The sequence below is a fragment of the Calonectris borealis genome, chromosome 2, assembly GCF_964195595.1.
Source record: "Calonectris borealis chromosome 2, bCalBor7.hap1.2, whole genome shotgun sequence".
Classification (NCBI taxonomy): Eukaryota; Metazoa; Chordata; class Aves; order Procellariiformes; family Procellariidae; genus Calonectris; species Calonectris borealis.
This window is the reverse complement of record NC_134313.1, coordinates 125,090,413-125,229,607: the sequence shown is the minus strand read 5'-3', so window position 1 is coordinate 125,229,607 and position 139,195 is coordinate 125,090,413. Positions and strand designations below refer to the sequence as shown.

At 42.0% G+C, this 139,195-nt stretch overlaps 2 protein-coding genes across 6 annotated transcripts; one reads left to right on the top strand and one right to left on the bottom strand.

Annotated features, from left to right (window-relative positions):
* Positions 1-17,978: 17,978 nt before the first annotated feature.
* Positions 17,979-54,604, top strand: CNOT10 (CCR4-NOT transcription complex subunit 10). 5 transcript variants are annotated; one of them, XM_075143355.1, is made up of 19 exons: positions 17,979-18,216; positions 23,589-23,680; positions 26,155-26,316; positions 26,857-27,007; positions 28,018-28,163; positions 29,072-29,158; positions 29,891-29,974; positions 30,960-31,077; positions 32,379-32,528; positions 33,703-33,905; positions 37,767-37,888; positions 38,509-38,685; positions 41,297-41,377; positions 46,405-46,518; positions 48,351-48,481; positions 49,254-49,289; positions 49,391-49,518; positions 52,652-52,727; positions 54,311-54,604. In XM_075143355.1, exons 1-19 carry the CDS (start codon positions 18,195-18,197, stop codon positions 54,463-54,465), a joined length of 2,235 nt encoding a protein of 744 aa, XP_074999456.1. In that variant the 5' UTR covers positions 17,979-18,194; the 3' UTR covers positions 54,466-54,604. The 5 variants fall into 5 exon arrangements, with proteins under 5 accessions (XP_074999456.1, XP_074999461.1, XP_074999459.1 ...); XM_075143360.1 differs by lacking the exon at positions 54,311-54,604 and adding an exon at positions 50,127-50,219; XM_075143358.1 differs by lacking the exon at positions 32,379-32,528.
* Positions 54,605-64,953: 10,349 nt separating this feature from the next.
* Positions 64,954-122,396, bottom strand: TRIM71 (tripartite motif containing 71). Its single transcript, XM_075140748.1, has 4 exons — positions 120,992-122,396; positions 80,155-80,322; positions 69,228-69,362; positions 64,954-66,405 (listed from the first exon to the last, which is right to left on the bottom strand). Exons 1-4 carry the CDS (start codon positions 121,889-121,891, stop codon positions 64,954-64,956), a joined length of 2,655 nt encoding a protein of 884 aa, XP_074996849.1. The 5' UTR covers positions 121,892-122,396.
* Positions 122,397-139,195: the final 16,799 nt, after the last annotated feature.

The following is a 139,195-nucleotide window of genomic DNA, read 5'->3' as shown; positions in this document are numbered from 1 at the left end:
AAGCCAAATCAGTACAGAGTCAGTGAGGAGAAAGAGTATGGTGATCCATGGGATTAGAAGTGTACAGTGCGAGATTAGGAGCATACACTACACCGTGAAGTATGGTATAGGAATAATTGATCTAACCACCACTAAACTATTTCCGGAAGTGAATTAGTACAGCCATATTAGTTTGGCATTGAACACATGTTGAGGAAGACTGGCTGTCTTGGTGACAGGGCACATCAGCTTGAAAGGAATGTGCTAACATATCTATACAGCTCATAGAAGAAGGGGCATGAGGGTATGGAGTGTCCGCAGTGTGCTGCACTGACTGGCATGGTGTCCCAATCAGCTTGAACCTCTTCACATTGCATACCATGTTGTAAGATACATGTGCTGTAAAAAAGCTTGACTTGATTAGCCAGGCAAAATTAGTATTAACAGAAGATATGATTTGTTTCTCTGAATGTACCACCAGAGAGGTAAAGCTCTGTTTAAACAAAGGGACAGTGTTAGTAGAAGAGCATAAGTCATTGACTGACTAGCAATATATTGAGTCTAAAAATCAAAAGAATTTTCTGCCAGCGCAGAGATGCTTTGAGACTGCCATATGATCGAGTAGTTATAAAAGAGGATTTGATCAGTTTCTGAAAGGGATTAAGTGATACGACTGCAAGTGTAAGAGTGGATCATTTGCAGTGATTCAGGAGTTTCCTTCTAGCCCTATGTTCCTATGTCTCACAATTCTGTTCAAGTGGCAGAGTCAACAATAAATTCCACTACTGAATAATCTGGGAAGAGCAGGGTCCTAATTATAACCTTGTGGAGTAATAATCTGCTCTTATCTTTGTACATATATTTCAACTATTGTATATATATATTTCAGTTAACAGAGTTGAGGGGTGAAAGGAGTGGGTTCTCTGGTAGCCAGAGTATATAACCTTCAAAATGTGTAGGGAATTAGGCTTCTTCAGTTCTACAGTGAATGAAACAATTTTGTTTAATCTTGATTCTTTTTAAATAACAGTGATAGAACCAGGGAGGTCCTGGTCAAATTTCTTGTAAAAAATATGCCAAACAATATACATCATTATTTCAGACATTCTAGTCATGAGGGTTTGAGAACTGCTGAATTCAGCCAGATGAAAAGTCCACCTAACCCAGTATCCTGTCTTAGTAAGTAGATACTTATGGAAAAACTGTACGGAGGCAGTCATGCTTACACTGATTTTTCCATCATGCTCTTCTAGCCTTCGGTGGCTAGGAGACTCTTTTGTTTAATAGTTTCTGCTGACCTACCGAATAGAACTGCTGAATTCATGAAGTCATGATTTTTTTGATCCATGTACAGTTAGGGCCTCGCAATATCTAATTAAAATGAGTTTAGTTTATTATTACCAAAAAATATGCATGCCTTCCAATATTTATATTATGAAAACTAGTGAATAACTGTTCCCAGCTCACTTTTTTTATAAAATTCATTACTTAATACATCTCTATCATATCCTTCTTCGGATATTTTTCTAATTCTACCATAACCTTTTTGATAATGGAATGACTAAAACTGCATATAGTATTAATAATGTGTCTGTGGCCTGAATGTATACAGTGGAGACTTTTTGCGTTTGTTCTCTGTTAATTTTTAAATAATTCCTAAGTTTCTGTTTGCTTCTTTAAGCACCAGATGTTTTCAGATTTCTCTCCTGGTGATACTGACTTTTTTTTAACACCCCACGTATATACATATATGTGTATTTTCCCTTCCTCTCTTGATGTGCATTACACTTACTGACACCGAATAGCCTCTGGCATTTTGTCACTCATTCAGTATTGAACCATCTTCTGAGGCTTTTCATAGTCAGCTTTAGGTTTCCTCAGCCTAATAGTTTTGTGTCATCTGATTTTTTTCTTTGTCTTATTATGTGTGTACTTTTCCACATCATTTATGAATATATTGAAGGGCCCAGATCTCTCAGTTGAGCCTATGTCAGTGAATCCTGATACTTACTTAGTGTGACTATTTCTTTATGAAGAAAAGAATACGAGCAATATAAAATCTGACCTATAAAAATCACTCCTTTTTTTTCTTCTTCCTAAAATGAATTTTTACCATTTTAGTTTCATTGTTTATTTATTGCATAAGTAGATGCATTTTTAATTCATTTTCACAATGTAGTTCTGCTTTTCAAAGAATTCGTAGGATAAGGGGAAAACACGACAACAGAAATTCACTGCTATTTGATGATTTAACTATCACACATGTTGAGTTTAATGGCTCTAATTAACATTTTTATTTCATGAGAGTATGGGATTTTGGCACATACCAACAACTGAGAGTGATTGTCAGGAAAAAGTATATAAAAGAAACTGTTCTTTTTATTTTTTGAATGTTAGCATATAAAGGATGTCTGTCTACAATCTTCTATTGGCTTAATCCAGTATGCTTACTTAATAAGCTATGAATACCTGCAAATCCTTTAAAGGATTAACTGTATCTGCCTGTTAAGCTTTCCAAGGCAGTTAAAAATAACTGCAGGCTGATTCTACTGACACACTAAAAATTGGACCTACTCTACATTTTATGTTGTATTTGCTGCTGCTTTGACAGATGTAATACAGTCTGGAGGTACTTAAACCTTCTATGAAGATTCAAGTTGACCAAGTGCTCTCAAAACCCCCGTTAAACTAGCAGCTGTTTTCTCTCACAGCCTATAGAGAATCAGCATTTGCTTTGTCTCATGAAAAATGCCAGTGATCAAAGATATATGAGGTGGGAAAAGAAATTCAGCTTAATACTAATGCATGAAATAAAGGTCTGACCAGTTCCTGCAGTGCAGTCCTTTGTGTGATATGGCTTTTGCTAGCTGCAGTCATTGACTTCAGAAAATGTGGATCTTTTCCACATTTACACAATTATTGTTATATTCTAACACAGTGTGAGCATGTATGCTGGATGCTGCTAGATATTATTAGGAAGGGAGCCAAACAGGTGAGATTCACTATAATGGAACCCTTACAAGGAACGCACAGTTTCTCTTGGTGCACTCCAGAGAGTGCATGAGACAGCAGTACATTAAAATGTGTACTGACTATCTCTATGCTCTATTATTTCTGCTGGCTATCAGGGCAGAAGAGTTGGCCTTCACCTTCTTCCTTGGTCAAAGAAGCTAAATTGTGGAATATATAAAATGGAAACTTTGAGAAAAGACTTTTCACTTTTCATTGTCTTTTGCCAGATATTTTCTCTCTGAAGTCTTGTACTGGTACAACAGAAATTCCAGGTTGAGAAAGGGTATCATGCATGCTGGTATTTTCTTGTTGGCAAAGGACAGAATACCTGATGTGGATACTTCTTTGCTACAGTGATTCCTGCCTTCCTTAACAGATTCTTTAAGTTCCTGCAAAAAAGCAGAAGTTAGAGTGTACACAACAGCTGAAACTGGTTCTAGCAATTTTAAGAGCTGAAGGAACATAACATGGCAAAGAGCTACTTTGCTCCCAAGTGATAGGCCTCAGGCTAAATAATACTTAGGTGGGTGCATGAATACTGCATTTATTCCGAGATGATGAAGGAGGAATATTGAAAACTCAATGCAGTGAGATGTAGGTACTCACAGGGGGCAACTCTGTCAGCATTCCCTATAATGAACTCATGACTGTAAAGCAATCCGTTCTTGGGTCATGGCTTGCCAGCCACCTGGTCAGAATGTAAAGCATTGACACAAATGCAGAAGGAAAATTGGATTCATCAGTGTGGATTCAACCTTCAGTCCCAAAATAAGGGTTTATACAGAAAGGCTGCTAAGCTTTAGAGTTTAGCTACTCCAAGAGCTAAGTAGTTGTTACTTAAGTACTTAATTATTATGCTGTTTGGCAATGGAAGGGCTGTAGATTTTCCTGCTCTTCTAAATATGTAAGCAAACTCTGCACAATCCAAGCTGAAGGTTCTAGCTCGGATACAATAAGCAATGTAACTCCATTAACATTAATATGTGCTACTTTATGTCTAAAATACTTTTGGAGACTGATTAAATTTTGTGCTGACGCAACTTCATACTGAGCTAAGTCAGGAGATCACATTATCCGTTTTACTAGTTGTAGCTAAGGGAAGTCAACAAAAACTTGGGAGAGTGATAACATTTTAAACCATTTTTATAGTCAATGTCTGCCCATGCATGGCCCTAGCCTACCTGAGGAGGTGCCACAGTTAAGCAGATACGTTGCTTGTGATATTTCGGCAAGGTCTCTTAGAGCTAGTTGCAGAATTTCTACATTGCACTGTATTGCACTATGCAGGCAATAGAAAACACGGACTTATCAGGTAGATTATATAGTTCTACGTATTTCAATGCTAATTTTTCTAATTAGGCATATATTGCTTAATATGTGTTTTTTATCTGAACTTCATGAAAAACTGTCAGGTTAAATTTTACTCGACGTGTGTTTTGGAGGGAGAAAATGGACTTTTACAAAATGCACTTCCTAATATAAACTATTTAGTACTTCAGTATGAATAGAAACTAGCATTCTTATGTTTTAAATAAGAAATCTTGTGGAACCCAAGCTTGTCAGATTTTTGCCAGAAACTTGCTGTTTCCCTGCCAGCTCATCTACCCATCCACTTGGCAGGTTGCCCAGCCTTCCAAAAGCTGCACCTGCCTCTGCGTCAAGGATGGCAGCACTTCCAGGGCTGCAGGCTCCAGAGTGGGTGGCCAGATGGACTTCCTCTCAGGTACCACACAAAGGGTCCCCATCGTCATGGGGTGATGTGCTGCACAGACAGCCTCCCAGCAGGGTGGTAGGCTAAGGAACTTTCAGGTCTGGAGATGTCTTATTTTGTGCCAGCTTTTAGTAGTTTTCTAAGAAATTGTTTTATAACAATATGTGGACATCCTATTCCTGTCACTAAGGAAGACCTTGTATCTGAAAAGAGGGATGTAGGCATTTAACAATCACTTTGTAGCAGTCCTGCTTCCAAGGTTCATGTAGAAATAACACAAAATGCAACAGCGTGTCTAGAGGAATGTTGCTTTTTAAGTTAGAATTTGGCTTTTGACAGAGCATTAGGTTTTGTTGGGGTTTTGGGTTTTCTTTTTATCTTAACAGACGTTCTTGTTTCTCCTAAAAATATCTAATCTTATTTTAGATTCAACCAGACCTCAGCAATATCTTGTGGACTAACATGCAATTTTTTAATCAGTTAGATATTCATGGTAATACCTGAATACAGTTAATATACCCTTGGTATTAATAATGTATTGTGGAAGGACTGTAATAATAAATAAAAGCTGATAAGCTTTATGTTGATGTATACATGGTTGTTGACCTTAACAGTTTTTCTCCTATCTTTTTAGTGCTGAGAGCAGTACAACTTAATAGCAGAGAGCAATGCTAGTGAAATTTTGGGGATTGTAACTCTTAATGTTTTTATAAAAGCAAGTGCCTACCATTACTCAAACAGGTTAATAAGTAGTAAAAGCACACAAAGCAGTTTTGCTTTCTTTTTCTGATTATTCTGTAATAGTTCACTGCATTTTAAATAGCTTGTTAGAAAACTTATCTTTACTAACAGAGCTCTACTCCAAAAATAAATCAATTCCATGATAGTAGGCATGGTTGGAGAACAACTACTTTTTCTGCTCCAGCTATTGCTTGTGGATTGCTACTAGATGCCATATAAATAAATAAATCTCCATTTTACTGAAGTTAAATAATGATATTGAAAGAGACATATTAAAGTGATGAAGCAACTGTGATACACCAAATATTTTATAGACTGTTGCTTGGAGATGATGCCCTTAAGGAAATTTAATGAAGAATTTTTAATTAACATAATACCCTAGGGCATAAGATAATTAGTGCTTCTTATCTTTAATTTGTCAAATACAAACAATGATACTATAAAAGATGACATTCTGATAGATTTTCTCCAGCTTAGTAACTTTTTCAGCAGCTTTTCTTAGTAACTTTACTTCATACCTTGCCCCACTAAAGTTAGTAAGTCCATTCCTCAAGTTCCTAGTCGGGTAGAATAGTGATTCCAGAATCTAGGTGGATAATCTTTTTGCTTATACAGTGTTATCTAGCAGTGCAAGAACTGAAGAACAAAATGTTGCCTTCTTTGATTGGACCAATGGCTCATCAAAGTCAGTAGGAAGGATGGAAGCACTATAATTAAAAAAAAAAAAAATTTCTCTGCTGATTCTCAGCTAATAAATGTGTTGGGGTGGAGAAGGTTGTCCTTGTTATGCATTTAGCAGATGCTTACAATGAGCTGTCCAAGATGAAACCAAGCTCAATTGATTTGCTGTGTTACTCCAGCTCCATGTGAATTGAAAGCATTGGAGCTATGCTAATAGTAAAATTAGAATGAAATAGAGATAAATCATACACGCTGTTTCCTACTGAAATGATGACAAGTAGTTTATCTTTGATTTTATTGTTCTTTTGCATGAGTCAATATGACTAACCTGATCTCCTTCTATGACAAGGTGACCCGCTTAGTGGATGGGGGAAAGGCTGTGGATGTTGTCTACCTGGACTATAGTAAAGCCTTTGACACTGTTTCCTGCAGCATTCTCCTGGAGAAACTGGCTGCTCATGGCTTGGACGGGTGTACTCTTCGCTGGGTAAAAAACTGGCTGGATGGTCAGGCCCAAATAGTTGTGGTGAATGGAATTAAATCCAGTTGGCGGCCAGTCACAAGAGGTGTTCCCCAGGGCTCAGTATTTGGGCCAGTTCTGTTCAATATCTTTATCAATGATCTGGATGAGGGGATTGAGTGCACTCTCAGTAAGTTTGCAGATGACACCGAGTTGGGTGGGAGTGTTGATCTGCTCGAGGGTAGGAAGGTTCTGCAGGGGGATCTGGACAGGCTGGATCAATGGACCGAGGCCAACTGTATGAGGTTCAACAAGGCCAAGTGCCGGGTCCTGCACTTCAGTCACAACAACCCCATGCAACGCTACAGGCTTGGGGAAGAGTAGCTGGAAAGCTGCCCAGAGGAAAAGGACCTGGGGGTGCTGGTCACAGCCAGCTGAACATGCGCCAGCAGTGTGCCCAGGTGGCCAAGAAGGCCAGTAGCATCCTGGCTTGTATCAGAAATAGTGTGGCCAGCAGGAGTAGGGAGGTGATCGTGCCCCTGTACTCAGCACTGGTGAGACCACACCTCGAATACTGTGTTCAGTTTTGGGCCCCTCACTACAAGAAGGACATCGAGGTGCTGGAGCGTGTCCAGAGAAGGGCAACGAAGCTGGTGAAGGGTCTAGAGCACAAGTCTTATGAGGAGCGGCTGAGGGAACTGGGGTTGTTTAGCCTGGAGAAAAGGAGGCTCAGGGGAGACTTTATCACACTCCTCAACTACCTGAAAGGGGGTTGTAGTGATGTGGGTGTCAGTCTCTTCTCCCAAGTAACAAGTGATAGGACAAGAGGAAATGGCCTCAAGTTGAGCCAGGGAAGGTTTAGATTGGAGATTAGGAAAAACTTCTTCACTGAAAGGATTATCAGGCATTGGAACAGGCTGCCCAGGTGTCCTGGTTTCAGCTGGGGTGGAGTTGATTTTCTTCCTATTAACTGGTGTAGTGCTGTGTTTTGGATGTAGTATGAGAATAATGTTGATAACACATTGATGTTTTAGTTGTTGCTAAGTAATGTTTGCACTAGTCAAGGACTTTTTATCTTCCCATGCCCTGCCGAGTGCGCGAAGGGCTGGGAGGGAGCATGGCCAGGATGGCTGGCCCAGCTGGCCAATGGGATATTCCATACCATATAACGTCATGCCCAGCATATAAGGCTGGGGAAGAAGAAGGAAGGGGGGGACGTTCGGAGTGATGGCATTTGTCTTCCCAAATAACTGTTACGCGTGATGGAGCCCTGCTTTCCTGGAGGTGGCTGAACACCTGCCTGCCCATGGGAAGTGGTGAATGAATTCCTTGTTTTGCTTTGCTTACACGCGCGGCTTTTGCTTTCCCTATTAAACTGTCTTTATCTCAACCCACGAGTTTTCTCACTTTTACCCTTCCAATTCTCTCCCTGTCCCACTGCGGGGGAGGAGTGAGCGAGCGGCTGCATGGTATTTCACTGCCTGCCAGATTAAACCACGACACCAGGGAAGTGGTTGAGTCACCATCCCTGGAGGTATTCAAAAGATCCGTAGATGTGGTGCTTAGGGACATGGTTTAGTGGTAGACTTGGTAGTGCTAGGTTGATGGTTGGACTCGATGATCTTAAAGGTCTTTTCCAACCTAAACGATTCTATGATTCTATCATATAAAAATTTTGCTAACATGTTTTTCACAACATTTACAGATTAAAAGTAGTTGCCTAACTCCATTTCTGCTTACAAACTTAGTAACAACATGCTTATATAAAATAGACTATGATGGTCATATCTTCAGTTACATACTGGCATAGCTCCAACTGGATAGCTGTTGACTTCATGAGGATTAGATACAAACTTAAAATGCTTAACTTCTTTGTCAATCTGTCTCCCTCTCTCATTGCTCTTAATATCATATAAAATCTATGAAATTTAGCTCATACAAATGAATGTTCAGCTATTTCTGTACGTTCTCTGTACACAAAAATGTGGTTGATTTACTCTTGTTCCAAGCCTGAAGAAAAGACTGTATCCACTGTGGCTTCCATAGTGGCATGCTCTGGGTGTGCGTGTGTGTGTGTATCTATTCTCACAGGTGACGTATGGCCCTCTTGTCTAACCAAAACTTCTGTAATCACATAGACTGCATTTCAGAATAAATCCTTTCTAGTGAATCTGCTCCCAAACTCATGCTTTTTGCAGTAGATATAAATGAAGTCCTCTTCTTTTGTGGCTTTTGATTTAAATCACTTAATGTTTATCACAGTTATTGATACCTATTTTTCACTGTCTTTAAAAATGTTTACAGCAAAATATTACATTAGTAACAGTAGCAAAGATTTAGAAAGTGAATTGCACAAGAGCTATTTTATAGCCTGAGACTGTAATCTCATATACAAAACATAAAAGTTATTACACAAAGGAAAGTATAATAAAATTATGACTGTAGCAGTGGCTTTAATAAACAGTATAGGTTTTTCTAATACTTCATAAACTAAGAGATTTTACCAGAAGTGTAACCTCATATTTATGTGATTTATGTGCATTCTTCTCCAAAATAGCATTCATCCACAATAAGACTTAGTTGGGCATTTATGCCTGACCAAACTAAAGAGTGTGATATTAGACTATCTAGAGAGCCATGGATATATTTAAATAAAAAGATTTCTAAGTGCTCTAATTATCTTGATAAATCAGGAGCTAAGTGACAATATTGACATAGCCTAAAACAAAAAAGTATATTTTAAGCACACATTTCCTTAAATTTTAGTTCCTAAAAATTTTGACAGCATGTCCATGTATCTCTTCATATTTTAATATTTGCTAAATGTACTGTAGTTTCCCCTGGAATACGTGTCCTGTAAGGCAAGGGACAACAGAATCAAGAAATAAACATCTGACCATGTCACAAATCCAATTATCTCTGACAAGGCTAGTAAAGTCAAGTGAATAACAAAGCAATGCTGTCTGGAAGCAGCTTTGTATTTTAGATCATACTGGAGATGGTAGGACACCAGCTGGACAAAGCAAAAATACTCCAGGCAGCTGAATTTTCTGCATCCGCTAAGAGCATCTTATATCCTGACAAGGTCACAGCACTATAGCATTTTCAAGTGTCAGATCTCATCTCTTCACTGTTTCTAAGCGGCAGAGAGGAGGAGGGAAGCATTCCCCTCACAGAATGTAAAATATGTGCTAATGTCATTACAAGGTAATGCATTGAAGCAGAAACCGCAGTGAACATCACAGAGCCTCTCCCCAGCCACCACCACCATGTTTGGTTATGATAATAACCTTCAATACATTTCAGTGCAACAATCCTCGGGCAGAAATTCTGGTGATTGTCTAATCCCAGGACCTATGCATGTTAAAAGTAGCTTTCCTTTTTCTAGCTCCTGACACATGTCATTATCCTGTGTCCCATTTAATGAAACCGAACTGGTCTGCTGCATTCATTCATGCTTGAGACTCAAAAATGTGGGTGAATTTCTCATCTCGAGCATAGCAGTGTCAATCTAGTGATACTCCTTTGGCAAAATTATTCTGGATTTATCTTGAGAGGAGAATCCATTCCCTGGCCTTCTGAGTAGAAATCTAAATTCTTCACTGCATGTTTCTGCATAGAAAGGAAATACATACTCCATTTACTTCATCTATGTAACTCAGACAACACTGTATTACACTTGGAAGTTCTACAGCTTTGTCTCTCTTCTCACTCAAACCTATTTCACAATCATGCAGTACTCTGAAGTAAAATGCACCCTTTCCATTTACACTTGAGTGATGGAAGAAGTTTTAGACTCATCGAGTATTACACAATGTTCACTATTATTACTGTTAATTGTCGATGTTATTTGCAGCTCATAATAACCTACCTTTCTAGTTGCCAGAATAGTCAAACATATAGTTTATCAGCTCTAATATGGGCCCTAAAAGTGGAACAATCAGCTGTCCTCAACTTTGGGGTGGAGGAAGGAATGTTTCTTTGGGAAACAACATGAAAATTGGAGTTAGCTCATATCTTGCAGCTAGTTTGCAGCTGACTAGCATTGGAAATTTCCCAGCACTTTTTAATATTTTTATTTAATTGAAACTAAAATTATACTAACTTCAGCAAAATTTTCCAAAGGGAGGTTTCTCAGGTTTAGAATGGCATTTCTGGTCTAGAAACCAGAAACAAATACACACAATGACTCAGTGGTTAGGTTATTAAATTATTAGATTTGGAGTAGGGAGCTGAAACTGTTTTCCCTCTCCTAATTCCATGTTTGTATGCACTGCATCTTTTGAATCTTTTCCACCTGCAACTTGAAGAGATCAGAGTTTTGTTCTCACATAGAGACCAAAAAAAAGTAAAAACTTCAGAAAGTCTGTACTGCCTGTTTTCTAGTTAATCTTAGTGTTGGTCCCATGTTCCCTGACACTGAGAATTTAACATGGGGTGAGACAGGTAAATTTATTTTAACTGTCAGGATGGTCTCTGAGGTTAGGGAAAGGAGCAAGGGAAGAATAAATAATATGCCAGATGGCTTCTACAGAAAATTAAAAATTAAACATATCATCATGCTTCTACATTTTTCTAACTGCATTGAAACTTGATCTTGCTACAACTTTGTACACAAATAGAATTTAGCAAATGGATATATGCTGTAGATGCAGCACAGGCATATGCTGACATACGATTACCATATGTCCACAGTAGTTTTCTAGTTCCTGAGAGATGTTTTGTTCTTTAAATAGCTTTCCATCTTTTTAACATTTTGGAACATGTGACTATTTTCATTATGCTTTTTTCCTCCTTCCTTTGAAGCCACATGCATTTACAACTGACTTAGATTAGGCAGAAAGGACTGATAGAAAGAAGCTAAAATAGCTTTCAAAGATTACTACTACAGCCACAGCCAAATGTATTTGGACCTTGAACAGCCAACATGAACTACTGAAACAAAATAAAACCTACATTGATCTTTATAAGTAAAGAAAACATATGGACTGGGATTTTTGTCCTGGATCCATCCAGGATCATACACAGTATTTTATTCCTGGTATGTATGTAACACAGCAAGTTAAAATTTAATCAAAAAAAAGAGATTGGTTTTAACCATGTATCATTAAATACTGAGGTTTTGACTTGAACTGGAGACTGCCTGAGTCAGAACCTTACAGTCTCACGCGGAGAACAATGGTAGCTGCCAACAGGGTATTTGCTGTTGGTTTTCACAACAAACAAGCAACAAAATTTGATATCTTCATGTGATCTGCAGATGTGCAGTATGAAAGCATTTAGATGCACATTTTACAGAGGCCTACTATTTTAGGCAAATAGTAGATAAACAAACCTCCCACCTCTTAAAAAACCAACTCCATCAGAATAGTCTTAACATCTTTCAGCAAATTGTGTGACACATAAAATACATTCAGTCTTAAGTTCCTAAAAGTTTTGGAGGAAAAAATACTTTAAATTTACTTAAATACCTGTAAGAACGTTAAAAAAAAGGAAGCATAATGAGAACATACACAAAGATTCTACTGCACTGTGTGAAGGTAGAAAAACCGTACTGAACACATTCTTTGGCTTTTGCAACATCTCATATAGGCTTTATCAGCGAAATACTTCATTTGTATCTTTAGTGAAAAAAGAATTGCTTTATACTTCTCAAGAGAGAAACCATCTCTTTCTGAATGTCTGGAGAAATGCTGAGAATAATAACTACCATAAACAAGTAATTAGTAATAATCTACTTATCTTTTCTTTTACGATTTCTAGATTATTCCTGCCTGGAGACATAACATAATTTCTCAATAAACTCCAGCTTCCTAACTATTACAATACGAAGGACATCAAGCGTTAGACTTCCCTACAAAGTGTATGTACCAGCTTAGGCTGGCACAGGAAGAATTCTTAAGACTGGGCTGAAAGAACCAACGTTTACTCAAAGCCTCTGATTCGACACAGGTATGTTCGCTTTCTATTTCTGCATCTCAGAAAGGGTCAAAGCACTCTGCAGTGTCGAACGGCATAAAGCAGTGCTTGACATGATGGATATAAACACATACGTTATGCAGACATACTATTGTTATGAATAATTCAGTTCCTGCTTGTGCTAAAAGGCACTGATGTAATCACAAAATGTTTGAGAGACCTGATCCTTTTGCTCTTAACTGCAAATTAAAGATTGGGCTTGAGTAGGTTTCTGTTGAAATAAAGGCTTTTCTGTCAATTTGAGTCTTTAAGTGGAAACCAAAGTTCCATAAGCTTTAGGTGAGCCTTCTCTACAGGAAAGTAAACAACCCAAAATGTATGGTGATATGTGTATAGTTTTCCTTCCACAACCACCTTGATTTCCAGAGTAACTGTAATTGGGTGCGCAGATTTCTTCTGGATGACACTGGAAGGGAAAAATGACAAAGATGATGTAAAACCATTTTTTGTTTCTTATCCTAGGAAAGCCTTACATGGCACAATTTGGGTGATCCCTGGACTTCAACCCATTAACAGAAAAAGATAATAGTGCTATTATGAGAGCCAAATGGAGGGAAAATACATAACAATACCATATACAAGCAAAATCAGAGGAGATGTAGAATGAGGGAAGAGGGAGGTACGTGACACCATGAAGGAGTTGTCTATCAGGTACTCTAATGTGAGGAAAAGATGAGCACCTCTTTTCAAAAGGGGAGTCAAATTTATTGAGGATATTGTGGTATCATTCCTCCAAATCCCATATGCTCTATTGTTCTCTGTGTTTCTCAGTGGTACCTCCCTGCACCCAGAAATTTTGCACCCGCTTCTTCTCTTTCCACATCCCAGTGTTGATGAGGTCCTGTCTGTCTAAGCTTGTCTCCCAGGCTCAGCATCTCTATTTGACTGTGAGCAAAGCTGTCACAGTGGTAAGCGCTTCCAGAAGGATATACTGGCTCTTTCTTTTGTCTGTGACAGCAAGGTGCAAGAAGGGCTTACTGAAGGTGTTTTCCTGGCACTGCTACTGTGGCCGCAGGGCTAACATTCCTCCCCTGCACCACCAAGCAATGCATGTTCCAGCATCAGAGTGAAGAGCAGGGTCTGAAACAAGTAAAACAGTGTCACTCAGAAACTGCAGGAGTGAGAAAAATTAGAGGGCTTCCTTCCACCTGTTAAGTTTTTATGTAGACAGTGGAGGCTGGTGTGAAACATATCTGCATGAGGCAGGTGAAAAGGGAACTTGCTGCTTCCTAGAAGTCCCGTGGTTGAGCAAGTAAAGTTTTGTGAGATAGCTTTACTTCAGGGAGTTTCAAAATATGTAATGGAGATATGCAGTACTGGGCCAGTCCCTACCTGATGTAAAGTAGCCTCTGTGTGAAAATATACTGGAGATGTGAGGGACATCAGCACCAGCTGTTTACAGCTGTCAATCTACTGCTGTTCCAAGTGAATTGCTAAAGTAAACACAGCCTATGCTGGTTTATTCACTGCTCACAGACAGAACAAAAACTGTAATAGTTTGCGATGCACCATCATTTTCCAGGAAAGTATATTCCATGGCACTCTGAAAGCAAAAATACTGTATTTAAATGAGATTCACAGCAGTATATTTTATTGACTTTGAGAGACAGTTTCAGAAAAAGAGGATTACCAAGCTGACACTAATAGCTGCATTCAACATACTCAAATTTACACTAGTTTACATTTTAAATAAAAACTCCATCTGTGTGCATGTGTGTGGGGGATAGTACTTAAACATGCCTTACTTTGTTGTATAGTGCCACCTAGGGGTTAAAGCTTTTAAACTTTAGAGTGCCAAAGGATAGGAAGCTCTATCAATAGCAGAGAAAGTATTTCTTACATTAAATCATTTGTATTTTGGAATTTACTAGGCAAACAAAGTGCTGCTAAGATTTCCATACTGTTGTATCTCGCAAAAGAATTGTAACTTTCACAGTTCCCTTTGGAGCTGGCCATACTCTTCTTTCTCGTCCGTGCTCTGGCAGTGATTGGGGATGTCGCAAATCCTGGTTTTTCTCCTCTACTAGCCAGGTCTTGCTCATATGATCAGTGGAGAGGTTATCTACACCTACTGCTGCAAGGCTGGGTAGGAGATTGCTGTCTTGGTGGTTTTGAGTCTGTAACAACTTAAAATAGAGCCTTGAAAAGTTTGCTTTGTGAGGCCAAAATCAGAGAGGAAACCCTGGCCTACTTAATCTAGTCTACTAAAGGAAGGTACTGCACAAGGGAGGAATGAGATGGTGGGACTACTCTGTCCGTGAACAGTTATGCTTTATTCCTCCTGAAACTTCCCCCCTGCCCTCCCCTTGCACGTTACAAATTAGAGTTGGCTCCTTTTGGCTTCTTTTGATTTAACCTAGAAATGGGCAAAGGAAACCTAGACAAATCTGCCCATCTCTGTACCATGTTTGTCTTCTTCCAACTGAGTTTTGGACTAAAAGCCTGAATTGTGGTCATTTCTTTCCTGAAAAACCAAAACTCCAGGAGAGGTAATATTTTAGAAGTGTTTTTTTCACACACTTTTTTAATTCTCTCAAACGGTATTTGATTTTATTCTGTATCTTCCACAGCAGATGGCGAACCTGCCTCACTGAGACCAGAGACTCTCTGTGATCTGCTCACTTGGCAAGATCTACTATACCTCAGGCAGAATGCAAATTATACGTACATGTAGTCAAGGAACTCTCTCCTCTGTCCTTAGAGGAAGGTAGTCATGCTATCAGAATATTTTTGAAGAAAAAATGTCAACATTTTTGATTGCATGACTGTATGCTTGAGCTGTAATAAAAGGCAGGTGTCTCTTCCCTTCCTTCAGTACCCTCCACACACATAAGCAATTAAGATTTGATTATTAATAAGAAGGAGGGGAAAGACCTGATTTTATTTGTGTTAAGTTCCTTTTTAAAGTCATCCATACTGAAAAAATAAAAAAGGCCAGCTGACAAAAATTGCTTTGTCTGTCCCTTAGAACTGGAAAAAAAAATTATTTTGGAACTACAAGCCACAAACATGGCAAAATGATGCTGGAAGATATACCAAAGATTGCCGTAAGTACCCCTCAGGTAAACAAGCCCTGTGGTAAAATCATAGTGTGATGGATAAAGCAAACTCTTATGACTGTCCTTTAGATGTTATGATGTAGAAGAGATGAGAAGCTGGATACCAGGGCTGCCATACTTGAAGCTGAATGAGCTTTGACAAGACTGTTAAAGTAGGGAATAGTAAATTCATTGTGGTGCCCATCTTGATGTGGCATGCTCCGGAACGAGCAGACTACTGCTTAGATACTGGCGATAAACACTGTACCAAGCCTGAGAGAGAGGGAGACGTACGTTCACGTCAAGTCCACATTAGACATTCTTGCTCTGTCACTCAGAGTGGATTTTGGTGACTTTCTTGTTTTGATAAAAGTCAGAGAGAATATGCAGTTACGCTAGTGGTACAGTGCTTTTGCCTTTATAGGTTCTATTGCTTACCAAAACAGCATGGGTTTTACAGATATTTATGTATGTACATATGTGTATATAAATACACATATAAATAAATGAAATAACAGCATAAATAAATAATTACACTAGTAAATATATACACATTAGGAAGACTTGCTATTACAACTTTGTTGGCAGATATGCTCTAATACAGATACGGCCTAATGGTCTGGGCCAGCAGCTATTTCTTACCAAAGAAGATACAACAAATTCAGAGACTTGGAATAAGATACTTATGAATAAGGGTTGCAGGATTCTCTCATATATATATGTGTCTAAAAGAAAGTCTGAAGAGAGTTTAGTGAAGAGGAATTGGAGAAATGGTGATTAATAGAAATCATTAAACATAATTTGGAGCATTCAGAATTTCAATTACAAAATAAAAAGAATCATCCTGCTCTTGAAAGTCCTGAAATAGTGTTTTCGGAATCTTTCATTTTACAGGGCCTGGCTCATTAAAAGCTGTGATGGTTTAAAGGTGTTCAGAGCTGGTGTGTCTAAAAGTGTGTTTCTTTCTTTCCAAGTGTATCCCTCTGTTAAACAAAGTATCACCTTTCCTTGCAAACCTTACCTCTCTGAGGTGCCTGACAGTAGAGTTAGGGAAAACATGCAGTGCTGGACGCCTGCTGCAAGAAGACTAGTGAGAAGAAATCCTGCTTCCACTAAATCACTTTTGCCATCGACTTCCCCAAGGACAAATTTCATCCCCAAGTCTGGTCTTTCCTGACAAATGTTGTCCGCCTGGCAGCAAGGTCAAAATCATGTAATGCAGAATCTGTTAATCAGGATCGGGTGTATCCACAGTTACTGTCATAAGTAGAAAAACAAGTCGATGTTTAACAGGGATAAATGAGGAGGGACGGAAGTCTCGGAGAACCACATCTGGAGAAATAATACAAGGAAGTGTTCCCATATTAACAGATGACAAAATTATGGAAGCAGTGTCTTACAGGAACCCCACTGCGACACAGACGAAGCACACAGCACAATGATGAAAACTCACATTCACAGAATGGCAACTAAGGGTAAGTGTCCCTGCGTCTCAGGAGCTTGACTCCAAGGGACAGAAACACAGGGAGCCTTTTGGTGCCTGAGACAGGACACCCATGGGGCTCTTTCTCCTAACCTCATCCCACCTCATGTAACAACGGGGGTTCAAAAGAGACGGTGGCTCCTCGAGAGTCATCCACAGAGTCCTCACCCAAGAGTCAGAACAATATACGGCTGCTAAGACTACAAAGATATATCTTCGCAAAGGTGAAGACTTAAATACTGTATATAGTATATCCCTGTCATAAACACTTAAGAATCTTTAATATTTATAATGCTGCAAATGTCATTTATCCCGTGTCTGGTACTTTAGTGACAAAGATAATGACAATAACAAATGCTAATTGGAGTCTTCAGTCTGATGAGGGTTACTTTGCCTCCCAGCGCACTGAATTCCAAGGGCACTTCAAACTGGCGGTGGGAAACTGGGCTTCCTCGCGTCCCTTGGGGGATTGAACTGGTGCTCAAACATCCCTTTGGAAAGAATTCAGGTGACACCTGAAGGAAGCCCCCGCGTCACCGCCACTGGCACTGGCTGCTCCGGCGGGGATGCCGGCACGTCTGAACCGGGCAGAAAAGACAAAATACGTTCGAGACAGCGGGCGACACTTGCCAATCCATTCAGTGCCACGGAAGAACCGGAAAGCATCGACACAGAAACGGCCCGCGCCCTTCCCCCAGTCCGCTCCCGCGCACCCAGCTCCCACACGGCCGGCCGACAGCCGGCAACATGGCGCCCCGGCTCCGGCGGCCTCCGGGGCGGGACGCGACGCGCATGCGCGTCGGCATTCTCACCACCAACCCACCCCCCCTCCCCAGGCGGGAAGCGCTGCCGCGTCCTGACGTCAGATGCGCGGTCCCCCGGCAACGGCCGGACGTCGCGAGGCCGCCGGGAACCCGGAAGCGGCGGGCGAATAGGAGCGAGTGGCGCAGTCAGCGGGGCGGGCTCGGCGCGCGGAGGGCGGCGGCGACAAAGTAGTCCCGGGGGGCAGCTGCCAGTTGGCGGTGGTCCGGTCAGCGCTCGGCGCAGCGGGGGGAGCCTCGGCCATATCGGCGCGCTCGGACTGCGCGGCGGCACCGCGCGGCGAGGGAGATGGCGGCGGACAAGGCTGCGGGTGAGTGCGAGGGGAGCCGCCGCGGTCCGCCGTTCCGCCTTGGGCCTGGGCCGCCTGGTGCGGAGGGATACGCTCCCGCGCGGGGGCGGTGAGTGCCGGTACGTCCCGGGCGGAAGAAGAAACGGTAACCTGTTTCCTTCCGCCGAGGAAGTAGTGCCCCCGCAGCGGCAGGACTGCGGGCCGCCGGTGGCCGAGGTGGCCGGTGTGAGGCGCCGGCGAGGCCCGCCGTCTGTGGACCTGTGTCCTGGCGGGTCACCGGCTGGGCCGGGCCGTGTGGGGACGGGGCCCTCTGTGCCCTCGGCGAGGCGGGCTGAGCTGTTGCGCCCTACTGGCCTGGAAGGGCTCGGGGGGCGGGGGGGCGTTATGGACATATTGGCGGGGGTGGGTGTCTCCCAGAGCTTAATAACCGCTGCAGAAGTTGAGCTTCTAGGTTAATTTGTTGAACTGGGGCGTTCGGAAGGTGCTGGGGAGATTTGAACGCTTCGTGTTGCTATGTAATCGCTGGAGATCGCTCCAATTCCCTCTGAGTTGCCGCTTTGGTTTCAGGGGATGAGTGGGTCTTTCCTAAACTCGGGCCTGAAAAGACACTGTAGAGAGAAATCACCAAGATTAAAAAAATAAATCATCTTCTGATAAACACCTGAAATAAACCTCAAGTACAGTTGCTGTGTGTAACTCATTAGCGCTGATAAGCTACTGCTCGTCCATCTCCCATGCAAGAAGTCCTCTTTGCAGGAAAGGTCCTTCCCTCAGATGGCAGCTCAGTGGCGACAGAGAAGAGGGCGATGTGGAGGAAAGCCAAAGGGATCTACTTGTGTTCTTCAGGGTTTTTTCAGTTGGTTTTATGTGGTGGCAGCATTATTTAAAATCGCCTCACATTTTTTCTCTGGATGCTAAATATGAAATTCCTCAGTATCTGAAAATGATTGTGGGAAAAATGAGTGTACTGTACTGAATGATGTGTACCAAACTATCCTGTGTTTATTTATAAGCGCTGTAAGCTTCTCCTAAACTACAAGGAAAAAAATTGGCATTAAGGTATTTTATATTTTGTTGTTGTTGTTCTTGGAAGTGTTGAAGGAACTTTTCAGTTGTACTTGCTTAAAAGAAAAGCATGTGCCCAAATGAATCAAAGACGTGAGCTATGGCAAGATATTCTACATACTGTACTTGCTCATAGCAGTGAGTTACAAATAACTTTCCACTGAAAAGTGTTTGCTTTTTATTGTATAACACTGAAGAAGTCTATTATATTTCTACTAGTAGTGCAGTGCTTCATAGAAAATGTAGTCTTGGTGCCACAAACTGTCATTATCTTATAAAGGCTGAACACTCTGGCTGGTCTTCATACCCTTCAAAATGCTTTTGGAGCAAGAGTCATGTGATAGATTCCTCCCCTTCCAAGGAAGAGATTATCCCCCTGCCTGTAGAGTTTGGAAATAAAAAATAATTCCAGAGATGCTGTGGTATTCAACAGCACAGTTCATGCAAGATGTAAATTACAGGGCCTAGGAACAAGAGAGCAGTCCTTGGAGATATGGAGAACAGGTATGAGAAGGATAATGATTGCAGTCGCTCTCCGGGTGTCTTCGGGTATGGCTATGTGGGAGATGTGGCTTCTTATTGCTTATATGATGTTGTGGTAGCAAGCCTATGAGAAGAGCAATCTCCTTTTTCAGGTAGCAGTCTCATGCTTTCCCTTGTTCTCCTCTCATAGAACCTGTTTTCCCAAAGTTCTGCTGTCCACCATGATGTAACTTCTCCAGTAGGGACAACTGCCTGCTTGCGCAAAGCAAACAAGCCTCCATGACATAGTGTTTCTGCTGCTCAGCCCCAGGATTGCTAACTTGGGAGATAATTTCCTGACTTGCTTCTTTAACTTCAAACTCAGTGCAGCAGCTTCTTCCAGATCAAAATCCGAGCAGTTGATTTTTACGTCGTTTTCCAGGTTGCCCCTTCTGCCCCTCATCACTAGCCTGACAAGTATTAGTTTTAGAGTTGCTCTGTACTTCTGAAAGTTGGACAAAATGAAAAGTTAAACAAACAGGTCCATGTGTAAATACAATTTACAGAGTTAAATTGAGTAATTGAGTCCTGTCATTTGTAAAGCAGAGAATCTGCACTGTTTTAGATATTTCAGCTGATAATTGTAGCTACTGTATGGATAGGAGCATGACTGGCGTGCCCTGTGTTACCTGCACCACCTGCTTCTGCAAGAACGCCGAAGATCACTAGATCTGAGTGAGCCAGTGGCATGCTGTATTTTTTGCCAGGGAACAATGCACCTACCTCAAGAAATATGGAAATAATAGTTTTATTTGCTAGCCCTTGATAGCCTTTTGCAGCCAAGAGAGCAAGAGTACTTTTTTTTCTCCCTCCATTTAAGTGGAATTGGAGTTCTTTTTCCGGTATCTTGGGGCAGCCAGCTTTTAGGTGATTCCTGTCTGTGAGATCTCTTGATAATAAAGATCAAGTGAAGCAGTAGATCCTGGTCTAAACAAGAGTGGCAGGATTACAGTAGATTAGAAGGACCTTTAGCTCTTTAACAAGTTTCAAGTGTGTGTGGACAAAAAGGGTAGAGAGTAGCCAAAGTGGTTTTTTTTTTCAAAGGAAAGAGCTATGCTGTGAACTATGTCAGCTGGACTTTAGTTTTATTCTTTCTTGATAAGCTTCCAGTTCAGGTTTTGCAACCCTGCTTTGTTTACTGAGTCGTAGTAGGTGCAGTTGATCGGAATACAGCCATAAAACTGACTTTATAGAAGAAAAGACAGCTCTGTTTTTGCTTAAAGTAGTCCCCAGTTTCATTTTGGTTTTTTTTTAACATACCAGCAGACTTAGAGACATAGTGAAATCTGTAGACCTGTCCTGATTTTTCTCTAGGAAATATGTCAAACAGCTATATAAGTGGTGCTTTTATTACACAACTTAGACAACAGTCTCTTTGGTTTATCTTTCATTTAACTGAAGACGTTTTACTTCAGGATTCAGACTTCCACCTTCATTTGAGATGCTTGTTTTACGAACTTGCATACAATGGCAGTAATTGATAACGCATTCAGTAGTTGATGGCACTCTGCTAGGTAAACCTGTATGTGAGGAACCTCTTCACCAGACCAAGCGTTATAAACTTTAAAAGTTTTAGAGTCCCAAGTCTCTGCACTATGGTTACTTTTACCAGCATAAGCTGAAAGGCATGCTGAGCAAGTAAAGCGAATAATGTAACTGTTAGCATGAAAGTTTGAGGAAAAATGCATTTGCTTATTTGCTGCTGTTCTAGAGATCCTTGGAGGGTGATAGCTTTCTGTTCAGCTGTACAACCACAAGATCCAGAGCAGGAATCAGATCTATTCTATATTTAGCTTGAAGAAGAGGTGCTTCTTGTTCCTTTCCTCTTTTGCTGCAGAAAACCTTGGCATGTCAAAAATTTGCTGAGCTTTTTTGTGTTTTAATTTTCTCTCCTGTTCCCTTTCAAGGAAAAGGCAGTGCAAGTGGTGTTAATCAATCCCTTATGTACAGTCAGATTTTATAGCAGGTGCATGCGGTTCTGTAGCCCCCTGAAGATCTATCCCTCCAGAGTACTGTAATTGCTGAATCCTGAATTTTGTGTAATCACAGTGGGTTACTTTGTAACTTGCGGGTGTAAGATTGTTGAGATTTTAAAATCTCAGCTTCGTTGGCATCTTGATGCAGGATGAAGGACACAACCAAATATTTATAGTTCTTGCTCAAATGTGTTATTGCATAGGGCAGTAGAAGGGGTCTCGCTACCTTCCCAGCAACAAGCACAAACTATGAATAGATTACGAAGATTGCTTTATTCCTACTGTGGATGTTAATTGATGAATCTTCTGAAGTTTGATTGCCCCTTACTGTTGTTGTCTGTCTTATCATACTTGTAAATTTTCATAGTCAGTCAGTAGCAGATATAATGGAGATGATGAGGAATGGATTTTGCAGGGGAGCTCACAGATAAGTGTTTTCATTTGTTCAAAGTGAAAACAAAGTTAGCAGAGTTTGTATTACATCCTTGAATTCTAGGAAGAGAAAGCAGTGTTGAATTTACGAAGCCTACCTAGCCTATTAAGATAGCAAAATGTAGGTTAGAGCAAAGTTTCCACTGTGAAATTAAGAAATTATCTGCAAAAGTGGAAACCATTGGTGGTTTATAAAGTCTTTATTTCAGAAACATTAAATGATTTTTGCATGTTCTAGCACATGGGTTAATGATTCTAGAAATAAGCTGTCTGGTATGGTGGTTGTATGGTGTTTTGTGTTGGTTTTTTTCTTCCCCTCCAGTAGTTTATGTTCAGCACAGGGAAGGGTTTGGTGGTTTTTTTCAGCTTCTTTGACATGGAATATCTCTACTGTAGTTTTTAATGCAACTTCACTGAATTCTTAATTGCATGATGACAAAAGGGTTCAGTAGACTCCTTTCTGAAAAATATGCTCAACAGTGACTGAAAGGTAAAATGTTAGGAATTCTGTGTAAATGAAATTGAAGACAATTAAAACCTCATTGTATTACTGTATAAATGCTCAAGGGGCCACCGTCATAATTGCTACATGCTGTTCTTGTCTTAATCTGGAAAAGGATATAGTAGAACTGGAGAAGATCCTGGGAAAAAATGTGTTAGGAAGATGCAGAATAAACTGTGCCTGCTCACCTCGGAGGAGAGATGATTCAAAGAAAGATCTGTAAAAGCAGGAGTGAGGCTGAAAAAGTGAATAGGCAGCATTTGCTTCTGTAGCATTTGGTGGAGTATATTGAAGAGTACAAAAGTATAGAGTGTTTAAAAAAAAATTATCAGGTCTGTCAGTTATTATTAACAATGATGGTTCGATTGCAGCCTCTTATTTAGGGAGACTTATTCTTCCAAAGCAGGGAGCTGAGTGGAAATTCCAGTGTTTGCTCTGGTTTTTATGTTGTTCCCTAAAGCATTGCTTGCTTGCTTTGAGGAAGCAGCATACGGATGCATGTTTTTTTCCATCTAACCCAGTGTGGTGCTTATTTTATGATGTGTGACATTCACTGCTAATTTTTGTGCAAATAAAGCCAATTCTAGTGATTGACTGCAGCTTTAAAGAGAAATCTCAAATGTATGCATTGTCGGTTAACTTACAGGACTTCGGTTATTGATTAAGCACAGTAATTTAGCTAGGATTATTACATTTACATTTTATGGAGAGGAATACACTAGAAGTATAGGCTAACTTGAGATATTTTAGTCTAGTAGGGAGACAGTGCTGCAGTTATCTGGAAAGTTACTTGTACTGGCAGGAGGATCTTGAGAACTGGAAGAAACAAAATTTTTAAGCTGAATAGCTGTCATCACATTTGCAAACTTTCTTGTAATCTTCTGCCCACTTTACAGATCAAGGTAATGAGAAACATGAAGGAGCAGGCACTTCTGGGATTACTGATCAGGAAAAGGAATTGTCGAGCAGTGCGTTACAAGCTTTTCTGGTAAGACAAAGGAAACTCTGAGACTTCTAATTTACCACATAACTGCTAAACGGGCTTATATAATTATTCTTCCTGTTTTCATAGCACAGTTGCAAAGGTATTAATGGGATATTATATCAAAAGTAGCACTAGTTTTGTTATAAAGCCAGCAAATGCATTTTCTGTCTGCTGTGATGTGAGAAGACTGAAGGGGATACTTGAATGAAGCGCGCAAGAGCACATTTAATCTTGGTTCTCAAAACTTAGTAGCCTTAAAAGCTGTGTAATGAGTTAATTAGAAGCAGCAGACTGCTATTCTGTATCAGCATTAGAAATGCATGATCTCTCTGAAGAATTAATCGCTTCAAGCTAAAAGTGTTATGTTAAAGGGTTTAAAGGAGTCATGTGCATTAAAAAACAGCAACCAAACAAACCTTTTTCATTTTAGCATCTTGTTATATTCTTTTACAAAAAGCATTGTATACTGTTCTATCACTTTGCATTAAAACACATTCTTCAACACATAATACCTACAGACAGTGCTAGCTACCTATTTTGTGTTTCTTGGAAGATTTTTTGTGTGTGTGTGTGTTAAAATTCAGGTACTGGGTTTTTCAGTTTACTTCTCTCTTTGTATTCTTTCCTAATTTTATTTAGTGTAGGAAATGACAGGAAGTAGAATTGCTTTTCCTTTCGATTTGTGTGTTCCTCTGTGTGTGTTTCACTCATTACATTTATTTTGTTGTGTGCATGAAGTGCGTGTAGTTGGTTCTTAAACTGACTGCAGCTGATGTTGTTCACTAATGTCTTGAGTGCTTTCTAGCTCAGTTGTTCTTTTTCAATAACGTTTTGCTCATTGACATTTGATCCTGACAACTGAAGGCATAGGAAAGGGTTGCCTGTTTTCCATCTTGCCTACAGATCTACATGCCTAAAACACATTCAATCTGTTGACAACTTCATCTTTAGTTTTTATACTGGTCCAGTGTTTCTTGTTTATCTCTTTTTCTTGCTTTAAGAACTCCCTAAGTTTATGATGTTGTGAGGTGGTGACAGATGTCAGCAGAATTAATCTGGTGCCTTGTTTGCCAATTTTGCTTGCTATTGAGTTGCTTTAAATAGCTTTGTGGACTGCCTTGCATGCTGCTTTATCATACTGCACTTCCAATTTCTGTCTTGGTAGAATTACTATAAAGTTGTATATTATATTCTAGTAGTATTCTATTATATTGCCTACATCATCAGCAGGCAATCCATGCTGTTGATACTTAGAGTTGTGGATATACTGTGTGTCTATGTCCTGGTACATCTCTCTGTATATTGTATAACTGTGCTTTTGCATGAGACTGAAGGGACTGGGATGGTTTTGCTGAGAGTAGCCGCAGAATGGCAACTTTCTCAGGAAGAGCAGAAGGACCACAAAGCCTTTCTCTGCTGCAATTCTTCCCTTAATAGAGGAAGTTAGGCAGGAGCCGAGGAAAAGCTCTATGGAACAGCACTGAAAAAAGGAGGAGGAAATGAAGAGTGGTCATGGTACGTAAGAGCATAGCTTTTGGTTGTGAAGCGTTGACAGAGATGGAAACGAATCTGCTTATCTGACTGACCAGCTTGGAAGTAACCCTGACACGGAAGAGGTGAAGGTGGTTATTCCTGTATAGGAATTGAACAGTAGAGAGTGAAGGATCATTTAGGCTTAATGTAGTTGAAAGAGTCTGGAGTTCTCTTTCATTCCTCGATGCCACTAAATTCCTCCTGCACAAACACAGAAAAGACTAAAACTGAAAGCAGAAAGAGGTGAGCCATTCTGAAGTCCTTGCCTATTCTTGAGGTCAAAGAAAGGGATTTCTTGTTTAAATAACACCACAGAGGAGCATCGTGCTTGGATCCTACTTTCTGTTTAGGCATGCCTAGATGACTGAATACTTCATTCAACAACTAAAACTTGTAAAAGTATTATTTAAACCTGTACTGGGGAAGTGACGCCCTCTTTTTCCAACCTGTCTTAAGCTAACTTCCACAGACTAAATTGTAACTCATAGTCTCTCCAGATGAAGTGAAGAATGAACATAAAATGATGGGCTGGGACTTATGTAAGCAATTGCAGCCACTCAATGTACATGTGATGAGGAAAGATTATGAAAACTGAGGAAATAAAGAATCTTGAGACTCAAAATAATACAATGAAGAGAAATCAGAATAACACTTTTCATGGAAACATCTGTTTATAATAATCGACTACTCCATTTGTCCTTCCTCCACAAAATTCTTTTTGAAGTTTGGATGTGACCTCAACTTTTAGACTTCTCGTACTTATTAATCTGCATAAATAATGAAGTATGTGTGTAGACGTTTAGTTTGCTTCACTTGCTGTCGATAAAGGAAACACTACTTTGCTCTCTAAACTTACAGAGGATACTTTCATTAAAACTTCCTACTTTGTTAGTTTAAACTTTGTATCTTCTAATGCATGTTTCTGTTATGTGTGCGATTTCCAGGCTGGAAACTATGATGCTTGTTTACAACACCTAAATACCCTTCAAGACATAAACAAAGATGACTACAAAATAACTTTGAATACGGCTGTTGCGGAGTTCTGTAAAAGTAACCAGACTACGACAGACAATTTGAGACAAACCCTTAACCAGCTGAAGAACCAGGTAATGCAAACATATTGACACGGTACTTGATTTTGGGTACTGTTAATGGTGATGAGATCTTCCAGTGAAATTGGAAGAAAATTTCTGCCCCTTGTCCCTGAGATTTGATAAAGGAATAAGAAAGTATCATTACTTTTAAACCTCTGAGTCTGTTTAATTATTAAGGACACTGCTTTTGTAGTTATGTTTTTAGTTATTATTGAAATTGATCCAAAGGTTAAACATTCTAGAGATTATAACTGTAGAAAGACCTGGTATGTTCTCTCAGTAGAAAGTTCCTTAACCTGAAATAGTTTGAACTAATTTCATATAAAATAAAAAGTGAAAATGTTACTTTACTGCTCAACTGACAGCTTTCTATTTCATTGTAAATTTTTCACTGGCATTATGTTGAACAACAATAAAGTTTATTAGCCTATAACTCTTACTGACCTATCTTTAGGCGGATTAATACCTTCGGATTATTTTTGTAAAATATTTGACACTTTTTAAACTCATAGGTATTGAAAGTTTAATGAAACAAGGTGGTTTTTTTTTCAGGTTCACTCTGCTGTTGAAGAAATGGATGGTTTAGATGATGTTGAAAATAGTATGCTGTACTACAATCAAGCTGTTATTTTGTATCATCTGCGTCAGTATACTGAAGCTATATCAGTTGGGGAGAAGCTGTACCAGTTTATAGAGCCTTTCGGTATGTAGACAGAAAGAAGAGTTTTGGTCATGTAGTAACTACAGAAAGATCATTCAATCTTTCTCACTATCAGACAAGTGATTTGTAAATCTGCCTTAATATGGTTCTAAAAAAGTGGATAGGCTTAGGAATGAAGAATATGTTTTACTTATATCAAAGACAACAATTGGATTTGGGGGGAAAGTACTTCAAAAATTTAGCAGACAAGTATGATGAAACTGAAATGGATTTTTGACAACTTTAAAAGCTATTTATGTAAATAATATGTACGAGCTAATTAAATGATTTAAAATCTAGTATTTTGAGTCACAATACAACTTCAGGGGCGGGTATGTATTTGTCAGGGCACTCACATTTTTAATTACCTGCATTAGGTCATACATAATTGTATGTGCTCATATCTGAGTATAAAGTCTCCAGCTTTTATGAGCTGTGTCACCTTGTGTAGTGGAATTGCCGTACTTGTATGAAATAACTTCATAATCCTCGTTGAATTTTAGAGGTGACAAGGCTGAAGGGTGTATGTGTGTGTGTCTCGATAAATTAAGTAAATGCTACCGTGTTTCTCCTTCAGTTCCTCCCAGTTTTCAGTATGCCTATTTGGGACTTACTCTGTGAAGCCGGCCAAGCAGAAATGTGTATGTACAGAATCCTTTCAAGTTCTATGGGATTCTACGTATGCATACGGCTCCACTTGTCTATTTAGACACTGGATCTTTGGTGCTGATCTGCTTACACCAATTCTCAAAATCTATAAACATGAAATACATGTTAAGCTGTCTTTAGTCTGTTTTTATGCTGATGTCGTTTGAATGAATTACCTTTTTTTTTCAGTATATGTACTTACCTGCATTGCGTAGATGTCTGCATTTTTTATTCTTATGTAATATATTTATTTTTCTCATAATGTTGCATAGATGCACTTTATAGTCAATTTTTTTTCATCAGTCCTGTTTGGAAGGATTGGTATTAGAGCTGTAAAATCACTTTTACTTCTTTGCTTTATACAGAAGAGAAGTTTGCCCAGGCTGTGTGCTTCTTACTTGTAGACTTATACCTGCTAACTTACCAAGCTGAGAAAGCCTTGCATCTGCTTGCTGTTCTGGAAAAAATGATTTCACAGGGCAACAATAACAGCAAGAATGGAAAAAATGAGGTAAGCTTAAAATCATATGAATGCCACTAAGTCTTTACCAGAAGTATGCTTTAACTCAATTCAGAATTACTCTTTTAAAATACTACGGAATTATAAAACTATGTTAAATCACCTGTAACTTCAGACAGCAACTTATACATTTAGTAACTGAGTTAGTTGTATACAGCAGCTGTTTATTCCCTCTCTTCCACCCTTTTCCCTTACTCCCAGGGAGCTAAGAAGTGTTTCTTAAGTCTGAGACTTGCATTGGAAAGACAGTTGCCTTCAAGGTCAAATATACATAGTTTTTCTTGTTTGTCTTGGATTATGACCATATAAGACCCTAGGTTTGAAAGGGAAGTTGGTGTCAGAGAGGAATTGCAATTGCATACCATAGTACGGGAAATCAAGCATCTTTTTTACATGGTATATGAAAGTATGAGGCATACTTTCAAATGAAATCTTTTGTATGTGTCTTTTGGAAAAATCGTTAGAATGAGTAGTGGCTTGGAAGTGAAAAGAGGACACTTCTGTATTTTCCTGTTGATGGAATGTCACACTTAAGAGAAAACATTTTATCTTTAAGTATATAGTAATTCTACAGAAGAAAATATTAAAGAGAGACTCTAGAATGTGCATATCATCCTTCTGGATAAGAGAATTCTTCAAATACCTCAACTGCAGAGCAACATAGTGTAACACTAATGTTAATATGGAATTCTGCTCTTCATAGGCTGGTGTGGTTGTTTGTGGATTTTGATTGTTAAGCTCGAGTTACAGTATTTGGTGGGATGTGTATTTTTTGACTATTAAATACTTAGTTTTCTTCTTCCTGTGAGATTGATAAAAATAGCTTATGAAAGAATCTGTAAACTGGATTTAAAACATGACTATTAGTAACACTTCCTGTGTTTTTGTTTGACGCTCAGTCAGGTAATAATACAAGTAAAGATTCCTCGAATCAAAAAGCTGAAAGTGGAGCTTTAATAGAAGTTGCTAAATCTAAGATACATCAGGTAAGTGTCTGCATATGATTTATACAAAAACATCAGTTCAAGTTTTTCTTAAAACCGAGTGCCATCTGCTTCAAATCCAGTTTAGCATGAATTGTGATACTCTGTCTCTCCTTGAATTTCATGTTGTAAAACAAAAGAATGAATTTATCTAACTCTTTCTTTTTGTAAGATCCATGTACAGGATCCATGTAAGGAAAAACTCACCTAACACAAAAAATCTCCAATTTCAATCCCTGTAGTTTATCATAATTTTTTTTAAACTGCAGTTAGCTGCACTGACTTTATATCAGTTAGACCTCCAACAGTCTAAATCAGCTGAGGTTTTATTTCACTGTACTGTTCTGTGGAAAAATATGTGAAGAAATTAAATGCTTCTCTATCAGCATTCACTTATTGGTGTTTTCAGTTTAATAGGTAAATGCCTGGGATTAAGAGATTAGATTATTTTAATTAGTTTGTCATTTTAAGTTCTAGTATCTCAGTGTTTGAATAAAGAGTAGCCGTTGGCCATTGAACAAAACGTGTGTCTGCATACCGTAAATATGAAGCCTATAAATTTGTTTTTGAAAGTCTGAATAGAATTTCTTTTTTAGGAAGGCTTTTTGAACAGCTTTTTCCTACCTATTTTTAAGATGTATAAAAAATATTCTGTAATAAATCTCTCGGTATGGTTCATCTTGCAAATCTGCACAAGTTATTGTTTTTTATTTAACAAATTTATTTTTTTAACAGTATAAGGTGAGAGCCTATATCCAGATGAAGTCACTAAAAGCATGCAAAAGGGAGATCAAGTCTGTTATGAATACAGCTGGGAATGTAAGTATTCTTAAGGCTATTGTTTTTATAATCTAGATCTGTTCTCTATCTTAAAACTGAATTTGCTAACTTTCTTTACAAAGAAAGGTCTTATTGAGGATGAAGGTCTGAAATAATGCTTTATGTAGTCAGTTGGGTTTGTAATCTCTTTTCTGCAAGTGTAATTAATGTAGAATTTTCTTATTCGCACTGTTTTCAGTTGGTCAGAAAAATGCATTTTGTTAATGATACCAAAAGAGGGTCAGTTTGCTTTATAATTTAAGCAGCGCAAAACAAGTTTTAGTTTACCATAAATGTTATGGGAATGACAAACTTCTGATGTCATTGGTGGTTTAAACCAGTTCATAAAAGATTCATTCTGGGGTACTCAGTTTTTTGGGTTTTTTCTTTTTGTTGGAGTTTTTTGGAGGCTTACCTCTTGCTAGAAAGCAGTTTCTTTTTTTATATAGGAGTTCTCAACTCAGAATTACGTCCACCATCCCAGATAAATTCTACATTAACTGAGGAGCAGGGAATGGGAAGAGAGCAATTCCCTTTTGTTGCCAGTCTCAACAGCTGCTAGTTTGACAGAAATCCTTCTGGATCGTGAGGTCTCTGTTGGCAGACCAGGAAGATCACAGCCCAGGAGGAAGTTGTTGAACTCCGCAGGGAGGGAAGCGTGGGGAGGAGTGTACTAGAAGACAGGTTGGAGAAAGATCCTCTTAAACAAAAAAGAGATCCTCTGCACTTAGCCATTGCCATGACAGAGTTCTCTAGCGTAACGTTGGGTTTTAGAGCAGTAACAAAAAATATGTATGGTTTTGTATTTTGGAGGAGGTGAGTGTTAATCACGTGCTCAAAGAAATGCTACTTCATGAAAGTATTAAGGCCTAAGCCCGTGTATTTTTAAAGTGGCAGCAGGGGCAAGCTGTTTGTGGAGTGATTTAACACTAGCGGTAGAAATCATAAACCAAGAGATAATTAACTATTATTTTCTCCTTCACAGTCAGCTCCTTCTCTCTTTCTTAAAAGTAATTTTGAATATTTGAGGGGCAATTATCGTAAGGCGGTGAAACTTCTAAACAGTGCAAACATTGCTGAACATCCAGGCTTCATGAAAACAGGTAAAATAGAAAACCTTCATCCTGCAAGTACTTAGATGTGTAGTATAATAGGACTACTCATTGATATTAATTTTAAGCATATTAAGAGAGTAGGCCCTGAATGTCATGGCTTTATATGCTGGATATGTTTTCATCTTTGTTATTGTGCTCTTTCACGTAACACTGTTGCGTTTTTCATTGAACGTTCTTCTAGACAATGCAGCAGTTGTCTAAGAAAATGGATTTGTGAAGGCTCGAATACTGTAAATATATACACTGTATATACATACACTCACTGTATACAGTGTTATTTAAATATATTTGAGATTTTAGTTGACCGTTTAAAACATCAATTAAAAAATCCAGGGAGAAAGCTGTATCTTGTGTCAGTAGAGAGTTAGGATTTAAAAAAATATTTGTACTGTAAACCTACTGAATTTCTTTACTACTTTGTTCAATGCTGTTTTTGTGATAGTACTCTTAATTTCTTGTGCTGTAAGATCTATCTAGTAGATATTGCTGCATAGATTGCAATTGAATGATAGAAGTCGCAGAGTTGGCCCTGCAAATGTCACAAGAGTAAATTTTTAAAACTTCTGTATTTACAGATAAGTTTCATAGAAAGCATTCAAAATATCTGCCATAATGCCTGTGCTGGTGTATTTTGACACTTCTTTTAGAATTTACTGTAACTTGTCTTTCTGACAGTTTTTATGCTTAAAGCTTTCTTTATAACTTAAAATTTCCTGGAAAGTTTTATTCTCATACAACTTTCTTGCACTAGCTTTTTTGCACAGTAGAATGTTCACTTAATAGTTTTCCTAGGTTATGATTAAAATAATGTCTGGTTAATTTGATAATGGTCTGTTTCTTGGTTGTTTGGATTTTTAGGGTGGTTTGGGCTTTTTTTTCCCTTTTTTCTTTTTTATCAGTGGTAACCCTGTAAAGCTTCAATTACCAGCAGATAGGTCAAAAGTTTAATTTTCTGCCCTTTATTATTTAGAAGGAACTTCTCTACAGTATTACCTGAACCTCTATTTAGGAAGGAGAGTGCTTTGCCTTCATAAGATCTGGAAATCTGTGGCTGCTTATATATAGGTCATTTCAAGTCAACTGTCCAAGAGAACTAGAATGGTATACAAAATGTAGGTTAATAAAATGCTTGTGAGGCAGGGACGTAACTGCATAATACATGATCATCTTGCTGAAGAACATGTTTAATAAACTACCATAATATGCTGACCCATGAGAGTGGTGGGAGCATTTTATGGGCTCAGTGACATTTTTTAGTTTACGAAAATGGTCTTTTGCTGTTCTCTCAGGTGAATGCTTAAGGTGTATGTTCTGGAATAATCTTGGCTGCATCCACTTTGCAATGGGAAAGCACAATTTAGGAATTTTTTACTTTAAAAAAGCCTTGCAAGAAAACGATAATGCGTGTGCACAGCTAGGAACAGGCAGCTCAGATCCAGGTAAGACACTTAAAAGATGAAAATAGATGGTGGAAGAGGGGGGGTCAAATCAAGAAAATAGAGGATAGAAGCTTTCAGTAATTATCTGCAAGATACCTGTTCCATCTCTTTGCAGAGGGCAGGATAAGGAGGGTGAGAATTTTGATTGCAACTTGATTTCAGAGTATAACTGCTGTTGCCAGAAATAGATGATGATGAAATACGTTCTTTTTTTGCTGTTTTCTTTGATGTGCCATGGGGCTGGGGCAATTACTTCTCTCTCGTTTATAGTCTTTGACCATCAGTCAGGGAGATATGACAAAATAAAGTTTCTGTGATCTATTATGCATCATTAAAGATGTTATTTATAGTCCTGCTGACAGTAGGTGGAATCATCAGGACTTGAAGGATGTGTGGTCTTTTGGTTTTTTGTGTTTGGGGTTGGTTTTTTTTAACTTGGAGGATATAGAAGATGTGGAGTGCAATACTGTTAAATTAACATTTGAAAGATGGTGTATTTCTCAAACTTTCTGACTGGACAATTCCCAGACTTGTTCATCTATTGTTTAGTTTTATGGTTAGTTTTATCCATCTATTTTTGTTTTAAGTATAGAAAAGACAAGAAAATAAAAATTATAACAAGTTTTCTTGCTTTGATTAATAATACTTAAGGTTTTTTCTCTTCCAAGTAAATGATTTCATGATGAAGTGATAATTTTTTCATTTCTTGTTTTCTTTAAAATCTCGTTACTATCACACATTTTACTGTTTTTCCTATTCCTCCCCTGGCCCTGTACCTAAGTGCAGTCTTAGGTACCAGTGTGAAGACAGAAAGTGTTTTACACTTGTTAACAGCAAAGTGGTTTTCTTCTGGAATTTATATGAGTAACAAAGACGTGTATTCTCACAAATCTGGGATTCAATATTATTATATAACATTTAGCTTGAGTGACAAGGAACGTAAATGGTTAGCATTTAATGTACTTCAACCTGTATTAAGAATACAATTAATTTGTCTTTGACATCAGCTTTGATGTGGAAGGAATTTTTACATAGGGAGGCTGGCAAATTTCTGCGATGAAAGGGTTTTTTGGTAGTTTTCGGGTGTTTCCCACAGTTTCCCTCCTCTTCCCAAGAGTTATGTTTTCTGCTCTCCTGAGCTGCAGATCCAATATGATGTAATCCTTTTCTGCAGGTAAAAAATTTTCAGGGAGACCCATGTGTACGCTACTGACTAACAAACGGTATGAGTTGCTGTACAATTGTGGAATTCAGCTCTTGCATATTGGGAGGCCCTTAGCTGCCTTTGAATGCCTGATTGAGGCAGTCCAGGTTTATCACTCAAACCCTCGTCTTTGGCTGAGAATAGCGGAATGCTGCATTGCTGCCAATAAAGGGGTAAGTAGATTTGCCAGTTCCTTACTTTCATTGTAGTTATGAAATACATGTGATCACAGAAAGGAAGAAATAATAACTTGAGTTGAACTATGCATTTTAAAGGCCTAATGTTGCAACACCTCTGTGTAAGTCCAGATTAATTGTTTTTGTGTCTATGTGTGTTTGCGTATTTAATTTGAAGCTGCAACAGGTGGAGGAAAACCACCACAGAAACAGTGTCTTCAGACCCGGTGTTTAATTGACTTTTCTAGGATCAGAAGAATCTGAGTAGGCTATTTGAAAGATTGGCATGAGATGAAACAAAAGCATGTAAGTGGCTGTTTAGAGCTGCACTTCTATAAAGTTACAAGTTTTTTTTCTGGAGAGAGTGGTTAAGCATGGTTTTGTTTTGGCAATTTACCATCACACCCCTTTGGCATTCCAACTCATAATCTGAATGGGTAATCCTGAATTGGTTTGAAGCACATTATAATTCTCCAAGTCGTCTGATGGTTTACCTTACTTTGTCTTGAAATAGTTTTAGAAATAAACACAAAGATATTATTTGGAAAGAAACTTGTATTATTATCTAATGAGGCATCACTTCATAACAGGAAGCAATATGTTCTTTCTGTAGTGAATGCTCTCTACTTAAAATGTAGATACTAATATTAATAGTTTGACTTACTATTTATGGATATTTTATGATGCCTCAGCTTTCCACACTCATTTCATATTGATTGCAAAATCTTGGGGTTTATGTATATTTATATATACATAAAACCCATATGAAATAATATATGGTATACATTGAAAACAAACAACAACAACAAAACAACACCACAAGTAATTCTGTCTTTTTTGTGTGAACGGAAGAATTAAAATTGCTCAAGATCTTTCCTCTGTACTAAGTTCTGTACTTCCAAGGATTTCTGTTCCTGGATAGCAGAAATAACAAGGTGAGATTGGAGTCAGTGACCATTTGTAGTATCTAAGGAAGGAAAGTTTTTGTGACTGCTCTTGGGGGTTTGATATTCACTTTGAGGCTTGATGCACAGAAACAACTTTGATAACTTTTGTTGCTGATACTTTGAGGTGGAAGGGTTGTTTTTCTTCTTTTTTTTTTAAATTTTTGACTGAAACATCTTGGATTTTTATGTTCAGACTCTAGGAATTGCATTACCACTTCTGAAACAATGAGGTTCTATCTTAAATTTTAGCTGGAGTAGTAGGAGAAAACACACATCTATCCAGTAGAGATTCTTTGTCTCTACTTTAAGGCTAGGTACTAGTGTATATAAGGTATGACTGAAAGTATGTTGCTACTTTAGCAGACAGTAAGGTTTGTTTTTTGATGTTTTAATGAATATGGTTATTGGATCAGACTGATGAATAACCTTGTTTAAAAACAAAATACAGCATTATGTCTTAGAACTTTATTGGAAGATGCAAAGACTCTTGTAGAGGACTACTAGAAGTATTTGCTTAAAGAGGCGCTTCCTTCCTGGGATGTTCTTAATTAATGATTTACAGTTTTCTTGATGTACAAGTAATATAAACTCGTTAAACTTCTTTTTTTAATTCTGTCTACTGTAAATCCACTACCCAAATTCAGATGTGGCTTCATTTTATAGGACTAAACTGGATGAAGATAACAAGATGTGCTCTGATTTCCACTGAAATCTTTGCATGTGATCTTCCTTCTCTTCGTGCAGCCAAAACTCATCTAAAGTTTCATTATTTCCTCACTCAATTGCCGCTAGAGGTTGAGAGGGGTGAGACTGTAGTGCGGCTAGCCTAAAAGTGGCACAGGCTGAGGAAGCTGAGATCAGCCTTCTCCATCCTGAAGCTGTCGTGATCACAGCCGCTGGGGAACTGAATCCCTAACTGCTGAGACTTGTCGTTCCTCTGCTGGCAAAGTTTGTGGAAACCTACTGACAGCAGATGTATTGCATGTCCTCTGGGGCTTCTCGGTTTCAACCTGTTGATCCATGTCTGTTTAGGATAAGCCTGTATGTTAAAATTCAGAGGGGTGGGGACAGGATCGTTTGTCCTTAGAACAGAAAACTGCACCAAAACGGTACATCTGTGAAATTAAGAGATACTGTACTTGGTTCCCTGTGAAACTGTAATTCACCCCTCGTGTGTGTGGGCGTGATGATGTAATCTGTAATTGCATGATCCCATGCAGTTATTTCCACAGTATGCCCATTTCATTCAGTGCACGGGATGGGTGGGATTAATTGAACAAATGGCTATATTAACTCTATTTTTTCCCCCCTCTGAATTCTCTCTTTTCCCTCTCTGGGTGGCCTCTGTGCCTTTATTTACTGCACGCTATCCTAATCTTCCAAATACAAAATTTGTAACTTTTCCCTTGGGAATTTCAATGGTGCTCATTATTTTGGTATCTCTATTTCAGAAAATTTAAGAAAGATATTCACAACTTTATAGCTTTATAGGAGAGGTTTGCTTATATCCCCATTTCACAGGCACAGCATTGAAGTTTCAAGAGTGTTGGGTCAAAAATGGACTGACTTTGATTGTGTATGTGCTAGCTGTTGTCAGATAGTTCCGAGTACTTAGTTTTATAAAGCACAGTGAATGCAGGAAGAACAGCTTTCTTTGTACTCATTTTGCAATTTTCTGTGTCTATCCTACTGGTTAAAAGTCACACACAGATAAAGAAGACACAGCTGATCATCTCTAGCGGAAGGCTGGGTATGGGAGATTGGATTAGCATGGGTTTTGTGGCCAAAAACAAAGCTCGGATTCTGTTTACAAGGACAGTGTTATTGTGTTATTGTAAGATAGATTTGCAACATGACTGGTGAGGCCCTAAAATCAATAGTGTGTTTAATTTGACCTTGTAACTCAATTTGCAATAATATTCCTTGATATCTACCTTGGATTCATATTTGTGCACTGAACACCATACAGAAAAGTAATTTCACTGAAGTTAACTTTCACCTGCTTTAGTATAGATGGAAGATGATTCCCTTTCTGCACTTTTTTAAATGCATTTTTCAAAATATATTCTTCGTATCCAAACTAACTATATGTAGGGTTTTTTTTCTTCTATTTGACAGTAAGTGCCATTATAATGTCAATATTCTTCTTCACAATAGATTCCGATAAATTTTCTGAAAAGTTATAGATATTTAAAATACAGATCTAGGATAAATTTTTCCTTACAACTGCAACTCTTCATCAGTAACTTTGCATACCAACAAAGTTGTTAAGATGGCTTATGGTAAAATAAACAAACAAACCCCAGTAAATATGGTGTAGAGATAATTCTTGGGACTGATAATCAGGGTGCTTTAAGTTCATTTGACCCCCAGAATGTCTACATACTCAAAAATCTCTTAAACAAGTTAATTTAATGTAACTTTGCATATATTGGAGTTCAGCTTCATGCTCCCCATGGAATGGTTTGAGAGCAGCTTTTTCAGAGAACGTTTTGAATGTTGTGTAAGCAGGGAGAGAAGATGGCAAGCGTTACAGTGTCAATTCTGAATATTATTTGGCTGATCATATGATTTTTCTTTAGATATCCTAGCAGTTCTTTTAATACTACTTGGTTCATTGTTCTTTTGCTTTCAAAACAGAGGAGAAACTAGGTCAGTAGGCTATCAGACAAGCTGTCAGAACTAATCTGTGGTTACACTCTGTGCAGTAAAATCCCTCTGCAACACAAAGACAATAGAAGGTGTCTGATCCTTCTTGGTACTTAAGATTTAAAACTGTACTCGTATAAACTATTAATTCTTACATTTTAGCAGGGTTCAAAGTCTTCTTCCAGCTTTCATTTATTTTGTCAAGCTCTCATTCAACAGCCTTGATATTGTAATGCTTTTTTTTTTTTTTTTTTCCTTTTAGACATCAGAACAAGAGACTAAAGGTCTTCCCAGCAAAAAGGGAATTGTGCAATCTATAGTAGGTCAAGGCTACCACCGTAAGATAGTCCTAGCATCCCAGTCAATACAGAATGTCGTTTATAAGTAAGTATGTTTTCCATGGGCTCTTTATTTTGTTATCATAGCTTTGTTAAGAATACATATCTGTTTATCAGGAGTTTTTAAAACTGTCATGGAATAACTGTTCATTTTGGAATTATTAATGTAGTGAAGAGAGGTATGCTAAAATGCTTAATGAGTCCTACTTAAACATCACTTGGATGCCTCCTCTATGATGACCAGCAGAGGGCTTACCTGTCTCTTCATTGTAACTAAGAAGGCTATTAAAGCTTAAACTTGATTTATCTGAAATTTATATTTCCAGTTAGCTAAATCCGTCCTCTTTTTCTCACTTAAGGAAGAATGCAGGAAGAATCTAGTTACTCTGTCGTAAAACTTCAGGAAGTGAAGTCAAGAAAAACAAGAGAACTTCTTGTAGTTATGTAGTTGAATCTGCCCACTCTGTTTGGGCATCATGGTGTACTTTCCATATATAAGAATGGCAAGATACATATGTCTTCATAAATTAAATGTGTTATATTAAAACATGATTTAACTTTTTTAGGATAAAGTTTTCTCTGCATTCAGATCTTTCTGGAGCTCTGCTTTTATTTTTTCTTTGAGTAGGATTGCTACTCACTGGCTAACTTCTGTGTCTCTTTAAGTGATGGGCAGTCCTCAGCAATACCTGTAGCCAGTATGGAATTTGCAGCGATTTGTCTAAGAAATGCCTTGCTGCTACTGCCAGAAGATCAGCAGGAGCCAAAGCAGGAAAATGGATCTAAAACTAGTAATCAGCTGGGGGGAAATACAGAAAGCAGTGAAAGTAGTGAAGCATGCAGGTAAACAGAATTGCATATAAACCTTTCTTTTTGTCCAAAGTAACTCTGGGCTGACAGTCTGTGTCTGCTACCTATCCTTTTTGGCCAGCAGAAAAAATAACGTATTTGTAAATTCTCTTAGCAGTGTTGGGATATCCAAGGAAATTGTTTAGCTGCTCGTTGTTTTAATTGCTGGTATGCTAATTTAAGAATAAAATACTGAGTTGATTCCTACCATTCCTAACAACTTCAATAAATTACAGGGTTTTTTTACTGGCCATCTTTTTTTCTGTGCTGCAAATGTTATGTTTTCCCACACCCTCCCGCAGTGCATATTGGTATTTCTCTAATTGTAAGTGAAGTTTCACATGTTACAGTGATTTTGTGTCTGTGCGTGCACGTGCGCCATGTACTTGATTCAATATATGAAGTCTAGCAACTCAGTTGTAAACATTTCCCCATGATCAGGTTTGACATTCATCAACCCTAGTATGCTTTGTTGTGTTAGTTTTAGACTAGACACGGGAAACTAGATTTAGAAGATGGAAAGCAACATGGAGCTATTGCTTAATAAATTGCATTTTACAAAAAAGAGTTTAAGAAAAATCTTTTTCCTTAAAGCTTCAGAAAAAGTAACTTGTAGACAACATATGTTAAATAGCAGGAAGTTGTTAATTTTTTGCGTTGATCCTGATGCATTCCGAACTTCCTTTTGAAGAGTAACTTTGTTGGCCATAGCCTGCACTTTTCGTTAATGACCATTTTGAGAATGGAAGAGTTGCAATAACTAATCTGGAAAAAGTGGCTGTGTTAGAACTTGAACTACTTAGAGAGTAACAAAGAAACACAATGTTTTTGTCAGACCCAAGTGCAGATAAAATTTTAAGAAGATAAAAGACATTTGTCACATGGCAGGATTTACTGCACACATGCTGTGTTCTGTAGGCACAAGGTGCATCTCCCTATGTTCTGAGGTTGCCTGGGGATAGCCTAGGGCTGGGAGTTGGTGGCTACTACTGCTACAACAATATTTGAACGCTGTTCTCTGTAACCCTTTTTTCCTAATAACAATCTTTCCTGTCAAGTGACCAAATGATTTATAAACTTCGGCGGGGAGGGAGGTGTTTCTTTTTTGCTTCCCGAGGCTGGAGGTTGTGAACTAACTTCCCCTGGCAAGCTGTATGCAGCCCATTGAGATGAAGCTCCTCTGGTTTAAATGAGACTTCAATTTTAAACATGGGGCCCACTAAGTGACAGTGATGAAGACAAAATGGTGGCCCTTACTCAGGCGAGACCTCCTTTTTTATTTTGTTTTTGGTAGGGTTTTTTTTTGTTTTGTTTTTGTAGGAGTGAGGAAAAGAAAACATGCCCTGTACATGAAGATCCTTTACTACCTTCTGCTTTCAAAACCAGATGCTTCTTCAGCTTAAAAAAAATTTTAAAAGGACTCCCTCATATCTCCCAGTGGTCATTGCCAATTTCAAAATATACAGCAGCAAAGCAGGCTGTTCTTGAATTCGTGTGTCACATTCTGAAAGGTTCTCCAAGGATTCGTTCCTTCTGACAAGGGACCCTCTGCAAGTGAACAGTAAAAGATACAAGGCATTTGAAGAAAATCACAGTACTTGAACAGGATGGTTTTGAAGCAAATCCCACTAATTGAGCACGCTGACTCTGAGACAGGTTATTCTGTTATTCACAGGAAAACAGTGAATACTTTCAGTGGTTAAGGGTATTTTTTAAATCTAATTTTTGGCAAAGGCATGAGGTATATACACTACAACAGTGTTGAGTACAGGTTTCCTTGGAGTCTGTTGCTGTCTGTTTTGAAGGTCTAAGTGGGAGTTATCTTACCTGTTTGTAATAAACAGATACATCAATGAAAAAGTTTTTGTTAGGTGGACAGACTGTCGGTTTCAATTCCGATTTTTTTGATCTGTTGTTGCTAAAGCTTAGTGTCTCTCTCTGCCAAGGAGCAGCTGTTAACCTTCTCTTCAATTCTCATTCCAGAAGGAGGTTGTCTTTCAGCTTACTGGAGAGCAAAGCTGCATACTTTTTAAATAGAGTGAATACTTGCTCCCCCAAAAAAAGTCAAGTATAACTTTAAGAAAGTGGATTTTTTTTTAAAAAAGACATTTTGAAATAGTAATAAAAATACAGGGCAGCTAGAAGTCTCAAGGAAGCTGTAGCACTTTCTGGATTATCTTTCTAGAATATTTATGTAATTAGTTTTTAAGATGTCTAGGGAGAGAACTAGTTTACTGCTTTTCTTACAGGCTAAAAGAAGAGAGCCTACAAATGCAGCAAGTTCTGCATCTCTCCAGGTTAAAGTTCTTGTCCTACACCAAACTTCAAAAATAGCTTGAGGCTGTGGAGAATGGCGTGGGTTGTTTGGTCTGTCAGTCAAATCCTTCCCAGCAAATGTCCCCCTTCTTCCTTCTCAAATAAGAACGGTTAGGGTAAGAGCATGTGCCTTAATTTCTGCATAGCTTCATTTCCCTGTTTTTTAGGCTATAGAATTTTTGCTGTCCTTTTAAATGGAGTGAATAAACATCAATGCTTATTACACTGAGAATTTTTAATTAATTATTTATAGTCACTCCCTATAATTAATACACTGTTTTTATTCTAGCAATAAAAGTCATGAAGGGGATAAATTCATTGCAGCTCCACCTTCTTCGCCTTTGAAGAAACAGGAATTAGAAAATTTAAGGCAAGTAAATAATATAAAATATTCACCACTAAATGAGCCCCCTCTTAAATTGTGCTGTGATTCTGGAGTCATTACTAGCTTATTTTTTTAGGCACTTGCAACATTAAATTGTAGCTGTTAATCTAAGGATGCCTTTTTTCAAATGCGTGTGCTTCCTTTCTTCTGGGCTTTAAGTCCGAACAAGTAGAAACCATCCAGAATTTCAATTCAGAAGGTAGATCAGTTTGTGCTGGATCCCACTATTATAGGCCTGGCATTATATATTGGGCAAAACTCAAAAAAATTAAAGTCCCATAAACGACAAAGCCAAAAACCTGACAATGGCTATTGTGATTGGTGAAAGGGGTGGAAATTACCTTTTCCCTTTAAGGCCTTGGTAAGGTTAGTTTGGAATTCGGCCCCCACAACATTATATGCTTGTTGGATGGGAAAAAGAAATGGAAGTGGTAAAAGCAGCTATGCTGCTTTCAAATAAGAACAGTGCTCCTTTCAGCAGGAGTAAATCCATAGTTTGCATAAAATAGAAAGAAAAATTGCCTCTTTCTAGGCATTTGACTTCTTCACCATGGAAGAACATAGGTAAAATTTGACTGTAGACTTTTTCATGTTCTCAAAGATCCTTAAACTACTTGTTCAGCAGTCTGAGTGCTCTCCAAACAGAGTAACTTCCGTGTGTCTAAATAAGTATCATGTTATCTGGAACCTCTTTACTTTTCCCCAACAAGATTATCATTTGCTGGCAATGTTAATTATTTCAGGTGGCTACCAGCCTGCTGAAAATCTCGCTCACTACAAAGCTTGCACCTGTTTAGAAAAAAAGAAATCTGTTTTAAGTTTCTATTATGGACAAAGCATACAGTAATTTCCCACTTAAACTCTTGGGTAAACACTCTGTTCCAGCCTAACCCTAGGTAACCTGTGTTTTTATAATGACCAGCTTAACCTTTACTTTGCTCCACTATGTGTAGCAAATCTACTTGTATTCGTTTAAAAGCAATTTAGCAGGAATCTGTGAGGAGACATTACTAAGACCTTGATTATTTATTCTGAAGTGGTGCAAGAGTATGCTACTCACAATAGAAAGCACTGTATTAAAAACAGTGATGTTGGTTGGTTGTGGGTTTTTTTTTCCTCCTGACTGTTGAAAATATGGTTGCCACATGTCAAAATTACATGGTGTCACATTGTGATTTTTTTTTTTTTTTAATACATAGTCTTTTGTTTCACAATCAGCTGTTGTTATCTACTGATGAAACCTGACAACATGTCAGGAAAAACTTATCAGTAAGAATTACACTGCTTCTGTAAAGAACATCATATAAGGAAAGGAAAAGCATTGATTTATTTTTTTGCAATACTTGCTTTGGTGGTTAAATCCAGAGGACTAGACATCCCTAGAGAGTGATTCTGCTAAAACGATTTCTAGGTTTCTGCAGGTAGCTGTGAAAAGCAAAATACATTATACTCAAATGTTAGTATATTTCTGTAGTCTTGCTCACTAAGGAGCTAAGTGAGAAAACTAAAATTCTTGTCTAGTCAGAGAAAACTAAGGAAAAATTCTGAATATTGGCAAGGATTACCCTGAGGAATAGGTCTATTCAATTCAGTTTTTTTCTGTTAAGTCATTGGATTGAAAAACCTCTGTTGCTTCTAGAACTGAAATGGGCAACTTAAATGCTTTTTTTGCATGATTTTGTACAGTTGCACATCCTAATAAAAGTTTAAAATGACTGACTGACTTTGCCACTAAATAGTTCTTAAAAATTAAAAATACCATCTAGAAAAGGCTTATGTGTCACGTGTATTGTTTGGTACTTGTACACAAGTTAGTTGAACAGACTATTCTCATAATAAGCAGTAATTCAATTGCATGGTTTTAAAAGCAACAAGCAGAAGTCTGAGGACACCAAACGTTGCTAAGAATTTATGCATAGAAAGTAGAAACTCCAGATTTTTCTTCTGAGTTTCTTCTAAGCAATTCTGTTCCTTGCTTCTTCTCATCCTCCGAGAAGCCAATTCCCCTGCTCTGCTCTCAGCCTGTGGTATGTTTCACCGCGCCAGAGCAACCCAAGACTGTTAGGATACATAAAGAGTAAAGGAGTTCTGGTAGAACACAGTGCTACATCGGGAAAATTTTTTTGGTTTTATTGTAAAAGTTGAGATGGATAGCACCAGACCTTGTTGTAGCCTTTTTCTCCCTAGATTGAACAACTTTGTGTGAAAATGTTAATTTTCCCCTTCAAAGCAGCTAGAGATAAAGGAATAGTTTGATTAGCCACTTTGTCCTGAATGGATTTGAACTGCAAGCCCTTGCTATAAGGCATGTGATCCAATTTTACCATTTTTTCTTTCTTTTGACTCTTCCATTGGCCCTCTCCAGTCCATCATTATGCTTTATTTATTTTATTTACTTATGTATTTTTGAACTGTGCGTATCCTAGTATCTCCAGGAGCATCACTGACATTGCTAATAATTTCACAGGTAATACTGTAAGGACCACCAATTGCCAACCTTGTCTCTTCTCCAGATCTACCTAGTACTGCCTCGTTTGTCCAGTTAAAGATTGCAGTGGTCTGTTTGGCCCTGTCACGATACTGCAAGCTTACAATGATTATCACCCATAGCTGTTTCACTCTTCTTCCTCACTGTCAGCCACTGCATAGATGTCCCCTATCTCCCCTTCGCTGGTGCTGAATTTCCCCATTGAGTAAGCACCGTCTGCATTCTGTATTTCTTAATATTTTGGATTGTTTTGTCTGCATTGAAACAAAAAGTAGATAGCTTATATGCACTATTGTGCTTAGTTAGTTGTTTTAAATTATTTCAGGTTAGTGATGTTCTCTAAATGGTTTAGAAGTCCCATTTTTGGTGCCTTGATGGTAAGTTTTGAACAACTGGATTTGCTCTGGCTCGCCCTTTGCCTGAGAAACAAGCCAAGTCAGATGTGGAGTTTGGGTTCTGTAAACTTGCGGTCAGTGTGGGCTGACAAATCTTGTTGCCTAGACCTACACAAGAGGCTGTTTGACATAATCTGGCAGTTTAAAAAAACATTTTTCTTTTTCCTAGTGCAAAGGCAGTTTTATTTAGGGCATGCAGAGGCTCAGTGATGCTGGAAGTCTGCCGTGCTCAAAGGCGACCTGTGGAGTTTTGTCAGAATCCTGACCGGGGTGAAAAACTAGTTTGTCTTTTCCCTTGTGGTGCAATTCTTCTGCTCCGGTTAGCTGTCAGCTCTCTTGAATGTTTGGTTTAGCCGGCTCAACAATGGATTCAAGTGCACAAGAACAGTATTGCAAGGAAGAAAACCTGAATATTTTCCTCTTCTTTAGACGGCTGTTGCTGAAGAATCTTGCCAGCTCTTACAGGCTTAAACAGTGATGAGTCCTTAGAGCAGAGGAGGAGGTTTCCGTTTTGCTGAGCTTACCTATTGTGTGATTGGAGTGCGTCTTGTGTTTGAATTTACACTTTTAGAAATAAAAATAGGCTTTAAAAAAGTTGTGAGAAATAGAAGCAGCATATTGACATAAAGGGCAGTAGCAACCAACTCTGCAGACCTTGACTTGTGTCTAAGGGTATTTAGCTGGTGACACTTAGCATCTCTGCTGGTTTAAAAGCTGTGCTTCCTTGAGGCAGGGCCGAAAAGAGGCTAGTTAGAAGCAGGCTGTTATTACAGAGATATTTTTTTTTTCCCCCATTCCCTCCCCCTCCCCAGTCACAACCTTTCAGAAATATTTTAGGTTTGGGACTTGAGCTGGGGAAGCTTTCCTCTCCCTCTCTCAAGCTTTTGTATATGTTCAGATTTGATGTGACATCTGGGCACGATGGAGAGGAAGTTGGGGGTAGGGAAAAACACTGGAGAAGTTTCTTATCCTGCTTGTGCATAATTAAGGAGCATGCCTCCTGGGAAAGGGGAATAAAGGCACCCCAGGTCCTGCCACGAATTACATGACTTACTGCTGGACCAAAAGTGGGCTTGACAGTTGCCAAAAGGTTGGCGCGGTAATAGCCCACCTACCGGCAGGAGAGTCGAAGGCTCTCCTCCCATCGCTCCCAACATGAGACCCCACTAAGAGGATCTGCTCTTCCTCCCTGGAGAAGGAGAGAGTCCGTGCTCACAGCAAGGCGTCGTGGGGAGAGGCTTGTGCCCAGAGGACAAGGCAGCCTGCACTGAATGATGTCTTATGAAGTGGAAAATATCCCCAAGTGCTGTGTTTGGGGTGCGGGGGGGCAGTTATTACAAAGTGTGAAGCTTGGCCTAATGATGGCATCCTGACGTGGGGTTATTGTTTGAAGATGGAAAATGCGAGTAGTTCAGATTTCATTACAGGAACTCTCAGAGATTTTGTGGTTTTGGAAAGATAAGAAAGTCTGTGTCGGCAACAAAATGCCACATATCAATCAGAGTCTTGGCAGCGGATTACAGCTCTCAATTGAACACAAAAGTGGAAATGCCATATTTTTCAGCATTTATTGTCTCCCTGTGTGCAAACATTGTACAGTATAAGAGTGAAATATGCCACAACTTAATTGATTGCTACTATGTGTTTGTAGATTGTATGCTGTAGAAATCTACAAATCTGTTACCCTTTGCTGCAGCAGAAGGGGAGGGCAGGGAAGTACAAATGAGAGTGCAAGGCAAAAAGAATAAAAAGAGGGTGAGAAAGGGAGACTGTCCATGGGGAAAAATGACACGTGGTGAGGTCCATCTTTTTTTAATCTGTTATTTATGATCAAAATTGCAAAATCTTCCTGAGCACACCGTGGTGGTCCTTGGTTTATACTGGTAGAACACAATATATGTATCTCCTAATTCAGAGAATGCAACTGAGGCCATAGATAACGAAACACTAGCTCCTTTACTTCATAGTTTGATGCAAAGACATTATTGAAAGCTTATGATTTATTTCTTCAGCCCTTAACAAGAAAGAAATTTAACAGCTGCATTTGGAATCACAGAATTCTCCATTTAACATATTGGCTTTCCCCCCTTCCCTTTTTTCTTTTTTTTTTTTTTCTTCTTCCCCTCCAGGTGCTCAATACTTGCGTGTAGTGCTTACGTGGCTCTGGCTTTGGGTGATAACCTTATGGCACTGAATCACGCAGATAAACTTCTTCAGCAACCAAAGCTGTCAGGGTCTCTTAAGTAAGTCTGATGTGGTCATTTCTTCTTTCTTAGCTCTGCTTTTTGCTGGAGAGTTCTGAGTTGAAGCTTCCAATGTCTGTAGCTGCTTGCCAATTCTGTATATGATGCAAAGAATTGCTTGGCCCGCTCCTGTTCGTGTTGAAGCCCTGACTAAATGTTCATTGACACACAGGAACGTGAGTCCCCTCATTTGTGTGTGAATTCCATGTAATTCGGAATCTATCGCTGCTTTTGTTGCTATTTGTTAATCTCCAGCTATGGGTCCCCTGCAGTGGCAGGACCGTCAGGTCTCTGTCCTGATTGACTGCAGGGCTGCACATGCTCGTGTTGGCACAGCACAAGGGGCAGGAATGAGCAGCTGGGAGTGGACAACATCAGCCCAAGCCAGCGTGCTGCTGAAAGCTTGCTTATGAAACTACAGCCTCGGAGGGGAAGGTTTGCTCAGTCAGTAGGGTATCAGATCTGTTGCTTATACAGGTTCCATTCTTCAGTTTCTCTTTTTCAGTTCTCATTTGGCACTGTATTTTTTGGAAAGATACTCGAAGTTCATTCTGTTTCTACCCACCAGTTTTCAAACATCTCTGCAAATTCAAAAAAGGCAGCTTTAGCCCCATCCTTCTGACCTTACTTGTGCATTTAATTCTTATGTCATACACAGGATAAAATATAGCAGAGGTTTTTATGGTAGTAATGATATTTTTCAAAACTGGTAATGTACTTGCGGAAAGCAAGCTTAACTTGTGCTTATTTTTATATGCTGGCAGCATACTCTAAAAAGGTCCATGCCAATTAAATTCTTTGGCTCCCATGCTTCAAACTACTGCAGAAGCTCATCTTTTTGCACAGTCATTTTATAAGCAAGATGTTAGAGGAGTTTGTAAGGTAACACGTAATTTTGTGAAGACAGTGTTACCATTATGTAATGCAAGAAACGCTAGATGACAGGTTTTTGCAAAGACAGAGCACCATATATCTTGGTCCCAGGAAACTAGGCTTTTGTGCAGATTGGGAATATTGAACTGTTCCTGTTTTCTTAAATGAAATAAATTTCTTGTAGAAAGTTATGTTTGCTGTATCAGATCTAAGTTGCAGAAGTTATTTTGGGTGAATGACTGATATTTTACCTGATGTTTTGTAATTCATTACAACCAACTATACAGTCAGTTTGAAGTGCACTGTATACAGCTGCATAGAACAAGTGTGAACTTTTTTGGTCAATTTCTGTTTCCGATTAAATATTTGCAAGCTAACTATGCTCTTGATCAACAGGTTTCCTTCTGTTCTAAAGTTGAAAAGGAAAGTTGCCAATTAGCTGAGCTGAGCTACAAGTGTCAAACATCAGACTGGCTTAATTCTTTTGCAAAACCTGCAGTTGGAAAGGTGTTTGTGCCCCATGAACAGGACTGTATAGTTTCTGTCCTTAGAAATGCAGCTGTCTTACAGAATTAGTTTGATTTTTATTGAATGTAAAGTCACTTAACACCTCAAATTATAGATGTATCCATATCCTGGGGTGTTTTTGTAAGGATTCCTTTTTTAATTCCCTGAGATACCAAGGTACCAAGGTCTTTCTGGAACGGCAATTCCTGAGCATGAATGAATTGTCATTACTCAGGTGCAGATTTTTTCACAACAGTAGTGCCTAAAAGCAGTAAATGACAGAACTGGGTATTATGACAATACTTTATAAGCAAGGTAACTTCCATGCAAGCGTTTCAAGTATTAGTTTTCATGTGCTCATGAAAACAATAACAATTCATGTGCTCATGAATACATAACAAATTGTGGGAGTTGTAATACTGATATTTGTACCTAACCTTTTGCTGTTGTAGGTTTCTTGGGCATTTGTATGCAGCAGAAGCTCTCATCTCTCTAGACAGAATATCTGATGCCATCACTCACTTGAACCCTGAGAACGTCACTGATGTTTCTCTCGGGATCTCTTCAAATGAGCAGGATCAAGGTTAATGAATCCACACTTCATTAGAACTGGTTATGCTTTCAGCTGTCTTCCTGCTGTAACTTTCTATATACAAATATAATTATGATTAAGACATCTTGTTTTAAGACCATAGGTTGTTTGGGGGTTTTTTATTTGTGTTTTTGTTGTGTTTTTGTTTTCCTGGCTTTAGTTCCTACTTCGTGTTTGGTTTGTCTTTTGCATGTTTGTCATTCCTTTGAAGTGGCTAATTCTGTAACACAAATAGAACGGTGTATTGTGGCATTCTGGCTTGTTTGAAGGTAACTTTTGAAAGCTGCTTTGTTAAATGTGCGATTATGGTTAAGTTTGGGCTTCATACCTTCTCTTCCAGCCTTTTAGTCTCTAAACCAGGTTTTGGAGTAGTAATGAAGTCTACTTACTGCATGTAGTGAGAGACAGGAGTGGGGAGAACTTAGTTTGCCGTAATCTTCTTGCAGTGCTTCCAGCTGGGAGTGTGTATTCTGTAACAGAAAAATACTTCAGAGCCCATCTGTATAGTTAAGTCTACAGCAGCTCTGATTTCAGTGACATGTCTGCAGTTTAAACTTCACTGTACTCATCTGCAAATCTAAAAGTAAAACATTAAAGATAGGAAGTCTTAAGTGGCGTAAACTCTTGAGCAAACAGATATGTTTTCCCTCTTTAATGTCAGACCATGAAGAAAGAAGCAAATTTGTATCTTTTAAAGCTTATTACAAAATAATACAAAAAGTTCATGGAACATGATGTTTTTTGTGTTTTTTTTTCTTTGTAGGGTCTGACAAAGGAGAGAATGAGGCGATGGAATCTTGTAAGTACCAGCCAGCATATTCAGCAGAGTACAGGAACTTATTCCACTTACTTTGGAATAAAAGTGTAAGAAAAAAAAAATTTTTTTTTTTTTAATTGCAGCTGGGAAGCAGACCCCACAGTGTTATCCTAGTTCGGTCACATCTGCACGAACAATGATGTTGTTTAACCTTGGAAGTGCTTACTGCTTGAGGAGTGAATATGACAAAGCTCGAAAGTGTCTTCATCAGGTATGGAAAAAAATCTCAAGATAGCTTTAGGGACAAATGTACTTCCTTCGAAATGCCATTTAGATCACACAAATCCTGGTGATCTCATAGCCCAGGCTTATTTGCAGACTTTGCTGAGATGGCGGCTCTCTTCTGTCTTTATGAACCAACGTATATTCGTAACACAAAATAAAGGAATTCCAAATTTCTTACTTGTGTAAATAGTTCAGTATCACTATGTGAGGCATTTTTTTTCCCTAGATCATATCAAAACAGTGGAATATGACTAGGAAGCCATTTAACTTTTTCTAAGGTGTTGTGGTTTTGTTTTTTTTTTTTTTTAAAATGGTCCAATAGTAATTGTTATATTTCAGAGGAGAAAGTTCTTGAGGGCCTTGAGTTTACTTCTCTCTAATCAGTTAATAAGTGACCATCTAAGCTATTAACTTCAGGGCTGTGAGAACAAACTACAATTCTGCTGGAGTTATGTTTCTTGCCTGCCTCTTGCCCCAAGAATTCTCAAGTACTGCTTTTGAAACTCTCCATCTTCACTTAGCCTGTGTCTTTCGGTCCTTCTTATGGCTGGGACTGATCTTTTTCAATGATGATATGTTTGTCTCTTTTTGCAGCCATTCCTGTCTGTCAGGAAGACTAATCAAATGCATTGTCGAGCTGCAAACTGAAACAGCGGTCTTCCAAATTACTTCATAGTAGTTGTATAGGTGAGCAGGTTCAACTTCTGGAAGTTCTCAACCGCTTAAGGCAGTTGTCTTGCACTTTTTCCTCCTGTGGCCTCTTAGGATTGGGCAGGTGTCTGTGCTTGGGCTCCGTAGCACATGTCTAAAGCCCAAAGGAGCATAAGGCCATCTGTGGATGTAAAGCATAGTAGGTCTCTGCATCTACAATAAATCCAGTGCTTTTGGGAAGCCTCAGTCCTTTCAGTATGCACACATTAATCGTTCTGTGTGTGCAGTTACATTGTATGAGGGGGAGCAATGGAGAGCACGTATCCTTCCCTGAAACAAGATACATGGCTCCCATGGCTAGTTGGGCCCCACTGAGTGACAGAATAAAGGCCAAAAAAGTATTACAAAGTGTTTAACTTATGAGTGAAATTCTAGGTTTATTTGCTGAAATGCTGAAGCATTTGAGGTAATTGCTGAAAACTGCTTGTTAAGGTAGCTTTAAAATTGGATAATTACCAGTTGTCCGTTCTGAAGAGCACTCGTGAAAGACTTCCTAAAACAACAAAACTTATGTCACGGTTCAGAGTTCCTGAGCCAGAGTGGTTCAGCAGGTCGGGGCCAGGGTGCTTGCAGAGACTGACCTTTGCATGAAGGGAGAAAGCAGGGTTTGATGAAGGGGTATTTCCAGAACTTGGCTGTGGTGGGTTTTTTGGGGTGGGTTTTTTTGGGGTGGGTTTTTGGGTTTGGTTGGGTTTTTTTGTTTTGTTTTGGGGTTTTTTTTGTGGGTTTTTTTTTTAAGGACTATGGGAAGTGACTTGCTTTGTGTTTCAGTCTTCCTAATTCTTATGTTCCCTACTTTGTACCATGCCATAAGGACAGTTCAGATTCTGGATTATGGGCTGCAGATTATAGAGGGATGAGAAGGATCCTCTGTTATTACTGGTCAAACTGTGTCCCTAGTACGAGCTCCTGGTGAGATCAGGTCTGTCAGGAGCTGCTCATTCCCTCTCTGTCAAAAGAATAGACTACTGGGTTTTGAATCTTGACCCGTCAGATGTGAAACATTGTGTAGGACAGTTTCTTTGTGGTTTAGTGGATGGCCAGATCAGCTGATTTTTATTTAGCTTGTTAACTAAGTGGTTTCTTCTGAGGGAGGATCTCAACCATCTGTTTCTTGTAAAAAGATGCAGATAGTAGGTACCACAACCTGGTATCTCTGTAGCAAATCATCTTCTTGCACACGTTTTTGATACAGAATCAGTCCTGTTATCTTGTCGTCATTTGTGCAGATGTGTCCTCTCTTTCTCAGGAAATGGATCAATTTACAATTTAATTGTACAAATTTATAGTGAGAAACATGCATTTTTCCTGACCTCTGGACTGGGCACCTTATAGAAAAGCTGGACTTGCAGGATTCAGTCTTCCTGAGATCATGGGAATCATCCTTGTTCTAGGATTATCAAATGTTCACATCTGAAATGTAGTTGAAAATAGTAAGTTTCAGAGGTTGGGACAGAAATTCTTTCCTACTCGTCATTTTTCTTTCTATTCATGGCTGGGCATTACCGTGCAGAACCACTGGTGTGGTACTTAAATACCAATATGATGATGATATTCAGTGACCTTGGAAGAGGGAAGGCAAAGGATAAGGAGGAGGGAAAGAATATGTTCCTTTCAAAGGCCTGGTAGCCTGCTCTCTCTTTTTTTTTTCTTTTTTTTTTTTTTCTTCCCCTCTTACTTTCTCCACCCCTTTCCTGCTAAGATTTAAAAGTGCAGAAGGCCCTTCTGTTTGAACTGAAGGGAATGAGAAGCAGAGTCTGGTGATACATGGTGTGACTCTAGGTGTAGAAGCTGGTGAGACAGAAAGCAGGGACTTGTCTGAGACATCTGGAGGCAGTTCTGCAGAGCTGTGTTGTTCTGGAGGCTCTCAGCTCAGGACACCTGTCAGGTGGAGCACAGGGACCTTCACGCCAAATTAAATCAATGGCATGTACCCAGTGTGCTGTAGATCAAGAGTAGGGAGTTGGATCCGGAGCTAATGTAGAAGACAGCTTCATTGACTATATAGCTGAAAAATATTTGTATATGGAAAGCTAATGAATGATCCTTGTTAACTTTGTATTCTGAACTTTGGAGCAGTGGAGGTTATCTTCTTCACCAGTCATCTCACCAGGAAAATGCAGTAGATTGGCCCAAGAATTACAGACTCATATTAACATAAGTATACAGCAGATGGTGCTGCTAATTAGTGTGAAACAATCTTGCAAGGCAGATAATCTTTCAGTCTCTCCTTGCATGCATAAACCTAATAGAGTGTCTTAGTTTGAAAAATCTTATCTTAGTTTATGACTTGTTATTTGTTTTTGTTAACTAAGATGATGGTAACAGTCTTGTCAAGAGGCGTTCTTTGAGCTAGATGTTTCTCTTAAGCACTTTCTCTCCCCGCCCCTTTCTTCTTTTTCAATAAGGCTGCTTCACTGATCCACCCCAAAGAGATCCCTCCAGAGGCTATTCTTCTGGCTGTATATCTTGAATTACAGAATGGTAAGGAATTGAGTTTTTTTCCCAACATTAAAATCCCTAATTTAATAGGTAAGATGCAATGTTGAATGTAACTTGGTATTTTTAACATTTTGGATTTTTCCTTGAAGTTTACAGCTAGCCCTCATAGGCAAAATGTTAAAAGAGATTCTTAAGTTTTGAAATGTTCTCTCGACCTAGATTTGGGATACAAGAGGAAGAAGGCGGTAGTCATCATTCCTAGTCTTTATAGAGTTGTGCCAGTATTTTGAATGACACCCTTTAGGCCCTGTCTCCTTTTTACACTGCCATGGATCCATATACCGCACCTTCATTTCCATTGTTTATTGCAGTCCTGTTCTTACACGCTCCAGACTTCCTAAACATTCATCTTCTGAGCTGAAATCTTCTATACTTTGTGCAGAAATCAGCCGTCTTGGATAGGCTCAGTAAAACCCCTGATGAGGTTTATACTATAAAGAGGGCTTGAAAGGCTTTTCATTAAAAGACAACTGCAATCCAAGTTTCCCAAAGAAGCCATGTCAAGGCTATGTAGCAAGTACTGTAACAAAGCTTGTAAGATAGATAACTCCCTTCCAAAATCCTTCCTTTTGAAGGTTCACTGTGTTTACATGGTGAAAAAACTCTACATAATGGGAAACTGGGAAGATTGCACTTGAATTCTGCAGTGTGAGCAGGCTGGTGCAGCTGCACCATTGAAGCTGTCATGGTTGCGGACCTGTGCCCCTTAGGGCCTAATATCCGAGTGTTGTGAAATGTTCAGTGTGCTTGTTCCCCTTCAGTTGTCTTGCATTGCAGACAACTGCAATGTCTTCAGAATTGAGACTTCTACAAAGCTTTTCTTATAGAGATGTTTCTAAGTTGGAATTTTGGAAACCTTTCTTTCTGCAACAAAAAAGTACAAAGCAGAAGAAAGTAGAAAGTGGGATTTACGTCTCGCACCCCCTTCGAAGTATATAACCAAAAGGAGCTAAAAACGTTTTTTGTTCTATAAATGGCAGCAAAACGGTGCATATCTTCTGAAACTAAGACTTTAGTGAAAGAAAAGTATTTGATAAGAGGGAGAAATGGTCTTTTCAGACCTTAGCGGGTTTTCCCCTACAATTTTATAGGTTTAATTTTTAACAAAGAGTAATTTTTCCATTTATATTGATATTTATTTGATGGGCCATGCATACAGTTGAAAACAGATCTCGTTTTAAAAACATGTTTTATATACTGTCTTGACATTTGCATTACTGTCTGTAACGTCCCATTGCAAGGGCATTTTGTGTGAGACCTAGAGTCTCACTATGCGGATGCAAGGGAGAAGAGGTGGTCTTCAGGAATTAGAAGGTGCTCTGGCATCTTCCAGCTCTGAGATAAAAGCTCAATGTCTCCAGCTAAGAATAGGCAGAATCAAGCAATACTATTGTTTCACATTTACTTTTATCTAATACTTTTAACATCCACATCAGCATCTGACTGAAAGGAAGACCGCTAGTGTACGTAGCCTGGGCCCAGGGCTGGCTTGTCAACTCTCAGAACAGTGATTCAGAAGTCATACAGAAGTACTTCTTTCTTTTTAATCGAAACTTGTCTTGTAGGTAACACGCAGCTGGCACTGCAGATCATCAAGAGAAACCAGCTTCTCCCTTCTGTGAAAACACTCTCGGATGTGCGGAAGAAGCCTGTTTTTCAGCCAGTCCACTCAATCCAGCCCATTCAGATGCCAGCTTTCACCACTGTTCAAAGGAAGTGAGGTTGCGCTTCAACCTGCTGCTGCCCTGCCCATGAGGGCTTGGGATTTTGTATATTTTTTTAACCTAGGACACCCGCATACCCCAATTGCTGGAGTGTGTTCATTTATGTAAATTTTTAATAAAACATGTAAACAAAAAGGCATGCTTGGAGGTATTTGTAAAGGTTATTTCATAAAGGAAGAGAGGTTGGTATCTGTTTTGAATGTGGGTGGCAGTTTACTTACCAAAAGAAGTGGTTCTCCAAGTGTGTAATTCAGCTCTTTTTGAAGAGAATATACAGGATGGAAGTGACTGGAAGGAGAATACCATTTACCAGAACTAAAGTCCTGCTGAAATAGCAGTTGAGCTGTTGCGCAGGGTAGTGTTGATGGCTGCTGTGTTTTGACACATACAAGCTATGGTTTTGTATTCCTCAAAGAGGTTTTTGCCCAACTTTGCAATGTTGAGGTAGCCACAGTCCACTACCCTGCACCAGCTGGGAGTTTGGTCCTTGCTATAGGTGAAGCTGTCCCTTCAGGCATAGGGACGGGGTTGGGAGGGATGGGTGTGTGGGGGTGTGTGTGTGGGTGTGTATATGTGCGTCTAGGATGTTCCCTGTGATTACCTTAAGATTATTCTAAGTGCAAACAGCACAGCTCCAGCATTAACAGGGCAAGGCCCCAGGGCCCAGTGTTAGCAGTGTCTTTCAAATAATCTTTCTCTCCTTTTTAAAACTAGCAGCTGTGCCGCTGGCCTGAAAGTGTTAGCAGGTCACAGGACGTAAGAGGTTGTGGTGTAAGGAGACACAAAGCTCTCAACATTGCACTGCAGTACACAGCCAAGCAGTAGTGACTTGTCATTGGTTTGTGCATCATTAGTACAAGCCACCCTTGGGGGGTCTGTGCCCCTTTCGAGTTTGTGTGTCAAGATGATGGCAGAGTCTTAGTGTGAGGGAGAGCGAGCTGGTGCTGAGTCTTGTGACCAGGGTGCACCTCTTGCCTTGTAACATGCTACAGGGTGGTGGGTGTGACTGAGCAGGTTGGGAAGGGGCCCCTTCTGCTGCTTGCAGGCTGCAGTACTTCTCTGCTATTAACTAGAGGGGCTCTGCCTGATTCTCCTGCCTCGTGAGCTCAACAGGTGGCAAGAGCCAAAAGGCAGTTTTCCAAAACAGGAAAGGTGTAAGAGTGGACTGGTCATCAAGGACAAAACCTGGTACGTCTGTCTGCTAAACCTTTGTCAGTGCTGCAAGGCCGGGGAGGCACGCAGGGCAATGGTCGCAGCAGGGAGTGGGTGCTCTGAAGGGACCAGTGCTGGGGAACACTCTTGCTTTAGCTGGATGGAGGTTGGTTGTGTTGGGGGTGGGGGGGTTTCTTTGTTTTTTTCTTCTCCCTGGTTTTCCTTTGTCCTAAAGGAAGGTGTAATGGTGCAGGTACAGTGGAAGCGTGCCTGGCTGTAAGAAAAAGGATTTTTTGGGGGGTTCTGTTTTGTTTGGGGTGTTTTTGTTTTTTTTTTTTTTTGAAACAGTTTCCACTTTAGAGGAATACTGCTTTTTTTCAGAAAAACCTTCACTCAAACCGGGGCTGTAAGATAGCAGCATATGCAAGGACCCTCTGGTTACTTATTGTGAGCATAGGAGAAGAGATGAGCCATCCTGCCTTGGGACTTAAGCCAGGCATAAGATAGTTGGAGCCCAGCATGGACTATATCATCTCTCCTCACTTCCCGTCCCTGGCTGTTTTGTGTCATGTCAGCTATTCTGAGACTTTGCCCAGATAATCTCCAAGGTAGAGCTGGGATAACACCTTATCTCCCCATGCTGCTGGCAGTGTACTTTGCCTCCAGCCACCACCAGGAAGGTCACACTTTCAAGTGGCCACCTGAGAGGCAGGTCCTGCTCTCAGTAACATGAGCATTAGGTAGTGCAGATGTCCTGGGTTTGCCCCCCAAGAGCTCGAACAAACAAGTCACAACTGACAGAAGAAGAAGAGTAAGTTTATTAAACAATGTGCAAGTTGTAGAATGAGTACAAGCGTGTTCCTCTGCAGGAAGCTAGTCACCACCATAAAGCAGTACAGCAGAAAGCTTGAGAACTGCTATTCTCCCTCTTCTGCTAGATAACTGGCTTTGCTACTTTTCAAGGCTTTCAGAGTGATGACCAAGTAGCTGACTCGTTCAATAACTTTTCTAGCACTGTAGGTGGCGGCACCACTCTGTCCTCAGGTAGGGGCAAGCAGTTTAGAAGTATTAGGAATAAAAAAATCAGGAAAAAGTGTGTAGAGATCACCTTTCTGAAAGAAGGGAGAAAGGGAGCTGATACATCCCCTCAAGTCAAAGTAGATTGACTGATTAAATACAAGAAGGTTAAAGATGCTTAAAGATGCTCCCTGTGTGGTCCCGGGCCCTGAATAGAGAAGATTCTTCTCTGCCCTTCCCCGCCCCCCCAGGAATGCGGGGCATTCACATGCAAAAGATGCTAATGCCTTGCTTCAGCAGTGCCCAGCTCCCCTCGAGGCTCGCTGAAGGATGCGGTTGTTGTTCCCCAGCTACCGCACATCTTATCACAGCTGCATTTGCATCTGAGCAGAAGCATTCAGCCCCAGCCCCCCTAACAATGACTGCTCTTCTGCCCCAAGGCGGCTGCACTGACCAGAGCAGCGCTGGGATTGCCCCCCTGCCTGCAGCGCTGCTACTTGAAGAGAGGGGTGAGCGGTGGTGACTTTTGCTGTTGGGTTTCATAGTTTCACCATTAACAAAAGGGAAAAATAAGTATCGAAACACATCTAGGAAGGGAGCAGTCAAAGACCTGTCTCCCTCTCTGGCATTGCCATAGAGTCACAGGCCACTTTTGCCTTTTCTCTCAGTTGCTTTTAGGCTCTGCTAGTAAAGAAGTGAAGGTTAAGTAAAACTGCAAGCTGTCCTGTGGTAAAAGCAGTGGGAGCAGGAGCAGTGCAGGCTGGTTAGTAAAGTCAATAATGCTTACTATTTTGGTTTGTCCCTCTCCTCCTGCCCTCCCCTTGCCTCCAGGATCTCATTCCTGCAGTCAGGTTACACCCCCTTTCCCCCCAAACACCGTAAGTGGAGGTAACCCTGTTGCTATCTCCTTGCCCACATGCTGGCACGGGCTCACACCTAAAGGTTTTGGCAAGAAAGAGGATGACAGTGACCACAGCCATGGTGCAAGAACCATGCAGCAGTGTCCAGAGCCATCTCATGGCGCTCAATGAGCTTCCAGGTTCTGTTCATCTTCAGGGAGAGAGAAACCGAGGGAATACCAAAGAGCTGGCCAAGTTGGTAGTCTCGAAACTCACCTGAGCAGCCTTTTCCCCCTCCTTCACAGGGTCTTCTCCCTCCCTCCTTTTAACTCGAAGTGATCTCTGTACTGCTGACATATTGCCAGCTGCTCCAGCAGGAAGAAAGAGCGATGGTCAAGTATTTTGATGGATAGAGCACAGCCTGGTGCTGAGCACTCCTACAGTGGTACACAGCTGGGGCCAGAAAGCATCTCAGCTTTGAAGAGCTTGTGCAGACAACACTTTCAGAGACTGGAACCCACCTTCACTTCTACCCATGCTGGGAATTCAGTCAGTGGCCATAATTCTCAAACGTTACCTGCTGAAGAGCATCTCCCCCTGCTCACCAGTTCTTTTCAAACCTTTTCCAAAGTAGTAAGGAAAAAGAGCCCCTGTTCTGCTCACCGAACTTATGTTGGCAGTCTGCTCTGCAAGATGCCAGATGCACTATTAAATGATCCTGGTAGCTTCGCTTTACACTACCACTCAGAAAAAGCATTACTTCCACAAGGTGGAAGTAACAAAGGAAGTTGCAAAGATGAAGAAATGAAAGCCTAGAAATGAACCTAACAAGGTTAGGAACCAGGAACTTTCTGGCAAAATACTGGAAAAACTGCACAGAGTACAGGTGGTGAATCCAGTATCAAAGCCATTTCCTCCAGTCATGACAGTGAGGCCATTTTTTTAATAGATCAGACAACTAAGAGTTTGATACTGCGTCAAAACTTTTTTTTTTTTTTTAAAAAAAACCCCACACTTCCCTCCATAGCACCCCAACGTTTCTCCTCTCTCCTTTCAAAGCAGGTGCCTCCAGTTAAAGTTTTCAGTAGTCATCACCCAGAGGCAGCCAGGTTCAAATTCAGGGAAGAGCTCTTCTTTTTTTGCATCCTGACAGAAGACGCAGCTTTGGCTGGGTAATACATAAACACACATACACAGATTTGCCATGGAAAAAACTCCTCACATTTATTTGATTAAACAAAAATAAAATAAACTGCATAGGAACATTTTAAAGTCCAGAGAGACACTGACTTTGTTTTAAGGCTGCCAGTAGCTGATACATCGTCTCCTTGCTACATCCTTCAGCCTTCCCTATGGACCACAAAGATACATTCAGAAGCCTCCATTAACACAAGGGTTCTAACATTTTGCTCACTTATTCTACGTAAAAGTTAGCACATAACCTGTCATGCTTTCTTCTCTGTGGTACTCAACATCTGACATCTAAAAATGTCACTTTTTGTCCAAGTAGAAATGTGATGCCCTTTTTGGAGCGTGGAAGTTCTTGTCACAGCCTGTTTCATTATCAATTACATATAAAAGCTCTGAGCAGCTCATTAAAAGCAGAGCACTGTCTGTCCTGCTGAGACATTTTTATTATTATTAGGAGAGCAGCATGATTAATCACGAAAGCAGAAGAGAAACAACTGCAACAGAAGAGGAAACTACAAAACCGAACGATTCAAGATGCCCAACATCCGAGGACTGACAAAATCATTCTGGATCCCAATGCAAACCTGCACCAAGGCAACGCTACTTATATGCTGGTAATGAAGTTTTATAAGATGGGGCCATACAGCCAATTAAATGAGGGGAGAAAAATGCACATTTGTGACATTGGTTTCATGTGGACGACCTCCATTTTGTTCAAGGCTTCCGATTTCTACTTGACCTAAATTGCAGGCGCGTGTCCAACACCCTCACTACTCCAACGAATTGTGCACGAACCAAGCAGCGCATGACAGGTAATGCACAGTACAAACAAGAGTCACATACAGCAAGAAACCCCCACCGACTCAGGTGACTAAGCACACCTTACAAACTAAGTTAAAAACTTTTTAGTCATTTTAGAAAAAAAACCTAAAAACAAAACCCAGAAACAGACATCTCTCCCTCTGAAGGAAAAACTACTACATTGTCTGAAAAGTACTCTACAAACCTATAAAAGGACTTTTTTTTTTTAAACTAGTCTGGTAGTTCAAAAGGAAGTTACTTAACTACATCACTACACAGACACTTAACATTCAGTCAGTAAGGCTCTACGAAAAGAGCTTAAAAAATTATCTACCTGAGTTTGTAAGTTGATACAATCATTAATAGAAGGTCTAAGACCATGCAGGTACACAAAGCATTTTTAGAACCATTATTGGTTAAACAATGATGGAAAAAGATGCCAGTCTGGCTCGTTAACCCGTAAGATCACTTAGAGACATCAATGTACATTTTCCACCATAACATTTACCAAACCCAACACAGCCTATCGTTATTAGGGGTCTCCTGTACCCACTTCTGTCACCCCCTAATATGAGCAGGGGAGGAAAAGAGATTTCTTCCATAGAGTAATCTGAAAATGTGCTTCTGCAACGTCACTCCACAGGTAAAACAAGGGGCATGTTGCATGTCACTACTAAAGTTGCATAAAACCCCAACATACTGGTTTTAAACTGCCTCTCCTGAGAATGTCTGAACCTAAACTGCCCTCCAGGAATAGGAACTTGGTTGATTTGTCATGGTGGAAAAAATCCCATTGAGTCAAGAAAGCTACTAATACAATCACCAAGTCAAAAAAAATCAGGATCTTATTCCCTTCAAGCATTTGGTATAGCGTTGTGTTTACAGCATATAGTCTTTCCAAACAGGACATATTTGTAGGCATGCATAAAAGTTTTTCTCTTGTAGAGAGAAGACCTAAAGGCCTTACGGACATAAGAACACTGCAAATGAACATGAAGTATGTCATGTCAGCTAGTAGTGTCATAATACTGAAAAACGTTTACATTTCCATACTTCGTAGTGAAAACGGAACAAACTCAAAAGTGTTTCGGGTATCTCAGTCCAGTTTGCCTGAACATTTGGTTTTATTTACAGATTCTCTAGCAAGGGCAGCTTAGTATTTCCATGGGCAGGCAGCAAAACCAAAAGCAAACAAAAGCTAGCAGTCACCACATTGTACACACTTAGTATCTCTGTTTCGGTTAAAATGCTTGTCCAACAGGCAGGATGAATCCTTCCCCCAGGCAGATTCTCAATTATTTCTCAAACCTGTCTGATGCTAAATTGAGGTAGATGATTTACTTCTGCAAAGTGAGGTAGAACTTCAAGAAAAAGATAGTGGCATCTCTAGTTGTGCATTTTGTACCACAGCAAACTGGGTTTCAAACTCCCAAGGACTCAAAGACCAAAGGTACAATATTTGTCTAACGCAAGTACCAGTGTTCGTTTTTTATACAGCTCCAAACTGTTTGTCTAAATATCTCTACTTTTAAATACCCTATTACCTTTTGGCACCATTTGGCTTACACTCCTTTAAAAAAATAAACAAAACACTTTGGCACAATTTTTTTTAAAAACCAGAACTGAACAAAAGAAATCTTATGATCAAAGTTATGGCAAGATAAGCCTATAAGCCTGCTCTCTTCAGAAATTAATTTTGGTTTAACTGTAACATAACAGACTGGGCCCATTTTCCTGCAATTCCAAGGGAATGCCACATCCAAGTGCCTTGTTCTTCTTTCTCCCAACTTGGAAACGTCTGGCCCCAACATGCATTAGTTTTCAGGTGTTGTCATCCTTCCCTTGCTTTCTTTACAAGTTTAAGGTTTATGGGCTTCCTTAAATAAGTTATATTTAAAAGGTACTAAATAAAAAGGAGTGAATTATCTGAAGGACCTGCATTATCAAGTACTGAGTCTGCTTCAGTTTGCTACTGAAGTTCCTGCTTAAATAGTTCTGAGAAAGGACAAGATTGCTTCATAGGCTGAACCCAAAACAGCCACACTGACTGCTGGTCACATTTTGTCAAGCAAAAAAGTCTACCGAAAGCCACTGGTTTAACCTGCCATAGTGAAATTCCTTTGGGAGTTCTAGTAGACAGGTCTGTCACCCACATCCGTTGATCCCCAATGTCAGAGCTAAGAGAAAGAGGCACAAGCTCGCCTCACCCTTCTCCAGGCCACCTCCACTAGTTCAGATTACTCTGAATGCTTGTTCGGTTTGCAATCCAGCTTCAAAGCCTTGCTTTTTCTCTCTGCACCGTGTATATGATGATACCGAGGCATTAACCTGAGAACATGCGTAGCCTGAGAACATGCATGGAAAAACAGAGCAAGGTTTGAATCTCGTTTAAGTATTACTTTTTAAAAGCCCCTATGGGGCATCCGATGTTGGCATTGTGTATCATCGCTACTTATTTTCATTGCATATAAAACACTCCATTTTATAAGCTACACTACCACTTTTCAATGAGACCAAGTGTGCTTAGCACTATTTATGACAACGGTAAGGAATTCTTTTGGGTAGCTAAATAGTAGTGTTTTTAAAACGAAAAAGCTCCCCAACACATGAGGTCAAACACTTGAGGTTTGGTTTGTAAGCAAATCCCACTGAATTAAATAGACAGCAACTTAGAAGGGAGTTAAAGTCATTCCTCTTCCTGACAGAGCTGGACTGGGGGTTTGTGCAATGGCTCCATACGAAACAGCAAAGGGCAACTTCAGTGTCTGTCACCTTCTACGCGGTGCAGGCTGGAGAGGGGCAAAAAGGTTTCTGCAGTTCAACACAATCCTGAATGCACACTTAAGGTTGTTTTTTTTTTAATGCCTGAAAAACAACGCCCTTCTAGTCCCAGAGAAGGGGGGAACCCAACAAGCATTAAAGCATGGAGTATGCATTTCTAGCATACTGCAACACTGTCAGCCACTCTGGTCAAGGTATTAAGAGACCTGGCATTTTTATTAAGACATGATAGGATAAATGCAAGGACACTGCAAACTAAACATTAAAGCTTTTTAAACCAGTTTTCTTTGGTATCTAGATCTTGCAGGCTATTAGTTTTCACAGCCCAAGTTGCAAATCATTGTTGGACTGAATAAAACAAGACAAACATGGACATCTGTCACAACTGTAGGCCACCCCCAAGAAGGGAGGCATGTACACAAGCAGAACTTGAAAAAGTTGAAGGTAAACTAGCTTTCTCTCATACCCATATTTTGAGCGGCCACAGAAATTTAATGACAGACATCTGTATACAAGATTATCCTTTAAAGACTATTTTTAAACCGTGCTATCCTAAGATTAAGCCTAACTGAAACACACTGCTTTGAAGAGTTTGCTTCCTTGAGGCTTTGGCTGAAAGGCAGCACAGTTATTTTATCCTATTTACTTTAGGTGTTTTTCTTCACCCTTCTTTCAAAAGAGGTTTTGCCATCTCACGAAACTGTCTCTTTCCGGTCCTTTAGTTTAAGCCTCCTCTAAAGTGGCAGCTATCTGTCTGCACACATCATCAGGATTTCTACAAAACCCAGAAAGTTAACACTCCTTGGAGGGGAAAAGCAGCAAGAAGGAAAGTGCACCTTGTGATTTCTCACAAACTTGTAAAGAGCCTTTCAATCTCAGGTCACTTTTGTGCATGGTGGCTGGCAGAGAGACGAACCCTTTCCTTGGAGGATGGTTAAGGCTCTTCAGGCTTTTTGATAACTACCATCTTTATGTTTCAGAGATCTTCTCTTGCAAACAGTAAGGTAAATCCCATGGCATTTCCAAGCCTAAGAGTACTGATACATGAATTTTTCCATTGCAGAGAGACAGAGAAGCCCTCTCTTCCCTACTTCAACCATTCTTGTTTACCACCGAAGGCCTTATCCAGAGGGTGAAGCAACAGCTCTGCAGAGACTGTATCTGCATTAACAGCTAAACTGGAATGCAAGAAATCGAAGAATAAAACCAAATACTTCCAGGGACTCAGTCACATTTTGCTAAAGAGATCTCTATTCTCCCAAAAAGCTCCTGCTTCTCAGAAAAGCTGGTTTTATATCCCTGAAAGGGCTAACTTCCCACTGCCTCCAAGCTTTTAAGGATCATATACATTTATTTTATACAGAATTCTTTGGTACTGCCCTAGAAAAAAGCAGCAAAGTTTCTTCTTGATGCAGTTTGCCTTATGCTGGTACTGGTAACTTTTCACTTGGATCTGTAGCGAGAAATACATGGAGCTACAGGCCCACCCCGCCCTAAAAACTCCAGAAGACCTTCCTAAATTTTTCAGTCCAGCTCTTTGGGGAAGCCAGAAGATAAAAAAAAAAGCTATTTTTGTCACCGATAGAGTTATTGCAATCCTCTTTAAACAGAAAGAACTGTTGACTTCTCCAAAACGCACCCTGAATCTCCAAAGCTGTGCTTATTTCTTACTTTTGGAAAAAGGTACCACTTCTGTTCTAACAAATCCATCAGACGTTATTCCCTTAAAGACTCTCTATGGGGAGGGGCAAAAAAAGCTAGTCATTTCACAAGAAAGTAAATCAAAAGGGTTTGATTTTCCCTGTTTCAATGCTCCTTGTAACCTCCTCTGTTACCCAGATTAGGTGCACTGATAAAAGAAACAGTAACTTTTTTAAAACTAATTTAGCTTTCAGGTGAAAAGAGTAAAAAGAAATACTCAATGACAGGATACATGAAAGGAAGCCTTGCTTTTTATCTAAACTTTACAACAACTGCACTAAGCCACTAAAATGAACAATTTGGTTTAAACTTAAAGAATTTTTGTGCATTTTCATCAGCTTCACTTTGTGCTGTTGGATTACTGTGTTTCAGAAAAAAATACACAGAAATGCCAAAAAGATGCAAACTTGCTCTTCCCGGCGAGTGAATCCCACTCACTTTCACAAAACGTTCAAAGCCGTCTGGGAACAAGACGCTGTGCTCACCAGTAAATCAAACACACTGAGGTATAAAAAGGAGAACAGGAAAAAGTTCTCTGCTGCAGCAGCAATTCAAAAAACAAAAGTCCCCCCTCCCATGTCCCCACCCACAGAACTGCAGTATGGTCAAGAACACAAATTCTCTACGAACACCTACTACCATTTTCTCCATTAAAAAAGTTACATAGAGCCTTTTTTGGCTTAGTCTACAGAACTCACCACACAAACCACCTAATGTGCACAGCAACACTTGTTTGTGCATGAAACCCCATCGGGGGGGAGAGGTAAAACGTTCTGAACTGTGAGTGTGTGGGGATGGGGAGGGGGCCAGAAACCAGGGAGGGAAGGGAGGACAATGAGGTAGATAGAATTTAACTTTTACAGGCTCACTCCCTGCAGAAAAGATAAGTACATTCATCTGTAAAAAAATTAAAGATGAGGTAGGTTTGAATTAACGTTGTATTTTTTCATTTTCTCTTAGAAGAATTTCCCTGAGACAGTTTCTTCCTAATTCAAACACAGATTAGAAGACGAGAATTCGATTGTTTCCAAAGTCGACCACAACAATCATGCCATCAGGGGTGACGGCTATACCTGAAGGACGGTCCATCTGACCAAAGCCGCTTCCCTGAGTGCCAAACTTGCATAAAAAGCTACCATTTGACTCGAATATCTGCACCCGGTGGTTCCTGGAATCGGCCACAATGATGCGCCCCTCTTGATCCACCGCCACTCCTTGCGGGCGCAGGAACTGGCCGTTGCCGGTGCCCTCCGAGCCCAGAAAGCGCGCTGACTGGCAATCGGGGTGGATGACCAGAAGGCGATGGTTGTTGAAGTCTGTCACTACCAAGTGGCCCTCGTGATTGAAAGTCACACCTCTGGGGGAATCAAAGTGCTTCCAGAGTGCCCCTTCGAAGCCATACTTGTTAAGAAACACACCGTCGGGCCCAAAGAGCTGAACGCGATGGTTCCTTGTGTCAGAGACCAGGATCTTGCCCTCTGCGTTGACGGCCACATCCCATGGGTAATTGAATTGCCCGTTCTTTGTTCCTTTCTCCCCAAACTTCAGAATGAACTGCCCCTCAAACGTGAAGATCTGGATGCGATGATTGTCCTTGTCAGCCACAACGATCCTACGCGAGATGTCACAGGCCACGCCGGCGGGGCGATCGAACTGGCCCGGCCGGGAGCCCAGTGTGCCAAACTTGTGATGGAAGGTCCCGCATGGTTTGAACACCTGGATGCGGTTATTACTGCGGTCAGCAACAATGATGTAGCCTTCTTTGTCTACGCTAACCCCCCAGGGGCGGCAGAGTTTGCCATCGCTGTCTCCCTCACTGCCAAAGGAGAGCCCCGGCAGCCCAATGCCTATGTAGCTGCGCCCAGATTTCACCACAACTTTGAAGGGGCTGTTCTCAATGTGTTGGTTGCACATCATCACGGATACCAGGTGCTCTCCCTCTAGCTGTGGACGGTAGCTGACCAGGTAGGTCCCGTTCTGCTGATCACTGACGTCTGCCCCAAAAAGGTTTCCATCCGGGCCCATCACCACTGCGGAGATCATGTCACCTCCTGAAAGGCGAGGCTCACCATCGTGGTCATAGCCTATCACTGTGAAAGAGGCCACTTTGCCCTGCAGTGCACGCTTGAGGCCTTCCCCAGTGGCTTTGGTCAGAGGAGCAAAAGCCCCGCTGCTGACAAAGCCCATTGATTTAATGGCCATATACAATGCCTGGTCAGGGGGGGTGAACATGATCCTGTCGTCCTCCTGCGGCTGGAGAAGGCCTCTCACATTCTTCAGCTCCTGCACCTGAGCCAGCATGCGGTCCCGAGCCAGAAGAATATCCATGGTACGGCCCTCCTCCAGGACCTGCTGAACAGCACTAATGGTGTTGTCCAGCTTATTTAGGTTCTGACGTAACTTTTCAACTTGCAAGTAGAGTGACTTAGCCTTGACTTGACGAATCTTTTCCACCTTGGGGGGGCGGGGGACAGGGGGGAGAGAAAAGCACACTTACATCAGGAAAGACAACCCGTAACAGAAACATTTCCTAATGTCACCCTTCTACATAAAAACCAGTTGTGCAGTTGTTGCAGCGTGTTGACACACAACTGCAGAACAAGCCTCTAGAAGCTGTGATGTAGACAAGCAGAAATGAGAAAAAATAATTATTTATCCCAATTCAGGTTTATTATTCTCTCCCACCCTCCAGCCAAAATCATACATTCTTACTCTGCAGATCTGCTGCATCAGAGTGCCATTTGAAAGGAAGAGTCATTTGCTTACTCACAATGATTTGCTTCCTCAAATGCTATTCTGTTTTCTAGTTGCAAGGTACTTGACAGATCATCTGAAGATACATCTTATTTAGACTCCAGGGAGGACAGAGGTTACTGCAGGCTCTCAAGAAAGAGCAGAGGCTGAGGCTCCTCTAACCGGAGTCGAGACCCGTTTCGGCAGGTAGGCTGTCATCACACAAAGCTGAGGCTAGGAGCCAGCATCAGCTAATGCACGTGGGCTCTTGCATTCCCCTGCCTGCCAGAACTGTTTTCATGTGACTGGATAATACCAGACATCTATCTCCCGGGATTTTTAGGGTCCAATTATTTTAATATTTTCTTGCAAATCCTGGCAGTTATGCTGAGCTAGTGCTTTACATCAGGATGCTTTATAATGTCACTTCAAATGACACAGGAAGTTGCTGCCATTCCCTGCTTGGGGGACTGAAGCTCAAGCAGAAATGGTTTGTTTGTAACTATTTTATATAAGCCTGTGTTTATCTTTACTTGTGAAAAACCACTTTAGACCATCTGGCAAAGACACCTGCCTTGTAAAACTAATGAAACATGTAATTGCTTTATTGTTGCAAAAATACATTTCCTTATGTCTGAATACCTGCTTGGCTGCAGAACAATACCAGCAATGTATTTTAATGAGGGACAACTCACTGTCTGAAGACTCCTTGGTTATACACTGACTAGATAACAGATGTAGAAACATGCTATTTCATTTGAAGTTGAGGCATGCAGGTTTTACCAGACTGTTAAAAAAAGTCAGAGATGCTTTCTCCAATAGATTTCCAAAATAGATTACTCATCTTAGGTCTCAGCTTAATCCTTGGCCTCAGATTTGGTACCCGAAATTATTCACTAACACTCTTCACATGAGGGCTTAATATACTCAGCTTTTTTTGCCAGAATGATTTACCACCACCACCAAGTTTCCTTCTTAAAATAATGTTTTATAACCCGAAGAGAACTTGCTTTCAGTGCAGACCTTCCAATAAAGTGCATTTATGCAGCCCCTTGGCATACAAATAGCTCAGGGGCAGCTCTTACTTCTCCTGTACTAGGAATACCTCAAAAGAGAGGGCTGCCAAGCTTCTTGGGGAAGGCTAACAGTGGAAAGTGAACTTATCTCCCTCAATCCAAATACCTCAGAAAAAGCAGCATTAGAAGTACAGTAACTATATAAAGCACATTTTTAATCTTGCCACTGACACTTATAAAAGAACCACAGAAAAACAAACTTCTCTTTTAGGGGATTAGTCTCACTGTAGCTAGAGTAGTTCCATACAATAAACTCCTACCAGAGTGGTCACTTTGCTGGCACCAGCTATTAAACCAGAAAATTACTGTTCCAATCAATGCTGATGGAGAGGAGGCAGGGGAGAAGTACTTCAGCAGGACGGCACTGCTTCTTGGCAGCACGTGCCTCACCAACCACATGTACTTGCCATCCTGCCCGGCTCTGCTAGCACAGGCAGCGGCCACACAGCACCTGGTTTCCTGCCACACTTTATCTGGTGCAACTGCATATCATAGGAGCATTCCCAAGTTACTCCTAAACTTTTCCCATCTTGACCACACATTTTTGCTCCCCTATACCAGTACTAGCAATCGTGTGGTCATAGGACAAATCAGTTTGACTCACTCATCTAAAAGACCTAATCCAACAGCAGAGAGTGGGTTTCTGTTCAATTCTACAAGTGGGACCCAATGGGCCAATCCAAACTAATCTGTGCTAAACAAGCAGAGAAGAGCCATGACCACTAAGTTACCTTTCTGGAATAAGCAACTTTGCTGTTACTTCCTTTCCTCCTCTCAAAATACCACACATGCGTGGTGGCTGAAGTGAGTGCAAGAGTTTGGGATTGTGCAGATACTCTTGCTGAAGAGTATTTTTTATTTCTACTAGCAGTAAAAAAAAAATCAGAGGGACACTATCTTGATTGAGCGTAAAGTAAGTTTTTCAGTGTGGGGACGATGAAAGTTAGTCTTGCAGAATTTCTATTAGTCTTTCTAAAAAAGGACACAGCGTATACAGCTTTCCATAAACAAAGAAAAGGAGCAAAGTGGATCATGTAAGAAAACCCATATGCTACATACCTAATTCTACAGCAACGTATTAAAGAGGTTTTAAAGACATTCTTTAAACAAGGTGTTCAGAGGCGATGTCTTCTCCGGTCAGCACCGAGACGTGAGCCACAGCTGCAGAGCCGGCAGGGGGAGTGCCCACCCCACCTGTGGGGCTGAGCCTGTGCCAAGATACCCCAGTCCCTACAAAAACCCAACCAGTTTCTCAGATTGAGAGATACCTTCAGCACAAAACCAACCAGGGCCAGAATCCAGCATCCTGCTACCTACAGAAAAATGAGTTCGCAGTAAACTGCAGTGCTTCAATTCAGTGTTCCTTGGGAGGATATCAGAATCCGGCCATGTACTAGTTAAAAAAGCACGTTTTCAGCTTGAAAAGGCACTTGTCAGCAGTTCAAACCACAAATATAAGGTGCATACCTTCCAGAGCAGCTCACACTCCCGCTCTTCCAAGGCCTTCTTATGTCTAGTAGTCACTGCTTTGACTTCAGACTGTACCACCTTCGCTTTCATCTCAACCTGCTCTGCCACAGCCTGGGCCTGTTCAATACTCAGCTGGGGAGAAAAAAGACAACACACTTAGGGCTCAACCAAACCAATTAGAAATGCATCAGAGGACTACTGCTTACATTTCACTACACCTTCAGGTGAAGGCATGAAGTGACAACTCTTGGTTTTTTACCAGGCCTTCACCCATTTCATACATCAGAGCCTGAAAACTGACAAATTTTTTTTAATACATCTATTACATGGAGTTTACGCTTTCATTGTACCATGCGCCAACACCACAGGACTAAACTCCCTGTGCAATTCCAGCAAGCAGCTAGTATGAACTCAAACAAGAGACTCACAGAGACACTCATACTCATGTTTTCCTACATACAGAGAACCCAGTTTGTCTTGTGTCTCAAAATGGTTCAGACTGTTGTTGTGCTTCTCGTAAGAATGACACTGTAGGGAACAGACTTTTTTATCTATGCATCTGAGCTGCACAGAAATGCCCCTAACAGAATGTGAAGTTAATCAATTTTAAGAGGAAAAAACAGATTAATGGTTATCAATAAAAAGCATTCATATAGTTATTCACACCTTGGATAGAGACCAAATTCTAATATAACCTTGTAATACTAGTATTTTAAAAATATTCTGTAGTAGTATTCTGCAGAATGCATCTGGAAGGAAAATGTCTCTCTTCTCCCCTCAGAAAAAATTGTTTCCTTGGAAGATACTTCCCAAACTGCTCCCAGTTTCACAAAATATTACAGAAAAGGTCATAAAACCAAACAAAATAAAGAGCAGGCAAATCTGAAGGATCACAGTTCCCAATGGAAAAGGTTCAATAGCATCAGTTAACTGAATCTTTTCAACACGTTTGTCATACAGTGAACCAGCATTAACATGCAGATGAGGTTGTGAACCTCTAAGAGGTTAAAAAGATACTAGTTTATTAGTTACAAAATTCTAGAACAAAATGATGGTATGTGAAGGTATTTAGCCTAGAAAAGAGAAAGCTCAGAGGGGAATCTTACTAATGTATACAAATACCTGAAGGGAGGGTGCAAAGAGCCAGGCTCTTTCCAGTGGTGCCCAGCGACAAGCCCAGAGGCGATGGGCACAAACTGAAACACAGGAGGTTCCCTCTGAACATCAGGGAACGCACTTTTTTCACTGTGAGGTTGACTGAGCACTGGCACAGGTTGCCCAGGGAGATTGTGGAGTCTCCATCTTTGGAGATATTCAAAAGCTGTCTGGGACATGGTTCTGGGCAACTGGCTCTAGGTGGCCCTGCTTGAGCAGGGGGCTTGGACAAGACCTCCAGAGGTCCCTTGCAACCTCAACCATCCTGTGATTCTGTGACTGTAACAAGCATTTACTTTTTTCTCTTTTCATAAACTTGGCACATCACAGCATTTCTAGAATTTTTGTATTAAGCAACATACACAAGACATCCAAACCCCTACCAACACACTACACATGACTGCAGCAGCTTGATAAGCTGTTGACAGCTGAGAACATAACTCAAAAACTCACCTTCGTTTTCCACATTACATACTGAAAGCCATGGAAATAGCCATGGGTATTTGTTTTAAATACAGCATTTTAGATAGACTTTACAACACCTTTCCCTCACTCTGGTCTGAGGAACCAGTCCATTTCAGAACTTGAGCTGTTTCAGACTAGGTAGCCAGGGAATGCTCTGGCAGAAAACATCTTTAATCTTCAGAAATGCAGGCTTGATAAAGTGGGGAAAAATGCAATTTAAAGGCTTTACTGTACATTCAGGGCCTTATGGAAAATATCCTCAGTTTAATTCTGTATATGAGGATGTACCAATCTAAGAACCACCTGACGCAACAATCTGAACTACCCAGCTTTGTCTAGAAAGTCAGACAGGTCTTTTTGTTATCTTTTATGGAATTGGTGGTTAGTATTTTCAAAGGCTGATCTGGCAAGTTCAACAGCATCTAGTTTATGCCAACAATGGGAATGCTAAAACATAAAACAGAAGTGTACTGTTACTTGGACATTTTCATTCCAGGTAGCTATTTTAAGACTACTAGTTTGAATTAGATGTATTCTTCCAAGTCACGTAGGGGTAGAGAACTGAAATGAAAAGGAAGACTAACTTGGTCAGGTGATTAGCCTCTGGAGACAAGACGAAGACAACCCTGAGAAAATAAGACAAGGCAATGTTTCTGATCTTTAATCCAAAGAAATCTCTTGCAAACTGGCAGAGGAAAATAGGAGTGCTACCTGACAGCCCCCCCGCAGCACAGGGCTCAGTAAGAGGAGCATGCCTTTCAGCTGTTCCTCCTTCATGCCACTCCCAGGTCAGAGTCACCTTCCCTACATTTTTAATAGGGAATGTCTTCAAACTCATGGACATTCTAAATATCCCAGTCCCACTGGAGGCAGACCTGACCTGCCTTCACACAAAGCTTCTGGCAGACAAATTTGACTCAACACTTCAAGTTGACAGAAAGTGAAAATCTCATTACAACAATTAGCAAAGCAGATGTGAAGTCACAACTGGCCACAGATTAAGGCTTCGTAAGAGCCAGTAAGTTTCACTCCTAGCTGGAAGAGTCCACATGTAAGAATACTGTGCCTCTATCATCTTTACTTTGCCATTCAAATACAGAACCAGCTTCCCATACCAGGGAAAAGGTATGTATTTCTTCCAAAACAGACCTGGATTCTTCTCAAGTACAGCAAAACACCCTCCTTCTCTTGCAAAGAGAAACAGGTATCTCTTTGAGAAGTGTTAGGGAAACTACGCTATCCATTCATATTCCAATTCTAGCAAGCATGTCTGTGAAAGCAGAAAAGTCTTGGTTTACTTGTTTGAGCTTTTTGTACAGTAGTACCCATTAAGACAGTGATCTGCGTGCGTGCTTTCCTCATGCCTTATAGCTAAAAGCAATCTCAACTTCCCTCATAATTCTTCACCAAAACCAGAGTCCACCTTTCAAGAACTCCATCATAGCAAGAGAGGTATTAATTCCCTGTGGATGCTGCGATCTTTCATCTGTAGGGATCAGTTATGGTAGAGCAAGTAATGTTACTCAATAGCACAAGGTTGTCTACCAACAACTCATGTCATCATCTGGATTTACTTTTACTTGCCTGAGCCTGAACAGCTCAGATCAGTGAAGGATGCCCAAAACACTAAGGCTCTAATATTGTCCAGAACATTGGCAAAGTTTTGGTCAAATTCACACGATCCTGCACTCTGCCAAAACAGGCTAGAGCAGCCTAGGAAGGCTGACCAGCATGAAACACACAGCAGCAGGCAGTGGCATGGTGGGGAGGGAACAGCAATAGGCAAGTATCTATCTGAAGCAAAAGCCAAGAGCTTTCAGTACAACTTTCGGGAGCCTTCTTTACATGGAAATCCCTTGTTCTCTTTGATTATTGTAAGATATCACAGCTCTGCCACGATAACTCTCTCCTGCTGTTCTGCAGGCATTTCCTGTGCAGAACTTGTCTTCAGAGAGGTCAACTTTTTAGGAAACGTGTTAAGCAGTAGCATTTCTTGTTCTGGTCAGGCACCACACAATCTTTTTAACAACAAATCCTTTTAAAGAAAAGCAGCTTTTATGATGCACTCTCCTCACAGTACGTCATAATTATTTCAGTGCTAGTGAATGAGATGGTCAGCTAATTCACATGCTTAAGAAACAGAAGAAAAGACCTGTGTTTAGCAGAGAATCTCGTTGGGTTACTGAATTTGAGATGGATAACAACTCTTTTGTTTCCTGCTGTTGGTTGATATAGTAAATTACCTATTTGCAGCAGTACCTATTCACTCGTGACTTCCCAGGTGCCCAAAGATGGCCAGTACACTCCTCATTCTATTAGAGATGTCACCAGTGCCTTGTGTTAAAAAAATAAAGGACATTGCAATGTATCTTGTAAACTATAGGGTTGAAACTGGTACTTCCAATTCCTCAGAGTAAAATTTAAGTAATGACAGTGTTTGTGCAGGCAATACGTTCCAGAGGGTCACAACAAAAGGAAACCTTGCAAACAGAGCTTCCAATGGGGCAGACAAGCATGTTTTCATGAAGGAAAGCAATGCAGACATCCATCGCTAGCTATTGCTGCCAGCGCATTTCAGAATTCCTTAACTCTTCTCAATAAACCTACCCAAATAGCAACAAACAACATTCAAAACACACAATACTGCATGCCATTGTTGTCTTCTGTTACTTTAAGATTTCAAAGCATTTAATGAGGATTATTAAATGTGCAGGTCTCAAAGTTTTTATTCTCTGGACATTTTGTACAAACTAAAAAGACTACTTTGTTAACACCTCAAGGTAACTATTCCTATAATTCATACAGCATTTTACATCTTATTAGACCTAGCTCTGCATAAACACAACCCTATGTAAACTGTCACTGGCACTCAGGGTGCCAGTGCCTACATACACATGCTAAACCAAACCCTCCTTTCCAGGACAAGACAGCAGACCCAGGCATGCCTGGCCAGTTCCTACACGCTTCAGCCAGTTTTGAGTAAAAGGTGAAAAGCAAAAGGGGGTGTGTCCTTTGGGAGCCCCCTTTAGGTGGGCACCTCTGTGAGTTCCCCTTTAGCTACATATAACCACCTGGGGAAAAAAATAGTAATGAGCTTGCTACAGTGGCTCTAACACGGCAGCTGATGCTACAACAAAGCTATGAAGAAACTGACTGCAAGAGCCAGAAGGAGGAAAGTAGTATCATAGAACTTGGCTGCACTTCTGGATATCTGGGCTGACTACAGAGTGGCCCAAATCAGGATTTGCCATTTTGTAGACTGGCAGTTTTCAGCCATTTTTCACATTTCCTGTCTTCTACTGGACATTAGGAACCGGAGCCTCAAGTTAACAAAAAGCTTTCTACAATTTAATCTTTACTTTACTTAAATATTCCTATGGAATATTTAAATGTAACGTTCTAGAAATATCACTAATCTAAGTTTTCACTAGTGCTGCTTTTTTAAATGAAAAATTATGATCACAAGCATACAACACTCCAGGTGAAAGAAAAACCATTACAAAAGCATGTGCACTGACGGGATACAAACAAGAAATGCAGAGCTACTGTAAAGGTGCTGATGCCCTCACTGCATGGCTTCCGCAGTCCCATACCCAAATTAAAATCAGGATGTCCACAGTTATGTCCACACAGCACGCAGTTATGTAAAGAGGCTAACTTACATCTTAAACAGCAGAGCCTGTTAAGCCAGATGCTGAGCCATGATGTTAGCTTATATCAATTCGGTTCATTTGAACAAACTGCGGCACAACACACCACTGTGGCAACACCATGAGATGTATGAAGGCTGCTTATGGCAACTGTATTGCAACCCATCAATGCTAGCTTGCATGAGCATTTTTGAAAAGGTGCTTAGGATTTTTAATTCCATCCATCCAAAGATGGGAGGGAGGTATAATTTTTCAGGCATTAATTCCAATATTGAAGTCTGCTAGTCTAAGTTTTCCAATAAAGGTGCAGACCTCTGGAGAGGAAATTCAAGCTTGAAAGCAAACTTTGTTTTCTTCAGAGGAATCCTTCAGTATTTCAGGGGTGAATGGACCACAGGTAATGGCTAAAGAACCTTAAATACACACTTCCCTACCTCAATATGGAGGATTTAACACTTTAAACACTAAGGAATTTAAGAGGAAGTTAATCCTACTTAGAGGGGGAAAAAAAGCTTTGAGATGCATATTCTCTGGCAAACCTTCTCTAGCTTTTAAAAGCACATTAAATACAAAAAACTTAACGAAATCTTTCTATCTCAAGTTAGCCCTCTTCCACCAAACGCTGAAGGTGTTCCATTGATAAATAGTTTGTTTTCATTCCTTATGGTAATAAAAGATACAGAGGGCTTGTTTCAAAGAACTTTTCCAATAACTTATTGCTGTTTCAGAGCAGGATAAAACAACCAGCACGTAACAGCCAGCTTTCTTCAGCATCAAGAACTGGATATAAACTTCCTAATGTTCTTATAGTAAAAAAACTAAATTGGAAGATCCTATACAAAGTATAGTTGCAGTAAAGATACTAGGATTAATAGGCTTAGCAGTGGCTTTGCAGTAATATTGCTGCAGCTATAGCACAAATCGCAGTAGTTGGACCAATTTAAAGGTTTCAGCCTAAAAAGTGTAACAAGAAAAATTCTCACAAAAAGAGAATTTTTAAAGAAGCTTTGATGGAGGGAGGGCTAGAGGCCAGGTTAAGTCATGTCAGAAACCAACGAACAATCACTTTGATTTGTACTGCAAGAACAGACTTTTTGCCTGAAGTTTTAGGCAGAACAGTATTTTGGACAGTGACACATGTCAGATCCACCTTTCCTGATAACCATCTGCTCATATGCTACACTAAGGAACTCACTAAAACACAACACAAAACAATAACTAAAAGTACAAAGAAATTCAGCCTCTGTCGATATAAATCCTAGATTTAGAAAAGCACGATTGACTCCATTTTGTTTACAAAGCTTCGTTTCAGTTTCTCAAAGCTGCAAGGCTGACTTCAAAGCCACGCACAAGGGTGCCTGAGCTAACTTGATGTGACAACCCCAGAACGATCCCTTGCAGCACAGCGGTGCCATCCTTCTCAGGTATCGACCTCCCGGCTGCACAGATCCATATGGCAACCCCCAGGGAAGCTTCCACTGAAGGGCAGAGGCTCAAGGCAACAGATCAGCTTCCTCCTCTGGCTGGCCAAGTTTCTTACAGTACCTCCCTTCCCCCTTCCCTAGAATAAAAGTGTTAATCTACTTCATACCATCTCCTCCACAATTTGGGAGAGAAGAGGCATTGCCTTAATGGCTGATCCGCCTTACCACCAACTCCTAAGCCTTTCATGCTGGTGGTAAGAGGGTGGCTTCCTCCATGTTCTGCGCGTGACCAGTCTCGCTGCATTAGTCTCCACGTGGAAGCCCGCACTGCCAAACATCCCAGCAAACACAGCTATAGGCTCAGCCAGGAAAGAATTTGTTTGTTTTCCAATAAAACCACTTTTAAGACAACTGACATGAACAGATCAAACTGTATTTTAACATGTTCACCTGGAAATTGACCCTAAATGGGAATAAGCAGTCAAGCCTATACTGTTACACAAGTGCATTAGATTACACACACACATACATATATACAATTACACATGTATAGATGTATTTTAAGAACATGACATTAAGAACAAGCCATCTATCTTTCATCGTAACAGATTTACGTTCAGTTTGTGGCCCAGTCCTTGGAAAAAATTCTGAAAGACGACAGCTAAGTGTGCACTTTCACGAGGTAAAACAAGGCAGCAGGGCAAGCTCCCCCATACAGAAACGCAGCAGTCCTGCTTCCCCCCACCCTATTAATCCAATGTCATTGGCTTTCGTATCACCCTGTGAATCAATTCAAGTCTCCGAAAAGGCTAGAAAAGCATCCTAGCAAGGAGCATAGCTTTCCACTGAGACGAGAAAGGGGTCCTACAAGCCACAGACTTGGGTGTCTCTGCTCCATTCCCTGGCAACATCGACAGTCCTTGTAGCACTGCAGTGAACCAGCCAGGGGCTGACCCAGCCGAAAAGTAACCCTACAGAAAGGCTACCCCTTCAGCTGGATCAGCTCACCACTCAGGCACACGAGCACAAGTTCTTGTGTTAGGGATAGGCTTAGAAACACATGATCCAGGCCAGGACCAGTGCAGCACAGGGAAGCAGGGGAAGCTTTCCATTGCTGCAGAACCTCACTGAGGAAAAAAGCAAGCCTCTTCCTGCCAGGATTACTATTTCTTACAGAGGACTTCAACTCCTTTCAAAAGTGAGGTTTGGACTTTTCAGGAGTGACACACTAGATCAGGCTTCAGTGGATCAAGAGGCTGAAATGTATCCCAACTCACAGCATATTTTTTTTTTAAAGTCTGAAAAACAATCTTTCCTCCAAAGCTGCAGGAAGAGTTTAAATAAACATTTCTTCCTAAAAGCCTTCAACTTTGGTTAACCAGATACTCTCCAGCCAGTTGACTCATGGCTCGATTTCCTCCCTCCTGCAACGCCCTTCAAATTCCACCTTTTCCCCTTTACTCTCAACTCCCCCTCCTCATTCATCCTCAACATCTCATGTCAGAGAGCTATCACTTTCAGAGCCTATTAAGAAAGAGTTACTAGCACAGCAGCATGAATCAGTCCCGCTAAGAAGCGTTACTACACCATATTACTTTTCAAGGCTCATAGAGCTCCAACCTATGTTCCTCATATTGCAGCTTGTACTGGTATTTAATTCCCTGTTGACTGTTGTCAAACTTTAACAAAAGCATTCAAGCCAATTTCTTTTAATTTAGAGACTAGTTACTTTAGAGTTTGTTTTAAATTCATGCTGACATGCTGTCTCCTCCCTAGAATAAATATATAACTTCACAGCCCCATCATCCCAGGAACAAGGAAAGCTCTGCTCCATGAAAACTTGCTTATGCAGCAGGCTCACTGCATCAACCTTTCAGTCAGGCACCTCTGCTTTCAACTGCATCACATGCTCTCCTAGTTGTTGCTGATGTTGCTTAGGTAGCAGCTGTCTTGAGTTGTACGGTCTTCCCATTCCTGCATATGCACACGCAGATTACCACCACCTCAACTTTATCACTGATCTGCTTGCCCACTACACCCTTTTTCTGTACAGCAGTCAAGATTAAAAAGCCCACTAAACTAAGACAACTCAGTTCTTGAAAAGCATATTTCATTTTACAGAATCTTTATACAAGCTGCCCAGTTAACACTTCCAAAATAGCCTCTTAACCTGGATGGGCTGTAGCTAGATCAGGGCAAAACTGCACAAACCAAGTTCAGTTGAGCTGCTTGTTCGAGTTATATGAGCATAGCCAGTACCACCCACCCTTTACCTGTACCATCATAAAGTAGTTAGCTCACCACAATGCCAGGAGCCTCCAATATAAAAGCCAGAAGAAAATGGGGGAGGAATAAGCAAAGTAAACCTGGTAGGAAGCAGGCAGGCAGAAAAGCATTCATGCAATAGTAGTAGAGTGGTACTCAATGATATTCTGCTAGTTTCTACTCTACAAGTCAGTCCCTTCTTAGATAATTTATCTGCTCCAGTTAGATGATTAAGAGTCCTGGAGGTCAAATGCAGTAATTTAATTACTAACAGACAAGCCCTTGTCTAGGGCAGCCTGGAGAAATTCAGAACACTGCACCAGTGAGGTTCTTTAAACGAGTATAATCCCTTTCTTCTTGCTCATTTTGGAGACATGTTAAATGTTTCAGTATGGATACTGCTGAAGAGCCTTATGATCCAATTTAAAACAAATCTTGGAAGAAGCTAAGGTTTGCAGGATTCTGTCAAAAAAGATGGAGTTTTAAATTAGCCACCCACCTCCAAAAACTTGGTGTTTGCTGTTCTGTTGTAACAAGTTAACATCACAAGCTAAAGGGAGACATCAACAAGTTTAATACCTATACCATCAGAATACTTATTATTTCATTCCACAGGTGCAAAGACTTAAGAAGAGAAAACTTAGCTGCTCCTGTCCCACTGAAGCAGCTTACTTAAGAGTTATAGCTATCTGACAGGCAGAAAAATTGTCACATCACAGAAAGGGATCCAACTTCAAAACAGCCAGTCCCCAAGACACACAGGTCCCACATTTAGTAACCTGCTCAGAGTACACAGGAATTCCGTAGTGCTGCAGGAAAGCGAGCTAGGAGAGACTGAAGGAGTGGTCACTGCCAACAACAATGGAAGAAGAGATTTAACAGATTTTATATAGTAAGAAAATTTAAGAGATCCACTCAAATCTTCATCTACTAGAAACAAGCAACTATGGGTGGACAATGGGTTTGTTTGAGTTTTTTAATTATTATTGTTTGTATCATGCATGTGCCAGGAAAGCACACCCAATTCAGAAAGTAAGTTTACTTCCTATACAGGGCATACTACCAATGTTTACTCAAAAAATTCTTCTTAGTAGTTTAATCACATGTAAGTGTTGAGTTTCAGAATATCCAGCTCAAATCTAGGGCGTTTCAGGCTAACAAAACAAGAAGATAGTAGTGTGGAGTGTAGCTTCCCACGATGCTTTCCCCACCCAAAGTCTCCTTATACATGCAGAACTACTACTAATATCATGTAACAGTTACTACTAGATATTATTCAGCAAAAGTAACTATCCACCTATCCCTGCAGGTTACTTCCCTAGGTAAATTTCTTCTGTAGTTTGAAGCACTGTATTACCTTCCTTCCAGTCCTTGCCAGGTATTTATATTTGCATGATAAAACATAGCTGAGGTAGAATGCAGTAATAGGCAGTTATAGTATGCATCTGCGTGTGCAGAGTAATCCTTGTTATGGAGATAGCTCCAGATCCTTTGCACAGGCAGGTTAGAAGTTTCACACTAATCCAACAGCTGATGAGTATTTTATATGTGGTGACCACACCGAAGACATAACCAGAGTCATAGGTAATTACAGTGCTAGATGCTGTACAGGCATGAAAGACAGCTGAAAATAAGTCTCAGTTGTAAAAACAAAACCAGGCTTGGCACTGCTATACAAGATCAGAACTTTCTTCAAAATGCTTCACGCTCAAGTGCATTTGTACAGAGTTTCATATATATTGTGATTTACATGACAGGATTATGCTGCAAGAATGCAAAATTCATATAACGCACTTTGTTTTCAGCTCCACAGCCACTTCTGTCAAAGATTGAGAGAACAGAAGGGGTGAGAAGACTGACAGCAGAAGCAGAGAGCTTTTTGCCTTGACACCGTGCCCCGTAACAGACAAGCTGTGGGGGAAAGAAGTGGGGGGAAATAAAGTACTCAAGTTGCAAGTCTCTTACTTGAATAGCCTGTCGTCCTTGCTGAGCATCTGCCAGGAGCTGAATGGTGAGAGTCCTGGAATCCTGGAGGGCATCTTGGAGGTAGATAAAGCTGTGACCCACATGTCGTCCCATGGTACATTCCCGACATATGGGGACAGAACAGGTATCACAGTAGAAATGCAGTACCTAGAAGAAAAAAAAAAAAATCTGTATCACTATCTAATGAAGAATTAAAGAGAAAATAGTGCCAGGATGAAAAAATCCAACAGCTCAACTGTAAAGCAGATAGTTAGAGGCAATAGCAATAGGCAAAGACTTCACAATAGTTTCTGCATAGAGGAAGAGCTATCCCTCCCAGTATGCTCCAAATCATACTCTAACAGTTAGATGGAAGTGTCATTGTTTTCTTTGCAATACAATACTAGGAAGAGTGTCCACATCAGCTCCTCTTAAGAGCGGAAGCCATCTGCCAACACTTGCAGATTGGAGATGTCATCTACGGCAAGTTTCAGGTGAAGACTTTTCTTGCATACACAAACACCACATTCTCCTAAGTGGGTCATTTAACAATCACTGCACTGAAGAACTGCAGCACCAGCACACCCACCTCCCAGAAGGGGTAAACAAAGTATGCATGCCTGAGAACCATCCTCTTTTTTTTTTCTTTTTTTTTTTTCCAAAATAAGCAAAGCTCTTGTGTTCAGGGTAGTGATAATATTAGGCAAGACTTCCTTCTGCCACTCCCAACAGCAAAGCAAAAAAACCTTTGCTATGACATAGTGTTTCGATGCTAGGGATAGTTGGAGATGCTCAGTTGGAGGAGAACAAGACTGGAATGTTAGCATGCCCATCAGAGCATTTGAATGCTACAGTGAACTGTGGGTAACCACTAAAACCCCATTCTAGTCACAAAGCACTTAAAAACCCTACATTCAAATAACAATGAAAGTCTTACACAAGATGTTAGCCTAGGAAGTTGGATCCATTCATCAGCCATAACTGTTCCCATTCCACCCAGTAGAGGGAAGCAGCACACAGAAATAGCATCTTCCATGGAAGTGTGTTTTCTTAGAGGCAAGCAGAAATCAGCTGTTTTGTTTTCAAAGATACAAGTGAAGGAGCACAACATTTCAACACAAGGAAGTTCTGCATTCAAAGTCTTGCTCTTAGCTACATACACTATTTTTGTAGAGTGTAATGTTAGGAAATCTAGATTACCATGGAGGAGTTAAAAATCCACTGTACAATGGCAAACAAGGTTTCACAGTACAAACAATTTTTCTATGACCAGCTATTCGAAATCTACCTCAGAAAGGAGCAAGAGCAGAACAAAGATTGTACAAGTGTTTGATATGCCCGTCTTCTCACAGCTGTCATCCACCCACTCCTGACTCCAGCTAACAGTTTGTGGTATGGTGCATAACATCCCCCTTTCCCTTCTTTCTCAAAAGGAAGGGGGAGAACAGGACAGGTGATTCCCTCAGATTGCCTGTGCTGCATAAAGTGACATTTTAAGCTCCTATAAGCACAACAGCTGAAGTGGTATATGGATTAATTTCTCAAAGGGGTATGTGTGTGTTTGTGCACACATGTCAGATTTAAGTTAAGTTTTGTTGTCAGGAAACTGGAACAGAGTGTTATGTTTTGCTTCTGTTCAAATACTAAACCCTCAAGGAGTGTCTCAGATCCTTGTCTTTTGTAAGTAAAAAGCTGCCTTGGCTCTGAAATGCGTCATTGAAATGCATCATCTTCCTCAACTAAAGGGTTCCTTGTCTTTACGCTGTGGTTGTCTAAATCTGTACACAATGTTCACTTGCTCATGCAGTTCTGTAATTTTGCTGTTGAAATTACAGGGAATGTTTATTACATGTTGCTGAACGACTCTGCTTAAACAACTGAGAAGTTGAGAGAGAATGAAAACCAAGACAGGGTATCAGGTTAAGTCATATGAATCCGATATACTTTAAAAACATACAGCAGGGATTTGGGGCCTCAATCAAGCAGAGCAGCTGAAAGGAAAATGGTGACCATATGAACAGAAGTCCAGAAGCAAGTTAAATCTGTTATTAGTCCTCCAGAATAGCCAACATCAGAAGCAAAAGCTTGGTAAAACACCACAGATCAGTCCTGTCACCCAAGCACTCCTGCTGCAAGGTAACAGCATCCAGTGGTAAAGAGTCATCCAGCCGTTCAAACCAAAAAGAAACTAACTTGCTGCTTGCTACCCACCAAAATGTGGTGGAAAACATCACTCCAGAATTCAAAATGAAGAGAGACAAGAGTTATAATCTCATTTCAGAAATATGCAGATTACGCAGGACATGGCAGGGGAAAAGTCTTTTGGGTAAACACTACAAAGCCATTGATAAAACCTCGTATTTGTTTCTTAGTAAAGAAAATGGTGAAAACAACCTAGATTTAAAGTCTGAGAGAAAAAGAGTTAACAGGCTTGGGTGAAGAGAAGGGGAGGAAGTAGACAGTGATGGACTGATCTCCATCATTACACTGTTATTTAAAACAGTTACCTTAAATACACACATGAGAAAGCACAAATCCATAATCCTTACTGCTCTCAGTGTGGAAGGGAGCTAGTCATCAGAAGTGACCTGGAAGAGTCAGCCAGCTTCAAGACGAACTAGGAACGCCCCAAAAACTCCCTTCTGGACACAAAGACTACAACAGAAGCCCCAACTTGGCAGAGGTACAAGAAGGGCAATTCTCCTCCTGTGGTCAATCTCACATACTTACTGTCAGGAACACCCGACAGGCTGTACATCAGCTCCACCAAGCACTAGGACTACACTCCCAGAGAATTAAACTGGAAAGCACCCAGCTGTGCAGGGTGCAACAGCGAGGGGGATTTGTGCCAGTCGGGCTAACGGAGCTTGGAGCACAGCATCCAGCTTGCCTGCGCTTGCCATCACCACCAGGCATTTACTGTTAAGCTCAAGCCTCCTCGCATCCCAGGCCCTAGGTCATGGCCGTAAAGGTCACGTGTTGCTAGATGAAGTTTCTATGCCTTTTCTAAATAGAAGGGGGGAGAAAATAAGCCAAAAAACTCCAACAAAACAAGCAATCCCCTGCAAAAAACACCTCATACCAACAATATACTGTCCTATTGAAGTAGGACAATACAAGTGTTCTCAATTCAGATTTGACGCACTTGTAGTGTACCCAGAAGGTTAGCAGAGCCTCCCCTTCTTCTAATCTCAGCAATGGGAAAAGGCCACCCCAAATTTCAGTTGCACTGTTAATATAGCAACATACTGCTGCTTCTGTGTTCATTACATGACAAACAACAAGACTGGGTCTTGAAATGTGGATGGGCAGGGGTAGTGGGAAGGAAGGGAAGAGTAATACTAAGTCTTCCATAAGAGATCAGCTTATCATACTCAGCTTAAAAAAAAAAAAACACACAAAAAAACCCCAAAACACAGTACTTAAAGGAAAGTCTTAAACTTCCCCCCCTTCACCTTATCTGAAGAAGCAGAGATGATACAGCCAAAGATCTATCAAGCTGTAAATTAACTATTGTCCTGTTAATTTCACTATTTTCCCAAATGTATGAAAAACTGGTTTATAAGCAAAAACCTTCAAACATGCTGGTTTTTCCAAACCACGCAAACATTCTGATAGGCAGCAAGGAAAAAAAGGAATGAGAAGAAAGCAGAGACAGATTTCTCCTTTCAAAGAAATTCAGGATTGTGTAAATTGCATTTAATTAATTGTTTGTTTCTGTAGTAATTATTAAGTAATTAAGCAAAAATACAATTGTTTTAAGATAAAAGCCTTTCCAACACCCATTTTGGTAACTGTCTAGCAAGGGAAGAGAGATTCAGAAGCAAATTTAGCAGGTTGGGGTTTTTTTGTTGGTTTGTGTTTTTCTTTTTCTTTTTTTTTTTTTTTTTTTAAGAACTGCTTCACTACATTAATTAGTATTTTAGAATTTCCACCAAAATTAAATGAAGAGAGAAGTCAGCAGCAAGAGGGGAATAGTTTTAGAGATAGTTAAAAGTGATTTATTTTAAAATAAATCAGCTATGGGTTGATTATTTCCCAAACAGGAAATATTTCCTGAATTGGTGGCATACAATTTTAGACACAAAACAATAAAGAGAGCCTACTTCAATTTAAACAGAATCAGTGAACCATATTACAGGGCTATTCATCTTTTACAGCCACAGCAGCCCAAGAAATACAACAGCAAGGCCATAAATGTGATTGCTTCAGGAAAGGCTGTACAGTGCACCGTAAAAACATTTTACAACAGCAGGAATTCCTGGGTGTCGCTCTCCCCATTTTTTGGTCCATCTGCTTTCAAAGGGGGCAGGGGGATGGGCGGAGATGTTGTTAAACGTCCCCTGGGACTGCACAGCAATCAATCATCATCTGATGAATGGCCACTAAAGTTAAACCCTGACCCCACTCCACAATTCCCACACCAGCACTCCTCTCCTTACTGCTGACCAGCTTCCAGCGTGCCCCCCCACCTTCCAGCCCTCACCAAAATTTCCCAAATACCAAGCCCAGACAAAAGCAATGGAATGTAGTAGGCACCATGACAGAGGAAAATTCAGCAGCAACAGCAGTTGAGGCGGCTTATCCTTAACCTGTGTTTAAATAAGTGTCCCTTCAGCAACACTCACAGTGCCCTTCTGCCAGCTTGCAAGCACTCGGTTTCTCTCATTTCAGAGCACATTTAAGAGCATACACGCACGCAGTTGTCAATAAAGCATGTGGAATCTAACCACGTTTAAGCATTTGTTTTCTGTCATGACATTTCAGTGTCTTGCAATGATTTTATTTAAGCCTACAGTGTTAAGAATTTGTACAAGGCAGCAACACATGAGGTCACATTATTTTAAAATGCAAGTCTGATGTTCTAAAAGCTACCCTGTAATCTTAACCAACAATAAAAAAAAATCTACAGACAAAACAGTAGTCTCTTGGTTTCTGCTTCTGGAAAAGTTTCAGTATGGCATTTGTAAGTTAACTTAGTTTATGACCAAAAAATCATGCTTACCATAGTCAGTCTAAAGTTTTCCATTACTAAAGGTGTTTTATTATCTAGTTCCCTTGACAATAACTCAAACACCAGTGGCTTTGTTAGGTAGCGTGTAAAGCTTAGATGACTATGAATTTAGTATAAACTAATTTTCCAACTAATTTTGGTCCTCCTCCCTCAGCACTGTGTTTTGCTTGTTTTGGTTCTCTCCCCCCCCCACCCCCTGAACTGGAAAAAAAGCCGCTTCCCTGCATCACGCATGCAGCTTTTTTTTTTTTTTAAAAAAAAAACAGCATATAAATACACCACCCAGGATGACTGGTTCAGAGTTTGGTGCAGATAATTCTTGCAAGTTTAAGTGGAAAGAGGCAATATTTTTACTCTGTAGGAAGTTGGTCCTTAGTTTCTATTCTAATAGCAATTTGTGACAACTAACTGGCTTCACATCATGATCAGTTTTAAGAACCTTAACTTCTGCACTGATATAACTCTTGAAATTTAAATACAAAATCTAAAGACTGAAGATACGAGCAAGCCATGTGATACACATCAGAAGTACAGCCTATCTCCCAGTATACCTGAAACATTTCACTTTCAGAGGTACTTAAAAACCTCATGTTTCTGTGTACCAAATAATGATCAAATTACTCTTAGAATCTGTATTTTGACTTAATGCTCTGGTATAGAAGAGACTGGCTTAACACCAGTTTTCCTCGCTGCATCTAGTGGTAATGGGAAATGGTACACCAATTTCAGAAGGTCTCCACAGCAGACAAGAGTAAATTCTCAAATTCAGGTTAATATTCTAATAATAAAATTTCTGCAAGAATATGGGCACCTTGAAGCATTACAGCCTATACTACATAGGGCATGCAGTATGCACAGAAAGTTGTACCAAGTAGGATTAGTGAAACCAGTTTGCTATTTATTACCTTCCTTTGCCACTTGGATGAACAGAGATGGGTTTTGGTCCATTCATCAAGTGCAAGAGGATCGTTCAGCCCTTCTGTTAAATTCAGCTTGATTTCCTTACCCCATACGGAATAATAAAAGCCCAGCTAACAGATGACTTTAAGACTCATGGCAAGTCTATTTGTAGGAAATAAAGCTGTAATTCTACATGCATTTTTTCCAGCACTAGTGTTAATACTTTTCTTCCCCAGATGCTCCAGTGGGTTCTGTTCCTTGCTCGAGTTTCTCAGCCACACAGGTATCTCTTGGCCCAGCACATGAGGGGGAAGGAAGCTCACTTTTAAAACCCCCAATCTACCAGCACTGCTCCCAACGTGAACCACACGCAGCACAAGGCTGTCATTTCACTCCACAATTAAACTGACAGCCACTCTAAGAGGAAGTCCTATACCTCCTATACTGCCTTCCTCCTTTCCTCCCCGCTTCACTGCTCCTCCAGTCTCAGTGAAGAGATTCAGGCATCTTTACAAATAGTAGAAAATTAATTTCAGAAAATGCTTTATTCAATCAGCTGACCCTGGGATCAGAATAGCAGTAGGGCCAGCACAAGGGAGGAAGAAGAACCCACAACTAAGGACATGGAGACATCTGATGACAACTATCTATTAAATATCAGATGAGCTACAGTGCCAAACCACATGGTTCAGTTCTGGTACTTCGCCAACCTCACAGCTGGAAATCAGTGTAAATCTTCTCATTGATAGCATTCATCTCAAGTTCTAACTGGAAGAATAGTATCTAACTGGAGACTGGAGTTGAGTCTGATAAGCTTGTTAAACCAAACAGATTACCATGCTCTTAAAATTCTTGATGATTACATTCTTCAATCCTGCTGTGATGTCACGAAGCCAGTAAAAACAGCTGCATATTTTAGAGAGTGGTGACGTGACAACGTTGGGTCAGTCAAATCACCTCGGTTAAAAGCAAAGGTTTTTTTTGAAAACACATAGTTCCATTAATCAAGTTTAGAAAACCCACTGAGTATTAACAGTCAGCTGGGAGTGGAGCAGAGACCATTTAAGTTATCTTTGCCAATGCAAACAGCATTTGCAAATTCAAAAGGACTCGGTTAGAAGTGACAATCAAGATCCACTTCACTCGGAAGGCCATGTCATCACTGTAATGGTGGGACAACAGGCTGCAAATCGGGGCTAGGAGACAGGAAGTCTCACCTTGGACAAAGCTGGTTTAAGGATCTGCCGGCTCCAGCACACTATAAAATGGCATCCTCTGTGTTTTGAGTTAAAATCTTATCAATAAAACTTCATGTGATGACAGTAGCTCCTGGTTATAGCCACCCACCTGAAGCCCTGGAACTCCAGCATCCCAAGCACTTCTCGCAGCAGCGCTTCTGCCAGCTGCAGTAACCCCCTCTTCATCCACTCTAAATATGGAGGAGCACTACACCAACTCACCTGGTATGTGCCCAGCATTTTGAAGATGAACATCTCATCAGCTAGCTTTCTAAAAGCTCTTGGGTGTAAGGTAACTTGGCCAGCTGATGTAATGCACTACCTCAGAGATTCCCATTATTGATGTACTGGAAAGAACATATCACATCCACCTTAACGCATCACCTCAATTCTTACTAAATAGGGATAAGCAAGGCTTAATATTCTTCTAATGTTAATAGTGAAATGGCACAAGTATAATTATCCCACAGTGGGCTATCATTTAATTACTGCGTAACGGTAAGCCTATATTCTGCAATTTTCTTTTAAAGAAATTTTTTGGGGTAAGAAAATCTGCATTTCTTTTGTTTTAGAAGTCATAGCATCTGCTTCAGCACTAAAGCAGGTAAGGTAGCCAGTCTATGGAAAGATGCAATAGTATCAGTAGCTAATAGATTACTTAGCCAGTGATAAGTCAGCTCTTCTACAGATTTCAATAGGGGAGACCAGCCTGTGCTTCAACATGCAACTCATTAGCTGTTTAAATGCAGCTTCTGTGCCAAATCTACATGACACGAGTAGCAGCAGGGTGGTCTTGGCACAGGGGACAGTGGGTGGATCTAAATATTCAACAGCTCAAGCAAGCAAGCTAATAGCCTGCTGTGGAAGGAGACATTAGAGTGGGTCAGGACCCAGTTCCACTTTCAAGCCCATCTGTCCAAGTCACAGCTGTAAGTCCCTGCAAATCCTTCACTAAGCCTCCCTAACTCTCCAGCTCTCTGAAAAGCTAGAGTGTCTTATAGTTCTCAGCCAAAGCTTGGCCATGATTTCAGTGATGCTCTAAATCGTAACGGGTTGACGATTGCTTTGCTATTGCACGTGGCGTTTTGCTTCTCAGAGACAACGAACAAACTTCAACATCTCTACAAACTCGTCACATAACACATTTTCCCTTTTCCTGCACAGCTCAGCATTAGAGCTTTTGAAATTTTTCCTTCTATGCACATTAAGGGTTAGGATAGGAGTCAGGGTACACTCGAGGCTCCTGCGTCCTGCTCTGTGACTAACAGCAGTATAGGCTTCACCTCTCAAAAATCTATATTCCTCAACTCTGTGCTGTTCCTATACCACTGCAGAGAACACTACCTCCATTCAGGTCCTTGGCAGCTGTTGACCTTCACATGGAAAGCTGACGGCAAGGATGCTATTATATACCTTGCAAACAAATAGCTAGAAAACATTTTTATCTCTTCATATACTGGAAACAAACCTTATTGCTTTTGATTTCAGGGGGGAAGGGAGTGGGAAGAGAAACAAACCTTAAAGTTCCCAGATTCCACTCAAGGGCCAGGTAGTCCTCACGCCGAAGACAAGCCAATTGTGAAACAACATCTTAAGCTGATGGGCTGCGTGCAGTTTGCCAAGGCAGTTTCCTGATCCCAACACAAACAGGTCTTTTGTAGGATTAATTTTCTTATAGAGCTAGTCTGTAGTCAAACTACCACTACCTAAAAAAATTTATTTTGGTGCAACAGATTCCCGTTAATATTTTTAGAGGGCTTCTCTGGGGAGTCAGAAAACCTATCAGGCTAGACATCTTAAATTCATAATGCTCAATTGTTAGGGAAAAAATAAGTACGAGGAGAAAGAACACATTTATCCAGAGAAACTGTGTCTTTACCTATTTTAACTCTGTGGTAGGTTCTACCTCAGTTTTTTGTTTTGTGTTGGGGTTTTGGGTCAGTGTTTTTTTGTGTTGGTTTTTTCTTCTTCTTTTGTTTTAAGCTGTACTAGAAATCTTGGTTCAGAAAAATATTTTTTAGAACATGAGTTTGTGCTTACTTTTTCACATAGCATAATGCTTTGATTACATCATCTAGTACCTATTTGTTACAAGAAAAAAAACTGGAAGTGCACATTTGTAAACTCCCAGTTTGACCACCACATTAATTTAACCTGCAATTCAAACCGCAGTAGCTAGAGAATACTAGAAAACTAAATACTAGAAAACTAAGCAATTATGAATTCTTTGCTTGTGTGGCCTTAATGCCAAAAATAGGGGAAGAGCACAAGAACCCAGAGTCAAAACAACTAGTAGAGAACAGTGCTCAAAACTAATAAATTTCAGATAAAGCTATTTTTATATGGAAATACTATTAATATAAAACCAGAAGTATGAGGCAGCTCAACATCTTTACTTTCTATCTTCAAATGCATACTCTATTTGGGTGAGGTTTGTCTCTGTACAATTATTCGTTTAAAATCATTTTAATAACATTACATGATCTCTACAGAATTAAAAAAGCATCTCTCTATACCTTTTTTAAAAAGGAAGATCTGTGTTAGGATGAAGGGAAAAAAATGTATCAAAAATGTATCAACTTTTACACTAACAAATCTCAAAGCCCTTTTAACAAAGAGGGTTGTTAACATACATTTAGTAAAATGAAGCAATTCAGATTTCTACCACCACCACTACTAGACTCTGGTAATTCCAGTTCATGTAATAGCCTGGTAGGCAAATCAGTCCACATACTTGTACAAGACAGTCCCTGTCGGTCTCCCCCTCTCCCCATTTCCAGTATCAGCTCTTCAACAGAGATTCACCTAGTATTACGCAAGCTAATATTGCTATGAAGATAGCAACTCCTGAAGGGATTAGGCTGCTTGCAATGACTCCTTGTGGTAAGACTTAGATTCTTGCATATACAAAAAAATTAAATACCTCTATCAGTTTTAATTTAGAAACAGAACCATAGTGATCCTATGGCAGTTTAAACTACGTGGAGTAAAAACAAAGAACACTTAGTGTAAGTTTACTCATTAGGGCATAAGCCGATCACCTGGGATATTACAGGAAAGAATTCCTCCTTCCTCGCACATTTTCTCAGGGGGAAGCTGCCCGGTTGGCCAAGCGTGTAAGGCAGACAGGGGAGGGGGAAGAAAGTGTCATCCTTCTCCCCCCACCACCCCAGCATTAGGCATTGGCTGCTACTCCAGCCTGGATGTCTGATGGGAACAGCGCAGTCCTGCTGTTCCTCCCACTTCTGCCTTGCACCTCTTCTGTCTTCAGAGGAAAACTAACAAGAACAGCCATGGTACTGAACCCCCACAGCAGGAGCTCTTAATTTTTTTTTTTTCCCTTCTTTAATTGAGAAACAATCCATGCCTATTAAACAAGTCCAGTTACCACCATATGCACATCAAACTCAGGTCAAAGTGAATGTGACCAACTATAGCCTTTTATTAGGAAATACAGGCAAGACGGTTGTCTGGGAAAACTGACATATAAACCCATTCCAAGTGTTTTATACTGCAATGTTTTTAGTTACTGCTTATGTGGAACAGGTTTTGTGCAAAGCACAAAGGCAGCACTGAGTTGGCCCACTCTGTTCTTTGCCTTCCCTGCTCCTCTTGCCTCACTTTGTCCCAAACACTACTTTTACAACAACTATATACCCACACACCAAGTCCTTACAGAACAAGGCCTTTGAAGGAACTTCTCTTCAGTGAATCCCAGAAATGGCTAACATGAATATTTGGAAGGTATCTTTTCAGAAAGCATTCAAGCTCTCCTTCTATACCATCATCCTCTCAAATGCTCACACACTAAAAATATGCAAGTGTAAAATTTTTACTAGCTTAAGTACACATGTTTCAGAGCAGGAAGAAAAATTACGACATGTTGAGGTTTCGGTTGGGATTCCTCATAAATGAGGAATCTTAATTAAGCAAAAACAAATTTGGATTGCATTGAAAGGAAAAAAAAAATTGGTTTGTTCCAGACCCAGCCAGTAGTGTCTAAAAATGTATTATATATATATACTGTACTAGGGTTCCTCAGAACACCAAATTGTACCATCCATGTCAAAAAGAATCATTATCTGCTCCCAGCATAGGACTTGGCACATACACCGAGTATCTTATTCAGAGAAACAACGTTGTCCTTGAGGATCAAAGCTTTGCTGCTTGTAGTAGAATACCAGACTAAATTTGTCAGATTAATATGCTTGTTACAATTCCTCTTAATTTTAAGGAGGATTATACAATCACATTTTATGAAAGACTCCGCATGAAAGTGTTATCCTATGGGTGCTAGTGCACTATTACTTCCAACTGAACTCTAGTATTTAATGTTTGTTTTGGAAGACCTAGCTGTCTTTACAGCCACAGGGCATTTCAATAATCATATAACAAACATTACTGCAGGTTACTCTTTAATCCCTTGCGAGTGAATGAGTAAATTCTTGTCCATCTATCATATAATGACACAGCTCTGCAGTTACTGCCAAAAAGGTACTGTAAATCATCGAAGAAAAACATCTAAGAATAAGGAGATCTGTTCCGGGAAGTCAGAAGTGTTTACTCAGAATAATTTTTTCTCCATCAGTATAGAACAGTAAGAAGAACAGATAAACCTTTGTTTACAAGCCATTAACACAAAATTAGAGACATTTTTATTTCTATCTGAAGATTTAAGACAAGTCCTGATGGACAATTTAAGTATGTCTTCATATATCTCCTGCTGTTTGCCTCTCTAGCAACAGAACAGAAGCAAGACCTCATAAGTTTTAGAACTCTGAATTAATCACTTACCTGCCTCACACTTATTTCCAAATGGGTGAAATATAGCTACATACAAGCAAGTTGAAAGTCTATGTTCCCCCTCCGCCCCCCGACAAAGTGGTCTTTGGTTTTTGTGTGGTTTTTGGTTTGTGTGGTTTTGTTTTTTTTTTTTTTTTTTTTTACCCCCTGAAAAATACTTTCTGCCTTTTTGTCATAGATTTAAGTGCTGCACAGAGTCCTACTATAATAGCTCTTTTCCTCATGGAGAGTACTTAAGATTGCTTTCCTTTTGAATTTGGGAGAGGTGGGAAGAGATAAGCATTCCAGGATGAATATTCGATTAAGTGAAAACTGAAGGAGAGAAGAATTACTACTCCTTCAAACTACAGGGTAGATTTCAGGTGCTTACAGGCACTGAATAAGAAACACTAATAACTGCACTGTGTCATTGTGCCATAGACACCACTATTGAGCAGTAGGTTCAGTTTTGGGTGAGCGAGGACAATCTTCCATCCCTGTCAAGGTTTAAGTTGTGATTGATACACACACTCTATTTTTAACCCATTCCATGGGGCTCCCATGGGTCAAGTATATGTAGTATGTATGTATCCATAGAGCCACCAAATAAGTTCTACTGTACAGCATTATAGTTTTGGTCTAACTAAACTATAGTGGTTTGGTGCCACCCTGTCATGGTTCAGCGATAGATTTCAAGGACCTTTTAAGAACTTGAAAGCATTTTGAATTTTTAAAATGCTTAAATATTTTGAATCCTTGAGTAAAAGCACCCGCCTTTTCAACAGCGGCATCAACCATTCCACATAGCACTAGCTTTTGATTGCTTCTGTATTGTGCAGGCAAGTTAGCCTTACCCTAAACTTTAATGGTAGCCTTGTTTGAGCTTTAAGCATAAATCTAAATATAGGCGGCTTGTTCAATCATCAATGAAGAGAAGAAAAGCTATCCAGGCTGAACTAGATAAAGGGGAAGAGACAAATGTGACTCACTTTACCAAAGGAAGAAGGGATGGCTAAGAAGGTTAAATCCTTGCCCAATTCTTGAAGAGAAAAAATATGCCCTAGTCTTACTACAAAAAAAGCTATTTTATGATAAAATCCACACTGTCTTGTTATATATAATACATTTCTAAGGATGAGACCATTCTTACAGTGAAAGCATGTGAAAGTGCACCATGAACATTTCTAACCTACGTTAGAAATAAACTATTTCTGACAAGCACTGTCAGGAGTTAGACTGCAGTTTAGGTACACCAATTCACCAAAAGGCCGGGTTTCCACAAGGTATGGATTCCCCCCCGCCAAAGGAGGAAGCAGGCAAGCAAGACAGAAGAAATGTTATTATCTCTGTACAATCAGCAGGAAGTTTTTATGAACACTCTTGTGTACACACAAGTCTTGCATGTTAAGCCATGATCATTAATTTTTTATGTATTGCCAAACTAGTCCTGCATGTCCCCTGCCTGCTAAGAAGAAAGTTTGAGGAGGTCATAGATTACATTTATTCTCTTTAAAAAAGAAAAATACTTTCTGCAATCCAGGCAGAAGAACAAAACATGCTTAACCAGATTTCCAAGCACAAGACAATTACCCTATTGAGTCAAGTCTGCTTGGTCAAAAGACTTTCAAGGAAGCTACCTGCCTGCCTCTAGAACATTCTTCAGCATAGCATCTTCTAGCACAGGAACTCCAAAAGACAGTATGCTGAATTAAAAAAGAGGAAGGCCAGGCTTTTGGACAGTGTTATCATGCAGTTCTTTCAGCAACCGTGCACACAGTGCTAAGCACTCTGCTGGTTTCCTAAATAAGTTATTAGGTTAATTTATTCTAAGACACAAATGGCTTATTGGGACAGCATAATGGGGGGGGGGGGGGGGGAGGTGTGCGTGTGTGTGATCAAGAGCGCAAGGGAGAATTAAAACTCCGTAAGTTAACACAATAAGGATTTCAGGAAAAGCTTCATCTCTACCTTTGTCCTCTACCAAACGGTTAACTTGCTGCACCCCACATACCACCCTTGCTATCAAAGTAAGAGAGCAGCTTTAAGAGCCACACACAGGCAAGTACCTCTGGTAGCTTACTACCAAGACAGACCTACTGCATCAGGAACATCGCTTCCTGTAACTCTGCTTTCAAGTAATAACCAGACCCACTGATTCACTTAAGATTTAATGAGATTACAGCTTGAGGTGATTTGACTGGAGACCATAAAAGTTTTAGGAGCCCATCTGCTCTGCAAAACTAACCTCTCGCACAAGCCCCGCTATGAGCTGACCTTTGAGAGCTGCAGCGTAGTTCAGGCAGGAATCGAGTCCGATCGGTACTTGGGATGGGCAGACAGACCAGACAAAACCGGAGATTTGCACTTTCAGGCAAAGAGGAGTTTCCATATGCATCGGTACTCAAGGGGAATCTTTCCAAACAATCAGCAGTCTTTTCATTAAGAAAAGGCTAGCCACCTTAGGGTGCTTTCCCCACCATTATCACCCTATTAATAGCAAATTCAAACTGTACTGGCAATGGTTGCAAGATTACCAGTATTGCAAAAACCTAATGCAATATTCACCTTATATACACACCAAAAATCCATGACAAAGTACTCTTGATAAAACGCTGCAGTGCTTTAAACAAAAAAAAAAGAACTTCCTAATCACACTAAAAGCGTAAGTCACCACTGCTTTCCATCTCACTTTACACTTCTATTCCCCCACAAATAGCAAGCACATGCATTTTCAAGAACCAACTGGTTATTTTTCTCATGTTTCCCAGTATCAGCTCGAACCTTGACTTTTCTTCCAATAAAAAAAAAAAGAAATACTGATTTGGAGAGATTGAGGGCGGAAAAGGAAAGAGCTACTGTTTTTACTCTGTTACTTTTTACAGACCTGTAAAAAAGCAGCATTTCAGCAAGACTGCCGTTAAAAGACTTTAAGTCTAGATGTAAGCGCTGGACAAATATTCACATTTTGTTATCCTAAACCTGACCCTGTTAGCTGTAGAAGAGTCAGTCTCACTGGACAGCTGTATTTTGTAGCGTTAAAGAACTTAGGTGCTGTTATTTTTTCCTTCCCCTTTTAGGCCAAGATGTTTTGTTGTTTTGTTCTCACTTCAGTAACAGGCCTCAATATGCAAGTTACATCTGGAAACAGACAAAAGCCAACTGCCCAGCAGTATTGGAAAATTAAAACATTGGGTCAGACTCAAACGGACTAGGAAGCCAAAGGTCAAAGCAGCATTAAATCATTAGTTTCCCAGCTGCCACCAAGGCATGGAGTTGACCTTTGATTTTGTAAGAAGTGGCCCAAGCAATTTTCTGGTGGCAATATGGGCAATCTGGCACAGTGGAATATTATCCTTGAAAGGGGTGGGTGGGAGGGAAGGAGGAGTTTAAGGTCTTGCAGGCAAAGATTAAACTAATTCTTTAATCTCTCCAGACCAAATTTGCACTGTGAAGCTGTAAGTGCAAATAATGAATATGAAATTATCAAACTTTAAAGCAAAGACACTCAAGCATCTGAATCATTCAAGTTGCTTTTATTCATCTAGCAGGGAGAGCAAGTAGAACTTAAGAACATAATGAATGCACTTTAGAGAATACTAGAATATTGTATTTCTTTCCTGGAATGATATAAGTTTTCAGAAATTACAGTTGAAAGCAGTTTACTTAGTTGCGTATTTTTAAAACAATACATCTGAGATGGAGATCATGCTTCTTCAGACTGAGAAGGACCAGAACACTGCATTTAGTCTATTTGTATCCCCATTAATGATCACTTTTTAACATAGCTGAGGTAGCAAAGACAGAAAGCAAAAGCCAGTTTCTTATTTTGTCTCTCTCTAGCCTCCGTGATCTTAAATTTCATATGCTACTGCCCTCTGGTAATAGTTCCCAACTGGTCCTTATAAATTGCCCTGCTGAATGTCTGTGTTGTACGTGCCGAGTTCTGGTGTGGCTGCTTCCAAGTTCCTAGAAAGGGTTGGTTTTACTGCTGCTTGGCAAAGAGCAGCTTGGCAAATTGCAGCACAGGTTATCAAAAGGGTTTCCGACGCAACCAAGGTACATTTGAAGAGCATGTTTGATCCTCCATTAGGAGCTGAGCACATGCACACACATGCAAAACCAGTTTGCATGCAATCAGCTGTTAAGAGATTTCTATGTGTATTTAAGACATTTCTGTGCATATTTAAGCAATTTCAAGCAATTTCCTTAGTCTAAAAGGGTCACCCAGCCCACACTTTATTGTAAGGGCAACAACAAAATTAAAAGCTATTGCATTCCTTCGTGTTTTAGGGAGCAGCAAGTTGTCCAAACAGAACATAAAAAGCCCCCTCCCCATACTATGCTCCAGTGTTCCAGGATTAGTCACTACCAGCTCTTCATGTGAGAAACTAAGACTAAGAGTCACAGCAGCGACTTTAGGCATGGACTGAGTCACATATCCACAGCCCCTAATGATGGGGGGGCAGGATGGAGAGGAAGACTAGCATCTTCAGAAAACTGCAATTAGGCATTAATGACTTGAGTAAAAATACATCCCTGTGCTCCCAGCCACCTGGATGTGTTGCGTTTTTTTTTTTTCCCCAATACAATCAGTATTTTCACTGGCAAGGTGAAAAGCACACCACCCTTAAATACCTTAGTGAATAAGGATGAGCAGAATAACCTCTCTTCCCACACCCTTTCTTTCCAGGAAAGGTTCAAGATCACACAGCCAATATAAACATAACACATTCTGAACATATAGACTGTTATATACAGGTCACAGAGCTAACCACAGGAAGCAAGACTTCTCTCTCCAAAGAACCTAATGTTATAATGCTCAAAGCAGTAAAAGAATATTTAAGTCTGCTTTAATAACAAATACTACCAAAACAGAACACTGAAAGACCACACTGGTAATTTCTTAGAGGAAGCAACTTCAAAGTTCATCCAGTTGGCAAATTAAGAGATACAGATGGGCAGTTGATCTTAATCCTTTCTGCAGGTACCCAATTCAGGTAACTTGGAAGATACTACTTCCTCATCAAGACCTTTCAGAGAAAAAGAAAAACTGATTTTTTGCTTGGTTAGCATTCTTGTTTACTCACACTAGCACAAGTTCAAATGCACTACAGAGACACCATGGAAGTGCTACCCTCATTTCATGCAGCCTGCCCACTGTTTCCTAGATAGAGGATAGATAGGTTCTACCACTGCAAAAATTTCCCTCCAAGAAAGACCAAAGCTTGCATCAGGTCTGCACGCTACAACTTGAGTTAACTCTTACGGTTGTTGCTGCACTGCCTTCCATGGGCCTGAGAGGGGTGTAAGATGTACCAAGCTAAGAAGAGGCCTTGCTAAAAATAGCTATTCCTCACATTTCCAGTTTAAAAAAATAGTTCTCAAACAGGCCAGTCACCCAAATGACATTGGTTTCGGACTGGATAATAAGACTATTTCTGGAACTGGTATTCTGGAATTGGATACTACGCTGACACAGCTTCTGCCACAAAAAACTTATTAAGTCCAGCTACTTGGATACCTTCTTTCCTGAAAAGATAGTTCTGTTTATTACTTGAGCTAGAAGTAAGACAAAACTAGGCCCTAGACCTCTTCAGGGGTTCAAATAACCAGCAGCTGGACCAGCACTACAGGTAGTCATTTGCTCTTCAACAGAACATGGCATGGGAGTGGAACAAGATGGGAATCATCCAGGTGACTGACTAGCCCTGATCTTCTCAGCCCTATTCTGGCTGCCATGTGAAACTGAAAAATATCTTCTCTGCTTATACTAGAAAAAAGTATTTTTCATTAGACCTCCATTCTCATCTCTGTAAATGACTAGAGCCAGGACTTCAAGTTTACAGTAGAACACCACCCTAAAACTTGAAACCATTCACAAGAAATTCCTAAAGAATCACTAGTGTAATGATTTTTGCAAGCATCCAGCATCAATTATGAAAACAATCCTACATATGCCCACACTGCTGAAGTTTTAGAAATAAGTCAATGGGCCATTTTTTTGATTGAATAGGGTAATAACTGCCAATATAGTCCATCAAGATAATGCATGAAAAGGGTAGGGTGTTACGCAACTACCCCCTCCACACCCCAACTGAAGGGACCCATTTGGTATCACCTAATGACAGTAAGGGACCTTGTAGCCTTCTACAACCAAGGTTAGAAAGAAGGAAGACAGACCTTTGGGCAACCAAGAGGCCCCCTTCTGCGACTGCACGTTCCTCCTCATCTTTGCTACCGTGTCTCTTATCACTAGAGCCAGATGCTAGGGGAGCCGGTGGAGAGCACAACAGCCAGCAGCAGAAGCCAGGGACAATAGCCTGGATGTTCGGGTGTGGTGGCCAACAGCAGCTAAAAACAACTAATAATGCAGAGTCTTGGGCAGGGCTGAAAGCACCTCCATCCCACAATACCTTTGAGAGGAGAAGCAGGAAAGATGTATGGCTCCCCTCACCTAGCCCCAGACCTCCTATGCATAGTGCCAGAACTATCAGCCTCCTTCAGTGCAGGTGGTCTGTTTTACTTTGTCGATTACCAAGCAGGCAACAGGCCCACTTCCATCTCCACAGAGGTGTTCTTGTGAAAGGCCCGCTTGCCTCCAAATCCTTTGTGATGCACACAAATTAACAAAAAGCTCATTTTTTTCTTCTGATGTGGTCTTTTTGCTTGGTCCTAACATGCTGCTCTGGGAAGTGAGAAGACATTACTAGCCATCATAATTTTCTTACTAGGAGGACGATCCCATAACCCTACCTCGGGGCAGGAAACAAAATGGAATTTGGAGATTCCTTCAAAACCAGTAGTTAACAAAAGCTAATAACCCCCACAGTTTCAAGAACAAAGAGCTATTGTGTCTCAATCTCAGACTCCATGGGCTTAGTGGATGGGCTTTCTAGTCAGCTCTCTCACTCCATGGGACTAGAGTTTCACTAGGGGCAGAGCTTCCAATCTGTTTGCTTTTCATAGGAGAACCGCATCTAGTTTTACTTTCCAGCTCATGGTCTACTTCTGTTCTTGTCATTTCTGCTATTCAGAAATGTTGTTCAGGTCTGTGCTTTGTCAGTCACATGGCTGAGTCCCCTTTGGAGCCATTCCGAGCCTAAACTGGGGTGCAAAGATGAATCCCCAGGTAGCCCAGAGTGCTCCTGGGAACAGGCACAGAAATCTAGCATTCCTCTTGACCTGAGCAAGGCCATGGACCTAGAACAGCTTATCAGCCAACATCACTCTGTTCAGAGATACAAGGCAGGTTAAATGACTTCTTTCCAGGAGATGTTAAGTCCTACCGCTGGTTTCTTTCCTGGTTGGAGAAAAGCAAGGGCCGAGAGTGGAAGACTACCTCCAACATGAAGCTTCACAGAAAGAGGTTCTATGAGAAGAGGAAACAGACCTTTGCTTTTATCCCATGGGCTTAACTCTCTCCCTTGGAGCTGCCATTAACACCTTAGAAAAGGAAGCACAAGCCACAGCAGCCTTCTCAAAAGCCAGATCACACTTGGACACAGTGGGTCAGAACAACTAGCTCAGGCAGAAGTAACATTTGAAGTCTAGAGAGGTCTGCTCCTGGGAAGTTTGGTTCAGCTGCCAGCCACAGGCAGTAGGGGAATACAGGGACCCATGGGTGATTTGAACAGAAAGTATTCCTTTCTGCTACTGATATAATCTGGGACCGGCTGGCAGCAGACCCTTGTACCTTAAAGTCAACAGCTCCCTTAAAGGTATAACAAAGATGTTGTCAGTAAAGACAAACACAGAGTTTTCTCTATTAGGAGGTACTGTGCATGATCTCAAATACCTTCCTCTGCTGGCATAAAAAGAATAGAGGGAATTTAAGAGTCACATGCAGGATTCCTGACACTGCCTTACCTATGATAGAAATACTGCAGATCGAGAAGATTAATATAGTGCTCTAATCTGATAGATCAGTAGCTGAAAGCTTCAGCTAGGTAAAGCTTTAAATGTGACCTTTATAAGCAAAGCTGATCTTGCAGGAAGTTACATGCTCAAAAAAAGTAATTCCAGTGAAACAGAGGCACTCAAGATGCTTGAGATCTGGAGCTAATACATACCAGGAAGGGATTTCTTTTCTTGGGAGAAGGGAGGAGTCAAGAAGGAAAAAAGGAAAAAAGCTTACTAAGAATGTTAACAGCAGACATTATATCTAATTTCTTTGCATTCCTTCCCCCCTCCTTTTCCTCCCATTTTTAAAAAACAGGAGCAAACTTGCGAGTTAAGGATTCTGATCAATGCAACATGTTAGGAAAAGAGAGCAGGAGGTCAAGAGGAAATGATTAATCCTGTGCAGAAGACTGGCAGGATGGGTCCTGGAATGGCTTACCAGAACAATGCCCCCACTAATAAGCAGGTCAAAAGACCTTACAGTGAACAGAAGCCCCAGTTACACTGTACATTAATATTCTTCCCTTAACCCAAAGTTACATTTGTTCATTAAAGCCAGATTCAAAAAACAAGTGTTGAATTAGGACAGGTGAAAAGTTGTGGTGCCAGACACAAGCAGCAAGTCTGAAAGATAAAGGATTACAACTTAACTCTGAAAGTGTTAAGAGCTCCATTCTAAGATGGTATTTGCAGAAGGCTTCAGTAAACTGAGGAACGAGGGAGGAACCCACCACTACAGATTTCAGTTTTAACACTGACTTTGTGTTCAGCTCATGCAGTGGACCAATGCCTCTTCTTGATAAATATCGACTGCTCTTCTGTTAGCAGCATAGTTTAACGTGCTGAAGAAAAAAGAACAAGCGAATTCACTGCAGGCAATACTTTGGACTTGAAGGCGCATGTGGTTCAAGGTTTACTGTAAGAGATAGCTGTTTAGTACTGTGGTTTCATGGTGTCAGAAGCAATACAATCCTGAGAGATTCTCAGCTTCAGGTAATTATGACCTCGCAGATTTGTGTTTGCCAATATGCAGCAGGGGCTTCACAACTGCTTCAAAGCTGACCCAAGCAAACCCTCCTATTAAAGAACACCACCCCATCAGCATCCCCCCAGTTTAGTCAACTCCCTCATGCAAGCATTAGCACCTTGTAGTGCCATCAGAGAACCGATCTGGCTGAAGACGACCCTGAACTGGTCCATAATCTGTAAAGAATAAAGTTGCTCACAAGTCAGCTGAGTTCCCCAATATCGCTCGTTGTACCGACGTTAGGGAAGCAATAGGAATATGGCTACAGGTGTAAAAGCCGGTGCCGATGTAAAAGCAAGTGGTGGGAAGAGCCAGCGGGAGAGCAAGAGGGGCCGGCCTGCCCCTCCTCCCCGCCGCAGCAGCAGGCACTTGGCTGGCTGGGGCCACTGCAGAACCACAGCCTGAAGGAGCAAAGTGGTGGGGAGGGAACGCCCTCCGGCAGCGTTGCTGATTGCCTTTGTATCAGCAAACAGCCTCCATTTTGAGGAGCTGGAGGCGTTCAGGGCAGTCTGGAGAGGCCAAACAACAGCTTCCAATGACTAGGAATAAAAATGGCAGATTCGTATTAGAGCTTTCCAACACAGGCTATCGTTAATGCCCGCGGCATTCCCCCCCATCACATGCTACTTCTGAGTATAGTGAACATTTATCCTTCAGGTCCACCTCCCCAGTAACCTGGGCGCTGAGCCCCCCTCCCACCCCACGCCGGAGGAGGAGGGCTGCACACAGAGCTATGGGCCAAGCGCAGGATTTCTGCGGCAAGACCAGTCCCCACAGCACGATCTTCGGAAGTCTGAAACTCAAAATCTCTCAACTTTTAAACTGAAAATCCAAGCAGGGGCTAATCATTTTAATGTATTGATCTGCATCCCTCTCCCCCACCCCCCATTCTTCTGCAGGGGAAAGGCACAGACTGTAAAACAGTACACAGGTTTCAAAGTAGGGAGGTCTTTGGCATTAGAAGGTCATTTCAGCGAGGGAAATCCACACCTCTCAAGGGCAGTCTGAAGACAAAGCTACAGTTCATTTACAAGCGTGTTTGGACTCAGTGGGCTCCACAGCTCTTTTGGTTAAGACAAAATCCAGCTAGTGTACATGTCAGTTTATGCCAGCACTTAAATCCCACCAGTATAGGCACACTTAAGCAGGCAGAGCCTATTCCAGTTTGTGACCTCTTTCAGGTCTGCTGAAAAGCAACAGATGTTAGGCCACTAATTTTTATTAAATCAGTGAATGAAATTGAAATTTACCCCTTCAAGTCTGGAGGAAATTGAGTCAGAGTTATTAAATTCACTTTTTGCAAATCCATTTCCCTATTTAATCCACATTTTCATAGGGAAACACTTTTTTTAAAGCATTCCTTTAGTTTTAGGCCTAAGCTACCTATTCTACAACAAGTTCTGCAACATGTATTAAGAGAGACTGCCTTGAGGTAGAAATTGTCCTTATAACACAACCTAGACACACGCTTCAGAATCTTTGTTCCCCCACACAAGCCGAAGCAGCCTCAGAGCTGGGTTAGGTTACGCATCTCTGCACAGAATCACAAGCCAGTTTTCAGCAACACATGGTTAATGAAAGCTAAAGCTCCTGCGAGCTGACCAGGTTACTTTCTGCACCTCATGCGCCAATACATAGAAGAACCCTGTGTGGCTGGTTCAACCTGCCAAATACAAAGATGTTAAAAAGCCAAATAATTGTTATCCAAAGCTCAGCGCACGTGCCGAGTTCAGCGCAAACATCCATTTTGCTCTGCCCTCCCCACACAAAAGCCAGGAAAGTGGATTCCAAAGTTCAAGCACTGCTACTACAGAGGAAATGCTGACATGAAACCCTGAGTCTCACTCTAGCAATGTTTCCACAAAATTTAAAGGACCAAGTTCTTGGGCACCTCTGTCACACCAGTAACACACAAACTATTTAGGCTGCATCTCCTAAGCCTACATACTTATTTTGTCCTATTCCATGACTCTTTGAAACATCACAATGAACAATAAAATAGAGCTCGTACATCTATAGCCATTCACTGTAGTATAAGCCTATTAAAAGATGAAATGGCTAATAAGCTCTTGAACGGACAAAAGTAGTAGTAACCGTTATTAAAACAAGGGGCAACACGAGTTCTTACAAGAGCTATTTCTTCTGCTGCTATTTGTTTCTCCTCTGTTCCCTGCATTTTATTATAATACACATTATCCAGGGTGGGGGGTGGTAAAAGGACTGCTAACCAAAAGCTAGCACCTCAGAACAGCCAGACACACACAGGTTGTGATGTAAATGCATGAGAACATGCTGATGTTTTAAGACAGTCTCCTCCTATTTTGTATGTAACAAGATACTGTAGCAAAGGCAAATCCATTTCAGCTATAGCTGAATTTAATGAACAGGATCAAGTCACATTACCCCCCTCCCCCCAAGCCGATTTACCTTTAAAAAACAGAATGACCGCCCCACAAGATTGTAACACCATTCTTGACAGGCAGATTGTCATTGTCCCAGCCTTCATCCTGCACTTAAATACCAGAAAATTCCCCCAAAACAGGAACTACACTGTCCTCTATCTGCCCCACATAATTACTCTTTCCTTGACAGTCACCATCTTTTACACCACAATCCCCACAAAACATCAAGCACTGCTCAGACCCAAAATCAGTTTTTAATGCTGTCCCTTTTAATGCAAGCACAAAAGCCCAGTCTGCTGTCAATGCAAGCATTTTATGGAGTTGCAAGCCTCCAAATTCCACCCAGAGCAACACTATCCTCTTTGAAACTTTTCCCAATGGCTGTCTCAAAGCAAGAGCCCATAAAAAGAGTTTATTTCATCAAACTGGAAGTTGTACAAGGGGAAACAGTCCTGTGAACACCACCATATTTAACTCATTAGACTTTTCAAATGTTTTGGAGTTTGACCATTTCAGGGAGGGAGGGAAGAGAAGGCATTTACCAGCCCTAGCCATTTAAAAACAGTTTAGGGAAACAGGCAGAAGCAAGTGCAGGGCTTCCTTTCAAATTTGAAAAGAAACATATCTTGTTGTTGGCCCTCCGGTCACATTCTGTGCTGTTTTTCCTTAGGACCATCTAAACAAGACAGATGTAGCCAGTATCCAGGCAGCAGCTGAAGCCTGAGCACTAGAAAGGCACTCTGGGGTGGGGGGTGGAAGGGAAGAGAGGGAGAAGAGAAGAGGAAGCCATTTGGCTATAAAAAGGATCTTTCTTTCCTGTTGAAATGCAATGGTAAAGAGTGTCAAAATGGCTTAAGGGTGGGGAGGTCAAACATGTTTTGAGATGTTAAAAACTCTTAAGCTTTGTCAAAAAGACTGGAAAAAAAAATCTACGGTAGGTTTTTGTTCTTCCTTGCAAAATACTTCACCATCATAATAGCTGCAAGCAATTCTGAAATTTCCATTATCTGTTCACTTTTATCACAAATTAGCCAGAACTATTCAGTTAATATTTTATCCTAATGAATCTGCCACTACAAAAACACTTCTGAAAATTACTATTCTCCAGTAATTTTCAGATGCACCTTATTTGCAAATCCTTCCTCCCTTCAGCAAACCTCCATTTTAAAAATCAGTCACTACTGCTTATACAGTATGATTGACTCTGCAATAATAAGGATGCTGGAAAATAGACATTAAGTAGCAGTTTTATTAATGTCACAGCATCAGCACTCTGCACAATACACCTTTAATCTGTATGCCATCAAAACTAACAACAAGAGTTTTTTTGCTGCTAAACAAAAATATTTTGGGAACCTCTGGGACTGTCATATTACTTGCCATTTAAATCCAAGAATGAAATTTCAGAGCTCTTCTAAACCTCACGATTCACAAAACTAGACAACTAATGGTGCTTACAAAAAGTGAAGATGTGAGAGAAGGCTTAGTAAAGCCTGTATAGTATCTTTCATCCTTTTTTATTTCCTCACTCTAAAATCTGCAAAAAGGAAGCATATAGCTTGCACAGTAAAACCTTATTTGCTATGGCTACAGTACATCTTTAAGCAACTCCAGCTTCTTTTCTAGTTTGTATTGCAGTAATACAAGAGTCCTCATTTTTTTTTTTTTAAACTCAGGATAAAGAAATTAGTGATATGAAAGAGCCACTGGAGCACAGACTGGCACTCCAGACCCCCCCACCGCTCCTACTGATGAGGAAGCCAGGCTCATCCTTGCTCTCTCTTGGGGCAGTCACTCAGGTTCTGCTCTATAAAGTCGGAACAGCTCCCACAAGAGACTCCAAACCACCATCCCAGAAGTTAAGACTTTAAAGTTCATTCACAGGAAATTGGATTTTCACCTGCCTCATCTTTGAGAGGTGCATACAAAAAGGGATGCAACAGAGCAAAGTCACTTCTCCACCATGACCTCCCACGCCCACACTTGAAGGGGCTGAGGTAGGGGGTGTAAGAAGGAGACTACCTTTGGGAAAGGGTTTTAAGCTGCAACTTCTGAATATATGCTGGAAACCTAAATCCTCTATCCCCATCATGGAGCTTAAGTTACACATCAAGAAATTAATTCCATTTGCTAATACGGAAGTCAGGATGTTGTTAGCATCCTGACAATCCCACTCAACCACTGAAGTCCTCTCACGTTCTATAAGCACCTTGTCTCTGTCTCAAGTTTCTGCGTTCCACTAGAACTTGCTGCTTGAGGTGCGGATTGCACGACCTGGGCACGGCCCAGCCCTTTGGGATACGGGCGTTACTGCTTTGCACCAGAGCTGTTCTATGGGAAAAGTCCTCTGAGAAGTGGCAAGTCAGACTTCTCTCTCACTTGGGCAGGTTTTAAGCAGGAAGTCTTTCCAGCACCCCGTTAGAGTAAGAACCAGCATCAGGGGTGTTCCTCAAGGATGGGTTCATATCTGGCAGGTTGACTAGGCTGAAGAAGTCACCCTTCTCTATACATTCTCAGGAATAAGGTTCACTGTGCAACCAAACACTTGGCAAGCACAACACTGGATGTTTATAGGAAAAGACAAGGATGCTTACAGCAAGAAAAGGCATTCAGGTAGAAGTGTAACTTCTCTCTCAATTGGGAAGTCTTCTGGGTTAATTATTGTAACCCCACACAATATAGGCAATACTGAAGTGGCAATATTTTAAACAACTCCTCAAGCCAGCTTCACTAAAACTGCTATCAGAAACATGGTCAGAACCTAACATGACCCTCTTTCCCCAACTCTGCAGAATTCAGAAGTCAGTATTTGATCAACGTTGTTCATTTGAATTTAGTCAAAACTACGATCAGTGGGAAGTATTTTGTCAATCCCTTTTCAGGGCATAAAGGCTGAACCCCCTCGTGCCAGACATTACTTTCAGATGCCAGCACTGTTGCCAAATTGCCTGGTCAGGTAATCTAGCAAGGACAGAAGCCCATCTTAGCCTAGTATATTTTTAAGGGAGGTATACACAGAGGCAGATCAGAAAATGTTGAGAGTTGCTAGAACCAAGTAGTATCCCCTCTTCCTTTTGTTCCAGGGTAGGATCAGTAAATTATTAAGATTTCCATACAAAATCTCAAGTCTATAGTACATGACATTAAGACTTATCACCACACAAGCACCTGATTATTCAGAAACATAGCACCAGAAAACATCACAAGAAACTAGAAAAAGTATTTCTAAAAAAGGTCAGGACAATGACTAGCCAAGAGATGGCAGTGTTTCTATCTGGTAAACAAGAAAAATACCAATTGTTTATAGCATTCTAGTAAGGTAGGAAGTCTAGTGGCATCAAACAGTGATACGTTGCAAAAGGCACAGATTTTAAACCGCTCCTCTCTCCTTTCAGCTGCAGGCCAGGTAAACTGAACAGCCTCTTCAGGCGCTACATCCAGTTCTTGGTCAAAGCAATTGCTTTAAGTAGCAACAGTAGTATACAACTACAAACATCCAGATTAATTGGATGCTTCTAGACAAAAAGGTGGCAATATTTTAGTGGTTTAGTAGTCTCCAATAAATGAAAGCATTATAAGAGGTTGTCTATGCAGGTTTTTTTGACAAAGAATTCTCAGTTTCAGAATACTTAAAGATTTTAGCTTTTTCAATTTGACTTAGATTTACAAAAAAGGAAGAGTAACTGTATAAATCAGTACTTAAATTTCACTTGGCATTTAAGCTAGCCTAAGGAAATCCCAAGACTGCCTCACCTCTGAATTTTTAACATGGTTATTGAACACTGGAAGATGAAGTTTCAGTTCACATGTTCAGTGCAAAGGTCACAAGCTCTGCAAGACCATGATCAGAAACATTCCAGGGCAGTGTTGCTTAATTCATGGCAACAGCTTTATTTAACAAAAGCACTCAAGGAATGGTTTCCCTCCGTAACTCCATATGGGATCAAACATGAAACAAGTCAGCTTACTCCAAGAAGTGGCTTCTTTGACCACATGAGAGCTGGGTGTTTTGAGAATTTGTTTGGCTGGTTTTGTTTCTTTTTGTTTGTTTAAACTTTGATTTACAAAGATCTTTCATTCTGAAAGCATTTCTACCTAGTTGTAGCGGAAAAAGAGCCATGGCATACATATTTGGCAGGAACATCTCCCCTGCTTAGAGAAAAACAGATACATGAAATGGGGAAAAACAACCCACACACCACGATATTCTGCCTCTCACTGATTTAGGAGAGTATCTTTCAACAACAGCCATTTGCTCCTAGTGAACGGCTGGCAGCAGTTTGCCTGGGTCAGACAGGGGTCTCTGAAGAGGAGTTTCCTTTCTTAGATCGTAAGTATAGTGCTTTATATCTTTTCACATCATGCTGCTCCAAAACATGTGCTACTTCATTAGAATATGTGCATCCAAAACAAGTTACTAGATTTACAGCTGTGGAAGTCACCTTGGATTATTTCCCCCTACTTCCCTCCTCAGGGCAGGGGACTGTATAGCTGTCTGTCAGAGTATCTCTGCCACAGGAGCCAAATGGAAAACTGCCAATCTATTTCCAAAATGAGAATCCATTAATGCAGGTAGCAACTATTTCTTTACACACACCTTAGGAAAAGTCACACCAGCAAGCTTTGTAGTAAAACCGTAAGCCACAACATAGAAAGAGATAACTATTCCTTGCTTTGAGAACAAACCAAATTCTGTCAGTTCCACAAGAACAGACCACTAGAATAGAGTTATAATGAGAATATACTCATTATCGTGAGTAGTTCATCAGATCTCCAGCCCAAGGTAAGCCATATGAAATTCGTTTGAATTCTGCAAGAAGGTAACACTGTTCTCTCATAAGCTGAGGAATACCTGAAAGAGTAAACAGGATTTCCAAGACAGCATACCATTTCAGTGAGTCTCTCACCTGCTGATAGCATGTTTGGATAGCACATAGTAATCTCAGCTGGGAGGTATCGCTATTTTTTTGTTTTGGTGTTTGTTTTAACATGCAACACTTCCTCTTTCCCCTAATCTATCCCCTAACTTATGAGAAGTGTTTCCTTTTATGTTTCCTCCTTGGGTGGCATTAAAATGAATTTAAACTTCAAACAATAAAAACACTGATGAAAATATTGTCTTCTCCTCTAGCCAAGATATTAAGTTTCATGCATTATATGGTGTTTTCAGTTGAGACCATGTTTTTCTGTTGCTCATATTAGAAAACTAATGTTAAAGAGTATAAGACAGGACATCTTCAAGGCTTCCCCATGATAATTTTAGATATAAATTAAAATGGATAGACACCTTGTGGACCAGTTACTCTAGAACTATATACTATAGAGCTTTTCAGATTTTTTTCTGAAACAACTGTATTGAACATTGGTGAAAACAAAACAGCAGTTCTGACAGGATACTGGTTCAATACATTATTCCTAGATTGATTAACTGTCAAGATTTATCTTTCATTTAGGAAAAAATAAGTCAGTCTTACTATGCTAGCCAAACCCTCATAAATACTATATAAAAATTATGTTTATGTAGGTATACTGACAACATATAATGAAGACGGATAGCAACAGAAAAAGCATATTGCTGAACAGCTGAGAGGAATGAACACATGCTCCATGTTTAGATAGTAACTTGCACTAGCAAAAAAAAAAAAAGACAACTTAAAAGGGAGATGTTTAGTCACAAGAATGCTTTATAATGAAAAGCGGAACTATGGCTTTAACCAAAAATTCATTCAAAGCATCTAAGTTATTAATTCCCTTTCAAAGTCTGGGTTGTTAGATTCAAGGCAGAACTGGGGAAGGAGAGGAGATGAACAGGTTTGGACAAGAGAAAGGGAACTTCAGTACTTTTTCTCCTTCCCTACAGCATCCTCAGCTGCAGGGTTTTGCTACCTCCATTGTCTAATCTTTCAGCCAGCCTGGCATTGGCTTCCTTGCTCTTAGATTTGAGCCAGTTCACCTTGCTACTTGTTGCTAATCAATCTGTGAAGGGATCAGATACAGACTGTCTGAAGGAGGCTGAAGCTGAAAGGAAATGCAGATTTAGATGACAAGGGATACCTGTGCCAAGGCTGATGAGGCAACTAGCTGGGTTTTGTGCAAGCCACCTTGCTTTGCCTGCATATCAAACACCGTATCACTTCCCTCCCCCCACACTGAATGCAGCTTTTCATGCCTGGGCCCCACTTGGAGTTTCATCAGCTTGAGCTCCTTAGCAGCCTTGTTCTTTGCTGAATGGCATAGGGTGGCATTAAGAAGAAGTTTCAGAACTGACATCATATCCAGAATGAAAATGCTAACCTTGAATTGTATTTACAAGGATGTTACTTGAGAGGCATGACTTTTCTGCAAGAAACTGGTTGCCAAATGAGCCTGCTGAGTAAGTCCACCACACAAGTTTTTGTGGCTAGATGAGCTGATCGGAAACCAATGAAAATAAAGCTAATGAGTAGTTTAACACCCTAAATGACTTCTACAACAACTATAAAAATTATGGTCCTTTCTGTAGATAAATACAATTCAATTGCTGTGCAGCATCTAAGGACTAAGATATGAAACTGAAGCTATTAACTGAAAGAATGGTTCAAGGTTATTTTTTGTTCCAGTTTGTAAGAGTAAGCTTAATGTTAACACCTGCACTTTTAAATTAAGGTTCTCCCATTTCTACTCTCAATGTAGAAAGATTTTTTCGCATTGTTGCCAAGAGACCAAGATAGGAACACTAGTAAATACTGTCAGTAAGCACGTACTACTTGGACTCACTTCACTGACTCAGAGGCATAGAAAAAGTAATGAAAGAACTGACAAGGAAGCATCCAGGTGAAAGAAGAGCCTTTCCTTGGATCTAATCCAAGCCCGAGTGTATACTATGCCACTACAAGCCTAAGTAGCCAGCCAGAGAATCCAACTACTCCAGTCTTTGCAGAGACAGTCCAGTCAATGCCAAAGACTCGTGCAAAGGGAAATGAATGTATACACTATATTAATTTTAATCACACTGCTTCAGAACTTCCAGCAGAATGTCTCTAATAATTCTCTGGAAGGCCTATCTTCCTGGATCATAAGGAAATTAATTGTAACTAGCAGCATCACATGCAATCAAAGCCTACAATTGGCTCCCTGAAAATATTATTTCAGGAGTAAGCCACTCTGAATGGAAGCCCCCCCACCCCTTCAGGCTCACATGAACATGGCCTGAGAGGTTTTCCACTCATCTTTGGTATAAAGACAAAGAAGTTAGGCTGGCTTGACACAGCTGCTACTGTTCAGAGAGTAACAGTTCAGATTCAGCGGTACTTACTGAACTACTTTTTGACGAGATGCAAAGATGGGATAACACCACCTTTGCTGAAAAGGCAATAACATGAAAATAAAATCATGTTTTGTTTTGACAAGTCACGACTGTCTAAAACTTATCCCATCGAGTATATGAAATCTGTATGCATCTGTACGCAGTCTGTCATTGGGAAGAGCACCTCTCAAGAACAGCCCAAGGTTTGGACCAGCCAGCCCCCCAGCAGCGTGCCAGCTACGCAGAGGAAATCCGCTCAAGGCCCTCCAGGCTTGCTTCCACGCACACCAGCCTGCTTAGCCTGCCCGCTGACCCCCATACTAACCATCTCACCCACAGCCACACAGTGTAACTCAAGTAAGGGAGCCATGCTTCAGCAACAGAAAGCTCAAGGGTCATACATTAGTTATCTCTGCTCTAGTAAGAGGCTCGGAGCCCTTCAGAAAATAAGTAATGCTAGAGAGAGCAACAGCTACCACAAAACAGTACTGTCAACTAAAATACATGTTGTCTAGAATGGAGAAAACAGACACCTTCACTCTAAGAAAGAGCATGCTGTACCTTTTGGGACACTGTCAACAGCCACCATTTATAACCCTAATCTAATTCCTAATTCTAATCTTACCAATGTTTCCATGATATTGGGGGGGGGGGAGGGGATTACACCCCACCGCACACTTACAATTGTATTAAGTACAAGAGGGGAGGAAGCCAGAAGAGTATTACATCTTCCCCGCCTTACCATTGTATTAAGTAAAAGAGCAGCACTGGGAAGATGGGGACCTCAGTATTCCACTAATTCTTTTGTATTTCATCCTCTCCAATTCCCTAAGGTTTTTTTTGTTGTTAGTTTGGTTGTTTTTTTTTTCAGGGTAGAATCCACTCCAGACCACTGCCTGACACTTCCAGTTCTGAATTTTTCTTTTTTTTTTAATAAGCAGTCCCCCCCCTTCCCAAAATATTTGCCCATCCATTTAAAAGAAGTTGACACCAAATGCATTGTGTTGGGACACCACTGCAACATTACAGCTGCATCTACAGTAACTAGAAGGGGGGAAGTTATATTTGCCATTTGTTCAGTCAATTCAGTATGATTGAATAGAGAATTTAGTTATCTGCACAATAGTTTCTATAACTTGCAAGCACTTCAGCGGGAGAATCACAGTTTTCATTTTCCCCTACAAATAACCATCGTTCTCTGAAGGGAGATGCTTCTCACAACAACTTTGGCTGGCTTACTTATCAGTCACCAATTAAAGAAAATCTGGTTTCCAATTTGCTCATCTAGCCACAAAAACAGTGTTTAGGACACACTCAGCCGGCTCATTTGGCAACTAGTTTCTTACAGAGAAGTCATGCCTTTCTCAAGTAACATCCTTGTATGGATCAAGTATTCTTGAAATTTGAGTGACTTTGTCTAGCAGCCTGCAGACCCCCTTCACGCTCCAACTTCAATGTATTAAATCTCCAGTGCCTTTGGGCACACCATATATAGCAGTGGGGGCGGGGTGTGCTGCAGGGGGGCGAAATTTAACTCTTTACCAGCATTGCTTTTAAAGGAAAAAGAAAAGCTTGGAGGCATGGCGATTCTTTCCATTCTCTAGCAATTTTTGCCTCAAAGTAACAGGCTCACTCTGCCTGACATATGCATGCGCTTACTAAAACATTCTGGAACTATATAGTTGACTCCCAAACCACAGAAAGACACAGCAACAGCAAGCCCCTAGAAGCTACCTGATCTTTATCTCCTACACCCTGGATCACCTGACATGGCATTACTCAAGGTCACAGAAGATCAGGAATAGTAACCTTGTCAGGCGACAGGGACCGGTACCGACTAGTTCACCGGCAATTTGCAGACCACGCTACCAACCCTCATATAGGAAAGCAGCATTCTCCAGTCCCTCGACGCAGCACTAGGTTGGATTACAAAGCTTAAAGGCATCCATAATGCAGACAGCTTAGAGGCTTTGCTTGCACCAAAGATTTAAGGCTAGGGATTTTTACATGGTACACTTAACTGTCTGACAGTGTGAATGGCGTGAGTAGTAAGAACCACTGAAGTGAAGGGGGAGGGAAAAGGGGAGGATTTGAAGTTTGATAGCTGACATTCTCCCCTAAATAATAGTTTGCCTTTTGTTAACCAAGAGCAGCTGAACAAAAGGCTGTATAAAATTAGTCTTCTAGCATATGCCTGCCACTCTGGACAGCGAGTACCTAAACATGCAAACAGAACCCACAAAACCCAAGACAACACGGGACAAGGCGAAGATACAGCAACAAGCTCTAACATTACCATCCGAGAATCCTGTTGAAGTTTGATTTCTGAATCTCAGGTCCCTGCCAGCCTTTTAATCCAGCCAAACACAGCATTTGGTGGTTCTGTACATTTACCATACCTTAACTAGGGAAAGGAAATATTTACAGTAGATGGTAGTTTATAACAACATCGGCTATCCACAAAACATATGTGATGGGCATGTAATACAAGCAAACAACTAGGAAAGATAAGGTTTAGCAAACTTGACAAAATACCTTTAAATACTTTGGTTATGCATGGAGACCAACATTAAAGGGAAAATGATGTAACACAAGTTTAGCTATTACCTTTAGCTCACTAAAGGACCCTTCTCCCCCCAAACCACTGAGATCCAAGGGCAGGCAGTCGCTATTTTGACAGTCCTGGAAAGTACTGGTACTGAGAGCAGCCTTGGGGATTACTTGTGTGATCTTAGTGAAGATCATATGCTGGTAGCCAACAGGAGTAAGACATCAGTACGGAGGTAACAACAGGAGGACAGCAGCCTTTGGTTGGATTAATCTGTTCATTTCAGAAACGAGTTTAAGATATTTCACATTTCTTTGTTCAGTAGAGACCATTTCCACTATAGCACTGAAGACATACCTCACTGTCCCCAAAATTTTAAATATTCAACTCTGAAAAGTGGCTTTCACCCATTGCTAGTGAGACAAGTTTAAAGATTTCCTCAAATTGCCTACCTACTGCTGGAAGATGAGCCATTTTCTCCAAGTCAGCACCAGTGCAAAGGCATAGCACAAAGCATGCAGAATCATAAAACAATAAGCTTCTCATGTAAAGTTTCCAGTTCAAGTCTTAGTCACTTCAAAAATATTTCACCTACACATGTAGGAAAACTGCTGACCAGACATCATCCTATCCAACAAACTCACCATCTGAGGTTTTAGAAATGCATGTTATACACTCAAGTGAAATAACAGGACTGGAGCTCTTATTTCTTACAGCTGAACATGTAACTATGAATTAATTCTTGTGAAGGAGTGTCAGTATTATACACACATCCAAGAGGCAGCACAGTAGGACGACACAGAACATATACACGTGAGCCTCATCTGTGGGTACTGAGTTTTAGTCCTTTTCATATTAAACAGCTAGAGCGTTCAAAGGTGGTCAGCATTTTTAGTTCCTAAATAAGATTATTAGCTACGGACTCCATAGTTGAAATTTTTTTTATTTTCTTGAATGTTGATAAAGAAGAGTAAGAAAGGAGTAACTTAGAGTCAAAAGAACTTCAGGAAAGAAGTACTACTCCTTTATTAGCCACATACAATTTCTCTTCCTTAAGATGGGAGGGGGAAGGGGAAGAGGAAGAGATAAAATTGTCCAAAGTGACATTGCATAGTAAAGAAGCTTTTGAACTCAGGTTAGAAAACGGTTAACAGATAGTATTGCTCCGATTCTTTAACATGTTACTTTCAAAATTGATTTGGATGCACAAGCATAATTTGCTAGATAAGAGGACCAAACCCATCCCACCCACATAGCCCTTCAACAAGCCCAGCCAGGGAAAGTAGAAAACAGCCCATGGAAGGAACTGCAGCTGAGCCCATGATGAGAACAGCTAAAACAAGGACATATGCCTAATATAGTTTAGGATCAGGGATATCCATTCATTACATTAACCAATACTTGCATTGCCAAGCAGTAGTCCCATTCCCATCCAGTATTTCTACACTTTAATTATGACTTAGAATGATAGAGTAAAGGCATTACTAAAAATTATGTACTACATAATTACGATCCAAGATTATATTTGTAACTGCTCTATATTTGTAACCGCTCTGTTGAAAGTGGATTACAGCTAAAGACAATAAACCCCTTCTGTGAAATCTTTTCTGTGGTAACATTAGTCTTGCATTCGGTGCATTGTTCGTACAGCTTAAGATCTGTGCTCTCAACACATCACGATTCTTTGCGTGATGGAAAGACACCAACAACTTTGCAGGAAGGAAGGGAGTATGGGAGGAGAACTAGGAAGAGAAAGGGTCAGGAGTATTGAAAGAGGAATGATACCTTCTTAACTTTAAAACAGAGGAACTAGGTAGTTTTCCTCTAAGGAAGCGTGGTCTAGGAAGCATGTTTACACGCTCTGAAGATTTAGCTGAAAGGAGAAACTCCTACACATGATGTAAGATTTCTTCACTAAATCGAAGCAAAATTCAGTCAGACCCTCTCTCCAAGTTATGAGATACACTTCGGTTTTGCAAAACTGAAGTTAAAGAAAATTAAGTTCTCAGTATACAGTAGGCTAGTTTCACGCCTATTTATTGTATGCACATCTCCAGACCTATTTTCTCAAGAAAGTCATTATAACCTCAGAAGTTTGCAAGTTTCTACTGTATTGATACTGTTGGTTTTTCAAAGATGTCTCAGAGTAAAAACAGTCCATGAAAGTTGCCTGAACAAGGCATTTCTGTTTCTTCCAATTTTTACTCACTGGAAACTATCCGAAGTCATGTTGAATTAGGCCAGTAGTATAACGATATCAGATTATCACCAGGAAAAAAAAAATTACAAACAACTTTACTATATTTACCTAAAGTGTTGAGAATATTTGAACATCTATCACACCAAAGCACGGGAAAGGAGGGGAGGTTTTGATTCAGTCCAGTATGGTTTTAAAGCTGTGTCAAGCCCAAAGTTTTCATTCAAAAGAAAAGCAATTAAATAAAATACTTCTACATACAGAGAAGAGCTGGGAGCTAAAGGTATTCTGGGGAAGGGGCAGCTGAAAGGAAAGTAAGGTAGAGTAATCTAAGAGGTGACCTGTTTAGCACCAGATATCTGAACATTATTTTTAATTAAAAAAAGTGTGAAATTAGAGATTATTAAAACCCTTCATCATTCCAAAGATGTTAAGTCCACATTACATAGACCATGTATAAACAAGATAACTCACTGCCCTGCTTTCTTCACCAGGAAAAAATTATAAAGGAAAACACAAGCGTCAGTAATCTGACATACCTGCATGTGCGTCTGATATCAGAACAGAGAAGACACAGTAAGTACAATAAACGAAGGGTGCATCAAGATGAAGTATATGCACAGTTTCTTAACACATACTGGAAGTATGTATTTCTCTAGCTCATGTGCACATTCTTCTATAAAGCTGAAGCTATAGTAGCCATGACAGCTGGAACACAATCCTTGATGTAATATTAAGTAATTACTTAAGACCGGTGCCTCCAGGATGCACTCCTAAAAGTTTTAATCATTTTGTAAGGAGGTAAAAAACCCTAACTATTAGAAAAAGGAACAGCAAGAGACTGCATCACGTATTGCACTTTCATATAAATAGCCCTTGAGCAAGAGACATGGGGAAGCGGGGACACGGGCATATTCCCTCTGTGTTAGCCAACTGTTTTGGCGAGACGTGGGTGGACAGTGTTAAGAGCACTATGGAGTACAGCTCAGTGTTTGACAGTGATGGCAAGCCATTCACAAGAGGGACCATATCTAACCTACACTTCCTTCCTAGCCACACTATTCCTCCTTTTCCCTCATACCAGTTCAGTTTAGGCCAGATTCCTCTGCAATTCAAATAAACGTATACCAACACCAGAAGAATAAGGAAGGGAGAAAAGTGTTCTACCATGCTAAGCAAGTTAAACTGGCTCACAGAAGCATCTCCTGGGTGCACACAACCAAGGCTGGTGAGAACAGACGAGGAAGTGAGATCCCCTTCTTTGAGTAGCCATGAGATGTTAAGAAAGCTCGCTCCCTATTGTGAAACCAGATCTTTACCCTACATTAGAGCAGCTTAGGTATAAATTCAATCAGCAAATTTAGCCAAGGTACCAGATAAGTAGCTTTCAGTTCAGCTGACAGCTATGCCTTCCCCTATACATACACAAGCCAAAATAAGGAGAAGTGTAATTTTTTTTTGTAGTCTAAAAAGACAATAAGTTCAGGAATATATGCAACTCCGGAATTCAATATAGCACTCATTTTAGCCAGTCCTGTCCACATGCACCGATACCCCCACGAGTCATTTCAACTCACTGATCTGACAAGAAACTTCTGAGTTTGTGAACTAATCTGATCAACGAAGAATCTGACCAAAGCCAGAACTGATGCAAGCAAAAGGAAGGAACAGTGTGGCTAAGAGCGAGAGGAGAAAACTTTAAAATCCTTTCTTGCAGCGGGGCAGGGGGAGCCGTGGTGCGACAGGGTTTTGCCCTGTAGTCTGTGAACCACTTCTAAAATGGAATCCGTAAAGCAGTATGAGAACTACGGGGTCACAGACCATTAGGCTGACTGAATTTGGCAACTCCGCACTTTCCCTAGAAAGTGTTAGAAGTCTGCTATTGAAGTGTTTTGACCATCCGCCACTGTTATCACCAAGTGATACTAAAGCACGTAGCAGCTGAGAGTCAGCATAAAGGAAACCCCACATTATTTAACTCGAGACTTGTGGCCTTTTCCACTTTTTGCAACAGCAAAGTCTTTTGAATCCAGGCAGTTTATCTATACAAGCCAAGTATCCTACAGCTGTTCCAACCTTTTCTAAGCATCTGGTTTGGTTTGCAGCCTATTACTGAGAACCCTATGGAAAGAAAAACAGAGGTGCTTTCTCAGTCCGAGAGATGAGACGCATCGTTGCAGTATTTGCAGGCACTCTCCACCTGAAAGCAGTGCCCAGAGTTTCACCTTCTTTAATGTTTGCCACTACAGTAACAGTCAATATTCTCTGTTAAGTTGTCAGTGACTCCATGTACTCATAGCACACAACAGGTTACCGTTGTTTTACACGAGCCAACAACTCAGCTGAAAACAGAACCAACTCAATTAAAAAGAGACTGCTCCAGACATCCCAGTAAAGAGCTGAAATCTGCATTTCTCTGCACTGGAAGGATGAGCAACTACGTTGATCTTGTCTTGCAAATGCATATCTGTAGCCCTGTTTTGAGACTTGGAACACCCAGTAAGTAACCACCCACAGTGCTATTTCCCTCCTCACTCGAGGGAGTCTCAAAATGGGGGTGGGAGGAGGGAAAATTATGGGGAACGGACAGTGCTTCCCAGGAGGAGGGATAGAAATAGCAGAGAGAACCAGAACCAAAAGGTAACAAGTGAAGTTGTGATGTTGGAAGGACAGGAGTATCATATTCTAGGCATGGAGGTAGAAAATAAAGGAGCCAGCTGCTTTGGCCCAGAAAAGCCTCAGGGACAGGGTCAGAGTCAAATTCTCCTTATAACTTAATCTCAAACAGGGTGAGGAGGATACATCCTGGCGAAGGAGAACTCCGCATCCAAGAGAACAACTATTCTAGCAGCTTACAGATGAAATCTGCCTGTGCTCAAACTTACCTGGCATGACATTAGTCTGAGGGAATATCCTGCTCTGTCACCAGCTTTTCCCACTTACATACTGAGCAGAACTGGAGTTTACAACTACTAATAGTAAGGTTTCAAAGCTGCCATTCCAGTCTTGCATTTTAGGTTTGTTTTTACACTATTAGACAGCCAAACAAAGTACTTAGTGCATCACTTAAGCACTCTCTTGGAAGGCTGCCTGTCTATTATCGTTCCTTTTATGAGGCTGTAAATAACATTCTTAGAATTAAACAAGCAATAACCCTCACAGTTTTGCAGCCACCCTTTCTGAAAAAAATTGTACACCTCGCCCACATTTTTAGCGAAAGCGAGAAAGATTTACAGTATAAACTGTTCCCAACAGATACAGTCTCTCCTGAATGTTCCCCCTGGAGTGAATAATAAATACTTGCAAATACTGATTGGGCACACGCACATTAAGGAACCACCAAAACTCACTAATCAAGAACAGTAGTAGATCATTAATTTGCAGAATAAAAGCCTTTCTCAACAGGAGCTGAAGGCTTGAAAATGCTCACTTGTTTTAAAACAATTTCTAGGTCTACAGGACACAAGGACACCCAAAACCAATCTTAAGAGACATGTACTCTTTTCAAAGCACACTGTTGAAAATAAAAGTATTAAGTTACACAAAATAAATTAACAAGCTTTTTTAGAAGTTACTTCTAGAAAAGCTGTACAGTTTAAGCAAGGCTAGAATATCTTTGTTCCCTTTGCAACTTAAGCTTTTAAGTCTACAAAATACCTCGAGCTCCTGTCCCAGCTACTCTTCACCAAGTGCTGGAGAATACATCTGCTTTAGAAGCTGGATGCTCTATGCTATGGCCGACAGCCCTCCATTGTTTCATTTTACACACTTCAACAAGAAGCTTTATGATACTAGGAATACAAGAACTAGAAGTTTTTTAGCCCATACCCCAAGTCCGAAGTTATACTCCCAAATGAAGGCAGAAACATAGCTTTTTAGCGTATTAAGAACACCACGCTTCATTTCATTCTGGCATTCAGTATTACGTATCTTCTTTAGGAAGCCCACTAGCTGGAAGATACTTAGATACCACAAAAAGCTATAAGCGGCCCAACCGCCAGTAAGGCATTATGTTTTGGGTTTTTTTCTTTTTTTTTAAACCTCCTTGCCCTCAAGCATACCCCACCACCCGCCCAAATGTCATTTTAAGGTTTTTCTTTTTCCACAAAATTCATTCTTTCTGTCCTCTGAGACTAGCAACTATAAGAAACAAGTAAAGTTCTTCCAGAGCTTTCTAGAAAATTTCAGAAGTGTCGTAGCATTAGAGGATATAGGAGAAGCGTCCTGGCAAACTGAAGACAAAGGCATCACCATATTTCACTAGGCTAAGCGCCTTCCTGTATTAGATAAGCAAGCATCCCACTGAAAACTCTTGTACTACCCTGTCCTCAGGCAGGCTTTTCCCCTGAAGTGGTTTGTTGTGTTGTCCCATTTCATACTGGGAGGAAACTACCCCCAACATTGAAGTGACTGGAAAATTCCAGCAAAATCCCCCGCGTTGACCCCCAGAGCAGAAGGGGGGGGGGACAGCAGACCGCCATTTTCCAGTTTCAGATGAAAATCAAGTTTCAAAATATCGCAGCAAGAAGCTATGTCCCAATGAAACTTAAGACACTTTCAGTACATTTTGAAGAAGCCGCAGCCTCTTTTAGATCTGTGAAACAATACTTCGGATCATCAGAAACAAAACTTGCGAGCAAAGTGTTTTAAATGAAGACCACATAAAGCAAGTTCCCATTTTTATATCAGTAGAGTTCTCGTTTGCACCACAGAGGCGGCTAAAAAGTTAACCAAGAGCAGGAGATGTAGCTGGTATAGGCATGGGTGAATATCTTTGCTAACTTTCTGACTACCTAGAATTAAAAAAAAGAAAAAAGAAGAAAAAGGAGTCCTTTCCTCGTTACAGTTATCTCCCTTCCCTATTTATTCGTTTCCTCTTTCTTCAATGGGTTACACGCCGAACACGGTACAAAGCAGATTCCACGAAGTAATTTAATTTTGCATTAGAAAAATGAGGGGGCTTGCGGGACGCCAGACTTTTTTTCCTCGCTTGCATCTCCACGGTCTCGCCACCCCTCGGTACGCGCCCGACAAGCTGCCTCAGAAGGGCAGCGCCCGCAGCAGCCCGATGCCCCCGCCCCACGCCGCCTTAGCGGCTTCCCGCCGCGCACGGGCAGCCCGAGGCACCGACGGCCGCCTCCCGGGACAACGGCTCCCGCACCTCGCCCCCCCCGGCTCACCTCCTCCTCCTCCCGGGCGGCGGCGCGGAGCCCGGAGGGAGCGGGGCGCCCGGGGACGCCGCCGCCTCGCCGCACGCCCTCCCCCGGCCCGTTACCGGCTCCCGCCCCCCGCACCGGCCGTTGGAGGGGCGCGGCGGCCCTGCTCCCACCCCCCGAGCCCACCCCCGGCCCCCGCGCCCCGCGGGGCGGCAAGACCCGAGCGCCTCCGCGGGCGGAGGAAGCGCCGCGGCCGGTCCCCGCCGCCGCCCGCCCCTCAGGGCCGGCCCGCCCGCCGCGAGGGTGCGAGGCGGGCGGGGCCCCTCCGGCGCCGGCGAGGGGCGGGAGCGCGGCCGCCCCCTCCCGCGCCGCGCCGCGCACTCGCTCACCTCGTCGTCGTGGTGCTGGCAGTAGCTGGCCCGGTCGGGGAAGACGGAGAGGATGTTGTAGGGCGAGGCGGGGTAGGGCGGGCTGAGGGCGAGCGGCGCGGCGGGGCCGGCGGCGGCGGCGGGGCCGGGGGCGGCGGCGAAGCGCTCGATGAAGTGGTCCTTGGTGAGGCGGACGCGCTGGTGCGCCCGCACGCAGTTGTCGCACAGGTGCTCCTGGCAGTCGAGGCAGCGGGAGCTGGCGGCATTGCCCTCGTCGCAGGAGCTGCAGCGGGGCTCGCCCTGCCGGCTGTGGGGTCGCCGCAGCAGGAGCGCCGCCGAGCCGCCGCCGCCGCCCGAAGAGGAGGAGGACGTCGAGGAGGGCGCGGCCGAGGCGGCGGCGGCGGGCGAGGAGCCGGCGGCACGGTGCGGCGGCGGCGGGCGGCCGTGGTGGCGGTTGTTGCCGCCGCCGCCGCCCCCTCCTCCCGCGCTGGAGCCGGCGGCGGCGGGGCCGGCCCCGGCGGCGCGGCCGTTCTTCTGCTCATCGGCGGCGGCGGCCACGACGACGACGTCCAGCAGGTTGCTGAGGAGGAAGTTGGAGGAGGGCAGCGCGTCCATGCCCGAGGGCTCCGAGATCACCACCTTCTGGTCGCAGATGGGGCAGCGCAGCTTGAGCGCGTCCCCCGCGCCGGGGTGCCGCTGCGCCTCCAGGCACTGGCGGCAGAAGGCGTGCAGGCAGGGCAGGACGTGGAGCCGCCGCGGCGGGCCCCCGCAGGAGGAGCCGCCGCCGCCGCCCCCGGAGGAGCTGGAGGTCTGCGAGGAGGACGAGGAGGTGGAGGAGTTGGAGGAGAGGGGAGCCGGCGAGCCGCACATCTCCTTGCACAGCGGGCAGATCTGGAAATCGGACTCGGGAAACGAAGCCATTTGCGATGGGCCTGACTCCCCGATGGGGGGTAAAAATGTATCTCCCCTCCCTCACAAAAAAAAAAAAAAACGTGGGCGGAAAAAAAAGCGGAGACGGGGGGCGTTTGGAGAGGCACGGGGAGAAGGTAGTTCTGCAAGCGGCTTACGAGCAAGCTGGCATCGATCAGTCGTTTTGCCAAGTGGGATCGATTGGCCGGTTTTGCAAATACGGTGTCATCGATCCGGCGGTCTGCAGGGAGCTGGATCCTCGCCTCGTACCTCGCTGCTGCCGCTGCCGGGCTTGCTGCTGCGGGGGGCGGGGGGGTATTTTTGGTATCAAGGTGTAGCTGTCCCGTTCTCTCTCAGCAAATGGATCCTCTCTTCCCTCACATGTACTTAACCCCCGATCCCCCGTTGCATTAGACAAATTGTATCGATTCCCAGATCGGTCAATACCTCACACAGTCTTCTCATTTCCCCCTTGGGTCAGCAGTTTGACAACGTGGTTTGGTTACTTGTCTTCTTCCTAAACAGAAAGTGCATGGGCGCCAATCGCCCGATCCCCACCGCATCCAGCGGGGACCGGACCTCTGTCCGCCGGGGCTCGGCTCCGGTTCCCACGGCCGCAGGACGGGGTCGGGGCGCCGGGGCGGCAGTGCAAGTCCCTCTTGGCCGGGCGGGGAGGACGCGGGTGGGGGGCAGCAGGGGTTTAACTCAAGTTTCGCTCTTTCTTCTTGGGGCGTTGGGTTTTTTCCGCTTTTCCTTTAAACCTGTGCTTGTCGGGGGGGAAGGGGAAATTTCGTTTCAGTTCCCCCCTCCACTTTTGCAATCCAGAGCAGCTCTAGGAGAGAGAGAGGCACTGAAACACAGTGGCCAGGCAGACTTCTCCGGCTCCAGTCCTCCCCCGCCGACGCCTGCTCCACCACCGCATGACTGGGGGGTGGGGATGAAGGGCGGCGTTGGTGCCCACCCCACCGGCAGAGACTCACGCTGGCGGGACACAGAGGAGGAGGAGGAGATGGGAAGGGAAGAAGAAAAGGGCTCCGGGGACGGCTAAGAAGAGCAGTCGCCTCTCAGAGTCCCGGCTCCCGCCGGACGCCTTCCTTTAAGCGGGGCTCCCCACGGAGGGCAGCGCCGAGCCCGCAGCGGCCCCGCCACACGCGGTGCCCGGCGGCTGGGGCGGCTCTCCCGGCCGGTCAGCACCGCGGGCTCGGCGCGGCTCGCACACGCTGCGGCGGCCGCGGCCGGGCAGAGGAGCAGCGGCAGGTCCCCGCCGGCCGCCCTGAATTATTCATGGGGGGTGTATTATATTCGCTCGCACAAATTGGAGCCGCTGTGCAATGCTATCCGAGAGCGCTACGCTCGCCCCCTCCTCCTCCTCCTCCTCTCCGGTTCTCGCTCGCTCTGAGCCCCTGCAGCGCCTAGGATCACATTTCCTTTGTCATCTCGCCTCTTCGCGTGGTGTTTTATTGAGAAAACAAAAATAATATAAAACCCGAAGAGGGGGAGGGAGGAGAGGAAAAAAGCAAAAACCAAAACGCCCGCCTCCCCCGCGATCTGCCGAGCCGGAGCCCACCGGCCCCGGGGGGTGAATTAGCAGGAATTACTCACTGATGCGGCAGCACCGTCCCGGGCGGCGTGGGATCCGGGGAGAGCCATCGCGCCGGGCGCCTTCCCCCTGCCTGGCGGGGTGCGGAGGGGCAGAGCCGGGCGGCTCGGGGAGGCGGGGCGGGGGGGGAAGCTCAGGGCGCGGGGCAGCGCATGGCCCGCCTCGGCGTGGCCCGCAGGGCTGGCGGCGGCGCTGGCTCCGGCCCCGCTGCGGCCGCCGGCACTGGGGCGGCGCGGCGTGCGGGAGCCTTTTAAGCTCCGACGGCGCGGGCTGACTTCCGCCCGGCTGCGGGGGGCGGCCGGGGGGCGGCGGCGGCGGGCAGGAAACATTCGCCCTCCCCCTGCCCGACCTGCCCCCATCCGCCCGCATCCAGCCCCGCCGCCCCCTCCCGCGATTTTTTAATCTCGCCGTTTTCGGCACCGGGGACACCCCCCCCCTTCCCGCCCCCCCTTTGGTTTGACGCCGCGGCTCAGGCGATTGCCGGCCCCCCTCGCCCTTTCTCCGTTTGAGGTGCGAGCGGGGAAGGAGCGGGGCTCCGGGGCCGTTCTTTGAAAGCATCGGGGCGTTAATGTAGCTTTAAACGTTAAGTCGCTCGATTAATTGTTTTCTTACGCCCGGCCTCGGGGTGATCTCCGGCGCCTTTCCGCGCCGCTGCGGTTGCTGCCGGGTCTGCCATGCCCGGGAGGGCGAGCCCCAGGTTTGCTGCTAGCCAGGGGCAGGCGTTTCCTCTCCTTTAAACCGACGCGATGAAGTTAGCACAAATTAGCGGCGATGCCATTTGCACTGCTGCGAGACCGAACTTAAATAAAAACGCAACAATTATTTTGTTTTAATGAAGCGCCTCGCAACCAGCAACTACTAAAAGGAAAGTTTTAGCTGCAGCACGACCGAGTGGCCACCCTCTTGTTTTAGTGGGGCTTGTACTAGCAAAGGAGGACGCATGGCACTTTACCCTCAACAAGGAAACTGGAAATGCTGGGAAGTTTTAAAACGTGAAACCGACTCAGGGATTGGAAAGCCAAAAAAATAGAAGGAATAAAATGGGAAAAGCTACATACAGAATTGCGAATGAAAGCATTTGTAAGTAAGCAAAATAAACTCAAAACAAATTAGTGTTAAGTAATGATAATAAATTTTAAAAAACACCACAGAAAAGGAAAACAGGCTATTAAAATGTATTGAATGATGTTCCTCCTCTGTTTAGGCCTTAGACATACAAATAACTAACACTATTTAGGCCTTAGGCACACAAAAACAGTAACTTAAATTGTCTATTTAAAAATAAAAATCTTTTGTCTTTTGCTGACAGGCAGTAAACACAGCGATGAGCCATGCCTGTGAGGACCTCTCACTTCAGAGAACTGAGAAACTCAAGAGCGCTGTCGTCCTTACGCAAGACCAAGCAATGGGAATCGCTGATGAAGTCCATGGGGCAACAAATGTACATTAAGTTGTAAACAAGCATGAATATTTATTATGCCCCTCAGTAGTATATTCAGCTGGGAACTTGCCTTATGTATCACTAAAGGATTTGGCTCGGGGGCTGTGTTCTTTATACTACGTATCCATATGTTCACATTTGAGCACGCAGGTGAAACCCTCCGCAGCTTTGCCTAGCAGAGGTTAAAAAATCATCGAGCCTTGCCTCAGCTCTGTTTGTTTGTCCTGTGGTTGCCGCAGAGGGTTATGATGCTGTGGAGCTTGTCCTTTTCCAGATGAAGCCAGTTAGTTGTGAAGAACGGTAACTCCCCGAATAACAAACGCATGGTTGATCTGTTTGGGTTTCCCAGGTAACACTTTTGACTAGCTTCCTTGGTAGAAACCGTCATCTTTTGCGTTCAGAAATATTTTAATTGGGCAGAAATTCCCAGATGCATGTCTCCAGGCATATCTGACACCCCTGCCTTCCTCAGTGACAGCTGTTTGTTTTCCAGCTAACCGGCTGAAGAGGGGAATTCTGCGCGTCCATGCTTCAAATGGCTCTAACGGGTTCTATATGCTGCAGAAGGTCCTTTTCGCTGACAGGATCCACTGTATTTGTGCCAAAGCTCCAGAACCTCATTTACAGCTTACACCCACCCTGAGCTTGTAAAAGGCTATAAGCAATTCACTGTCCCTGAACAGTGGGTCCTTATTCCCCAGCTGTCATCCTCATATTTGAGCACCTCTGTCTTTCTAAATCAAAGTCCTTCTTTTCTTCTCCCTCCACCTCCCCCGAAGGAATGCAACATTTTGAGGCTTCCCCTGATTATGGATGGCTTTCTGTCTTGGTTATGGAAAACGCTGAAATAAAGCTAAAGGGAATACGCCAATATTACACTCTGAGACATTAGCTGCTGGAGCACTTGTGTCCTCAACTACACAGCAGATAGCACCGTGCGTTTTTCTGCCTAGTGCATTGACTCGATGGTTTTCGATCCAATTAACTTGTTCTGCTATAAAAAACCCTCAGCTCTCCTCAGATGGAGCAAGGCCTCAATATATTTAATTTGTTTTCTAAGCCGACAAACACATGGGTGAATAACAGCGCGAGGGCGATAGGTGAAGTACGAGAGGCTTCTGGTTCCTCGGTAGACAGCAGGATGAGAACTTATTTTTATGATTTTTCCCTGGGAAGCTAGTGCTTCGCATTTACCCTTTTTGTTTCTTAAAAACAAAAGAACAATAGCTATCCTGGTTAGCGGAGCTATTGTCCCTCTGTGCCAAATAAATGAAATCTCAGTGCTTACGTGAGCCTCTGAGGCATTTCTCTGCATTCTGCTCGTTCTCCTTTGTGTCGCTCTGCTGAGGTTTCTCGCATTTACTCCCTTCTCTCCAGTATTTTTCACACCCGTTTCTTTCATCTTTCTTTTGTCCTCCATTCATACGCTGTTGCTGGTCTGAATTTGAAACGGTGTAGTTTGTACTAAAGGCAAGCCCATCATTTAAACTGTGTTGAAATCATAACTGTGTCAAGATCACATCAGAACTGTGTTAAAACATTAACCATTAAAACATTCTAACAATGCTAAAATCTGGGCATGGCTGGCCAGATCTTCAGAGACACCTAATGAGCATCAAAATAGCTCTGAAGATACGGGCCAACTTCCATCAGGTAGGAAAATCTCTATTTGGCAACATTTGTCTGTCCTTGATTAACTGCCCAGCCACTGCAGCTAAACTATGCATTAAAAGTACCTGTTTTTTTTCCTTTTCCCCTTTTATTTCAGTGGAAAATAGGACATCGGGGCAGAAGACTACACCTGAGTCATTCTCTAGCATCTGCTTCCAATGTCAGGATGTGCTTTCTACTGTCTGTACGTGGAAGCTTCGTTTGCTTGAAGGAAAGCATCTGCTTTCTGCCAGCAGCACTACAGGACAAACAGAACGGTGTTCCTGCCAAAAGCAATACAGCTGGAAAAGCCAGGGGTCTGGAGGTTAAAAGCTTTGTTAAATAGAACCAGGTACAGTAATTGTGGGTTTGGGGATATTTTACTGTAATTTTAGAGGCAAACATTCACATAAGGAGCTCTCCCCTATACCACCTGCGTGAAACGGTCCAGCAGCCAGATACTGATCGCCCTGCTATGTTGAGCGCTAAGGCAGTGTGCAAGCTCAAAGCTCGGCAGGGCTTGTGAACAGGAGTAGCCGAGTAGCTGGTGCAAGTCCCCGAACGTGCACAGGTAATAATAAACGTATAGGGCTGAACTCCTCTTGTCATTGTTACTGTCTTGCGCCTAAGGACCTGGAAAACATTTCCATTTCCAGTATTGCTATACCAAAGAGATCTGCAGACATAAAAAGCCAAGACGGTGGTTCATCACTTTAAAGTCTGCATAATATTTTCTAGGGATTATAAAGACCTAAAACTCTCCCTGTCCTGGTGCACCCAAGAATCCCCTTCCTTCTTCATTTGTTACAAAGAGGCAAGAGACACAGCATTGCATCCTACTCGGATCTTTGCCTCCCATGCTCAAGAATTCGACTAGTAAATCAATGTACGAAGGGAGCACTTCCAACAGGTCTATCCACAGGGAAGGGCTTCAGCAAGACCTTGATGCTGGCGTAGTCTTTGGGGATTTCACATTTATCAAATAGTCCCAGATAAATGAAAGAGGAAGGTTTTGCTGTTGTTTTTTCGCTCACTGTTAGCAACTTATTCATTACACTCAGAGGAATATCCATTTTTTTTTTTGGCTTTCACCACGACTGTAGTCTATGGACAACTGTGCCACTTAAGTCCAGCCACTTTAGCGCTGATTTGTGCTTTTTTTTTTCCTTTCCTCATTTTTCCTCTTGCGAGCACAAACTTCTAAATTTGCCTCAGATTCCAAATTTGCCATGCCTGCTCTTGCATACTGACTCTCGCTCAACCGTATATCTGTCATTGGATCCATTAGTAAGTACAGTAGTAAGTTCAACTTTCTGCATGTGTTGCTGAGCTTCCTGTATGGTATGCTGGATCTTGAGCAGGGTGGAGGGTTGGGGAGCAAAGAAGCAGTAAGTGTTGTCCCCATGGTATAAATCATTGGGAACTGGCTTGCTCAGCATATTAATTCAAGCTCTTGACACCCCCTCCTCCACCCATCCATCTCCCCTACAGCAGGGTCACCTTGAGTTTAAAGATGTGCTTGTTAGGATGTGATGGGATCCAGAGGAGAACAGAGATAGCCTCCCCTATACACATGTGCAAGTGAAATCTATAGATCCTGGCAGTGTGCAACTTCACATCTTTACACCCTTCAAGGGCTGGCTTTGGAAAGCAGCGATCTTGCACACAAACAGCTGACATTACTTTTAACCCCAGAGACGTGACCAGGTTTAGGGATTGATCCTCTACTCTCCGGTCCCAGAGAGAAGTAAACCCCTACTGTCTTGCTTAACAGCTCAGAGTTGTGCAGGCAACTGATGCAAAGGTATCATTTTTGGCTGTGCTAAAGACGGGGGGGGGTTTACTTACATTGATAGAGTGTCCCAGAACACCTTTTCTGCTTAAGCCTCGCTCTAGCTCTCCTACTACTCGGTATGCATCTGAAAGGAAACTAAATGACCTTTCTTTCATTTTTTTTCCTGTGCATCCTTATTAATTCCTTCTTCCTTTCAGAAATTCTGGCTGAAAATCATCCATTTCTAACCACTAGTGGGATTTAGCATCACAAGGACTTTTAGCACCTTTACCTCCCAATGACTGCATCTCTAAAACTAGTTTCCTCTTCCAGACTTCTCAAATCTCTCTCTATTCACCATCTATTCAATCAGATCTCTTGTTAGACTAAGTACCTGTGTTGGCTTTAATCTCTGATGATGACAGTGTGACTATTGCCCCCCAGGATGGGCTCAAGGCCAGAAGATGCAAATGTCTGTCCCTGACTCTGCTCTAACCCTGTCACAGCTTTCAAACGTGATGCCTATCATTAAGAATGGTCTAAATCCAGGGAGGTTTGGACCAAGAATGGTCCTAACAAGGGAGTCACAAGGGAGTGACTTCACTGTCTGGATGTTGGACTTCACAAAACACATGCAAAAACTGATGCTGGAGTAGTATTAAAGGCTCTCAAACTCACCTTCGGTGAAATCTCCCATCAGATCACTTTTTCCTTGGCAGAATACCCATGTCTTGTAACCATGCTCTGCAGATCAAGAAATGCAAGCTCTGAGCAGCTGGAGATAGAAAGCAGGTGCCAACATTATGGGCTAATAATTGCAAATGTTTTGTTATTAGCCTCCTGTTTCCTGACACCGCTGCTGCTCTGATACCTCACTTCGCATTTATCCTCTCCGCACAGTTAACTCAGCTGTAGCTCAGAAGTCCGCCCTACCTTCGTTCTTGTTCACATCCGCAAGATCCTTTTACTCAGCTGGGGGAGTGCTTTTAACTGCAAGGAGGTGGTATACGCTAACGCTTCAGGGAGAATGGCTTGTCAGCTGCTAACGCTTCCACACAGCTGTGTAAACTCTGGGCGCGGGCAGCTGTTCCCCTCCAGATCTGGCTGCAGGAGCTGGGAAGCCTGGCACCCTCAGCATTCATTACCAGCACCCAGTTCAGCCCCTAAACCGGGACGTGTGAGTGTCCCCTAACACGCTGCAGCACCGCGATGGCTGACCTTGTGCTGGGAAAGGTGAAGCTCTCGTGTAGCTTGTTCAGAGGGACACTAGTACCTTCCATCTCTTTGGCTGCAAAGAGACATCATCTACGTCTTAAGGCTATCTGCGTCCAAGTGCTGCCCATCCCCTTCTGCCTCCTTGTCGTTCCCTGGGGGACCCGGACAGACCGCTTCTCCCTCAGGGCCATGCAATGTAATTCCCTGAACATCGGCAAACCGTGACCCTCGGAAAGCGGCCCGTTTTCAGCTGATTTTTTGTTACACACAGCACTAATCCTGACCCGCGTTCAGGCGCTGCTCTCTCCCGCAGCTGCTTTGATCAAGGCAGGTCAGTTCCAGAGGTACAAATTGAATGCTGAGAGAGAAAAGTGGAGGTATTTCTGCATTGTCCTTAGCAGGAAAGAGGCTTTGAGCTAATCTGGACCTGAAATATTTCGGGTTTTATATGTTGAAGCCAACACTGGTCAGGGACAGTACACGCAAAGGGAATACGCTCCTTTACAAGAGCGAATGAACAAGCAAGCAGCCATGCAGGGTGATAGTCAAAGTTTCTGGTTCATGTGAGTATTTAGTGTGGTTATAATTGCGTTTCCTGTAGGGAAAGCTGTAAGATGGACTCAGAGGAAGCTTTTGCTACCTTGCATCATGCGGTTCCTCCAGACTCAGGTTACAGGATGAGGCTGTTGTGCGCTCGCGGGACGTGCAAGTGGTTGGAGTCTCCCGACTTCTCTGCAAAGTCTCTGGGAACATGAAATGACCCGTGAAGAGGCCTCTCCCCTCCTCGCTGCTCCGCCAGGGAACCAAGAAGGGAGAAGCTCTTGCCTGGGCAGCTCTCCCTGGCAGTGGGAGCAGGCGGCTGTCTCCTCTCCTACGTGGGACCCCGATGGCATCCCTACGGTCCTTCGTAAAAGCGGACTTACAAAAGCAGCCCATCACTCACGTCACAGTCCAAAGCCCCTCTCACGTGCCGCTGGGAAAACACGTGGCTGAAACCCTTTGGGTGAGAGCCTCCTCCCACAAAATGCACCCCGAGGAGCCACGTGTTTCTCGGAGGCTATTAAATGTCCCTTTGCGGCGTGCCTCCTCTCTGTGCCCAGACGGGCCCTGCGCCTGCTGGTGTAAATCCTTCCCAGTATACGTCCACCACAGGAGCTATAAATAGGCTGGGGGATAAGACAAAGGGAAGCTTTCTTAAAATGGAGGATACCATGGGAGGGTACTGTTTGCAGGAGCGGGAACTTTAAAGGGAAGGCAGGGATTCGGGGAAATTTTAAAGCTGTTGAGCCAGAACACCGGGGTTTGGCTGATGCTGTAGGTCTCGACGAGGGGAACGCTGTCACTCCAAGGATCTTTTCCCTTTTTCGCTTTCCTAAAGCAGGGTGTTGTCTCTCCTTTCAAACAAAACCCACGTACATTTACGATGATGGATGGCTGCTGGGAAGAGAAGTTTGTATATCTGCTGTTTGCTAGCCGCAGAGCAGTGGAGTTGCGTTGAGCCTGACAGCCCCTTTTGTGAACGCTGCCTGGCAGTACAGATGCTCATTTGTTTAAATAAAAGCAGCCAAGGGGCTTGTGTGGTCTCCGCAGTGCAGACCCTACCCTTCCTCAGTGTTTCACAGCTACCGGCCTTTGGATGCTACTGCAAGCCGGAGAAGTAAAAATAAGGAAGGAGGGAGCGAGCCTCAGGAAGGCAAATCAAATGGCGGTAGCAGCATCTCAGGAAGCTCGCCCAAGGTGGTGGGGTGCAGGGCAGGTGAAGAAGATCAGAAGCGTAGGAAATCAGGGAAACAGATGTGGCCGTGCCAGGCTTCGGGGAGGGAGCTCCCGAGATGCGGGGCCGGCATTCCCATGCGTTCCCATCTGGCGGTGAAGGAAATTATGTAAAGTGGAGGGGCCAGGGGCCCCCTTTCTTTTTTTTTTCTTCCAATTCTTTTCTCCCCTCACTTCCCATGATGCAATTAAACAGCCATTGCTGACATCATCATGTATGCACGCTGAATGCAGCCATTGTGTCTCGGCTGCGGTGCTGTACTATATATAGATTAGTTGCCAATCTCTGCTATGTATCAGCAGGGAAGACACCCAAGGAATTAAGTGAGCAGTTGCACTGTAGGACTCCTGGCTTTTGTCCCGTGGCCTCGAGACACGATGGACTACACAGTGGAACTAGAAATAATCAAAGATAAGTGATTTGGAGACCAAGCCAGGAAACTTTTGAAGGTTTGATTTGCAGCAGCGATAGAAAAGCAGCCTTCTGGGTTGTGACGCATGAAGCAGAAAGAGAATTAGACCCGCGCATGTTGCTAGCTTCTGTAACGTAAAAGTAAGTGGTTAGTCTGTAATCTCCCCTCGCCAGTCTCTACACTGGGCAACATTAAATAGCTGCAGTCCTGCTTCCTTGGCCTTAGGTAGATGGAGGAAAAACATCCATCTGAGAATTGTGGTTTTGGCCTTCTGGGCACTTGAGGGGACAGAGTCAGTGACCTCCCCTCTGCGGGTGGTAAATGCACCCCGCAATCCACTGTGCAGAGACCAAGCAGAGCAGCCAGTGCCTGTCTTGGCATTGCCAGTGGCATGAGAGGGTGAGCGTTGGGGCAGGACCGCTGCCACATCTGTGGCCACCATGTACCGGGGAATCTCTTCCACGCTGAGACTCTTCAAGTGATCTTGCCAGCACTAGGTTAGGGAAATTTGGTCTTGTGCATTTCCAATGGTAGGGTTTTCTTTTGCAGCAAGACAGCTCCGTTAGCTCCTTCTCCCTCCCTCCCACCCAGCCCTTTGGCAGGAGGTGACAGGAGGTGGCTGAGCCAATCTAACAGCTCAACACTTCAGAAAGGGGCAAGTCCTGCTCCTTCCCTCTAGCTCCTGCTCTTTGCTGCTCGTCTCTGGACACCCCAGGCAGCTGACAGCAGGGGCTGATGAGTGCTCGAGCAAAGGAGGTGGTGGGACCAGGGGGCTAGATGAGCAGGAGAGGGTTGGGGTCCCTGGAGCAAAGCCTCCTGTTCAGCAGCAAGCTGTTAGGTTGACTCAGACAACAGAAAGTTTGAGGGTGTAAATTGAGCCTGAAAGGAAAGCTTTGATGTTAGAGGCTTTTTTCTTTCTTGTTGACTTCACTCCGGGCCAAATTCCAACTAAACTGTGGCCACTAGCAGCTTTCTCAATCATTTCATGAAGTCCCATACCAAGGTGATGAGACCGAGTGTTGCCTCACCTTCCTGCCTTTACGCTGCCCTTGGGCCAGTCACAGTGGCTCTGTTCCTAAGAGGTGTTCAGGTCTTCACTCAGTAAATGGTACCTTTTGTTGCTCTGGCTTCTGCTAGGCATTTAAGAATAAGCCAAGTAAAAATGTTTATTTTTTGTAGTCCCTGCAAGAGTGGCTGTTGTATTGGCAGCAGGCAGAGAAAATGCTAGCAGGGTGGTTTTGAAAATCTTCAGGGATGGAGGTTCCCCAGCCTCTCTGTGTCCCTGCTCCCGTGTCTGACCCACCTCACCCAACAAAGAGGTTTTTCCTTAGGTCTAGGTAGGATTTCCCTTCCTGCTGCCTCTTGTCCTTCCAGTCTTCTCAGGCTAAATAAACCCAGTTCCCTTAGCTTTTCTTCACACATCACGCTCCAGTCCTCTAACCATCTTAGTGACCCTCTGCTGCACTTGCTTCAGCGTATTCATATCTTTCTTGCACTGGGAAGCCCAAACTGGACACAATACCCCAGGTGCAGTCTCACTAGTACTGAAAAAGGGAAGGATCACTTCCCTTGACCTGCTGGTTATGCACTTGCCGATTCAACCCAGTCTGGGGTTAGCCTTCATCCCTGTGGGAGCACACTGCTGGCTCGTGCTCAACCTGTTGCTCACTGGGACCCTCAGGTTCTTTTCTACAGAGCTGCTACCCGGGTAGTAGGTCCCCACTGTTGCAGGGAGTTATTCCAGATGAGGTGCAGGACTTTACATTCGTCCTTGTTGAACTTCATGAGGTCCCTGTTGCCCCATTTCTCTAGCTTGTCCAGGTCCCTCTAAACAGCAGCCCTGCCCTCCAGAGTAATGACCTCTTCCTGGTTGGATATTGTCTATGAACTTGCTGAGGATGGGATCTCCCATTGTGCAGGTTGTGGGTGATATTGGTGTAAACCAGTTCTGGCCCCAGTATTGACCCCAAAGCTCACTACTCATAACTGGCTGCCTGATGGTCTCTGAATCCATGACCGCTCCCTCTGGAGCCTACGCATCCAGACAATTTTTCACCCACCTTCTAGTCCATCCATGCAGCCCATACCGCCTCAGTTTAGCTACAAGGATGTTATGGGAGACCATGGCGAAAGCCTGGCTGAAGCCAAGGAAAGCAACATCCACTGCCCTCTTCATGCCTGCAGAGCGGATCGCTTATTCCATCACGAGGGCAGGCAGGCTGGTCAGGCACACTTTGCCCTTGGAGAACCTGTGCTGGCTATCCCCAGTCACTCTCCTGTCCTTCATCACATGGACACAGAGTCCCTCAGGACTTGCTTCATAATTTTCCCAGGCACTGGGTTGAGTCTGACCAGCTGGTCCTTCCCCAGATTCTCCTTTTTGCCTTTCTGAAGGCAAGAATCTTTCTCCAGCCATCAGAACCTGGTTGCTATGACCCTCCAGAGGTGAGAAAGCATGGCCTCACAGCGACATTGGCCATCATCTCCAGCACCCTCAGGTCCATCCCATCTGGCCCCATGGATTTGCATGTATGCAGCTTATCTCTGTGGCCCCTAGCTTGACCCTCCTGTAGCGTGGGGGGTGCCTCCCTCCCCCAGTCTGTGGAACTGGGCTGACACCTTGCCAGTAAAAGTGAGGCAAAGAAGGCACTGAATGAGGCTTTTCCAAGTCCATTGTTGGGTGTCAGATAGGTTGGAAGCTGTGTGCCAGGGCACGTCACAGCTTTGTGGGGTTGGTGCCCACCCCATATGCAAGCCAGAAAATTAGATGTCATTTAAGTACAGAGCAGTTCATTGCAGTTCTTGCCTGACCAGCTGAACTCTGCACCAGGTAATTCATTACGTGGGTCTCCCCCTGGCACCCAGCCCCCTCTTACTGTCTGCATCTGATGGTGGGGGACAGCAGAGTGGTCCCCAGCATAACTCCAAGCTATTCAGCATGTTTCTAAGTCTGGATTTGGGACAGATTAATGCCCTTCACCAGCAGTGGTGTGTGTGCATGTGTATTGCATTTTCCATCACGGCCATTGCACTTATCCAAGCAGAGAGCTGAAACAATATCATGTTTTATGTCTCACCAACCAAATCCAAACAGGGTAGTACATGGGCTGATGCTCAAGTTGGGCATCGATCTGCAGATCAAACACAGACCTGGTTGAAGTTGATGGATGTACAAAGCAGCCTTCAACTAAGAAAAAAGGAGCAAGTGAAGATCCCCTCTGCAGCGTGATAGCTACGACCGCAGAAGCCACCACTCATGGCATCATAGTGAGCATTGTGCAGCCTGAAAAACAGCAACCCTGCAGAGCCCCAAATACTGCTTATGGGGGACAACACAGGACAGTGACAGTTAATGACTGCAATTAAAGTTGCAGAACTTTTGCACTTTGACCAATGACCAATCCATGGTGTTAGAGTCTATTTCTCAAACAACTGAGAAAATCACTGTGTTTCGTTTACAGATGTTCCTCAAGTGGAAGAAAAAGACACATCATCCTACACCATTGCTACAGTTAGTAGCCTTAATTGTTTCTGTTTCTGCTTCTACTTGTTAGTCCTTTAATTGCATGTATATTTGTCCTGATTTTGGCTGCAATAGTTAAATTTCTTCCTAGTGCTGTGTTTTGGATTTAGTGTGAGAAGAATGTTGATAACACACTGATGTTCTTAGCTGTTGCTAAGTACCCTGGCTAGCAGGGCTAGTCAAGGACATTCAGCTTCCATGCTCTGGAAGAGACTGGGAGGGAGCATAGCCAGGACAGCTGGCCCAGCTGGCCAACGGGGTATTCCATACCATGTGATGTCATGCTCAGTATGTGAATGTAGGCGTGATCCAGGAAGTAGCGATCGCTACTTGGTTATCGGTCAGCACGGGTGGTGAGCAATTGCATTGTGCATCACTCATTTTGTATTTTTTTTTTTCCTTTTCTGTTCTATTAAACTGTCTTTATCTCAACCCACAAGTTTTTCTCACTCTTACCCTTCCAATTCTTTCCCTGTCCCACTGCGCGGAGGGGCGGGGAGTGAGCAAGCGGCTGCGTGGTGTTTGGCTGCCTGCCGGGTTAAACCACAACAATATTGCAGAGTGAATGAGAGACACAAATTTGGATAAGAGAATCTGGTCCAGTTTAAGCCCTTCTGATGTGGCTATGTTCACCACTAAAAGTAAAGGCAGATGGAGAATACCGTGGTATCTCTGGAGGTACCAGGGAATGCTTTGTACTGGATGCAAACAGTACTTCTGCATGGTAACAGCTATACTGGAACCTATCTTCTTTCAGTCATTGTCTTTTTAAATCCCAGCTATGGAAAACTTAAATTTTTAAAGTTGATTTTGTATTTTGTCTTGATATTGCTTGACACAGCACCCTAAAAGCTTCCACCTAACTGGGGAATTATATTTTGTTTTTAAGATGAAAATGTTTTAAACTTCCTATAATGTTAAACACCTCCCAAAGATACTTTGAATATTGGCCAAAAGCATGTCTGGGGGATGATTGACTACTTGACTGTCAAAACAAAACTCCCAGAGCACTGGGCACCCCTGGGAAACTGGGCATCTTAGGAAAATTAAGACCCAACCGCAACAGCAGGGGCTGGGAGTTGCAGCAGCATCTGCTTTGCCCTGACTGTCCTTGGGCATCTTGCCATGTCGGCCCTGGCAGGTAGCTGCTCTGAATTGAATTCATATATTTGTCTTTTAAGATGAAGTTTTGTTGGACTTTCATTCTCTGACTGCACAGATCCAAAAGTTAGGAGAAAAACTAGTAAAAACTGTAGTTCCTCAGCAGCAAAACAGAAAAGTGCTACCTTTTTGCAAAGCCTGAAGTGCTGATTCTCTCCCTACATGGTAGACTGAGTCTGTCTCCAAAAACCCGTAAATAGCTATCTGATCCCGGCAACAGTGATCTACAAAGCTATGAAGCCATCTCTGCTTTTCAGGTTTCTGATGCAAGCCCCTTGCGTAATACCTCAGGCTTTCAGGTATAGGAACCGTAGCCGGCCCGTAAGGCTGAATGCATATCTTATCCACCTTGAGGCCAAAATAGCCTGACCTTTAGATGATCTTTGGAAGATGATGAATAATGTATTGCATCTCCCAGAAGGCTGATTTCTGCCCATACAGTAACTGACAGTTTTCTTGACATCAACCAACTGTGTCAGCTTGTATCTTTTCAAAAAAGGTTCTGGGGTTATTGAGGGGAAAAACCTGTAAGGCAGAGGAAGAACCGCTTCAAAAAGAAGTCAAAAACTATTGCAACCATCAAATGGGAGTGAGCCTTGGGACAGCCTTGCTGTCATGTAGTGCCTGCAATGTTGGGATTTTCCTGAGCACAATAAAATCTATCAAAGAAGAAACATCAGCAGGGCTGGAGAGAGACAGCTGGAGCCGAGGGCTAGGAGAGCACTTCCGAGGAGTTAATTAGTGTTGCGTTGTTGTTTGTGAGTGAGCAGACCTGTGAGCAAGGCCATATATTTATGAGATTGTTGAGAAACTCCCAAAGAAGCTCTCTTCATTGGCAAACGGCAGCACCGAGCCAGCACTGACACCCATACTAGCTGCTATGAGAGATAATTTGATGTCACTTGTTACAGAAAAAGCATTACAGGATAAAGTCCAAGTCCTCTGGTTCAAAGAAACCTCCAGGACCGCTTCAGCATAGCTGCCTGCCATCTCCGGACGTTTCCCGCGGGGCTGGGGCTGTCTCCGGGAGCCCAGGGGTCCCCAGGACCAGCTGGGTCTCAGCAAAAGCGTCTCAGTCCGAGTGGACTCCCCACAGGTTGTGCACCCTCCCGTGCAAGGAAAAGCTTGTCTCCCTCTGCTCTCCCTCCTCACAGGTTGCCATTAAAAAGACCTAGAAACAGCAGCTCCCTGTCATGAGTCACCAAAGTGACTTTTAAGCTCAGAGGAAATTTTCAAAGTGATTTAATGCATAGAAGTTTACACCTGTTTGGGGATGGGTAAAGCTCCTAAGCCCCGTTTTGGTGCTTTTGGAAATGTCGTAACATGCCAGTTAGCCACAGACGTGTTTGTAGGGCAAGAACGACGCTGCTTGAGTTTCCCCTGCTTTTCTGGGCTAGACCATTTCTTGGGAGCAAGCCCTGCAAAACGCCTGAGCTCTGGCCCTCAAAGCACAGCACGGATGCCGTGGCGGCAGGAACGGGCCATGCTTCCTTCTGGTGTGGTTTTTGGGCAGTGCGGCTCTTTGATGCTCTGTCCTGCTCCCCTTGCCATCCTTCTCGGTGCTCACCAGCGCTTCAGTGGGCTGTTTGCAAGGTTGGGTCCTCTTAAACGCTTTTAATAGTGGAGTGGCCGCTATTAAATGAAAATAGACCTCTTAAGTGAAAATACATATTTAGAAATGGCAAATGCCTTAGATAAAGAGCCTTTTGGGGAACTGCTAAGTTGCAGGGAACCACATTTTCTGCCAGCATAACTTCACAACGCACATCCTCTCCTAAAAAAAAGCCCGTGTGCAGGGGATCATATCCATCAGCAGGATTGGAACTGCTTGGAAATAAGAGCACAGACTTCTTTTAAAACATAATAAAAAGAGTGCTTCTCTATGACTTATTACACATTCCTTATGCCTAAGCTGACAGCACTTCTCTTCCTTACATGCTTTGCTCAATTACAATCTTAAGCACTTGTATGATTTTAAGCACCTGGAGAGCTTGGCTGCCTTCACTGGATGCTGTTTGTGTTTAATGTGATGCCAGGGTTATGCTGCAGACATATGCTACAGTCTGACCAAGTAAGACTACTGTTTTTGACTCAAGCTTGTTTGGTCTCTTATTTCTCTTGGGGTTTTATCTTCTGGGGCGGTTCTCTGAACTAAGCGTTGCTCCAAGGTCTTCTCCATGCCTTTGGAAGGTAACATCCATCTTGTTGGACTTGCTGCTTAAACCATGTGGGAATGAAGGGCTATTTGACTCGCCAGGCTGCCTTAGACCTGCTGTGATCCTTTAGCAGCTTGAGTGACAAAACAGGAGCTGTGGCTTCCAGGGTCTGTGCTGCTCTGCAGGAGGAGAGCAGGGACAAAGGAGACAGGAATTCAGTGTCTCGTCACCGAGGCCAGTGGGTAGGAGAACAGCTCCAGAAATACGTCTCTGAGCATACCCAACATTTACAGGAGAAGAGTGCTGAACGTGGCTCCCCCTGTTCCTCTGACCGGTGGGTCTGCACTTGCACCCCCCGAGGTTGGGGTGGGCTCCGGTTGCTCCCCTTCAGGCTGCATCCGCCTGACTGAGCTCGGGCTGGGGCAAAGCCCCCTCCTGGGGAGGGGTGAGGTGGACATGAAACCTTTCCCAGTCACTCTTCAGCCAGCATCTTCTATCACAAGGAAAGATGACAAATTGTTTGTTAAATTATTTAAGATATTACTGACTGGTTATGAATTATTAAAGTGTTTATTACTTACCATTCGGATGGCGACTCAGCGCAGAAAAT

Coding starts and splice junctions, on each gene's coding strand:
- TRIM71 (XM_075140748.1), bottom strand. CDS start 121,891: ATGGCTTCGTTTCCCGAGTCCGATTTCCAGATCTGCCCGCTGTGCAAG. Junction 69,363..80,154: donor AAGGACGACAGGCTATTCAA/GTAAGAGACTTG, acceptor TTTTCTCCCCAG/CTGAGTATTGAACAGGCCCA. Junction 66,406..69,227: donor AGTGTGAGCTGCTCTGGAAG/GTATGCACCTTA, acceptor CGCCCCCCCAAG/GTGGAAAAGATTCGTCAAGT.
- CNOT10 (XM_075143355.1), top strand. CDS start 18,195: ATGGCGGCGGACAAGGCTGCGG. Junction 29,975..30,959: donor TTATGAATACAGCTGGGAAT/GTAAGTATTCTT, acceptor TCTCCTTCACAG/TCAGCTCCTTCTCTCTTTCT. Junction 41,378..46,404: donor CAGGAATTAGAAAATTTAAG/GCAAGTAAATAA, acceptor CTTCCCCTCCAG/GTGCTCAATACTTGCGTGTA.